This window comes from Pinus tabuliformis, chromosome 2_2 (assembly GCF_031772625.1).
Source record: "Pinus tabuliformis cultivar Carrire ecotype Pingquan chromosome 2_2, CPIR1, whole genome shotgun sequence".
Taxonomy (NCBI): Eukaryota; Viridiplantae; Streptophyta; class Pinopsida; order Pinales; family Pinaceae; genus Pinus; species Pinus tabuliformis.
Window position 1 is genome coordinate 1,157,096,527 of NC_142300.1, and position 144,179 is coordinate 1,157,240,705.

At 38.2% G+C, this 144,179-nt stretch overlaps 2 protein-coding genes and 1 pseudogene across 3 annotated transcripts; all 3 read right to left on the reverse strand.

Moving 5' to 3' along the window:
- Window positions 1-5,342: 5,342 nt before the first annotated feature.
- LOC149197519 (chaperonin CPN60-2, mitochondrial pseudogene) lies at window positions 5,343-28,566 on the reverse strand (annotated as a pseudogene).
- Window positions 28,567-39,665: 11,099 nt separating this feature from the next.
- On the reverse strand, window positions 39,666-43,041 carry LOC149197520 (putative pentatricopeptide repeat-containing protein At3g13770, mitochondrial). Of its 2 annotated transcripts, XM_089405871.1 has the most exons (3): window positions 42,708-43,041; window positions 40,218-42,600; window positions 39,666-40,080 (listed from the first exon to the last, which is right to left on the reverse strand). In XM_089405871.1, exons 1-2 carry the CDS (start codon window positions 42,810-42,812, stop codon window positions 40,255-40,257), a joined length of 2,451 nt encoding a protein of 816 aa, XP_089261997.1. In that variant the 5' UTR covers window positions 42,813-43,041; the 3' UTR covers window positions 39,666-40,080; window positions 40,218-40,254. The 2 variants fall into 2 exon arrangements, with proteins under 2 accessions (XP_089261997.1, XP_089261996.1); XM_089405870.1 differs by having other exon boundaries at window positions 39,666-42,600.
- A 677-nt stretch (window positions 43,042-43,718) lies between these two features.
- On the reverse strand, window positions 43,719-44,177 carry LOC149197521 (uncharacterized). Its single transcript, XM_089408714.1, has one exon. The coding sequence runs from the start codon at window positions 44,175-44,177 to the stop codon at window positions 43,719-43,721; it is 459 nt and encodes a 152-aa protein (XP_089264840.1).
- Window positions 44,178-144,179: the final 100,002 nt, after the last annotated feature.

The following is a 144,179-nucleotide window of genomic DNA, read 5'->3' on the forward strand; positions in this document are numbered from 1 at the left end:
CACAATAACCATAAACCAATAATAGCAAGAAAGAGAACAAGAGAACAATGTTATTCAAATCTATTATCCAATGACAATTCTTCAAGATAGAGACAATAAGATCATCAATGGTATTTTAGATAATTAGAAGTCTTCCAAGCCAATGATAATTAGGTTCCTTAATGCCAATTATTCAAGAGATATTCAATTGAAACAAGAAGTTTTCAAGCTGAGAATTCTTAGATCTTAAGTGCCAATGTAAAGTTATCATTCACAAATAGATAATGACAATGAGACATGAATGACAATAATGAAAGCACTATTCACCAAGGGTCTTATGCCAATGATAATGATGAAGAAAATAGATACCAATATTAGATCTATTCACTTAGGAAATTAGATCATGAGATGAATGTGCTTTTAGGGAGTGAGCATGTTAGATGTGAACTTATGGTGTTGTAGATCATGAACTCACAAGAAAACACAATGTTAGATTTAAAATAATCAATGCTAGCAACCTTCTTCACAATAGCACATAAAACCATGAAACAAGGAACAATTATTATCAACAGAATGTGAGCAAAGAAAGTTCTTTTGCTACTTATGTTCCAATGTTTACCAATTGAGCAATGAATGAAACTTTATGACAACAGTGAGATAATTAATGAATTATTTCAATGCCAAATGTATCAAATAAGCCCAAATTAATCAATTCCTCGAGCACTTAGATGCAGAGTGTGATAAATGGAAGCCCAAAAATACCCTTAATGTACTTAGGTTCTTTAGGATACCAATGCCACTGTTAAGATTAGATTAAATTATGCTATGATAGTGAGAAATAAGTCATGAAAACTAGCTAATCAAGAGTTACCCAATTTATGCAACTCTAGGTAATTAGTTGATGAACTCTAGGCAATTTGTTAATGATTTTAGGGCTTTCAAAATATATTTTACCACTGTTATGAATTCATTTACTAGCTGTAGCAAAAAAATTAGGAAGTAAGGTTTAGAGAGAGAGAAAACTACTAGGCCTTGAGGCCTTGAAGAAACTTGCCCACTTGCCCAATTTTTTTCCCAAGAGTTAGGCTACCTGTAAGGACAAAAAATTTGACCAACTTCTCTACAAAACACACCAATGATTAGCTTCAGAAATCAAAATGACCAAACAAAGATGGAAAGAAGACAAAGGAGGGATAGAAGGTCAACATCTAACCGAGGAAAGTTAGCGGCTAGGGAGAAATGCCTAATTAGGCCTACGTTAGGGAAAAACAAGGCCTTATAGGCCAAATCAAGCCTCTTAGAATGATCCACTATGGTAACTAGATGAGATCCCAGAAAGACCAAAATAAAGAGATGGAGAAGTCCTCTGATCTAGGAGCTTTGTCTGGATGGAGGCTTCAGATTGATTGAGTTAGTTCCTCTTCCTCGATTGATTTTGTAAGGGTTGCATTTTCACTTTTAGTCACTAGTTTTGGAATATGCCTTAGAAATTTCTCGTAGTTGTTGGGTTCTTCCTCCACTGAGAGGAGTCTTTTGAAGTGTTGAAAGGCCTCTTCCTTAATTTCTTCTTGATCTTTGACTTCTATGTTTCCATCCACTTTTATTGTATCAATGTGGTTCCTTGTTCTTCTTGCTTTTGTTTAGTTATGGAGAAGGTCGTATTCTTATCGTCTGCCTTAATCCACAAGATTTTATACTTTATCCTCCAACTTCCCTCTTCTGTTTGATTGGATTGATATATTTACCAATAGAGCTCCTTTTCCTTGGTTTGCATTTCTCTTGTTTCTTCTCCATTGCCCATGATTTTTTGAATTTTCTCCAGCTCAGATTGTAGTCTCTTTTTCTTTTGTGCGAGATCTGTGTAGTGGATTCTAGCCCAGGTTTTGAGTGCAAATCTCGTTAATTTCAATTTAGATTCCCAAACATACAAAGGAGATCCATTGATGCATGTTTTCTAGACATATTCCACCGATTTCCTAGCATCTTCAAAAGCATACCAAAGGGGATTATATCGGAAAGGGAGAGGCCCTAGGATCAAGGGAGAGCCAAAAGTGAGGGAGATGGGATTGTGATCTGATGCAACGGAGGAGAGAATTTTTGAGGAGATAGGGACAAATTCTAGAATGAGGCTGAGATTGACAAGAAATATGTCTAATCGTTCCTTGATATTACCTGGCCCTATTATGTGATTTCTCCAAGTGAATATTTTGTTTTTAGGTACTACATCCATCAAGTTTTGGTTCTCAATTATCTTTTATAGTCTTTCTCTACTTGGTTCATCTGAAAAGGAGCCCCCTCATTTTTCCTTTGCATTTAGAATCAAATTGAGGTCCCCTGCAACTATTATATTTAAGTTCTCTTCTTCTTCGAGATGTTCTTCTAGAGACTGCCAACATGCCTCCTTATCTCTATAGTGAGTGGGAGCATAGATGTTGAAGATTACTATGATTTTCTTAGAGTTTTTGTTTTCCATTTATGTTCTTTCCAGTGTTCTTCCTTATTTGAATTGCAAATTTCCCAATGGTTTTGATTCCACATAGTGCTTATTCTGCCTGACGAACCTCTAGAGCTTATTGCTATTCCTTCAAATCTTTTTATGTTGTGAATGACTAAATTCATTTCTTCTTCAAGTAATTTTGTCTCCTGAAGTAGTAAAAAGTCAGGGCATTCAATCTTCATTATATGCATCAAACACCCAAATCCCAATATCCTTGTGTTAAATCATAAATATCTTGTGTTGATTGTTTTGTATAAGGAAATTTAAAAAGTATAATTTTCGTACATTTAAATATATACGACATTTTTCCATTACAAGTTTTGAGTTGTTTTTTAGTCCCTGTCGCAGACATGGCTGGGACTATAGTAATCGAAATTGTGGCGTTAACATTATTCCCTTAAGTTTTTAAGCGATCAGATTTTTGTTTAACCAAAGTTTCATTCATTTAATAATTCGTTTGCAAATTTTTCGTTATTTTAAACAAACTTTATGGTTTGAGGTCTTATTTGGCCTCTTCCCGAGGCACAAACCCCTTTAAATCTAAGATATATAAATAACATTGGATGAATGAATTTTTTCCACTAACTATGCGTCAACTAATGCTAGCATTATTTTGCTAGCAATAAGTGTTTGTTAACTCCAACCATGGTTTCTACCCTTTGGGACATCTTTGAGACATTTGATCTTAAATCAAAATTCCGGTGACATTTGGTCCTTTTCCTAGTGACATTTGGTGCTTTGCCTAGAATGGAAATAGGGACCCTAATGTGCCTCCCCCATTATTTGGGCTTTCACCTTTCTTTACTATCGACACTTAGATTTGTTCCTCTGTGTCTGTGACATCTAGGTAAATTATTCAATCTATGACATCAAGATAAGCCATCGCCATTATTTGGGCTTTCACCTTTCTTTACTATCGACACTTAGATTTGTTCCTCTGTGTCTATGACATCTAGGTAAATTATTCAATCTATGACATCAAGATAAGCCACTGCAATGGGATCAATATGCAATGGATCACATTCGACGCCTGGTTCGAGATTTCACATTCAATTCCCTGGTTTCTATAGAAATTGTGCGAAGTCTAATATTGTTCAAGGGAATCTCCATAGCTGAATTTAATGGAAGATTCATGACTCACTACTTCTCTGTCATTGATCACTCTCTTCGCTTTGACGAACAACTCGTATTGTGTGGAATATTTCTGGGCAACCTTGATGATGGATCTAACTGTGGCCTCAACCAAGGTAAAACTGACTTCATTCTGGAAGTCTGATTCTTATGCCATAACGCAGGCCAATGCGCTTTATATTATTTAATAAGGACTAAGAGAGAACATAACTGGTCATGTTGATGCTTCTCTACCGAAGCAGTGTCGCCAAGCTCTGGCCCCGCATCGAGCTAGAGTTATGCCAGAAATTGAAGGTCATCGCCTGTCTTTCATGTCTGTCGGGTATGGTTGAGTTTCACTAGGAGTTTGCAAAGGTAACTCACAAAGGTAAGTCTTACTTACTATGTCAATATATTACAATCTACAATGTTTCAAATGTCTATCTTAATGGTTATCAATGTGAATGCAGGGAGAGATGGAATTTTAGACCATGAAAGACGCATAACAGGTAAAGATTCCCTATATAATAATAACTTACAGGTACATTGTTTTAGTAATAAAAAAATATCATTTATTAGCTGTCGGACATAATCTCTCACCTGAAATTGATGTTGATCTAATTGTTTATTGCAGATTTTGCCTCATGGAATTTATCTTATGTTGTTCAATAGCATTACAGGGAGAGGGGATCCACCTTTCTAGGTGGATTCCACATATTTTACTCAAACAATAACTCCATATGTGCCTCAAACTTTTCATGTATTGTGGGGAATGGTTTTAGAAATCTCCGAAAAAATCCGAGAAAATCTCAAATAACTTGTACTATTCTTAAGTAGTGATTCTCTTGTTTGTCCCAGTTAGGATTTTTGTTAACTCCAATATTATAATTTGAAAGGGTTTCTTTCAATTTACTCTTCATTCCTTCCAGATACAAGACTACAATGGTTTCGTAGCTATGATGATTTGCTATGGAAACTTTGCGCAGAAATAAGGTAAAATTATTTCGTTGTTTCCAAAAATAATTGCCATTGTTGTTAACTTCTTATGAAGGAAGGAGAAGATCTAGTGGTTTCTCAATTCCTTAGTTAAGCACGAAAGGGTTTGATTCTTGAGAGGAAGAATTCCATTTACATTCTTTTTAGTTGTTTCCAATTATAATTTTTCTTAGCATAATTCTCATCATCTAGTGGAATAACTAAGTCTTTACAAGACTTTGTCTATTGAAATTAAGGTTCTACCCAGAACATCGTATCTGAACAAAATATTTCTTTCATATTAGTTTACTGAGGTTTAAAGTGTTATGAAGTCCATCATAAGTATTTCAACTTACTTCCTTATAAATGCATGTCTACTTAAATTAAGTATTTCAAACCATTCATTATTATTTTCATTAAAAAAAAAATAGATCAACAAGAAAAATTAAATACTATGTAACAGGTCAGACAATTCTATATTCTTGTATCTCAAATCCTCGTTTGATCCATAAGTCACAAATAACTCAATTCCTCTAATTTGATCCACCAATTCCTCGTTGGATATGAGTTTCAAATTCCTTGAAAGGATTGAACTGTCAAGAGGTTGTTGATTGGATTGAACTATCATGAGGTTGTTGATTGGCTTGGCTACTTTATTAAATTTCTTGTATTTTTTCTTTTATATATGCCTCTATTATTTTCTTCATCAAACATCAGATAAGTTGTTCTAATGTGGATGATATGGTCTTTGAATAAATGGTATAGTAATAAACACAATATTTCAAGAAGAAAGAAGATAGGCAAGGTCAAGATTATCTTGCTCCAATAATTTCCCAACAACCACTGCACCTTCGACGTCGACATTTACAATAATCGTATATGCAAGCATCTTCAATGCATTTTGAATAATTTGCACTCCAATCTTTTGGTCGAAGTTAGCAATCTGATGTTTTTCTAGCTCCTTTGTCGCATAAAGAAGAGCAACGCCACCTCCTGGCACAATACCCTCCTCTACTGTTGCCTTAGTGGCATTCAAGGCATATGTAACTCTGTCCTTCTTCTCCCCTACTTCTTCCTCACTAGCTCCATCAATCTTCAGAACTACAACTCCTCTTGAAAGCTTTGCCCACGTCTCCTAATACTTTTCCTTGTCATAGTTTGCTGTGTTGGCCTCAATGGTGGCCCGAATCTGCTCACATCTTTCTTCTATATCCTTCTTATCACCACCTCCATCAAGAATAATAGTGTCATCCTTCGATACAGTTACCTTCTTTGTTGAACCAAACATATCAACTTCAACCTTTTCAAGCTTCATGCCAAGTTCTTATGTAATCATTTGATCACTAGTAAGTACAGCAAGATCCTCCAAGTTGGATTTTCTGTTTTCTCCAAAGCCTGGAGCTTTGATTGCACAGACCTTCACTCCAACACAAATTTTATTTAGAATTAGGGTTTCTAGTGCATCACTCTCTACATCCTCAGAAACAATCAGAAGATATCTTTTCTTTTTCAAGGCCAAGTCCATTGCTCGAACAAATGCATTCAAATTTGAAATTTTCTTTTCGAGTATCAGAATTAGAGGATTCTCTAATTCACATTTTTGGGCCTTATCATTTTGTTGTAGCGGCTACAACTACCTTATAAAATTTTCCTTAGCCTCATTTTGGAGCCTCCCTTCCAACCTTCACAACAACTTGCCTTGCTTCGTCAAGTTCACAAGCTTCAGTGTCTTTCTTGCACAAAAGCAGCCTGTCGGTCATAGCTTGATCCATTCCCCTCACACGTTGTCCACTCGGACTCGCTCTAGTTGCAGGCTGAGCAGTTTCCCCTTGAAAATTGCGCATTTCTGGAGGGAAACCAGCCTTCCCTGCAGAAATTGTGTAATCCTCTCTAGCAGCCTGCTCAACTCCAGGATTGCGCAATCTTGCTTGCCAACACTCCCAGCAGGATTTGTGCAAATTTCCCCAGCAAGGCTACTTAGCCCAGAATTTGTGAAAATTTGGGCAGCACCTAGCTACTCTGCCCATAAATTACCCAAATCTAGTGGGCAATCAGCCTAACTCCCAACTAGAAATGCGCATTTTCTTCAAGCAATCGAACAACCTTTTGCATGTGAAGTTGAGTTGACCTGTTCCCTCTAGGACCAAGCAAAGCAGACTTGCATGCATAGGTTGCTTCTCCTAAGGCAGCATATAAAGGCATACCTTGTCTCAGCGATCTATGTTTAGCAGTTGGAGGTTACATGCAAGGAGCATTTCAGAAACCTCCCACCAAGTGTCGCTTCCCCTAGATTTGTGGCATGTGCGTCACAACCTCGATGTCATCAAAACTCATCAATCGGATGCTACATATCTCATTCCTCACATCAACCTTGCAACTCTGACATCCCATATCACATCTAGGAGCAATCGGTGCATTCAGCTTAGTTGTTTTGGGGTAAGCTTGCTTCCCATGCCTTGTGCTGCATTTCTGCCACTTTTTGTGTTTTCGCTTGTGGGAATGTTGTTTTCTTGATTTCTTTGAAAGTTTGTTTTCGTTTACATGTATACTAGTTTTTCCTAGCTCTGTTTCAGTTTTCGTTGCTACCTCACTGATTTCACATGCATGAAATTGTTTTGCACAAACGTTCGCCCAACCAGCGAACTACCTCACCCACACACATGTTGATCTGTTTGTTGAATCTTTCATTCATGTTTTTCATGCACTGTCAATCACTTCTTTTATCACTTAGTGTCACCATGCATTTACTATTTTAGTTGCCCATCGGTGAGTTGGGTCAACCTTGGCCCGAACTCTGCCTTCACCAAGGTTGCATTGTGCAAAGTAGGGAAGGAAGACTCACCTTCCTCTCTAGATTTGCACATTCCTACCCAGCACTGGCCTCTAGGATTATTTTGCGCATTTTTGGAGGATAGTGGTTGCTTGGCCCAAGAAATTGCACAAATCTGTCCCTAGGCCAGTAATCCTTCCAAGTTGGAAGCATTATGCAATCCCAACAGTCAATAGCCAGACTGGGTTGGGCATTGTGTAGTTCCAGCATTCATTCAATCTCCTAGCAGCCCATACTGTTCCTTGTGTAGCCTTGGTAGTCGATCCCCTGACCTCCCGACCGAAATTGCGAATCCTTCATGATCAATCACACAGGTATGTTGCAAGTTGATGAACCCCAAAAATGGGTAACTTATTGGGCTCATTTGCCTATTGTTCTCCATTAATCCACCATTCTTCATAGTTTATGCATGCTTTTGAGTATATTTATGTTAATTTAATGAATGAGAATAGTCACTTGACCATGAAGTCTAATACGTGCTTATTGTAGATTTTTGGACATCTTTTGGACCAAGGTCAAGCATTTATGAGCCAATTGACAGCGAAATACAGGGGAACAAGGCTGAGGATTTGTAGGAAGGGTGTCTCATGCACTAAATGGCCCCTTCCTCGAGTTCTCCACCATCAGCTCGGAGTTTAGCAGCCCACCGAAGATGATCCCCAAGGGCAGCCGAGCAGCTTTTGTGAAGTGGCTGATGACTTGCAGTTTTGAGTAGCCAAGCCCCTTGAGTTAAGGAGGGCTATTGGAGGTCCTCGTAGTGCATAAATAGGAAGGCTTCCAGCCTTCGTAGGTTAGCTTTTGAACAGTTGTATTTTCGCACTTTAGTGCTACTCTGCCTTCTAGCCCATTTTGGAGCTTTTGTTGTAAACATTTTTGTGACATGGTTATTTTTTGAGTAATGAAGATCAGTTTCACTTTGCATCAGCTCTGAGCTTCTTTTAGGAGGCTATAGCTCTTGGGGTTGGGCCCAACCCAAATGTCAGTACCTCCTTTTGTGTACTTTTATATGTTTTTGCTGCATTCCTAGAATAATTTTTACTACTTAGATTAACATATTGCTTTGTTACTTAGGTCATTTTTTATGATTGAAATAGCTTTTCATGTTCAGGTTGATTTGATAGGTTGGTAACAGAAAAGATCTTCGAAAAAGGCCATCAAGCAACCCTTGATCTCACCTCTCCCTCCTCGGGACCATGAGCTGAGACCAAGGTGTCCTTGCTGCCACAAAAACGTTGTTCTTGCTTCTTCATGCAATTGCTAGTGTTAGATTCTCAGTTGCAAAAGTTGATACCAATTGTGATTACATGCGTAGATATGTTCTTGCTTAGTTTTCATAGTTATCTTACATGATTTTCTACCAATAAAGTTATGTTCATCATGATTGCTGGGTTTCTAGGTCAAATTAGGTCAAGATAGCTAGATCTTTGGTTTGCATAGTCTTTGTTTGATTAGTTTTAAGAAATAGTGTGCAGATCACCTGTAATACATCCCTGCCTATCCTTCCTTCATCATACAACCTGCTCCAACCCCAAATTCCAGATTCCTTCCCTTCATTTGCCACACTTCTCCAATTTGACCTAATTTTTACATTCTTGTGCAACATTGCTCCCTCCATCCTTGAACAAATCCAACCATCTTCATCACTCCTTAGCCTCATTTACTAGGACCTAGACCTCTTCACATCCTCATCCAACCTCCATTTCCACTTTCCCACCTGTTTTCCTCCATCAACCTTCAAAAATCCTCTCTCAGCTCTTCCTGTAGAACATCCTGTAGAACCCCTGTAGACTTCCTGTAGAAGATCACGTGGGCAGTTTCTCGAGATCTGATCACTGTGAAACTCTTTGGAAGGGTGCTAGGGACCCCTTAGGCCCTCTTCTCACCTTCCCAACCACCTACAAGTGCCTACCCCATCTCCTTTCGTCAATCAAACTCTGCACAGTAAAAAATAGTTAAAGCACATGCACAATAATTCTGCAAAATTACTCAAAAATACAAAAAGATGTTTTTTCAGATTTTACTTCAGAAGTAGCTTAGAAACATGCATTTTACCTTTCCAAGAGTCAATGGCATCCATTTCAGCAGCTTTCATCTCTTTTCTTGCACCAGTAGGGTTAGTCGATAAAACTAGGGTTTGCTAGGGTTTGCATTTCCTTTCAGCTTTTAGTTTCTTTCTGCAAATAGGTTAGCCTCCTTAGCATTAGCTTTCATCCATCACAGTTAAAAGCTTCTTCTAAAATCTCATAGAAGTTGGCTTAAGCTCCTAGTGGACTTGTGCCAGCTGATCAAGTGACAGCCTACGACAAGAGCTAGTACTTGTGCATATAGCACCATTGCTTTCAAGTTTGTTACGAACTACCGGGTTGATAAAAGTAAAGAAGGGAGTCCCAGAAGTTGCAGCATTATTGCTGCAATACTGGAGCCCACCATTCTTTTAGCACCGTTGTCGGGGAAGCGTCAGAGTATTTGTGATTGCTGCATTTTTTCTATTTTCTACTACAACCTTTTGCTCAGTAGTTTATTTCAGCAAGCGTAGAGTAGTTGTTTCATTTCCAATCTGCAATTTCATTTATGCAAAAGTAGATTAGACATTTCCTACTTTCCTAGACTAGCATTTCAATTCTGCAAGCATAGATTAGCATTTCAATTCCGCAATTTCAATTCTACAAGCGTAGATTAGCATTTCAATTCTGCAAGCGTACATTAGCATTTCCTGCTTTCATTTCATTTTTGCAATTTCATTTCAGCAGCATAGATTAGTCATTTCCCGCTTTCATTTCAATTCCGCATTTTCATTTCAGCAAGGTTTATTTTAGTTAGTTGCAATTTGTTGTTCAATCAATTTTAGTTTTGCAAGTACAAGCAGAGAAAAAAACAAAAATCAACCAAAAAGATTTCCTTTCATGCCTTGTAGGAGTAGAGATAATTCAGAAAAATGTTTGCACAACACCCCCACTGCTTCACACAGCCAACCTTCTCTCTTCTTCAATGGCTGTGATTAAGAAGAACCCTTAGGTGGACAACAAGACATATTTGAAGAACCTCTAGGGGAGAAGAAGAAGAAAACCATTCCTCTGGAACAAATGGCTGAAAACAAAAATGTTGGGAGCAGTACCTTTTCTTCCAACTCATCCATTGAAGGTGAAATTGGAAACATGTGGGAAGATTTCAAAAGCGAGATGAGGCAGTTTCTTGCCATGCAATTGGATACCTTGCAGATCCAAAGGAAGAAAGAGGAAGCCAAGAGGGCTTTGGCCATCTTTTTTCCTAGGTGCACTAGAAAGTATCCTAGGAACGAATGTCCATTGCACTCTATAGAAGTGTGTTTTGTCTGTGAAAAATACCATCCTACGAACCAGTGCCCTTCCTTGCCCGGAATTAAAGCTGCATATCAAAGGGCCAAAGGAGCCACTAAACCACTCTATTTCATGAACCAAAGGAGGCCACATGGACCCATACCTTACCAGCAAGGAATGCAAGGGACATCCCAGACCTATTACAACCCCTATCATGCCACTTCCATGCCTTCTCGGGGTCCCCCTGCTCATCCTTCCTGGTCCACACCTCCGCCTTTGTCCTTCACATCTCCATATTATGCCCAAGTAGTTGCTCGCCCATTTCACCCCTACGCTCAGCCACAACCTCAGTGGAATGCACCTCATTAGGGGTGGAGGCCCCAGTACAACACTCCTCCCGCTCCTTTTCCTCCACCACCTGCTCAACCACAACCATCGCCTCCTGCTCCACCAAGGCAGCCCCAAATGCCTGCTCAACCGAACTTGAACCCAAATAACAGGCAGGCTCAACAAGTATATAGTGGGAAACCACCTGCCCAACCACAACCCCATCCACATCCATCTCAAATATACACCCCCACTCAACTACCCGTACCACCATTTCCAAACCCACACATTGGAGTAGCTCAACCCAATTACAATGCTGAGGCACAACATTTCCAAATGACTCCTTTTGAGCTCAATGATATTCACCATAGCTCAGGAAGAGTATTGCAAGAAAGAGATTATATTGATATCATTGAAGGACCACATCTAGCAGAAGAAGATGCAAAAGAGAAGAGCAAAGAACCATGGGCTGCACTTGATAAAGAGAAGACAACAGAATCAGAGATCGAGAGAGCTCCCTCATGGTTACCATCAAATCCTCCATGTATTCAAGAGAAAAATCAGCAAAAAGAGGAAGATGAAAAGGTCATCGTAAAAGGTGACATGAAGAATGATCCAGATCAGCAAAATTACCAAGGATATCAGAGTTATATTGAGATATGGTTCCAGAAGGTCACTAAGTTGCAGCAGTACTCTCTTCCTCAGCTATGCTTGATTCCTTCAAAGTCAAATCATTTAGTCTCTGAAATTTGGATACTTGTCAAAGCATGCATTTCAAGCCTCCACATTATTTTGTCTATCATCTCGATGTGCACATGGCTCCATTGGAAGTATTCCTATACTTGAAAATGATTTTGTTTTTCAAGTAGGGTAGGGTAGGGAAAAAAAAGAAAAAAGAAAAAAGAAAAAATGAAAAATAAGAGAAAAAATAAAGATCTAAAGTGAAAACCTCCTTGGAGGCACCTCAGATTGGCTCATTGATTGAAAACCTCCATGAGGCGGTCAATGGGTTAGAAAGAAGAGAAAAGAAAAAGGGAATAAGATCCCTGGGTGAAAACCTCCTTTGGAGGCGCCCAGGGCAGGCAATTAGGGTGAAAACCTCCTTGAGGCGCCCTAGTCATTCAAAAAAAAAAACAAAGAGAAAAAGAAAAATAAACCTAATTTCTGTTGAATAATGGCAGGTTGCAGGAAGGACATTGCAGGTTAGGAGGATCGCACAAAACAAAGATAGAGGTCAGCACCAGGCTGCAAGCATCCCTCACAATCCATTCCTCCATGACCACTACCCTTTCCTAAGATTTGGTCTCATTCGAACTGAGATTTCACCTTCTACAGGAAGTTCTGTGTCTTCTACAGGAAGTTCTGTGTCTCTACAAGAAGATCCTGTAGAGCCTACAAACAAGCCAAGATCGATCTCCGAGGAGGACCCGAAGGTTGGGAATCTGTCCATGAGGCATGTAAACATCCCTGCTTCCATCCATCACCATATGTCACCTTGTTTCATCTCTTTACACCTCTGTTGCACTCACCCTGTTATTCGTTCCTACACAGTCACACACAAAAAAACCCTGTTTTCTTCATATTGCCAGCAAGAACTTTTAGTGACAAATCAAGTAGTAGTGTCTCACTCACCATACCTGTCGATCTCCATCTGGACTCCTCATTAGCCGAATCCCTCGTCAGCAGTATAACCCTACTCATTTTAGCTTGCATTCCAAGAGGAGAAGCAGCTACAGGACATCCTGCAGGAATCCTGTAGCAGCTGATCCCTCTGGAAGACATACTCTGGAGACAAGGGCGGCTGAAAATGACAAAGGAGAAACGCAAAGGGTTCATCTTGAACGCAAGAATATCATCAGCAGCTGAAGCCAAGAAAAACCCGTGCATGCAGCGTCAACGAATGAAGGAATGGGTTCCAAAACCCTTGCATGAAGCAGCAACAAACAAAGGAGTGGTTCCAAGACTCGAAGTCTGCATAACGCAGTCGTGACCACATAGGTAAGTGCCTAAACTCATTCGTCAATTGCATAAACTAGATTTTAAAAGCTGCATGCATATGGGAATGGTTCAGATTGAGTGGAATCGGTGGCCAGTCAACTGGCCACCCTCGGCCAGTTACATAGCCTCGTGGGATCCGAACAAGCCCAGTTACATTCAAAATTGTCGACGAAATGTGCAGCTAGCATGTGTGGAGTGTCCATTCAGGGAGAAATCATCGGGACTGGTAGTGGTGGCGGCGGTTAACGACAGAGGGGAGGTGATGGCGGTCAGAAACACGCAGAGAAATTATGGCTGTGATGTCGGATCAACGGTTCGGTCTGGCCACCTCATTCCCTCACCATGAATCATGCCGCAGTTAAAAGATGCTCGGCTGAAACTCACACCACCTTTTGTTCATTTTGCACTTGCAACATCCTCGACTGGAGTACGCGTCCTCCGCTTCCAAAAATTGTTAACCAGTCACCCTCCACCAGTTTTTCTACCTGTTTTCGAAAATCTCCCACGTATCGGGCTCACTCAGAGGCGCAGTGACATTCTACAGGAACCGGGGGGTCTTCTACAGGAAGAGTTCTACAGGAAAGACTGCACAGCTTTCCGGAGCAGGGAAGCCTGGGATTTTTCTTCGTCGAATTTGGAGCTCCAAACGAGGTAGGCTCGAAAAAACTCCTCTATGCATGGTATGTTTTGCAAAGGTGGTGAATTGAACGACATCAGGTTGGGAAATCAGAGGAAAAATCTGCCTGTGAATTGGAAGTAAAACGTTTGCCTGTGTATTGCACTGGGTTTCCCAGTTGTTTCTGCATCAAGATTCTCCTCCACGTTTCCTTTTTTTTTAAATTCTCTTGTAGGGAAGATATATGCAGCTGTGGGGGCCAGCCTGTGTATGAAAAATTTTGAATTTGCATATCTGTATGTGTGCTGAGAAGAAAACTTGATCTCTGTACTCTGTCTGTAGAAACAAAATTCTTCCTTTCATAAATAGACAGTCGAGTTCTGGGTAACAACAGTCTTAAAACCAGGGAATTGTTGCTAATTGATATTGGACACCTGAGAAATTCCTTCTTGAGTTCAGGGGGAAACCATAAACAACATTCCCTTTTCTGATCAAAGCATAAAAAGAGCACTCTCACCATGCCAGGGGGATTCATAAGGAAAGAACCCTCGGACTCCAGCAAACTGCACGAGCATCTTAAGGTGGTGGACCTTTTCACCCGAGCCAATTGGATGTCCTTCTTTGACAAAATTCAGGGTCATGATGAGGAGATAACTGAGGAATTTTTAATGTCCCTGAGACCTCAATCAAAGACACATGCCACAATTAGTTTTAGGGGTTTGACCCTAGAACTTACCCCTGAGCTCATCAGTCGAGTTACTGGTCTACCATTAGGGCTCCCTTGGAGCAAAGAAGAGAGGTCATTGGGCCAAGCTGCCAAGAAAACATTCTTTCTGCTCGAGGAACATCCTGTAGAAGACAAAAACGGGGTTAGGAGAACCAGCTTGCCTCCTCTCTGGAGTGAAGTCAGTTTCCAAATCATGAAGTACATTACATGTGAAGGAAGATTTAGCATCATCTATGGTTATCATTTCAGGTTACTGTGTGAACTAAGACATGGAATTGACTCGCCTCCAGACAAGAAACTGAGCATCCCCTATTTTCTTCTTCAGTCACTAATTGAATGTGGAACAAAGTTAAATGAAGGGATCCCGGATCAATTGGCCCATCATGGGCTCATCAAACTATTGGTGGAAGATGCCTTGCACACCTACACTGTCCCCATATCTTGGGAAATCTTCCGAAACATGTCTAGGGATGACAATATTAGAATTTTGGCCGAAAACATCACCTCATCCAGCAGTGAGGAGGGAGAACACACTGAAGAAGGTGAGAAAACCAATGGTGAAGGAACACAGGACATTCAAGCATAGAAAGAACAGAAAGAAAAAGGGGAAATGGGCCAGATTGCTGAGCCTAAAACAGAGGAAGAAACAATAGCACAAACACCAAGGGAAAAGAGAATGCAGAGTAGAGTAGAGAGGGCTGAAAAACCCCAAATGAAGGTTGTCACAGCCAAAGCAGGCACACAGAAACAAAAGGAAAAGACACATCTTGAAATAGTAGCAACATAGACAGAAACAGTTGACACAAGGATTTCTATAGCAAGCAGGGAAAAAGAACAGCAAGAGGAGAAATCACCTGAGATATTGGCAAGGGAGGCAGCAACTGTGCTTGCTGCCTTAAGCACACCTCCAAAACAAAAAGGGAAGAGAAAGAGGCAAACCTCCATGTACTTTAAGGCAAGGAGGAGCACACGGATAAAAGTGGGCAGACCCCAGCCACAGTCAAAAGAGCCAATTGTCATTCAGGACACAATAGCTAAACCAAAAGAAGAGTCTCCTTCAAAGATGTCTATCACCTATGAATGAGGAAGCCCAAAAACCTCCACCTGGAGAGAGAGAATTAAGATGATGGACTCAAAGACAGCTCTACAGGAAGCCGAGATGTCTCTACAGGAAACTCTGGCTAAGTTAAAAGAGACCGAGAAATTGGAGGAAAAGACAGCCAAATCATCACAGGGAGAGGGAGAGACCGAGAAGATACTGGAACCAAGCCCTCAGCCTAGCTTGGGCTCATACTACAACCTATTAGAGGGTGGGAAAATCATCCCACAGAAATTTGTTGTGCCACTCTTCTTTGCATTGGAATAGGAGAGGATCAGAACACACACATGGATGAAAATTGCCAAATCTAAGGGAATTGAGGACATAGGCCACATGGAGGAGAAGTTAAAAGAGTTAAGGGGAGAACTGGCCATGGTCAAGCATGTAGAAAGCTGCAAAAGAGCCCAGCTGCAGGAAGAGAATGAGCTGTTGAAACAACAGCTACAGCTACAGGGAAGTCATAGGGAAGATAGGCCCTCCATTTTGGGAGAACAAAAGCAGCGAGAAGAGCCTCCAGCGAACAAGGAAACATCTGATGAACAACAGAAAAAGGACAAGTTGCAAGTTGAGATTGAGGCGCTAACAAAACTGCTACAGGAAAAGGAGTCACAAGCAGTAGAGGAAATACAATTTCTAAAGCAATAGGTGCAAGAGAAAGAAGCCCAACTGGCCTGCATGGCCAACTGGGCAGTAGAAGCCTTGCAATGTAGGCAATCTGCCAAGTCATATGCTTTATATCTTAAAGATCAATGGTTGCAGTTCCAGATTAACACCTTGGCCCAAAGGGGCACCCTTCCATTTCAGAATTACCATCAATTCATGGCTTTGTGTGACAGTAGCTCAGCAGAGGATAAGGCCAAATTATCAGAATTCTATTTACACAACTTGGCCCTTCCAAACATGAATCTGTGGGACCCCAATGCTACAGTGGGAGATGTGCAACTTATGGCCATGGCCTCTTGGTTAAATCATGAGGAAAAAAGGGCAGCAGAGATTTAGAATATTATGAACAGGGAGCTAAGTGAACCACTCATGATCAGGGCAGAACCACAGGATACCTCAGCATTAATATATGCCCATCAGCACCTGGCCAACAACCCTCAGGTTCTACCAGATTACATTGAAAGACAAGCTCAGGCCATTGCTCACTTTGAAGACATGGAAAGACTATTGGGGGATGACTGCATTCATGCTTGCACAAGGAGGTGGAACACACTGTCCCACAGTCTGAAAATAAGAGAATACCACTCCCCAACAAGGATGAGGGAGGCTTTGGCAAGAGTACCACTCTACAAACAGTCAATGCAAAATCTGCAAGCCAATTGGATCGGCCTAAAGTTCAGTCCTCCCTTGCTTTTAGGACTGCTGGAAGGGGTCAAAGAAGAAGAGGAGCATAGGCAGTGGGAGGAAGTAGAGAGAAAATCAAGGTTTCATGACTGAGAAGAGGACATCACCTCGGAAGCCTGGGATGTTAGAGAGGCAGTCAAGGCAATCAAAGATGACGAGCTGGATTAGTTGCTCAGAGGATGAGCAACCCATTTAGAAGGGGGGTGATGATGAGCCCCAAAAATGGGTAACTTATTGGGCTCATTTTGCCTATTTTTCTCCATTAATCCACCATTCTTCATAGTTTATGCATGCTTTTGAGTATATTTATGTTAATTGAATGAATGAGAATAGTCACTTAACCATGATGTCTAATACGTGATTATTGCAGATTTTTGGACATTTTTTGGACCAAGGTAAAGCATTTATGAGCCAATTGACAACCAAATACGAGGGAACAAGGCTGAGGATTTGTAGGAAGGGTGTCTCCTACACTAAATGGCCCCTTCCTCGAGTTCTCCACCATCAGCTCGGAGTTTAGCAGCCACCGAAGATGATCCCCAAGGGCAGCCGAGTAGCTTTTGTGAAGTGGCTGATGACTTGCAGTTTTGAGCAGCCAAGCCCCTTGAGTTAAGGAGGGCTGTTGGAGGTCCTCGTAGTGCATAAATAGGAAAGCTTCTAGCCTTCATAGATTAGCTTTTGAACAGTTGTATTTTCGCACTTTAGTGCTGCTCTGCCTTCCAGCCCATTTTGGAGCTTTTGCTATAAACATTTTTGTGACATGGTTATTTTTTGAGTAATGAAGATCAGTTTCACTTTGCTTCAGCTCTGAGCTTCTTTTAGGAGGCTGTAGCTCTTGGGGTTGGGCCCAACCCAAGTACCAGTACCTCCTTTTGTGTACTTTTATATGTTTTTGCTGCATTCCTACAATAATTTCTGCTACTTAGATTAACATATTGCTTTGTTACTTAGGTCATTTTTTATGATTGAAATAGCTTTTCATGTTTAGGTTGATTTGATAGGTTGGTAATAGAAAAGATCTTCGAAAAAGGCCATCAAGCAACCCTTGATCTCACCTCTCCCTCCTCGGGACCATGAGCTGAGACCAAGGTGTCCTTGCTGCCACAAAAACACTATTCTTGCTTCTTCATGCAATTGCTAGTGTTAGATTGTCAGTTGCAAAAGTTGATACCAATTGTGATTACATGCGTAGATCTGTTCTTGCTTAGTTTTCATAGTTATCTTACATGATTTTCTACCAATAAAGTTCTGTTCATCATGATTGCTGGGTTTCTAGGTCAAATTAGGTCAAGATAGCTAGATTTTTGGTTTGCATAGTCTTTGTTTGATTAGTTTTAAGAAATAGTGTGCAGATCACCTGTAATACATCCCTGCCTATCCTTCCTTCATCATACAACCTGCTCCAACCAAAAATTCAAATTCCTTCCCTTCATTTGCCACACTTCTCTAATTTGACCTAATTTCTACATTCTTGTGCAACATTGCTCCCTCCATCCTTGAACAAATCCAACCATCTTCATCACTCCTTAGCCTCATTTACCAGGACCTAGACCTCTTCACATCCTCATCCAACCTCCATTTCCACTTTCCCACCTGTTTTCTTCCATCAACCCTCAAAAATCCTCTCTCGGCTCTTCCTGTAGAACATCTTGTAGAACCCCTGTAGACTTCTTGTAGAAGATCACGTGGGCAGTTTCTCGAGATCTGATCGCTGTGAAACTCTCTGGAAGGGTGCTAGGGACCACTTAGGCCCTCTTCTCACCTTCCCAACCACCTACAAGCACCTACCCCATCTCTTTTCATCAATCAAACTCTGCACAATAAAAAATAGTTAAAGCACATGCATAATAATTCTGCAAAATTACTCAAAAATACAAAAAGATGGTTTTTTTTTTTTTTTTTTTTTTTTCAGATTTTACTTCAGAAGTAGCTTAGACACATACATTTTACCTTTCCAAGAGTCAATGGCATCCATTTCAGCAGCGTTCATCTCTTTTTTTGCACCAGTAGGGTTAGTCGATAAAACTAGGGTTTGCATTTCTTTTCAGCTTTTAGTTTCTTTTTGCAAATAGGTTAGTCTCCTTAGCATTAGTTTTCATCCATCACAGTTAAAAGCTTCTTCTGAGAGCTCATAGAAGTTGGCGTAAGATCCTAGCGGACTTGTGCCAGCTGATCAAGCGCTAGTACTTGTGCATATAGCACCGTCGCTTCCAAGTTTGTTACGAACTACCGGGTTGATAAAAGTAAAGAAGGGAGTCCCAGGAGTTGCAACATTATTGTTGCAATACTGGAGCCCACCACAAGTCAGTTCTCAAAGTTCATTTCGGTTTTCGACTGAAAAATTTCTTTCCATGATTGTTGCGATGTCCCCAGGTATTGCACGTGCACATCTGCCTCTCATCAGCACAGGTACGATGGTCTCCAAGAGAGCAGAGTTGAAGACATTGTTCAGAGCACACCTGGAGATGCAGTCGATCAAGTTTCCATGAGCTTACCTACCACGAAGACATCATGTTGTTCGTAGACAAGAACATAAAGCAACAACATCACAACGAGCAACATCATGAACAATAGCTGAAGGCATCATACTAAACATAGTGAATGCAATGAATACAAGAGGAAGGTTGTTAACAACATAGAGGCGGAACAAAGTTGCAAGGTCAAGCAGATCCACTAATAATGAAAGAAACTTTGGAGACTTAGGATATGAGGTGGCGGCGCGACATGAAGGTTTTGCGAAGATAGAGAATGGAACAAAGAAGGAGTTGCATGTGCCAAAGCAACAACTCAAGGAAGAACATGACGCTGCACAGATAGACGAATGAGTTGCAGCAGGATCAGGAACAACAATGGGCGCAACGTGCACTCATGGATGAAACTGTGCTTGTACAAGTTAAAGATCCACCCCGACAGCTGATACGAAGCAGACATGGTGGGTAGTGTTGTTGATTGCATGCAAGGGATTCAACAACATGCATGTCATTGTACACATGCATGCAATCCAATCTATTCAACACACTCACCAAGGCGAAGACAAGAAGCAAGTCCAACTAAAGCTAAACATGTACTTCGGCAAGTTGATGCGCATGACCACCAACACACACTTGAAGATCAACACAGATACTATTCATCAGTGTGTTTCCGAATCAGCCGCACCCAAGAAGACCATGCACATGTTAGCAGATGAGTTGGATGAAGGGGCCAAACCAATGCACCAGTTGCAACGGAAGCAAGAGTTCGCTTCAGCAAGATGTCACCATGAGGTGCATGCACACCATCACGGATGACCAAGCTTAGCATCATATCACCACTTTCACCATCACAAGAATGTCAAAGAGTTGGTCTCATGCAGCGGATCGAGTTTCAATGATGTCTTGCATGGCTTGCTCAAGCCATGTTGTCTCACATGAGTACATGTGCATTATAATGTTGACTCATGTCAAGTGTAATTCAAGTCTCAAGAGTTGGATGTAACATTCATAGAGTAGGTGAAGAGTCATGAGGGTAGTTGAACTGTCACAAAGGGGAATGTCAAGGGTCACCCCACCCTTTGCTATAAATAGTCCCTTATAACTCATTGTAGAGGCTTTTGGTCAGCCAAGCTTCTATTAAGACTATCTTAAAGAAATCTTGGACAGTATTGTAACGCGCCTTGGCTTCTCCACTGCACGGAGCTAGTACATCTCTATAGAGGAGCAGGCGGATGTGGCTGTAACGTTTCACTGATGGGGCTCGAAGGTTTACATGGATGTATTGTGTGATTGGAACTTACACTTTATATAATAAGAGCCATCACATTTTTATGCATATGTTGTTATTGTAGTTGGAATGCTCTAGTTTCCTTAATGATAAATGTTGTTTAACTTACGTATTTGTGTATGAATTGATTCACATGCAATTATATGAATCTTGTTGCAAATGTGTTGTATATGATGTTAATGTTGTCACCATCCGTGTCGGCTACTTCGTCGGACACTAGACAGACCTTTCACATGAACCTTGTTGTAACAACCACTGCACTCATTCGGACTGATCCGTGAGTATTGTACGTGTTATCTTACCTTGTATGTTATGAGTACCGCATCTAAGTGGACTGCTCCGCCGGAAGCTATGTATGTCCTTTTGTGTTGTGTGTTCCTAGCCAAGTTGGGATTGATCCCTTTCAACTTGGAACTCACCTTCACCATTTTCTCCTCCTGATGTGTTAGAACCTCTCATACACCTTCCTTGACTCACTGCAGCAGACACACCCTTTCTACTGACATAGTTATTTTACTTGACTCTGTGTGACATCCCGGTCAAGTCATTACCTTACAACCCATTGTTGGGACTCCTACACCAAATGGTCTAAGGTCTAATTAGGACTTCTTACGAAGGAGATCCCCTTGACATGTTGGCAGGTCCAACACCATCAACCTTTCTGACGCTAGAAGGAGGGCCTGATGACAAGTTGTATCCTCTCATCCAATTTTGAACCTTTACATATCTTTCATGGAGTCTTGCACTCTTCTTCCCCCGTGATGTTTTTCAAATCGTGAAGATGTCTCCATCTCAGGGAAGCTTTTCAATCTCTTGTCCACTTTCACGTATGATGGTGAAGGCGAAGTGGTCTGGCGTGAACACTTACATGGCTTTCTTTCCATGCGTCATGAGAAAAATGAGTTTTCTGACGAACGGGTTGGTTTGTTGCTTGCATACACACTTCACGAATCTCCGTTTCCTTGGTTTCTCAGCCTACTGGCTGACACCGTGCACTCATTTGAGCACTTATGTGATCTTATTGAAGACATGTTCTATCATTTTGATCAAGACCATCTTGACCGGAAACTGTTATAGCAATGGAGGGCTCCGCATGAATTCATTATTGATTTCTGGCAACGCTTCTGTGACTTGCAGTCTCAAGCTCCAAGGACCCAGATGAAATTTGCTTATCTCTAGGACCGGTTCGAGTACTACCTTAAGAAATATGCCTGTCCCAAGGGAAAGCTTGAGATCAAGCCTCGCTCAACATTCTTCATTGATGGAGCTACGCAATCTCATGTGGATATGGGCACTGTCTCAACTGATTGTCCTCCTTCCTCTCATTCAACAGCTCCACCATTGCCAAGTGATGTTGAGGATCATGCTCACACACCTATTCATCCTTCACATTCTCCCAACATCACTTCACTCAATTTTTGCGCAGATTTGGTTGTGATTCCTTCGAGTTCTCGTATGCATTATGTTCTACGACTTCCGTCTTCGCACTCAGGTGTTCCTCCGAATGATGTTGTCTTTTGTTCATCCATTCCGGACTCTTCACTTGTTGTGAATAAGGAATAACCCATTGATGGAGTTGGTGTTGCACAACCAACATGTGTTGTCATTCATGAAGAGTATGAGTGGGAGCTTGAGCATCAACACTCGGTGAAGGATGACTCCCTTCCATCTGAGCACCCTCCATTCTTTCCTAACCTCTTTGGTTAACCTGCCATCCATGATTTTTCATGTGTGTCTTCATCCATGGATGCACCCATTGTTGATCACTCGTAGGACTCACTGGATGTTAGTCCATCATTCGACAACAGAGGAGATAATTTATTCGTTGAAGATCCACTTGATCCTTCATCTACCTTTTCAGGAGACACAGAGGATGAGTTTGTTCGCTTTTCATCTACCCCTCTGTTTTATTTATTTGATCATGAGGATTCCGAAGAATTCATTGATCTTTCTGATTGTGGCGGTCGTGATCCATTCACTTCCATATTTTATCACGATCATGACTCTATCACAGTTGATCTTTCAAAACCATTGATTTATGATGATCTACTTGATGATGAAGTCGAGACACCCAAGACTATCAAGGCACTTTAGCCCAAGCTGATGGTTATGTCAGGTCCTCTCTCTCTTAGGGTTGGTCTCACTTCCGATCATGAAACTATTCAATCACCCAAGGCTCCTTATCACTCATTGAAGATCCATCTCACTCACAGATCACACTTCCTCCACTTGAACTGCATGATCCCATTGCTCATGCATTGGAGAAGTCTTACAATGCAAGTACTCATGCGCGATGCAAGTTATCTTTGTTTCTTTCGTTTGCTTGCATGTCACAATCAAGAGTGTGCTTATGCTTCAAAGTTGCACGTAGTGTCACACAATACCATGGTAAGTCCACGAACTGCCCGTCATGGGCATGCACTTACTTATGTCCCGTGGGCACTTTGAAACAAAAAATGTGGTTGTATTCATTGTTATATCTTTCTTTCTTGCTGGTTTGCACAACGAGGTTGCTCACAAACCAAGCCTTCACCAACATGGGTCTACCAATGCGCCGGTGGCTGCATTGGAAGTATCACTTCACGTGATCAGGCTCATGCAATGTTAGTGTAGGAGTAGGAGTAGTGTTTTCTTTCAGTTGTTTTCTTACTTGCTTTGCTTTCACTTTTGCTTTTGCTTTTGCTTTTCTTTGATGTTTGTTAGTTCGTTTGTTTCGTTCGTAGGTTAGTCTTGCATGAAACCATGTATGACTCTTGAAGCAAGTTGGGTAAAGTACAAGAGGGCTTGTACAACTATCACTACTTGGTTATCTGTCATCTTGCCTCTGTATGATGAGCTTGTTACTCTTAGTCCATGATACGTCGAAGGAAAATACGTATTGTTCGAAGTGAACCTTGGTGATAACACAATGCTTGCGCGCTAACTAGTGTCACCTTCTCTAGTCGGTTGTTTTTGGGTTAACCCTTGTCAGCTCAGTCAAGTAGAGTAAGGTGAGGGGGAAAACCTTAACAGGCATGTCAGAGATACAATAAATTACTTCTCTGCTGGAACAACCTCTTCTGCTCTCAATAAGTCAGGATCCCTCTTCCGCCTCTGAAATGAATAAGTGTTATGCACAGTGAAAATGAAAATGAAAAAATGAAATGTCAAAAAATGAAAAATGAAAAATGAATAAGGCAAAAGAAGAGAAAGGCTTCTTGTGCAGGGAGGTGATGCAAGTAACTCCGTTGGGGTACTGACCAAGCTCGTTGGCAGCGAAGCCATGCTTGTGTTCCTATGTGACTCCACTGGGGTACTGTCTAGGTCTGCTGGTAGTGGAGCAACACCAAATATGAAATTAAGACTCTGACGACTATACTGCTTGTGCAGTTATATACCCCTCAACCCCAATAAAAAACAACTATGTTGCCTTGGCTTGGAATGTGTGTTAATCAACCAAGAGTTTGGCAGATGCTACATCTTTCAATCAAGTTAGTGTGAAACCAAGATGAGATGAGAACTGAACAATAATTCTGGAGGTGTTAGACTTGCTTTTCATGAACAAAGTCCATTTAGAGAGCTGGAGTTCTACCAGTGTGTTGCCAAGTGTTGTAGTGGCTACAACCACCCTCCAAAATTTTGCCTTAGCCTTGTTTTGGAGCCTCCCTTTTGACCTTCACAGCAACTTGACTTGCTTCGTTAAGTTCACAAGCTTCAGTGTCTTTCTTGCACAAATGCAGCCTGTCGATCATAGCTGATCCATTCCCCTCATAGGTTGTCCACTCAGATTGGTCCAGTTGCAAGCTGAGTAGCTTCTCCTTGAAAATTGCACATTTCTAGAGGGAAACCAACCTTCCCTCCAAAAATTGTGCAATCCTCTCTGGTAGCCTACTGGGCTCTAGGATTGCGCAATCTTGCCTTCCAACGCTCCCAGCAGGATTTGTGAAAATTTCCCCAGCAAGTCTGCTTAGCCTAGAATTTGCGCAAATTTGGGTAGCAGTCAGCTATTTTGCCCAGAAATTACACAAATCTCCTAGGCAGTCAGCCCAACTCCCAGCTAGAAATGCACATTTCCTTTAAGCAATCGAACAACCTCTTGCATGTGCAACTGAGTTGACCGGTTCCCTCCGGAACCGAGCAAAGCAGACTTACATGCATAGGCTGCTTCTCCTAAGGTAGTGTGCAAAGGCATCCCTTGTCTCAGGGATATATGTTTAGTAGTTGGAGGTTACATGCAAGGAGCATTTTAGAAACCTCCCACCAAGTTTCGCTTCCCTTAGATTTGTGGTATGTGCGTCACAACCTTAATGTTATCAAAACTCATCAACTGGACACTGCAGAGCTCATTCCTCACATCAACCTTGCAGTTCTGACATCCCACATCACATCTAGGAGAAGTCGACACATTCAACTCAGTTTTTTTGGGGTAAGCCTGTTTCCTATGCCTTGTGCTTCATTTTTGTCACGTTTTTGTGTTTTCGCTTATGGGAGTGTTGTTTGCTTGATTTCTTGGAAATCTTGTTGTCGTTTGCATGTATACTAGCTTGTTCTAGCTCTATTTCAGTTTTCGTTTTTATCGCATGCATGAAACTGTTTTTCACGGACGTTCGCCCAACTGACAAACTGCCTCACCCACACGCATGTTGATCTGTTTGTTGAATATTTCATTCATGTTTTGCATGCACTGCCAATCACTTCTGCTATCACTTAGTGTTGCCTTGCATTTACTGTCTTAGTTGCTTTTAGTTGCCCATTGGCGAGTCGGGCCAACCTTGGCCCGGACTCTGCCTTCACCAAGGTTGCATTGTGCAATTTGGAGAAGTAAGGCTCACCTTCCTCTCCAGATTTGCGCATTCCTGCCCAGCACTGGCCTCCAGGACTGTTTTGCACATTTCTAGAGGACAGTGGCTGCTTGGCCCAAGAAATTGTGCAAATTTGTCCCTAGGCTAGCAGTCCTTCCCAGTTGGAATTGCACATTGCATAATCCCAGCAGTCATCTACTAAATTGGACTGTGCATTGCACAGTTCTAGCAGTCAGTGAATCTCCCAGTAGCCCAAACTATGCCTTGTGCAGTCTTGGCAGTCGGTCTCCCGACCTCCCGGCCGAAATTGCGCAACCTTCATGATCAGTCACACAGGTATGTTGCAAGTCAGTTCTCAAATTTCATTTTGGTTTTCGACTGACAAATTGCTTGCCATGAGTGTTGCCATGTCCCTAGGTATTGCAAGTGCACATCTGCCTCTCAACATTGCAGGTACAATGGTCTCCAAGAGAGTAGAGTCGAAGACACCGTTCAGATCACACTTGGAGATGCAGTCGATCAAGTGTCCATGAGCTTGCCTACTCACGAAGACATCAAGTTGTTCATAGACAAGGACATCAAGCAGCAACAACACAACGAGCAACATCATGAACAACAGCTGAAGGCAGCATACCGAACACAGCGAATGCAAGAGGAAGGTTGTTGACAACATGTAGGCAGAGCAAAGTTCCAAGGTCAAGCAGATCCACTGATAGTGAAAGCAACCTTGGAGACTCAGGCTATGAGGTGGCGGTGTGACATGGAACAAAGAAGGAGTTGCATGTGCCAAAGCAGCGACTCAAAGAAGAACATGAAGCTACATAGACAGACACATGAGTTCCATCAGGATCAGGAACAGTAGTGGGCGCAATGTGCACTCACAGATGAAATTGTGCCTGTACAAGTTAAAGATCCATCCCAGTAGCTGATACGAAGAAGACATGGTGGGCAATGTTGTTGATCGCATGCAAGGGATTCAGCAGCATGCATGTCATTGTGCGCACACATGCAATCCAACCCATTCAGCACACTCACCAAGGCGAAGACAAGAAGCAAGTCCAACTGAAGCTGAAAATGTACTTCGGCAAGTTGATGCGCATGACCACCAGCACACACTTGAAGATCAGCATGGACACTATGCATCAGTGTGTTGCTATTCAATCGCACCCAAGAAAACCATGTGCATGTTAGCAGACGAGTTGGATGAATGGGCCAAACCAATGCACCAGTTGCAACAGAGGCAAAAGTTCGCTTCAGCAAGATGTCACCATGAGGTACATGCACACCATCACAGACGGCTAAGCTTGGCATCATCTCACCACTTTCACCATCACAAGCATGTCAAAGAGTTGGTCTCATGCAGTGGACCGAGTGTCAGTGATTTCTTGCATGGTTTGCTCAAGCCATGTTGTCTCACATGAGTACATGTGCATTGTAATGTTGAGTCATGTCAAGTGTAAGTCAAGTCTCAAGAGTTGGATGTAACAGTCATAGAGTAGGTGAAGACTCATGAGGGTAGTTGAACTGTCACAAAGGGGAATGTGAAGGGTCACCCCACCCTTTGCTATAAATAGTTCCTCAAAACTCATTGTAGAGGCTTTTGGTAAGCCAAGCTTCTATTAATACTATCTTGAAGAAATCTTGGACAATATTGTAGCGCGCCTTGGCTTCTCCACTGCATGGAGCTAGTACATTGGTTTGGAGGAGCAGGGAGATGTGGATGTAACGTTTCACTGATGGGGCTAGCAGGTTTACATGGATGTATTGTATGATTGGAACTTACCTTTATATAATAAGAGCCAACACATTTTCATGCATATGTTGTTATTGTAGTTGGATTGCTCTGGTTGCCTTAATGATATATGTTGTTTAACTTACGTATTTGTGTATGAATTGATTCACATGAAATTATATGAATCTTGTTGCAAATATGTTGTATATGTTGTTAATGTTGTCACCGTCCATATCGACTTCTCTGCCGGACACCAGACAGACCTTTCACATGAACCTTGTTGTAACAATCGTTGCACTCGTTCGAACTGATCCGTGAGTGTTGAACATGTTATCTTACCTTGTATGTTGTGACTACCACATCCGAGTGGACTGCTCCGCTGGAAGCTGTGTATGTCCTTTTGTGTTGTGTGTTCCTAGCTGAGTTGGGACTGATCCCTTTCAACCTGGAACTCACCTTCACCCTTTTCTCCTCCTTATGTGTTAGAACCTCTCATACACCTTCCTTGACTCACTGCAACAGACACACCCTTGCCAATGACAGAGTTATCTTACTTGCCTCTGTGTGACATCGCGGTCAAGGCATTACCTTACAACCCACTGCTGGGACTCCTATATCAAATGGTATGAGGTCTAATTGGGACTTCTTATCGGGGAGATTCCCTTGACATGTTGGCGGGTCCAGCATCGTCAACACATTTGTGATAAAATATGGAGATATATAACCTCTTTCTAGCTTCATTCCTTCAACAAACTCCAATATGTACAACGTCTTCCCATCTGCAATAGTTTGCTTTCCAACTTTTTCTATCTCTTTGGAAATTTATTCACCAATTTCCCTTTCACCATTTGCTGAGATGGTCCCTACTTGTGAAATTTCATCGGATGTGCTTATCATGCTTTCTCTACTTTTCAAATGTGCCACAACTGCATCAGTTGCCATGCTAATGCCCCATATTAAGTCCATTGCATTCATCCCAACTGCAACTGACTTACAACCTTCTGTGAATATTGCACGAGTAAGGATGGCCACACAGGTAGTGCCATCTCCTGCAACATCATTTGTAGCATTGGAAACTTGCTTCACAAGACTTGCACCAACATTCTTTAACTTGTCACTAAACTCAATACGTTTTTCCATAGTAACACCATCCTTTGTTACTTTTGGAGCACCATAAATTTGTTCAATAACAACATTGCGACCCTTTGGTCCCATTGTCACCTTTACAGCATCTGCCAGTTGTTCCACACCTTGCAACATTGCAGCTCTAAATTCAACACCAAATCTGATATCTTTTACCTTACTTCCTTAATTTCGAGATTTTTTTATTTTTTATTTTTTTTTTATTTTATTTTTTATTTTTTATTTATTATTATTATTATTATTATTATTTATTTATTTATTTTTATTTATTTATTTATTTATTTATTTATTTTTTTTCAGTGGAATGGGTTCTTGCTTCTTGCCTTGTCGTGACCTTCAAGATTAAACATTAGTATTGAATAAATGAATATGTATCTTTATGTTCTTGCTCCCATGAATCTTAGATTATTACTGTCATTTTTCATTCGATTAGCCTAAGGCCTTATAAATAAGTTGGCTCCTTTGTAACCACTCTCCCAATAAACTTGAACCATGAGAGATGCTATGTTTGGTAGAAAAAATTGGGGTTCAGCTAGAATGCTTCTTTATAGACTTTATAGAACGATTACCTAATCTTCATAGACTTTATTAACATTGGCAAGGACTTGATGCTTTGCAACCATCTTGTTTAATATTATACTTTCCTTTGAGTAATGCTTAAAAAAATATCCCAAGGTAGTTTTGAAGATTTGCACTTGTAGGAAATAGAATTGTAATTATCATTAGAGAACTTTTGAGGTATAAAATGGGCTTCCAAAAAAAAATGTACAACTAATTCAAGATGATGATGTCAACCATGGGGGATGATTCATCATTTTTTGAGTAAAAAAGTAAAAAGAATAAAAAATAATAAAATAATAAAACTACTTTTTCAACTCGTATTTTCAACTTATCTCTCTAAGGTTTTACTCAAATTTCAAGCGGGAGTACTTGTTGGATGAAAAATTTAATTCCTCATCCAAGGAGTACCCATGTTGCATACTTTCGATGGAACCTACTACACGAAAAATGGAAAATACATGAAAAAATGTGATTGCAAATACGTTTTTCATGTAGCAGGGTCCATCGAAAGTATGCAACATGGGTATTCCTTAGATGATGAATCAAATTATATATCCAACGATTGTTGCCGCTCGAAATTTAAGTAAACCCCTATGGAAATAAGTTGAAAATACGAGTTAGAAAATAGTTTTTTCTTTTTTCCCTCTAAAATTTGATGATGTAATCTAATCTTATTTTATTATTTCCACTATTATTTTATAATTTCCTTAGAAGGCCCATTTTAGACCTCAAAATTCTCCTATTGAAAAATTTGTCGATCTGAATTAGTAATCTATCAAAATAATCACTCAAATAGGGCCACGTAATGAACCAGTAGAAAAAACTAGTTGGAGGATTAGTTTAGGTATTAAAGTAGTTCATTTTAAAAATTGATTGGTCTGAATGGGTAATTAGTTGAACTAGTTGGTCAAATAGGGCCAATTAATAAATTGGTAGGAAAATTCAATTGGAGGTTTGCATTGTACTAGTTAGGTACATAACTGGTCCAAATCAACCATAATTAGTCAGTTCCAACCCTAACCAACCCGATCAGATCCCACATGTGTGTGGGGAGTCTGGAACCCAAGTGGTGATTTTTTAGGCAGTTTTGGAGGAAACTAGGGGTTGTTTTCCTCCCCAACAGTTCCCTTTGGCTATCCCAAACCCTAAACCTAAACAAAAAACCTAACTCAACCTAGCAATGCTAGCAATCAATGGTAATGATAAATTTGTATAGTAAAAAGATGAAAAGGATCTTCATTTTACTTCATGTTAACATTACCATTAATTGTTACAAAATGTTTGAGAGTGGTTCCAACCTCATTGGATTTCATATGGAGAAAGTATAATTTTTAGATCCCACTCAAAATCTAGTAGACTTAATAGTTTTCAAGATTTCAAGGTTTGGGGGACTACAACATTTCCATTTGATTATCTCGTGTATGAGGGTATGAGATTGACATTTAGTCAAGAACATGAAGCCCTTTATGTATCTTGGTGTTGGTGGTATTGATTGTTGAATTCCTCTTATGTTGGTGGTATTAATTGTCGAACTTCTTGTTATCGGGAAATCTAGTGTCCACTCAGAACTGCTAGTCCCACTAAAACTGGTAGCTATCTTAGAAACAAACAAACTAAAACTACTTTCGTTTTCCTTTATGAGAATTAGATAAGAGAGGAATAAAGGACACCAACCTCATTCTTTCGCTTGGTTCCTCGCTCGGTTCCTCTCCCTTCTGACAGATCCTTGCCGCTTCTCCTTCGTCTACCCAGCTTCAAAGAGCACTTGTGGAATCAAAGCAGCATAATACTATCAAAGAACAGAGATCTACAATCATAAACAATATAGGACCAGATATATATTGACCACACAAATGCATATATCATCAAACATACAAGAATGTGGAGGAAAACTTGAATAGCTTTATTAATATCAATAATAGCAAAGAGGATAACAACCAATTGTTCTGACTCAGTGTCATCCTCCAGCATGAAAGCCCTTCTTTCACCTCATGAAAAGTTTAGATCACCAAACACTATGATATTCCACCAAGAAACCAACAGCACTTCCTTACAAGATACAAAATTCCAGCCTCTGGATCTCTGGGATGAGGGATCCATATATAGATGATTGCATGGGGGGTGAGTCAGCTTCTGGGATTTTGATTAGTGTCCTCTCTCTGATAGTTCTTGATTCCACTTGAAGATTGATGATCTCCTACTCATCCCTGGGTGAATTCAGAGAGGCAAGTGTCATAGGAGAAGTTTCTGGAAGATTCTATGATCATCCACCTCGCAAACTGTCTCTATCATTTGTCCACTCTCGCCCATCACACCCTACAGAAGGGATTTTCAGTATGCATCGCACCCTTTACACTGGGCAGGTGGGATGCATCGCACCCTTAGCACTGAGCAACCTGTATGGTCCAGTTTTGACCAGTTTTGAGCAGTTTCCTGTGGAGAACTTCTGGGAGATGATGTAATCAACTGACCTTGTTCTTTTAGGGTATGGAACAACACTTTTAGGGACTTAGGAGCCCTTGGTTTATGGACATGTATGATTGGGGTTGCAGTGCCCAAAAATGTTTATAACAGTTTCCCTCTAAAGCATGAGGTCGTTAATCTTTTGATGTCGGGTGAAATGCTTTATCATGAGGATCCGAAGTTTTTTCGAGCTGAAAGGCGACCTGTAATAAGATACAATACAATACATTATCTTCATAATATTTTTCATGATCTAGCTGAGGCGGGCATTCCCATGCTCAGCTTTATAAATTCATTTTCATGTACATAAGACAGACAACCGTCTGTGCGGGAGACTGATGATTCTGATAGAGTCATCATCCTTTGATTCGGATGATCATCTGTGCAGCAATAATGTACATTTGATGTCTTTATTTTCCTGAATATATCACAGCCCAGATGGATGAAACTAGATCTGGGGTCTTCAAACTCGTCCAATCTTCACTCGGAGTACAAGTCGATCCATGTGAAAGATGTTCTGGAGTCGAACATGGAAAGACATCGCCTGATTACCAGCCAATGATGTAAGATGTTAACAAGCACGAGTGGAATCACCAATAATGATGATGACCCTCAAGGTACTATAGTACAATTCGCATGGTGTGAAAAATGACTTGGTGTCGAACACTGCGCAAAATCTTTCGGTCGAAGGCCATTGATGTAAACCTGTCGCCAGAAGTGAGAAACTTGCCATTGAGGCATGCGAGCTTCAAAGGACTAAAATGGTTGTTCCCAAGTCGACTTCTTGGATAATGAGCTGATGTCGACAAGAAGTGACCCGTCATAGGAAGGCCTTAATGAATCCCACATCTACGACACGGAACGGGGTAAATGATTTTTGGAGGTGAAAACAATCTGATGATATAGGGTTCAAGGTGGCAGTCATGAAAGAATGGAGCATGAATGTATTGCAGCAGATGAGACACAGGTGAATTCTCTGAGCGACTTCTCTTGAACATACCGGCGACACTGACATGGATTGGTAGCATTAACCCCAAATATGGATGGTGCGGTGGACCAATGGTGATATGACTGGTGAACGGAACAACCCAACCCGACTCGGATGCGGAGTGAAAGTGTCATGTTCAAGAGCGACTTGCTACCAATAAAGTTTCTTCAAGTTTCCTTCCCAATTTTTCCCCAGTCATTGCTGACCCGTACCTCTTTATTTTTGTCAAGCTTGAGGAGGATAACATATGCTTGTTCTATAATTTGCCCTTCGGGCAAACCCGTCGCTATGTTTTAACGAGCCTAGTGACAGTGAAACTTGTTCTTGTCTGTATGGACAAGTTTGTCGCTATTCGGTTTTAACGAGTTTAACGACAAAGATAACTCGGTCCTTTTCAATTTTAGAGAGTCTGAAATGGACATAAAGGAGACTCCAATAATCCTTTTTCATCATATAATCCCTTAAGTCCGAAAAAGTATAAAATAATACGAAAGGGATGAATTTTCGATAATTTTAATGAGCCGAACAAAACAAGCGCTCGATCTTTTTGTGTAATAATCCCTCAGGTCCAAAAAGATTAAAATCTAGGGTCGCTTTAATGAGATGGAGAGGCCAATTGCTCGGCAATGTTTTCATATTTTACGAGTCAGATGAAAAGAGCTTAAAGGAGACTCGTTTTTTGAGGAATGAGTGATAATTTCAGGTAGCAGCTGATTCCAGGTAAGGTTTGGAATTTTCCAATCATGGTAGTGTCACAAGGATGGCTAACAGGATCACTCTTCGCAACTGTTCCTCAAAAGGGGTAAACAATCAAATGGAGGTGAATGATCGGCTAAAACAGAGTGGAGGTGATGGTAAGAACACGACCAGGGCTCAAAAAGCTGATGATAATGCATTCACAATGGTTATTTACCGGAAATTGGTTCATTTTTTAATGAGCTTAAACTCTGGGGGAACGTTTGCTCATTGATAAGGTTTAATTTTTAACGAGCTTGAAATTCGCATAAAAACTGCTCGTGCCAGTTGTATAATAAGGATGTCTCATCAATAGGTTCAATTTTTAGGGAGCTTGCACCATTCGAAACTTTGCTCTGGGTCCTTTCATTATGAAAGCTAGGAACGCCCAATCCTACGAGTTTAAAAGGTTGAGAAACTACAAACTAAGAAAATAAATGGTCGCTCTTCGCTTGCATGCAAAAAGGTTTGCATGCCCCCATGCATAGCGAATTAGAGTTTTCAGGTTACCATATGAAAGCTCTCCATCTGCGTTGCAGACAAAATGCTTCCTTGGCGATGTCTACCGAAATAGACAAAGGTGAGTGGCGCAGTTGCCTCCACTCACATAACTTTGACGAGGGAATCTTATTCCAGTCTAATCCCATTTTCCTAAACGGACGGGTGTGTCAGACTAGTCATATATCCTCCGCAGAAACCTACCCTATACCCAAGGTTTTCCTGCCGAAACAGACCAGGGTGCATGCCCCCTGGGTTTCAGTCATGTCCTCCCGAATCACTCGCGCTCTTCAGGTGGACGGACTAGAGATTGATGAGACATTCCTTGCGTGAAAAGACCATTTAGGGATGGAATTTGACTATTAGCTATGTGTGAGCCGGGGAACGAAAGCTGGTCTACGAGCTTGACCACTCGGCCTTCATGCGGAAAACACATTACTCTAAAGAGTGAGGAGACAATGGCTCCCATGCTATAAATATAGTCGCGTCCAAGGAGTAGATTATAATCTAGAGGTCCTCGGACTACCATTACGTTCATGTAAACGGTTTTCCTTCTCAATGTTATGGGCACATTGGGAAGGATCCCTAACGGTCGACTGGTTCCTTTGTCGAAGCCTGTTAGATTTCTCATTTCAGGCAGAAGCGATGGCGAACCAAGCGCTTCCCAAGCAGTTGAGGAAATGATACTCACAGAAGCCCCTTCATCTATGATGGTACTGACCATGATCATTTTGTAAACTTGTACAATGATTCGGAATGGTACATTAGCTGGTACACGAGGTCTGCCTAGTAGATTCCAATCGAAGGAAACGACTAGGTTGCTTGGAGGTGGGACCGAATAGACGACCGGATATGACTCTGACGAACTTCCTTCCTGCGGTAAAGGAACGGGTAGACTGCCCCCATGTTCATCAGAGTCTGTGTTTACGAAAATAATTTGAACGGTTTCGTTCTCATTCTCTTCGGTGACTGTATCATCTGAAGATGGACCTTCTGAAGGCAAGACCGGGTCGACTACTGCCTCAACCTTTTGACTTTCGTCTGGTATGGATTCAGCGGGTTTATCTTCAATGATAGGTGCTTCGACCGACCACAATGGCGTGTCAGTCGGATTTTCAACCAGTGACGGACTCGGCAAGAGTTTCTTATATCCAGGAGGAAGCCGTAGTGGTGAAGCTGGACGGTCATCCAAAACTCTTTTAGCTTCGTCTAGGAAGGGACACCGGTGGACGACGTGATCGCCTTCACACAATTTACAAGGAAATTTACATTTCCTTTTTTGTCCAAATGCTTCGCTTTCACTAGTTGATGGTGTACTCTCAACATGATCTTCAAAGGTTGATGACACCACATTGTGCAATCGAGGAGACCAATTCCTTAAGATCCGAGGGATGCAAGGACAATGTCGATGATAGTGGTCTCCTTTGCAAATGACACATGGAGATTTAGGCTTGGACGGTGCAGTGTGTGGATTTTCGCTAGACGATGCCCAGTTACCCCTTTTCACCTTTGGCTTCTTCTTCTTCTTCTCTTTCTTCTCCTTCCCCTTCTTCTACTTCTTAGTTATTTGATTTTTGGCTTTACCAGCTTCATCAAGCGAAGAGGAAGGAGGAGAGGGAGAATCGGACGAAGTAGAAGGTTGGGGGGTAGCTTTGGTATCATCTAGTTGCTGACTTGATTGTTCAGGAATCGTGATGTTCTGAATGACGGAGGTCAAGAAGAGCCATACGGGCAAGCCAATTGTCAACCTTGGAAGTGACAATGTGGCCATATGGGGTGCACCAACATCTCCCCAAGAGGAGAAAGGACTAGGATTTCCTCCAAGGGGAAATCCTTGGTTGGTGGACTCCATTTTTCTCAACCTAAGATCAACAAGGGAACCGTGACGTTATTCCGATTAAAATAAATTTTAGACGCTTTGACACAACTCGTTTTTTCAATTTTTAAGAGTCGAGAAAAAACAAAAGATGACTCTAGTCGCCTTCGATTTTTAATGAGCCTGAAGTGACAAGTGCTCAGATGGACCTTTTTCTTTAAGGAGTCTGAAAAGGAACGAAAGAGACTACTCTGGAAATCTAGAGAGAGAGATTACCAAACCAATCGCAAAACTGCAGAATACTTTTTACGGTACGGCAATCAATCTTCCCGAATGTTGTGTTCAATGCATTGCGATCGATAGGGCGGCAGACACGACTTCCTATGGATAAAGGATATAGCCTATTGTGGTCTCCCAATATATACTCGACGGTACGTGGGAGCACAAGTCTGTACTGGAACTTGTCGTCTCAAAGAGGAGGAATCACCCAACCAACAATGAAAGCGACAGTTATCAGGCTTAATGACGCCGGAATACGTCCCTAGCCTAGACTTCTAGATGTTGTGCGTTAGGTTCCAAAGCGTTTTTATGTTCATTGAATTTATTTTACAGTTGATCTTTCTTAAGAAATTTTCCTTTCAGGTTCACCGCGTGATGTAGATATATAATTCCTAAAATGCAATCTAAGATGATAAACAATCGTTTAATCTTCTTTTCGCAATGAAAATCCTAGCTACTAAAGAAAGAGAGATGATATTCTTTCAACATAGAGCAGAGAGCACACACTAGATGCACTGTCCTAAATCAAACCAACAAGCAGTCTAAATGAAAATGCACATGCATGTTTTTGTTTTCAGCTTTCTTAATGTGTGAATGACAAGAAGAATGCTAAGTACAAATTTGAATTATCTTTTCAAAGCGACAGTGCTAACAAATTTCTTTTCAAAAAAGAAATGAAGATAATGACGACACTTTGCTATTTTGAATTGAAAACTGCTTTCGACACTTGAAAAACTACTAATTCAAATCAAATACAAGAGTAACTGTATAATCAATCGTCCAGAACAATAGAATTCTTTTCTTTGACTAAAAACGACATTTGCGACACTTTCAAATCAAAAGACGACAGTTTGATTATGCTACACTTTTGTAAAAGAGAACTGTAAATGGTGCACAATACATAAAAACATTCACAGTTCTTTGCACAATGGAGGCGGAATGACGGTAAGGAAGGGAGTTTCCACAGTGGTATACTGATCACAGACAACAAAACTCCTGAATAAAGTTGAAGAGAGTGAACACAGAAACCAAAATCTGAGAGCAGAAGAAGTCTTGTCTGATCAGCGCCCCTGTAACACAGGGAAAGTGCGATGCAGCGCACCTACTGCACATGGGAGGTGCGATGCATCCAGATTCCCAAGAGGAGAAAGTGCGATGGTCCAAGGACGAGACTTCAACTGGGTTCTGGGTCACAGTTTGCAGCTTAGTTCAGGGATTTCGGCCGAGCAAGTGATGTTTAGTAAATATAAATCATAGGGGTTGATCTAATGAGGTTACTAGAGCCACCACTAGGACAATTAGAAGGTTCGCAAATCGATTGTTTAGTTTATAAACAAAACCCGGAGATAGACTGAAGCAACATTAATCTACTTTGCACTTGCATAGCAAATGCAATTCAAGGGCTAGCTGGCTTAACTTCAGGCTCTGTCTGTAAGTTTATAAAACAAACAAATATAGACAAACAAACAATCTATTCGCTCCCCAGCGGAGTCGCCATTTTGTTATTAGAAAATCTAGTGTCCACTCGGAACTGCTAGTCCCACTAAGACTTGTAGCTATCTTAGAAACAAACAAACTAAAACTACTTTCATTTTCCTTTATGAGAAGTAGATAAGAGAGGAATGAAGGACACCAACTTCAGTCTTGCGCTTGGTTCCTCTCCATTCTGACAGAGCCTTGCTGCTTCTCCTTCGTCTACCCAGCTTCAAAGAGCACCTGTGGAATCAAAGCAGCATAATACTATCGAATAACATAGATATACAATTATAAACAATATAGGACCAGATATATATTGACCACACAAATGCATATATCATCAAACATGCAATAATGTGGAGGAAAACTTGAATAACTTTATTAATATCAAGAATAGCAAAGAGGATTACAACCAATTGTTCTAATCCAGCGTCATCCTCCAACATGAAAGCCCTTCTTTCACCTCATGAAAAGCTTAGATCACCAAACACTATGATATTCCACCAAGAAACCAACAACACTTCCTTACAAGATACAAAATTCCAGCCTCTAAATCTCTAGGATGAGGGATCCATATATAGATGATTGCAGGGGGGTGAGTCAGCTTCTGGGATTTTGATTAGTGTCCTCTCTCTGATAGTTCTTGATTCCACTTGGAGATTGATGATCTCCTACTCATCCCTGGGCGAATTCAGAGAGGCAAGTGTCATAGGAGAAGTTTCTGGAAGATTCTATGATCATCCACCTCGCAAACTGTCTCTGCCATTTGTCCACTCTCGCCCATCGCACCTTACAGAAGGGCTTTTCAGTATGCATCGCACCCTTTACTCTGGGCAGGTGAGATGCATCGCACCCTTAGCACTGAGCAACCTGTATGGTCCAGTTTTGACCAGTTCTGAGCAGTTTCCTGTGGAGAACTTTTGGGAGATGATGTAATCAGCTGACCTTGTTCTTTTAGGGTATGGAACAACACTTTTAGGGACTTAAGAGCCCTTGGTTTATGGACATGTATGATTGGGGTTGCAGTGCCCAAAAATGTCTATAACACTTCTTTGCCATGGTCTTAACAAAAATATACCCTTCACTCAAAGAAAAATAATTGGTTAGGCATGCTAAGCATTTTCTACCATATTATAAGGTTGAGGAGATGAATCTTCACTCCAACTAGAATCATCATTTAGGAATGTTGAGCTTTTTCAATTTCTACCATATTACAAGGTTGAAGAATCCAAGCCTAAAGAATTTGAGCTAGATGATGTTTATGTAGCTCTTGTTGATGATCCAATTTCTAGTAGTGGTGAATCAATGATGACTTTTATGAGTAATCATGTTAATATGTGTTTTGCAGTTAGTCAACCTTGAGAGTGAGCTCAATTGGTCGAGTCCTTGTTGTTAAATCATCTTCGCTATTGAGAGATCGCAAATTCAACTCTCTTGACACCCTTGAGGTCAAGCTCTGTGGTTGCGCTGACAATAAGTGATCCCTTAAGGTTGATCTGCCTCATACAAATATTTTGTGGTTGTAACGGTCACCGATCTTCGAGGTTCGTGAACCGCGTAGAAAAAGAAAGTGATTTGTGGTAAGTGAATGACCTAATAGCTTATAGCATTGTTTTTTACTCTACATGTCACTTAGAGTCTCATTGATTATGTATTTTGTTATTGATGTGTATTGTGCTCTATACTATTTTAATATATTCACCTTTATTATTATTTTATGTATTTTTGTCATTTGGTTCATTGAATTCGGTTCCGATTTGAAACCAAATGAGCAAACTTTTTGTATTTTGTCACTATCATGGTTTGCAATCTTAAAAATATTGTTTATAAGAAAAAAAATTACTATTTTATGTATTTATTTCATTTGGTTCGTTGAATTCAGTTTTACTTTGAAACCCAATTAGATAGATGGACCAGTTCAAAACCCAGTTCTAGCTTTTAAAATTACCAATAAAACTATATACAACATTTCTTTATTACAAGTTTTGAGTTGTTTTTGAAATATTAGACTTGCTCGAGTATTGTTTAAAAAAGCATCCAAGCGCAGTCATGAAATTGTGTACTTGAGGAAATAGCTAATTAGTCAAGTTGGGCAATGTCATTAAGAATGGTATATTTAATAATAGCGCGAATTTTAGTTATAAACAATCTGATCAATTTTAGTTTTTTTTTTCAGAGAGAAAAAACCAGATAGATTATATTAAGAGAATATAATGAAACACATATACATAGTCAGATATTGATTATGATCAATTTTAGTTATAGATATTGAAGCTATGACAATGCTTGATTCCTAGTTTCTCCACAATAAACGTGTGGACCGTAGGCCATGTTTTGTGTCACGAGTTTGTATTTGCATGTGTTTCATACATTGTATGATAATATGGCATGACGATTTATCTGCATGCAGTTAAATTTATGCTTGATTAAAAGTTTGCCTGAAGTTTTGTTTGATTGGTGTCAATGTTCCCATGATATCCTGGTTTGAATGGGCGTGGATTTCACTTGCATGTGTATTGCAAAATACTCTCTCAGTTGTTATCTCGTCTGGTATGTTTGTCAGCCATCATTTAGATAACGGTTAAAAAAATCAAACAAATATGAAAAAATGCCTATAACAAAATCAATAGATATAAAATCAGAAAGAGTATTCTCGTGCACAAGAGAATAAACAAAATCTTCAATTCCAATTTCAGAAACATCAATCGGAGATGCAAGGAGAAAAATAGACTCTCTGTTTCTCTGTGTTTGGGAAGGAAAAGTAACGCAGGAATAATATTTGACCTGTAAACCTGAATTTCTTCAAGATATACACTTTGCATGCCGGTTCATAATATCAGTCAACCACAAAGGAACACGGGTTGAGAAATGTTCCATATGATACATCAAAGCAGAAGAAACTCCCATGAACTGATTTTTCTTTTAGTGCGATTTGAGAAACTACAAATGGTCCCTAGGGCAATCAGGTAGTAGGATTTGAGGATAGTAGAAGAGTTGGTAGGAACAAACATGGAAACAAGGGAGAAATCCCACACAGCAATTCAGGGCCTGTAAAACAAAAGTGTAGCCATTGTCAGGCCCATGGATGAGAGACTGAAAATGCAACAATATTTTAAAGGAAGGCATGATTGATGGTCTAAAAACTATCGATAGGAGAGAAGAAATAACGGCCTTATGATGCTTACCAAAATGAAAGTGATAACATGTTACTTATTGAATCATTCACCAATAATCTCCACAAGAACAGCAGCCATCTTTGAAATGATGAAAGCGATGGGTGTCCCTAACAACAATTTCTCGCCCTACAATCTTGGAGATGAACTTAGTGGCAGTGTGACAGTCTCCACACACACGAAGGTTCTTAACAATTCTGATAGTTGTGTTTGGGGGTGTACTGATAAGCCCAAATGCAATGGCTAACTTCTCGCTGTGATAAGAAAGAAAGTGCTCCTTCTTTTCCTCTGAGACATCATGCAGTACACAACTTGTATCTGGCACATACCCTGCATCCCTTATTTTCCGGCTCAAATCATCCAACTTCGCATAGATTTCCTCTGTTTTTGGATGTGATCTGTCTCTTGCAACAAACGTATGCAACCTACCCTTGACCTCAATTGAGCTGTGTCCTGGCTCCTTTTTCACCATCCTGTCTTTCATCATTTGTCGTATGTGTGATACAGCAACCCACTTGCCAGCCGCAGCATAAATGTTAGAAAGCAGCACATATGTTGCATCATTTTCTGGTTCCAACTCAAGCATACGTTCTGCTATACGTTTTCCCAACTCAATATCACCATGGATTTTGCAAGCACCAAGCAATGTTCGCCACACCACAAGAGAAGGTTCAAATGGCATTTGATTGACAAACTCCTCTGCTTCAGTCAGGTGTCCAGCACGGCCTAGGAGGTCAACCATGCAGGCATAGTGCTTCATTGTTGGTATGATGCCGTGATCTCGACTCATGGAATTGAACAGTTCACGACCTTTGTCCACAAGACCTACACGGCTACAAGCAACAAGAACACTGACAAAGGTGATGTTGTTTGGTTTCACTCCCTCCTGTTGCATTTGCTTAAATAGTTGAAGAGCTTCCTCAACATATGCATGCTGTGCATATCCTGTAATCATTGCAGTCCATGTGGAAACCTTTCGTTTTGGCATTTTGTCAAATACATTGCGGGCTTCCTCTATGCTCCCGCATTTGGAATACATGATGATAAGGGCATTACCCACTTGCACCTCTGACTCAAGTTCTCTATTGATTATTTGACGATGAATCTCTATGCCCTTTTTCAATGCTGTTAATGTTGCACAGGCACTGAGGGCACTGGTAAAAGTGAATTGGTTCGGCTTTACGCCAGCCCTTTGCATTTCACCATAGATTTTCAGAGCCTCTTCCGCTTTTCCATTCTGGGCATATCCTGTAATCATTGAGGTCCATGAGATTACGTTTCGCTCCACTCTTCTATCAAACAATTTGCGTGCGTCATCTATGCTATTGCATTTAACATACATGGTAACGAGGGCATTCACCACGGTCACTTCAGAATCTAGACTGCTTTTCACAATTAATGCATGAACCCACTTGCCCTGTTCCAAAGCTTCTAGGCTTCCACATGCTGTGACAACGCTCGCAAATGTGTACTTGTTTGGCTTCAACCCAGCCAATTGCATTTGGTGAAAGATTTCAAGGGCATTTCCACCCTGTTCATTCTGTGCATATCCTGCAATCATTGCACTCCATAAAACAACATTTGGGCTGGTCAATTCATCAAACACTTTGCGTGCATCCTCTATATAGCCACATTTAGAATACATGGTGACAAGTGCACTCCCTGTGTAGACATCCGAACACAATCCAATCTTAACAATGTAAGAATGAACATTCTGACCCTTTTTCACATCTGCTAAAGCTGCACAGACCTTGAGAACACTAGCGAACATTGACTGGGTTGGGTTAAACCCGGCTTGTTGCATCTGAGAAACCAATCCAAGGGCTTCCTGACCTTCCCCACACTGAACATATGCTGCAATAATTATGCTCCAAGAAACAGGGTCTCGTTCTGACATTTTGTCAAAAAATTGGCGTGCATCCTCCAAACTTCCACATTTGGCATACATGTTGACAAGGCTATTTCCTATTAATGTGTCCAGCTGAATCCCAGATTTTCTGATATGGGTATGCACTCTTCTTCCCCCTGGAAGATTTTTCATCTCGGCACATCCTTTCAGAAGACTCACATATGCTCCTGCATCGATCCCAATCCCTTTCTCTTCCATGAGCGTCAAAGCATCAAGAGCCTCTTTCAATTTCCCCTCCTTAGACATTCTACCAATTTCCTCACTTCCAATGCAAAAACCCACTTTGTCTTCCTCGTGTTTTTGTTCAGTACCCATCTTGTTTCCATATGTTCTTTGCTTTTCTTCAAACCCAATTCTAAGGGCAGTGGCAGTGACCTTCCCAATTCCCAGGACACCAATATTTTGCAAGTTCCCATGGCTGAAAATGCACACACATGTGGGTTGTACATTGAATTTGACATGGATTTCTTTCCTTCCCAGAAAAGGCTGCTCCCATTTGTTCAAATCATAAATGCAACAATAAAAAATTCAGAGCTTTGAACAATTTAAAATCCTTATTAAATTTCTTCATGGATTGGAAATGGTTATCATACCTTGTTGAGGGCAATATGGTCTGTATGGAAAGATCTTTGATGGCGGTATTGATTACAGCCCTGCGCAGTGCAAATGGGAATGGTAAAGAAGCATGCTGGGGCCATCTTTTGGCTTTTGGGATAGTAGGGGTGGTGCCACCATTAATAAGTCCTTCCGCACAAGGCTTGGATTGCGTAGGATTTCACTTCGTAGAAAGGACCAGACATTACGACACAGGAATGATACCAATTGATGTAATGGACGCCTAGGAGTTCTTTTTAATATTGTTTGTGTCTCAGTGGAATCAGTAACAACGGAGATCAGTAAACTTCTATAAATTCTGTTAAATTACTGTCATCAACTATGTGAATGATAGCACTTGATATAAAGGATTGTTAACTATGCGAATGATAGCAATGGATGCAAAGGATTTTTTTCCGCAGTAAAAGGTAGTTTTTTAAATATATTTTCCAAGTCTATTTTACTTGAATTTAATTATAAATTGAATAAATTATTATTTATTTCATATGGTTGAGTTGATACATGGAAGATTATTTTAAGAATGAATACAAAAATAAATTTTAAATAATAAAATATTGTAATCTCACCAATCTAATTTTTGTGAGAAAAGTTAAAAAAAAATAATATAAATTACGTATTAGTTTACTTATTAAACTGTTTCAATATTGTTGTTTATAAACTGTGTTAATATTGTTGTCTATCAATAAGATTTTTTTTCAGCGCGAAAAAAAAAGCTATATATTTGTATTATATTCATCATAGGAAAAATGTACAGCAATATTTCTATAGGAACCATCAGATATTTGGTTCAAAGTCCCATTAGAGAAAAGATACAAAAATAAGCTATATTTTGTTCTGCAACATATAGATCATATGGAGAGATTTCTACTATGAACATTCGTTAGGGTTGAAATCGGTCCTATGAGACAAAATTATATGGAAGTTTTCAAAAAGGAAGTCAATATATTGGGAAACAGAGACATACCAGATAGTCATCAAAATATTGAATTTTAAGTACCTGGAATATGTAAGTCCTGGATCTGATAAGAGATGTTGTCTGCCTTCCCGTTTTTGTCCCTGGTGATGTGAGCAATTGAGTAGTCCCTCCTGCAGCTCCATAAATCCTCTATCTTGTTCAGCCAACCGGAAAGATTGATGTTTTTTATGGTATGTTTTGACTGTACATGATCGATGATGACTTTCGAATCTCCAAATATTTGAATCTTTTGTATGTCAAGAAAGTCACAAAGATAAAGAAGACCAGTGAGGGCCATAGCTTCTGCTTTGTTGTTGGATCCGGCACCTCCATTCCAATGAATCTCGTAAGCTTGACCAGCTTCTGGAATGATGTATACTCCGCAGGCGCACGTACCATGTTGAGCAGCTCCGTCGAAAAATGCACGTGGAATATTTGTAGGTTCCGGAACCTGTAGACACCTTCCTTTTCTGACTTTGGATTGGTGAGGCATTCCAAGCGCATTGTATAGGCAAAGGATAGATTCAAAAACCGCTGAAAGTGATTCTCTTTTGGATTTGAAGATCGACCCGTTTCACCATTTCCATATGGTCCAGATAGTTATAAATGGAATGGGCCTCCAATCAATGATCATGTTACTCCATCCTTTGAACGCCTCAAAAATGGAAGGGTAAGCGATGTAGGTATAACCAAAGTGTGCAGCAAGATTCCTCCATATCATCTGTGATTGTGGGCAAAGGAGAAAGATGTGTAAGTTGTTCTCAGCGTTAGATCTACATAGAGGGCATATGGCGGGCCCGCACCAATTACATTTTTGTAGATTATCCCATGTGAGGTTCCTGTTGTAAAAAACCAACCATGCAAATAAAATGATTTTTAAGGGGCAGCCCGTTTCCAAATAGATGCTGGAAAGATGTTATCCTTTTGTTCATATTCTGATTTTTGTAACTGAAGGTATATATGTTTGACAAAAACAGACGAAGAGCCACCATGACCCTTCCAGATGAGGTAATCCATGTCCGCTGAGCGAAATATACCATGTGCCCGTAACGATGTAATGATAGAGTTCCACTGTCTTCCCAGTTCACCGCTTAGAAGCAATTCTGTAGCTGATTTCCAAATAGGAATTGCACCTTCCCATTTTCGAATGGCTTTGGCCCAGTAGAAAATGCCTCTGTTGTGTAAAGCTTTTAATAGCTGCGAAGATATATGGATCTTTCCACCCGGACCTGCAAATTCATCCAAACCAATGATAATTTTTGTACCAGACTGGAATTTCCAGATCATATTCCTTCTGAAGAATGGCTCTATTTTCTGGAACCCTCTCCATATAGCTGAACCGTGAGCTGTTCCAGTGATGCGCTGTCTATACCAGTAAGTCATATCTTGATTATCCATGTATTTTGCTCTAATGGCCCTACTCCAAATAGACTCTCCCATAATTGCTTTCCACATAGATTTACAGAGTAGGGCTCTTCTAAATTTATTTAGATCTAATATACCCCATCCTCCCATATTTTTGGGTCGGGCCAGCATCGAGAGTTTTGCCAAGTGATATTTTTTTTGTTCCTTATGACCACCCCATATGAAATTGGCAATCATCCTGTTTAGACTATTGATAATGGATGTTGGGATATAGTAGAGATGTGCCCAATATACCATGATTTGCACCAGCACTGTCTGTGCCAGAATCATGCACCCACCTAAAGATAAACATTTGAATTCCCATGCAGCAATTTTCTTGTAAAAGCGATCAGGGATCCAAGACCAATCAGCCACACGATAACCCACATATTTCAAATTGTAACCCAAGTATTTTATCCCATTCCAGATTGGAACTGCTTTGATATTGAATAGATGAGATAGGAAAGAGATAAGATCCCCATTAACATTTTCAACATGAAAAGATGATTTTATTTCATTAACGTAAATGCCGGTGGCATTTTGAAATCTCCCCAAGATTTCATGTAGACATATCCAAGTTGACCTACACAGCATTGCTGATAAAATTATATCGTCTACAAAAAAATTATGAGATATGTAGATGCCCCTACATATAGGGAGAGGCTTACATTTTTCTTGGAGGATCGCCCTTTTTATGTGTAGACTCAGAGAGTCCATCACCAGAATGAAGAGGAGTGGAGACAATGAGCAACCCTGCCTTAATCCCCTGGCCGCTTTGAAAAAAGGAGTAGGGACTCCATTAATGAGTACTGCATAATTTACATTGACCACACAAGCCATAATCCATCTGGAGCATCTGACATCAAGGCCAATCTTAGCCAGAAGGCAACGAATATATCCCCAGTCCACACAATCGTATGCCTTTTTTAGGTCAATCTTTAGTAAAGCAGCTTCTAGATTCCTGCAATGCATTGAGTGTAGGCATTCTTGGGTGAGGGCCACCACGTCCATAATATTCCTTTCCTTTAGAAATTTGTGTTGCTCAGGGGACAAATGCAGAGATAGGATGTTTCTCATTCGAATAGCAATGATTTTTGAAATGATCTTATACAGGACGTTGCATAATGAAATAGGCCTGAAGTCTGAAAAAGAGGAGGAGAGCTTCTTCTTTGGGATCAATGCTATATAAGTTGAAGATATAACTTTGTTGATATAGCCGCAAGTTCTGGATTCCTCCAACATTTTAAGAATATCAGTCTTAAATAAGTCGAAAAAATGGATAAATAAATCAATGGTCCACCTGTTCGGCCCTGGACATTTGTCTTTCTGAAATGATTTCACTGTAGCCAATAATTCTTCTTCTGTAACCTCAGAATATAGGGCACTATTTTGCTCTTTGTCAAACATAGTGGGATATGGGTCAATGCCCCAAAGAATGTCCTCTATGTCGCTACCGATGTTCCTGTTGTAGGCCCTTTTGAAGTATTTCACAGCTTCTCTAGCAATGGCCTCCTGCGAGGAATATGAATTTCCATCTTCATCCTTAATTTCCCAAATAGTGTTTACTTCCCTCCTCTTGTTTGCGAATCTGTGAAAGAACTTTGTATTTTTGTCCCCTCTTTGAGCCATATAGCTCGACTCTTGAGACGCCAGGAAGATTCCTCCATAGCTAATAACTTATGTTTTCTTTTTTCTAAGGCCCAAATTTGATTCTGAATGGTGGACGAAATACTGGGATATTTAAAGAGAGAAAATAAATTCTCCAATTTTTTGCAGATATCCTTCAATTCCTTTCTGTTAGATGCCGATTTCTCCCTTTGCCATCTTTTAACCCCATTTCAAAGGGAGGACAGACGCTCTAAAAAATGCCGAGAATGATTATGTTCTTGGATGGGTGGGAGCTCCCAGGAATCATTAATAAATTTGTTGAACTGTTCATCAGCGAGCCATGTGCGGTTGAATTTGAATGGGTAACCAAATCTGCGACCCACACAATTCCAGTGGATAGAAATGGGATGGTGGTCCGATATGAATGATGGAATGATATTCACCATTGGGCACCCAAATCTTTCAATCAGCCGTTCATGTAAAAGGAATCTGTCAAGCCTTTTAGCCAGGAATGATTCATTGGATCGACCATTGTCCCATGTGGGACCTGGACAAGCTGGCTGAACATCAACAAAATTATTTTGAATGATGGCATCGCGGATCAAAACCCCAACCTGGTCATTTTTCCTGCCATTGCCCCATATTTCGTCATTACAAAGTGTACAGTTAAAATCTCCACCAACTAAAAGGGAATCAATTTCAAGAAGTTCCGATGAGAGAAGATAATCCCAAAATGGATATCTATTTTTATATGGAGCGTATATATTTAATATATGAACAGGTTCTGGTGAACCATGGAATTGGGCCAGAATAAAAATCCCAGCAAAACATTGAAATGCCACAGCCTTTATCCATTTTGGGTCCCATAATACAACCAATCCCCCGGACAAACCCACCGCATTTGTAGCAACCATATGCCATGATGGCAGCATCCGCCTAAAATATGAAATAGATTGAATACTATCATGCATGGTTTCTTGTATGAGGAGCATTTTGGATTTTGAGGATATAAAAATATTTTTTAAGCCAAAAATTTAGGGTCAGCTCCAAGACCCCGAATGTTCATCGATATGATGTCAATCATTTTGGGACATTTTTAGGTCGGCTTGCTCTAAGAGGCCCCGATTCGGAGATATCATCAGCAGTGATTTCCGCGATAGGAATGTCAATTAAGGATAAGTCCCGAATTGACACATCCTGTCTTCCTTTCCTACCCCTAAAATGTCTACTTCCCCGCTTCTCTTTTCGACGAACCGTAATATTCCCAGCCGAATTTGGGCTGATATTAGGGGAAGGAGAGCAATTGGGATGGTGGATGGTAAGCGGCTGGAGCTTCAAAGATGCCTGATTTAGGAGAAGTTCTAAATCATGATCAAATGAATTCTTGGTCGAGGATCCAGGGGAATATGCGAGGGTGATCGGAATACATGGGGCTTTTCCTGTGAGGTCAGAAGCATGGCCATGAGAAAGGGGTGGATGATACCTTTGGGGAGGGGGGGAGTGAGAGGAAGGGGATAGGGGAGATGAAGAGATATATTGAAAGTGGGGGGATGATGGGCCAGCCTGGGGTGGTTTAGGAAGAGATGGAGGGGGGGGAATAGCCTGATCCGTGTTTGGCTCTGGAGGCGAAGGGATGACCAAGATATTCTGAAGGTTAACAGGCTGGACATTATGAGACTGTGTGGGATGTTTAGAAGTAGAGGATGACCGGGGGCGGTTTGATGTATTAGCGAAATTCCTACGAGCAGGGTCAGTAGACAAAGAGCGGGAGCGAGGGAGACAAGAGTGTCGTCCCGGAGAGAGTTCTCTAGGCGATGAAAGACGATCATATGAGCGAACAGGAGCCCGATAAATTTCAGAGATGTAGGAACATTCCTTTTCCATGTTATTTCTCTCCTTATTAGAGACAGGAGCCTTTTCTGTTACAATCTTTTTTTTGTGCTTTCCAACTATTCGTCGGGGGCATTGGGGAAATAGATGTCCTGTTTTATGACAAGATGAACATCTAAAAGGCACGCCCCAATAGTCTAACCGTTGTTGAACTTTGGACATTTTCCATGATAAATCGATAGTCTCTGGAAAACCTCCCCTGTATTCCTTTTCTATAAGGATCCAAGCCACGTGCTTGTCCTTAGCCCCAATGCATTTAGGGTCAACATATATGAACCGCCCAATAGCATTACCTATTTTCTCCATAGATTCCTTGGTCCACAATTCTATTGGTAATCCTGGCAGCTTCAGCCATATATAATTATTCTGGGGAGTACATCTGAGAGGATTAAAACCCATGAACCATTTGTGAAGAGCCAAGAAACTCTTATCTCGAACCCAGGGCTTATCGAAGATAATTTCTAAGTCCCGAACCCGGAGAAAATGGAAACTATACCAGTTATTCATAAGGCGGACTATGGTCGGAGAATAACCCAGGAGAGGAGACCATTTGGCAGCAATCCAAGACCTGATCTGTGCATCCTCCATTGACAGAAAATGCCATTGGCTGACAAGTGCCCTCTTTTGAAGACTTGCGATTCTGTCGAATAATAATGGACCATCCAAATTAATGGCATCAGGTGGGGGAGAGGTTTTAACAGGGCGAAATTGATTTCGACTCAGTTTATATGGAAGACCATCACCACATGGAGATTGTTCGGATTGGGTAGGGAGGATGATGTCAGCTTCCAGCGAAGCACGCTAGTCAGATTTTGGTGCATGGCTAGCAAAGACCTTCTCCACATCCAACGTGGCCCGAACCATGGTTGACGCAGCAGATTTCTCAGAGGGAAAGTCCATGACAGGATACAACACAGACTCTGAAGAGTCAAAGGCGAAGATCCCAAAAGGATTGCTTGACAGATATAGGACTCAAGGTTTTAATAAAAAGTGGCAAGAATAAGTGGAAAAATCCCAAAAAAGTCAAGACAGATGTGCGGACCTGAATACGACACTGTCCGGTAATATGTGGACACTAAAATAAATTGGGAGTGACGGCCAACGGATAGGAAGCCAGGTCACCAGAAACTACCCTTCTGACAAAGGGATCGATTATATACGATCATCATATATGGAGAATTTAAAATGTGGCGACGAACTTTAAAGGGGAAAGAGAGAGGAACAACATCAATTGTGACATGACTAGCCCAATCAATCGGAAAAATTTTCAAAACAAAAATCTGGCATCGGAAAATACAGAGTTGATCTCGGCTCTGTGAATTGGGCTTCAGGATGAAACATTAGGACATACAAAACAACAGCAGCATATTTCATAAATACATCACCAAAGTCCAATCTTGACAGGGATGTCTGGGCATGGTTTGGATATCACAAAATAATTCTTAATTTTGTATATTGATGCCCATGACCAACCAGTTGAAACTGACCCAGACATGTGAAATTGCAAAACATACAATGCAGATCTCCGGGGATTGTGAAGTAAATGACAAATCTAGACCATAGTTCAGAATTTAACAAAAGACCTATAATCCCTCTTAATAATGGAGAAAATATATACTCCACATCAAACTTCAATCATTTAAAATAATCTAGATTCGGAGAAAAGAATAACTATGCTTTCAGAGATATATGGGATACAAAAATTAAATTGACCTGTTATCCAAGCGTTCTCCAAGTGAAGAGCACTGCAAACCATATAGTGAAATATCCCCCAATGTCGGAAATGAAATAAGAGTGGAAAGTGTCATTTACATCAAGATGATGGAAAAACCAAGATATATGTCTTCCACCGCGGAGGACAGAGAAAGATGATGGAGTCAATGCTAAGTTATGAGCATAAAGACAATAAAAGGAGCAGATATGTTCAACTGGGCATCTGTCACCAGAAACAATCAACATCCCCGCACAGCAAGCTGACAGGAATGGAAAAAGCGCAAAAAACGGATACCATAGCAAGGATAGACATATATGGATGAAACTTAGTCTGAAGATTGACATGACAGGGGGCTCAGAAAACCATGCTTTTGAAAATCCCGAGATATATAAACATCTACCGTGGAGAATAAGTGAAAGGTGATGGAGCTAAAGCTATGAAAATGAACAAAAAGACAATATTCAGAGCAGAGTCCTACGAATTCTTCCGACACCAACGTCTACTAGTGACCCTGCACAGAAGGCTGGCGAGATAGGAAATGAGCCAAAAGCGTAAGTAATAGCAAGCATAGACAAGTGTGGATGTGAAAACAGTCTGAGGAGGTGAAACGTCTGGGAACCCAAAATGCCGAGTGTCAATCAATTTAGTGGCATAGAAGAAGAGCACATAGAAGACTAGCATGTATCTCGCATGCAGCCGTCCACCTTCTTGTAAACTATAGGTTCATGTGGGGGACTCAGATGCTATGTATTGGAAGGATATGGACTGATACATACCTGATTGGTCGCTCATCGGTTCTCTCCACTCGGCACTCCAATGTTCTTGACTATTCAAAGAGAGCAATGTCTATCAATAAGATTGTTAATTAATGAGATTAATATTGTTTTCTAGCAATACAATTGTTTTTTTTCATAGGTAGGAAAACTTATCATAATTCAGATGTGGTCTGTAAGGAGGTAGATATTCACTCCGGCCAGATTCCTCTATGTCAGGTAGACTTTCACTCCTACCAAATGCCTCTATGTCTTAGACCCTTAACATGTTTCGTTAGACAAACAAACTCTTACCTAAACAAAAGCAATTTTAAAGCATACTCAAGGCTCTATAAAATTGTTAATCAATAAAAATAATAAATTTTATAATTATTTACTAATCATCAAAATTAACAAACTTAATAAATTTTAGCTAATCAATAAAATCAATACACTTAATAAATATTAGTATACAGATTTTCACAATTTGTAAATGTTTTTTTTGGGACAATTATGTGGAATGTGGGAAAAGTGACATTTCTGTGGACACGCTCCACCCATTTTGTCTGCTAGAAATGTGAACATGCTCCAACTAATGTCTCCATCCATTATGAGTCGCCACATCAAAGATTTTCTAGAATATTAAATGTAAAAATCTACAATATTAAATCTATTTTTATTTTTGAAAATAATTTTTAAATAATTAAACATGGTAATCGCGCCAATTCAATTTATGTGAGAAAGACTCAAAAATCACCTATTTCAATTGCTTGTGTTTTTGATGATGAGTAATGAGTCCCACCAAAAACATTGAGCAATTCAAAATTATACAGGCAACTAAAATTCAAAATACATATAACATGCTTAGACTCTCGTTATTTTTCATTTTTATCTATTTTCTATAATATTAAATATAAAAATTTACAATATTAAATCTATTTTATATTTAAAAATATTTTAAAAATTTACAATATTAAATCTATTTTTATATTTAAAAATATTTTTTAAATAATTAAATATTGTAATCACATCAATCCAATTTATTTGAGAAAAACTAAAAAATCACCTACTTACTTGTGTCCTTGATGATGAGTAATGAGTCCCACCAAAAATATTGAACTAACTCAAAATTCTACACCCAACTGAAATTCAAAATATTAGATTCCACCATTCTTTTTAATTTTTATCTATCAATAATACAAGTGATCACTGAAATTAGTAAACTTTATAAATCTTATTAGGTTAGTGTCGGCTATGTTCTATATTATTTCTACTCCAAAAATCTCAATGGTTGAAAATTAATATCTTTGAATTAAAGTTTTGTAAATTTTATATGTTGTATGTATTAATTTGTGTTTAACATGTATAATAATATATTGTTCACAGATCAATGTTAAATAAAATGTATAACATGTTTAGATTTTAAAATAAAAAAATTTGAATTGCAATACCAATAAATAGTTTTAATAGGGTAGATATAAAACAATCTTCATATTATCACATATATTTAATGATAATTATTTATTAAAAATTTATATATGTTTTAAAAAAAATAATGTTTATTAAATATTGTTGATCGCCTTTAAAAAAAATCAAATTATATATAAACTGCAGGAAGAAAACATATTTTAGATTTAAGTATCTTAAAAAAATACACAAAACGTATAAAATAATAAAATCTTTTAAAGTTATAAGTAACTATATAAATACATGTCTTAATAATTAACATGTAATGGACAATGATATTAAAAAAAAAAAAAAAAAAAATCGCAATTTTATAATTAAATTTTAAATAGGTATAATTTTATTATATAAAATAATAAAATTATTTTATATAAAAGGAAGTTCAAAAGGTAAAAGAAGCTAGGAAGGAAGGAAAATGGGCAATAATCAGAAATAGAAAAGCCTTTATCCGAGATAGAAACCAAAATGATAGTAATAAATAGCAATTCAACATGCTCCGGATTCTTTCTTGGAACTGTCGGGGTTTTCCATGGAACAAAGGCCCCAAGCTAAGTTGGATCTCAAATGATGTTGATATTATTTTGCTTGTTGAAACTTGGGAGCACAAAGAATCTAAGGTACCTAACATAGATGGCTTTATGTTGTGGTCTACCTGGAACAAGCGATCCTCCTGTAGAGGCATTGGGGGAATAGCTTGTTACATTAAGAAGAACATCTCCCCCCATGCTAGGATTTATAAAAACGACCCTTACAACCAATATAGTTGGATAGAGATCACTAACATTAATAATAAAAATACCTACATAGCAATATGTTATTTTCCCCCCATCAATTCTAACTTCTATAAGAAGAAGAATCTAGATAAAAATAGTCCCTACAATGGTTTAGAGAATGATATTTCTAGCCTAAGGAATGAAGGTAATATCCTTTTAATAGGTGACTTTAATGCTTGAACTTCAAACAACCAAGCTATTATTCTAAGCAATCATTCCAACCCTAATCCTCTTTGGTTACACGAAGACCCTACTCTAGTTAGTAGGTACAAAAGGAACTCTGAAGACCTCGGGGAGAATTTGTGTCGGTCGGAGCTAGTCAAGCTCTGTAGTGCTCAGGATCTCATAATTTGCAATGGTCTAAAGAAGTGGCCCAATTCTGGCCAGATGACCTGCATCCATGGGCTTGGTAGTAGCATGGTAGACTATGTTATTTTCGATCTCCCTTTATACAACGAAATAATAAATTTTGACGTCTTAAACGACCATGAGTCTGACTCTGATCATAGGCCTTTACTTATAACTCTCAATTTTGTCATGCATAGAGATCCCATAGAAAATAATCCTTATAGCCAAAAGAACCTAATATTTGATAGAAATAAAAATGATCTCTTTCTAAATGAATTAAAAACTAATTTGCTTCCTTTATCTAGTATAGACAACATAGAAGACCTCTATCATAATTTTACTACAACCCTATCATATTATATTAACAAGTTCTCAATTGAAGTTTCAAATAATAAAAGAAATAGAAAAACCAACCCATGGTATGACAAAGATTGTAAAAGTGCGAGGAGAGCAATTAAGGAAGTTGTTGATGAATCTCTTAAAATGGGCAAGATAAAAATATACAAAGCCCTAACTAAAAGGAAAAAGAGGCAGTACATTCGTAAAAGACAAGAGAATCTCTTACACCTCTCTAAGGTAGATCCTAAGAAATTTTGGAGGCAGATTCTGACTAGGAAAACTAAAGATAATAATAAAATTTCTTTACACGATTGGAATTCCTATCTTAAAAAACTTTATGAATCTCCAAATGTCATGGATAACTTTGAAACCCTGCTCACAACAAAAGAAGTTTTCTCATTAGAAGACATTGATTTTGGGGTTAAACACCTGGAAAATGGGAAAGCTAAGGACATCGAAGGTTACCAGGCAGAAATCTTAAAAATTGGAGGTCCTGTCCTCATCCCCCACATCCACAAGCTTTTCAATCAAGCAGTCAAGTAAGGGTTCCCTAAACCATGGACTGAGAGCCTCATTATCCCTATTTTTAAAAGTGGGGATACAAATAACCCCTCTAATTATTGGACCATTATGATCAACCCTCTCTTAGCCAAGCTATATGGTATTATTTTGGAAAAGAAGTTGAGCATATGGCTTGAAAGTGAAGGTAAGCGGGCTAAAGGCCAAGCAGGTTTTAGAAGGCACCACTCAACAACAGACCACCTTGTTACACTTAGGATCATTGTGGAGGAATGTCGTAATGATAAATCCAATCTCTTTTGTTGCTTTATGGACTTTAGAAAGGCTTTCAATATGGTTCCTAGAAACAACCTTTGGAATAGATTAGAAGAGCTAAAGGTTCCTTTCGAGTTGAGAGCTGCCGCTATAAGATTATACGAGAATGTAATTACCAAGCTAAAAAGCAATGAGGGGTGGTCGAAAGATATTAAATGTAATATTGGAGTTAAACAAGGTTGCCCCCTTTCCCCTACCCTATTTGGAATTTACATCAACAAGCTTGAAGGTTATTTAGAGGAAGTAGGTTGTGCTGGCACGATCTTAGCTGGGATAGTCATCATCCTTCTTCTCTATGCTGACGATATTGTTCTTCTCGCAAGGTGCCCATCTGATCTTGATAAGCAACTTAGGCTTCTTAAGGATTTCTGCTCTACCATGGGTATGACTGTTAACACTGACAAAACAAAAGTTATGATTATCAAATCCAAGAAGGACACTTACACTAATTTTATGTATGACAATAACAACTTGGAGGAAGTGTATTCTTACAAATACCTAGGAATTGATATTCATCACAAGCTCAACTGGAACTATAGCATTGAGAAAAGGATTAATGGGGTGTGGAAAACTTATTTTGGTCTTGAAAATAATTGTAAAACAACAAACCTCGTAATGTGGGATAAAAAGAAGTTCCGCTCTGAAACTTTAGTCACTTTTGTTATCTTATATGGATGTGAGGTCTGGGGTTGCAACATCTCTAGAGAATCCTGGAGAAAGATTGAGCAAATCTAGAAGCGTTTTATAACGTATAACCTGAAAATTAAAAGCAATACACCCTATCCTATTCTCCTTATAGAAGTAGGTCTTCCCCTATCGAGTGCCTAGCTATGACTAGGCTTATGTTGTACAAGCACAAACTCAATAACATAGGAGATCTTAGACTTCCTAAGCTAGCTTTAAATTCCAGCCAAAACCACCTAAGGCTCAAGCAGGGTGGTATAAAGACACAAAGGCCTGGTTAAACCTTTGGGAGATCAACAAGAATGATGCTTTGCAAAACATTAATAACATTAAAAATATTGTTACTTCTAAGTTCAAAGAAAAAATGTGGTGTGAGAAAGATTTAGCAGCTAAAAGAAAATTAAGTTATTATAAGAAGGTCATCAACCCCACCCTAGAATATCAAAAGTATCTCTCTGTTTTAACTATCTCAAAGAAGAAAATTAATATAGCGAAGATTAGAACAAACTCTCATGAGCTCCATAGTGAAACAGGTCGTTGGGCAGTTCCTAAAACACCATGGATGGAAAGGATCTGCCATCTCTATGAGAATAGGAACATCGAGGATGAAAACCACTTCCTCTTAGAGTGCCCCACATACAACCACATTAGATCTCAATTTCATAATCTTTGTTGCCATACTGACCTCCCTAGCCTTTTACGATGTCAAAATTATAGTGAGCTCGGGAGGCTTCTCTCCATGCTTTTTGAGCATAGGAATAAAATCTTAAATCAAACTAAATAATTTGTTTCTTTAGGTCCGATAGACCAAAGTTTGGTCTCAGTGGACGTTAACCACCACCACCACCATCAATCAATTATAAAATTTTATTTTAACCATTTCTTAATTATAATTTTTAATTCCCAACAATATCATATACAAATATGCAAATATCTTCTTTCTCTATATTGTTCATATTATTTAATATAAATTGTTTTAGCTTTTTATTATATATTGATATCATTAATATTTTATCAAATCAATATATATTAATATGACGAATCACATTTTATTAAACAATTGGTAAATATATTTATTTTGGAAAAGAGTTTTCAAAATTTTAATTTAATTATCAATAATTATTATGTGAATAGTAGGGTTTTAATCACCATGAAATATTAATAATATATACAAATCAAAGGTTAAGATTTATTCTTTCTATCTTTTTAATTAAATTGATTAATTAAAAAAATGTGAGACAAACATGTCTCATATGAATATGAGTTATTATTTTTTGGGCAAGTAAGTCATGGTATTGCAACAAATCATATTTACAAATTCAGAATCTCTATGGTAAAGTGGGGTGAATCTCCATCACTAAAAATATTATTAAATATTTTTTCAAATCTATACATGTTTAACTCATATAATAATTCTTTTTATAAATCATAATAATAGGTTAATTTTTAAGGATTTTTTTTGGCAATATGAAATGTATTATGGGGTAAATGTTTGATGTCAATTGACATTTATTAGCCATTTAATTTATATGGTTGAATGAGTAAAATAGGGTTTCCAAAATTTTAATTTAATTATTAGTAATTATTATATGGATGATGAGGATTTGACCTCCATAGAACATGAAATATTCTAGAATATTCTTAGTAGTAGTCACATATCAAAGGTTGAGATTTATCTCAAAAGTAGTTATGTTTTTTTCGCTTTTTTAATTAAATTGATTAATTAAAAAAATTATGAAGTGCATATGAAATGAGTTATGGATTTTTTGGTATGTGGTATCGATACTATGGTGTTGGCCCATGGCATTCTAACAAAGCCTATTTAAATGTTAAGAATCTCCATGGTTAAGAATGTCGAGAACCAATATAACAACAATGTTGTAAAACATTATGTAATGTAATATAATGTAATTTTATATTGACTCAACCAAATTAAAATAAAATAAAAGTAAAAATCATTTTATATTTAATGTAATGTTATGTTGCATCTGTAAAATAAAAATAAAATTTAATATTTTAATTTTATCACCATCATTATACTAGTCCACATACTATACTTTATCTCGTGCTAATGTAAAAAGCTTAAGTTATTCTATATAAAATTTGGGTAGTGTAATAAAGTTGTTGGTGAAGCAATTCTTAGTTTTACGTCTGGACCTATCTTAACCTCTAAAAATATCTTTAGGGTTAGAAACATTCATGGAATATTATATTATAATATTTTTTTATTGTAATATTGAATAAATAGAATTTGAATAATTTAGTTTTTAATAAAAAATATTAAAATGAAACATTTTAATAATAAATTTGGATAACAAAATGTGGTAAGTTTTTTTAATTTTTCTCTAATTATAATGGTTCACCAATTTCGACATGAGTATCCTTAGCACAAATTTTTATGAAAATGATTGAATTTCTATGGTTTTGGCGAAATGGTTTAGATGGGAAAATAATTTACATTTAAATTTTCATTAATAATTATGATGTAGAATTTGAATAATTCAATTTATTTTTGCCCCAGACAATGGATGGTGTGTTCACCTGAAACATTGGACACACCTCAACAAGTTCACACATTACTCCAAAACTTCAGGGTCATTGAATAATTCAATTGTTAATAAAAATATTTATTTAAATGAAACATTTGTAATAATAAATTTGGCTAATAAAATGCATGATAAGTTTTTTTAACTTTTCCCACCATTCACAATTGTGTTGGTCCAGTTTCAACATGAGAATCCCAACACAATTTTTTTTTTTATTATCAAAATTATTGAATTTGTATGATGGACAAATAAATTTTTACATTTGAATTTTCTTTAATGATTGTGACATAGAATTTGAATAATTCGAGTGATTGTGACATAGAATTTGAATAATTCAAATTTTAATAAAAAAATCTTAAAATGAAACATTTGTAATAATAAAATTGGTTTTAAAAATGGATAGTAAGTTTAAGTTTAACTTTTCCCTCCAATTACAACACCCAATTGAAACATGGTTATCATTGATGTCAACCCAAGTAGCTCCAAAAGAAGCTCCATCTTTAGTGAATAAAATTACAAGGAAAATTACCAATTTTTCAAGAAAGGCCATCATCAATTTCTTTCCCTAGTGTTAATTCCAACTATTAGTTGGAACGCCTCATGATTCCTCAGGGTTGAGGAGATACGCCTCTTTAAATTTTGGAGCCCCAATTTTGATCAAGAACCCCCAAAGGATCTTTTAGTTTATTCAAGAAAATTAATTTAAAATAGGCTTATCATAGTCAAAATGAAAAAAAAAATTTATCAAGGATAAATTATCAAAAATTGAATTAAGTAGGCCCTAATGTTTGTTGGGGATTTTGGCTCCAAAATCAATTTTGAAATTCAAAATTACAAGTGTAATTAAAGGGTTTCAAGAGATAGTCGACTCCCTCCTAGAAGTCTCCATGGTCATTATAAAAAGAGGATTGTTTTCCCCACAAAGGTAGGCATTTTAATGATCATCTTATGTGAATTTCCTTGAGTAGTCTAGCATATCCAAGCAAAAGTTTTAATTTATGAAAGGTTTTGGGCTTAATATTTATGCTTATTGGGTTATGATTTTTGTTGAGGCATTCGACACATGTTGGGGCCATTTGGCCCATTTTGAAGCAAAGCTAAGTACGTTGTTTGAAGCCCTTGTGAGGTCAAGCAAATATTTTGTGGAGGCCAAGATTTTTGAGCCTACAAGTTTTGTCTTTGGATCTTATTTTTGTGGGCAATCTATTCTAAAGTTTTTGACCCTCCCTAGGCAAATGCTTGTGGTAATTTTGAGGCACTTTTTGTGGGTTTGAGGAGAAGTTTTTTGCATAGATGCAGCTTATCTCAGGACTATCTTGTGGCTTCTCTGTGGAAGTATATTTGGCCCTTTTGATCAACACGTTAGCACAAACTTCTGACCTCTTTCAAGACTATTTTCTGGCATCTTTGTGGTAAGATATTCGACCTTGTTTATCAGTTTGTTAGCAAAGAACTTCAGTCTCTTTCAGGACTCTTTTGTGTCATCTTTGTGGGATTTATATTTGGCTTAGTGATCAATTCTTAGTAACATATACATTTGGCCTAGTATCTGTGATCAAATTTGAAGTGTCTTCAGCCATTTAGGCCCTTCTTGAAGGTGGATTTGATGCTTATTTAAGGGATTCATTTGTGGCCTAATTTCAACATTCTAATTGAACATCCATCACAATATTTTTCCTATGTGTTAATATGAGGAAAATCTAAAATATTCATAAAATTAATCACTGTATTTGTCTGTGGCCTCCTCTGAGGCATAACTTTGATCTCTGAGGTCTATTCATATTGTTCTAGGGTCTAATATATACATATTTGAGGTCTATTGTGATCATCCATGTGGCATATTTTATCAACCTGAGTCTAACTATGACAAAACTTGACCTATTTTCCGAGGCAATATGTGTTGAGGTACATTTGAGACTTAGTACATCGTCATTTTTTGTTGACTCCTTACTGAAGGGTTAATCTTTGTCGTTTGTGTTGATTTAAAGGTTGAATTATGAAGGCAATTTTCTAAACTATGGATTAATCCTTGAGGCCTACCCCTATGGGAAGGCTTACAGTCTTGGCCTTAAAACCAACCTGACTTGTGTTCACTATCTTCGAATCATAATTTCTTGCAAATATGAGGGTTTGTTCAATCTATCTTTCCAAAAGAAAATTGAACTATATCAAGGGTATTCGCTGGACAATATATTTGACCAATATCTGTAGCAGAATAAGAAGGTTATCACAAGGAACTAGGGTAGTTCAATCTTTGACACATCCTTGCTACTAAGTGGATTACTTGATGTCAGTAGACTTAAAGGGCACCTTTAGGTACACCAGTGAGATTCTATGCTTCAACTTATTTGTGTATTATCTTGAGAGTATGAAACAGGTAGTTTTGTAGTTGATTATTCATTTGAGGTACACATTAGCAGTCTTGAGTTTGGTTATGTTGGAGTTGTTATTGAAGTGAAAGACAAGAAGCAATTATGAAGTTTTGAAAAGTCTGATTCTCCATTGCATATATGAAGCACACATTGGTAGAAAGGGATTCATTAAATATCTTTGCAAGTGGTTCATTTTCCCTGGTACAGGAGCCCACAAAAAATTTCTCTATTTTTACATATTTTAAGGGTGGTTGAGCAATGCAAGGAATGAGAGTGAAGTCTCCTTTAGGTTGTAGCCTAAAAAGACTTCATTGTGGCAAGGTGGCGCTAGGGAAAGTTGGAGCTTGTAGGTTGTAGAAGCATCCTTGCATTTTAAGTTGATAAAACAAGGGCGTTGGAGCATCCTTCTAGTTGGAGATCATAAACTAGGGCGTTGGAGCATCCTTTCAGGAATTGGAGCTTCCTAGTAAATTGAATACTTTTTCTAGATTACTAGGAAGTTGGAGCTCAGAAATTTTGTACTCATAAATTATATTAGAAAATCATTAAGTGGTTTTTCTCCTGAAAGGGTTTCCATCAAAAAGTTTCTTGTGTACTACTCTTGTGATGTGTTAATAATTCTTGTTTTGATTTACTAGTAATGCTCTGAAAATTAATGTTTAACTAATTACAAGTGAAATATTGATTCATCCCTTCTCACTATTTCCAACAATTGGTAGCAAAGCATGTTCCTTCACAAGCAGTCTAACCACTAGAAGGGGGATCATGGATTTTATAAAGATCAAAGTTCCAATATTTAATGGACAATACTATGTGCTTTGGAATGGAAGGATGAAAGTGTATGTGCAAACACAAGGATATGATGTCTGTCAATCTGTAATGATTGGATATAAATAACCCTCAACTCCTCCAATAGAGATGGAGCTAAAAAGATTTCTGATAGTAATGCTAAAGCTAGGAATGTTATTTTGAATGGTTTAAAAAAGTCAGTATATGTTAAAGTAATGCATTGCACCTCACTGAAAGATGTTTAAGATAAGCTCCAAATTATATATGAAGTGGACAAAAAGGTCAAGGCAAAGATTCATACTTTTAGAGGAAAATTTGAGCAGTTGAAAATGAATGAAGATGAAAATATTGCAATTTATTTTCTTCGTGTTGATGAAGTAGTAAATTCCATACAAGGATTGGGAGAACCAATGGAAAACATGGTAATTCTCTGAAAAAATCTAATATCACTTCCGATGATATTTGATGCTAAAGTCTCAGTGTTGGAACAAAGGTCAGACTTAGAAACTGTAAGCATGGATGAGCTACATGGAATACTTGTAGCCTATGAAATGAGAATAGAGTAGGATAATCCATCTAAGAAAGAAGAACATTTTACGACATATAAGAATACAGAGAAAAACAAGCAATAGTCCAATCCAAGCCCTAGTTACAACAACAATGAAATTTCAAATGAAGAAATAGCCAACTTTGTGAGAAAATTAGAAAGAGGAATAGGAAAATACAAAGGTAAGCTTCCCTTAAAGTGTTTCAATTGTTGTGAAATTGGTCATTTTGCTTCAAAGTGTCCTTATGCAAAGAACTCGAACAATGATGTTATGAAACCAGCTTAAGAAAAGATAGAAAAGATAGATCAACGCCTTAGAATTCAGCCTCTTCGAGGGGGCAACCTCCTTTACATTACGTAAATGAACAATTCTTGGATGATTCAAATGACAAAATCTCCTTTCTATATATAGGAGTCTAAGGAGTCACAATATAATCCAGCGGACCTAACAATAATAATATAAAGCCACAAAAATAACAATAGAGGGATTCTATGGGGCACAGAAATAACAATATGGGGGTAATAGGGGCACAACAATATAAATAAGGGGTATAACTACAATAGTAATTGGGTAATCACTAGTATTATAGGGACCCAACATGCCCCTCTCCTTCAAAAAAGTGTTGTCCTCAACGCTTGAGTAGTTCTGGATACTTCTGCATAAAATTCTCATCCTCCCATGTGGAATCTTCAGCGGATAAGTTCTTCCACTTGATAAGATACTTTGAAATTGATCGATTTCGTAGCTGTCGAGTTCTTGTTTCTGTGACTGCTTCCGGTTCCAATATAATTTTTCCTTCCTCGTCAAGTTCTGGAAATATTGTTTGAATTGGGAGCTTGTCGCCTATAACCTTCTTTAAACATGAAACATGGAAAACTGGGTGCAATCGAGAAGCTGCAGGAAGCTCCAATTTGTATGCCATAGTACCAATCTTTTGCAACACCTTGTACGGACCATAATACTTTGGTGATAATTTATTATCCTTCTTAGCTTGCTTTAGGGACATTTGCTTATATGGTTGTAGCCGTAGGAATACCCAATCACCTACATCAAAACTTCTTTCACTGCGATGTTGATCTGCCTGTTGTCATTCTATTTTGTGCCAACACGAGGTTATCCTTTAAGAGTTGGAGGACTTGTTGTTGATGTTCGATGTGATGTTCCACTGCCTGAACCTTAGAATTTTCTCTTAAATATGATGTGATGGATGGTGGTTGATACCCATAAAGTGCCATAAATGGGGTCATTTTTGTTGCTGTATGGAAGGAAGTGTTATACCACCATTCAGCCAGAGGCAACCATTTGACCCATTGTGTCTGTTTATCAGATACAAAGCAACGAAGATATCCTTCCAAACATTTGTTTACTATCTCAGTTTGCCCATCAGATTGAGGATGATAAGATGAGCTATGAGCTAACTGAGTACCAAGACAAGAAAATAATTCTGTCCAAAAATTTCCAGTGAAAATGGGATCTCTGTCACTTACAATAATCTTTGGGTTTCCATGTAGCTTTTGAACTGTTTCCATAAATGCAGTAGAAACTGTACTGGCTTTAAATGGATGTGATAATGCACAAAAGTGTGCATACTTGGTAAGTCTGTCAACTACCACCATGATGACACTCTTTCCCTCAGACTTGGGTAAACCTGTGATAAAATCCATTGAAACCTCCTCCCAACGTTGGCTTGGAATGGATAAAGGTTGTAATAGACCCGGTGTCTTAATTGTTTCAACTTTATTTTGTTGGCAAACCAAACATTCCGCCACAAACTTTTGAATATCTGATTTAAGGCCATCCCAAAAAAATTCCTTCTTAACCCTGTGGTAAGTTTTTAAAAATCCTGAGTGCCCTCCTAAGGGAGAAGTGTGCAATTCCATAAGAATCTTTTGTTTTAGCTGGGAATTCTTACAGAGGTATAAGCGATCTTTGTACCATAACGAATCATTTTGCCAGCTAAATGTATCAGAAGTACTGGAATCTTGTTGTAGCTTTCGAATAAGTGCCCACACTTCTTCGTCATTCTTCCATTCCTCCCTTGCTTCGTTTATCCAATCTGGTTGGATAATAGAAATGGCACACAACAATGCTTCCACATCCTCATCCTTTCTTGAGAGTGCATCTGCCACCACATTTTGCTTCCCTTTTTTGTAGATGATTTCAAAGTCATAACCCAACATCTTTGTGACCCACTTTTGTTGCTCTTCAGAGGATAATCTTTGTTCTAAAAAGTATTTAAGGCTATCATGATCCGTTTTTACCTTGAAGTGTCTTCCCATTAGGTAGGGTCGCCATTTCTTAAGTGCATGGAGTATTGCCAACATTTCCTTCTCATAAATAGCTTTGCTTAAAAACTTTCCCTTGATTGGACGACTTTCAAAAGCAATGGGTCTTTCATCTTGCATTAGAACAGCACCAATTCCATTTCCTGAAGCATCACATTCCACAATAAAGGTTTTTGTGAAGTCCGGTGTAGCTAAGACCGGTGCTTGGCACATTGCCTCTTTAAGATGTTCAAAGGCCTTTGTTGCTTCCGGAGTCCATGAAAATGAATCTTTCTTCAATAATGTTGTTAGAGGTGCTGCTATTCTCCCATAATTCTTAACAAACTTGCGATAATACCCTGTCAACCCAAGAAATCCTCGCAGATGCTTTATGGATGTGGGGATTTTCCATTCCTTAATGGCTTTAATTTTGCTAGGGTCTACCTTAACTCCTTCATGAGATACAATATGACCCAAATATTCCACCTCCTGGACTCCAAAGAAACATTTGGATCTTTTTGCATATAATTGTTTCTCCTCCAATAGTTGTAGCACCCTGTCAACATGTTCAACATGATCCTTCCAAGACTTGCTGTAGATTAGTATATCATCAAAAAATACTAACACAAATTTTCTAAGGAATGGTTTGAAAATTGAATTCATCAAACCTTGAAATGTTGAAGGTGCATTGGTAAGGCCAAAAGGCATGACCAAAAATTCATAATGACCCTCATGAGTTCTAAATGCCGTTTTCGGAATGTCTTCAATCTTCATTCTGATTTGATGATATCCCGAACGAAGATCCAACTTGGTGAAGTAAATTGATCCATGCAATTCATCCAGTAATTCATCAATGACAGGAATGGGGAACTTATCTTTAATAGTGAGCTTGTTGAGCTCCCTATAATCCGGACACATGCGCCATGATCCATCCTTCTTGTGCACCAATACTACTGGAGCTGAGAAAGAACTTTGACTCGGTTGAATTATACCAGCCTCTAGCATTTCTGCAACCATACGTTCAATTTCACTTTTTTGGACATAGGGATATCTGTACGGCCTGATGTTTGGAGGAACACTTCCTGGAATCAGATGAATAGCATGATCATGATCACGCATAGGTGGGAGACCTTTGGGAGTCTCAAATACCTTGGAATGATTGTCCAAGACTTTTTGGAGATCTGGAGAAATAGATGATTCCAATGTGGAAACATCTAGCGAACATAATTGTGCAATTACACCTCTTTGCTCCTTTTTTAGAAGCTTTGTCATGCCATTAGAGCTGATTATCTTTCCTGGTTTCCCTGCAATACCCCTTAATTCAACTTCCTTTCCTTCCGTAGAAAATTTGATGAAAAGTTCTTGAAAATTAAAAGCTATTGTACCCAAGGATTGTAGCCATTGGACTCCTAGTACAACATCAGCACCTCCCATTGGAATGGAAAGCATTGGGCTAGTCAATACATATTCTCCCATGGATAGCTTGATATTATGGCACTTTCCAGAGCAATTTATTGTTCCTCCATTTGCAATCATCACTTGACACTCTGGTGCTGGATATAGGAAGCAATTCAATTCTTTTGCTACCCTACAATGAATAAAATTGTGGGTGCTTCCTGAATCAATCAACACTATTACCTTTTTCTTCTTGATTTGTCCTTCTATCTTGATGGTTTGAGGAGTGGTAATTCCCGCCAATGCATTACAAGATATGGTCGGATTTATTTGTTCTTCATCTAGGCTTTGTTCCTGGAGTATATCCTCTTCTTTTGACCTTTCTTGCTCCTTTTCTTCTTCCTCTTCACAATCTATGTAGAATAATTTCTTCTCAGCACACTTATGACCTTTTGTGTATTTGCTATCACAATTGTAACAAAGCCCTTTTGCTCTTTTTTCTTCCAATTGTTGTGGTGTCAACCTTGTAGGTTGTGGAAGACTAGGGGCAACAACACTTCCGTCTTTATAGTTGTGAGTGGTATGCTTCCTAGTTGCCATAATTTTGCTTTCCATTTTTCTTGCTAACCTGAATGCCTTCTCTAATGAATCAGGTTCCCAAAGGCGAACATCATGTTGGATATTATCCTTTAAAGACCCTATGAACACATCAATCCTATGCTCCTCTGGAATATCTTTTACCCTTATGTTCAATTTTTGGAACTCCTCAATGTGCTCCATTATTGAACCCTTTTGTTTGAGACTTATCAATTGGCTAAAAAAAGTGTTGCTTTTTGTATCCTCATAATGTGCTATCAATTCTTCCGTAAAAATTGCCCAAGTGATAAATTGTTTACGAGAACAAAGCCATTGATACCATACAAACTGATTTGGTTCCAAATATACAGTTGCCATACGTACCTTTTGTGTGTTTTGCACATTATTGAGATCGAAGAATTGCTCCATCTGTAATATCCATGTGGCGGGATCCTTGCCATCAAACTTCCTCATATCGATTTTTGGAATATGGTGATTCTTCGATCCAACATTAGCGTCTATGGAATCATGATTAACATTTCTTTTGTTCTCATCATGAGTTTCCTTTACTACCTTTTCACCATTAGTAAGTATTTCTTGTAGAAAATTTGTCAAATCTGTCTTCAAATCTGCCATGCCTGTCTTCAAATTTGTGTTCAAATCTATCTTCAAATTGTCCATCTTAGCTTCCATGCCATTCATCTTAGCTTCCACGCCATTTATCTTAGCTTCTGTTAACTTTTGTGAGCGTGACATTTGTTGCACTTGTTCTTGTAATTTTGATATATCATGTAGCATTTCTTCCTCTTCTTCATGAGTCATGCTAGAGCTTTCAGGTTCCTTACTAGGTGTTTGCATTTTCTTTCCTCGGGGCATCAGTTACCGATAATAATGCTCTACTATGCCCTTTGAATTCCTTCAAAATAAATTTTCAAACCAAGCTTAAGCAAAAATTAAAAAAAATCTACACACCTTTTTCACTTTGTAGGAGCTCGATATTGCCTCTGATGTATCTCTGTACTTTTCAATGCCACTAGTCTGATCCAAATTGGATTCTCCAAGAAAGAGTTATGCACAATCTCCCAAGATGACCTGATTATAGACCTTTCCAGAGGAGCGAACTTGTATGAAGTGCCACGTGTACAATTTTCGATCTTTGGTTCTGAAAAAGATATACAAGAAACTACAGTCCGTCCTCTTTCTGTACCTTCTTACGAAATTTCAATCTGATTCCCAGAGAGAAAGTTATGACGATTTTCCCCAGGTCACCTGTTTTGAATGTAATTCAGGAGTCTGCAAAAAGACCAACTTCCTCAGATCATATCTCCGCAAATATCGCGCAAAAAGCTCTGAAATTTGGACCCAAGGTTCAACGCGATTTCTTCTCAATGGGTTTTTTTTGCGACTTCTGAAACATCACAGAAAAAAAGTTATAGCGAAAATGCCACGATGACCTGTTTGGAGCAGCGAAACCCTAGAATCCAAAGCTCTGATACCAAATGTTATGAAACCAGCTCCAGAAAAGATAGAAATGTAGGTTTTAACCCTGTACAGAAATTACTTGCATACGAATTCTTAAACAAAGAAAATAAACAATGTGAGAGCATAACCCATAAAACACATATGCACAGAGATTTTTCCCTGGATCCCAAAACCGGGACTACCAGCTTGATTTTTCATTATGTTCCTTTCAATGTTACAATACATATTTATACATGCCGAAGCATCCAATACCATGGACCGAAAACCATTGCGTCCAATACCATGGACCGAAAACCATCGCGTCCAAAAAACATGTGCGAAAATCATGCACAAAACCATAGGTGGGTCTGCCCAACCTAACATATGGTCCAAAACCAAAATTTTCCGGGGTGCTGCCCCAGACCCCATAAAGTGGGGTTACGGGTGCCCTTCAAACCCCCTATTAACTACGTGGAAAGAATATAACACAACCCAACAATCTCCCACTTGTTGTTTTCTTTCCATAAGGGGCCATAGGAGAGCTTAGTCATTTTTTCAGCCCTGAGATTCCCATTGCTTCTCTACACCAAGAGAACTTCTCAGAGCTCACAGATTTTGTCAATGCATCTGCAGTATTCTTCAAAGTGTCCACCTTTACCAGCAACACCTTTTTGTCTTCTATCATATCCCTCACAAAGTGATATTGAACATCAATGTGCTTTGTCTTTGAATGATAAGCAGGGTTCTTTGCCAAGAAAATTGCACTTTGGCTGTCACAGTCTATTCTTATAGCTCCCTGTACTAACCCCATACTTGAACACAATCTCTGCAACCAAACTGCTTCCTTGCTTGCATGAGTGGCTGCCATGTACTCTGCCTCTGTAGTTGATAGTGCCACTACAGATTATTTCTTACTCATCCAACTGACTGCACCTCCAAATAGGTTAAACACATACCCACTTGTAGATCTTCTCTGATCCAGATCTCCAGCCCAGTCTGCATCAACAAAGCCATGAATATCCAACACTCTATCCAATCCTGGTCTTCCTTGGTAGCACAAACCATAATCACTAGTGCCACGCAAATACCTGAAAACCCGCTTCACTGTTGTCCAGTGCTACTTCCCAGGTTTTGACATAAACCTGCTCAATACTCCCACTGCATGTGCAATGTCTGGTCTAGTACAGACCATTTCATACATCAGGCTACCCACTGCACTTGCATATGGAACACGGGACATGTCCTCTTCCTCTTCTTGTGTCTTGGAACACTGTTCAGCAGATAACCTCACATCTACAGGAATAGGAACCTTCACCGGTTTACTATCCTGCATATTAAACCTCTGGAGTATTGTCTCGACATACTTCCTCTGGTTTAACCAGAGCTTCCTCTTTGACCGATCTCTTTTAATTTCCATGCCCAAAATATAGTTTGCAGCACCAAGATCTTTCATGTCGAATTTGGAGGACAATTGGGTCTTCAAATCCTAGATAATTTCTTTGTCATTTCCAACCAGCAACATATCATCCACATACAAGACCAGATAAATAATACGGTCACCAATTAATTTAAAATACACACAATGATCTGCTTTGCTTCTGGTGAAGCCAAGTCCCCGTATAAATGTATCAAATTTCTGATACCACATCCTTGGTGACTGTTTTAACCCATACAGAGACTTCTTTAACTTGCATACTAGTTCTTTCTTACCCTTCACCGCAAAGCCTTCAGGTTGCTTCATGTAGATTTTCTCTTCCAAATCCCCGTGAAGAAATGCTGTCTTCACATACATCTATTCTACCTCAAAATCAAAAGCAGCAGCAACAAATAAAAGTAATCTAATAGAAGTTACCTTGGCAACAGGAGAAAAAATATCACCAAAATCAATTCTCGGCACCTGGGAATAACCTTTTGCTACCAACCGAGCTTTGTATTTCTCCACCTTTCCTTCTGCATTTGTCTTCTTCTTGAACACCCATTTGCTGCCAATGGGTTTCCTTCCAGCCGGAAACTCCACCAGATCCCAAGCCTCATTTTTGTGCAAAGATGCCATTTCATCGACCATGGCCTCTTTCCAGAGTTTTCCATCCTCTGAATCCACTACTTCCTTCACAGTTCTGGGATCATTATCAGTAACAGACAAAGCAAAATTTGAACTGAAAGCAGATGGACTATACCTTTCTGGCTGCCTTCTTTCTCGAACTGATCTTCTCACAGCCGGAGTTTGTGGCTCTTCATCTTCTGATTCCTCCTCTGCTGCAGAGTCTGATTCTTCCTCCTTTGGCTCAAACTCTATCTTCTTAGGTTCCTTTGGTTGGACTTCATGTTGAATAACATCTTTTACCTCTCTGAACAACACATCTCGGCTGTACACAACCTTCCGTGTGACTGGGTTCTAAAGCTTATAACCCTTTAAACCATCCTTATACCCAATAAAGATGCACTTTTCAGATTTTTACTATCCAACTTGGTTCGTTTCTCCTTTGGAACATGTACATATGCATCACATCCAAATACCCTTAGATGTGAAAGAGAGGGTTTCTTACCAGTCCATACTTCTTGTGGAGTCTTATCCTCCAACGCTGATGAAGGTGATCTGTTGATCAGGTAACATGCAGTATCCACCGCCTCTGCCCAGAATTCCTGTCCTAACCCGGCACCACTGAGCATGCTTCTTGCCCTTTCCATCAACGTCTTGTTCATTCTTTCTGCGACTCCATTTTGCTGAGGTGTATATGGAGTAGTCTTCTGCCATGCTATACCACACTTCTTACAAAATTCTTCAAATTCCTTGCTGCAAAATTCTCCACCATTATCTATCCTCAACACCTTTATCTTCTTCTCTGTCTGATTTTCCACCAGAGCCTTAAATTCTTTAAACCTGTCAAAGACTTCAGATTTCTTTTTAAGAAAATATATCCATGTATTCCTTGAGAAGTCATCTATGAATGATACATAGTACACAGATTTACCCAGTGATGGAACCTTCACAGGTCCAAACACATCACTGTGCACAAGCTCTAATATCTGTTTCGTCCTCTTACCACCAGAGGGGAAACTCACCCGATTCTGCTTCCCATATACACAATTTTCACTAAAATCAAAATCCAGAGAGTTATTATTCATACCTTCTACCATACCTTTACCATGAAGTATTTGAAGGCCCTTCTCTCCAATATGTCCAAGCCTTTGATGCCACAACATGGTCTTCTCTCCAGAGACCACTAGATTCTCTACTCCATTTTCAGGAACCATAGAACTATTGCACCCATCAACAACAGTGCTACCTTGCAGCTTGTACAGAGTTCCAATCTGAACTCCCCGCATTAATATCAGTGCTCCTCGAACCATCTTGCAGGTATCTTTCTCGAACACCGTCTTTACACCTGCATCATCCAACTTGCTTACAGAAATCAGATTTTTGGCCAATGCAGGAATATGTAGAACACCCGGAAGTGTTCTAACCCTTCCACCTTGCAACTTCAACTTTACTTTTCCCCGACCAATGATTCTAGCCTTCCTATCATCTCCTATGAAGACATCACCACCATCATATTTCTCATACTCGCAGAACCACTCTCTATGGGGAGTGAAGTGAAAGGATGCACTTGAGTCAATCAACCATGCCTCATGATCTACATGTGTACTTGAAGAAGCCAAGTACACATCCCCACCTTCATCTGAGGTGGTTTTCGCCTCTGCAGAAGGAGCATCATCAGATCCCTTTCCTTTATCAGGAGCTTTAGATTTACAATCCCTTCTGAAGTGCCCTTCCTTTTTGCATTTCCAGCACACCACCTTTGTAGGTTTTCCTGGAGATTTAGATCTCCCTCTAGATTTAGATCTCCCACTCGATGACTTATTTTTGTTTCTGTTTTGGGACCGTCCTCGTACAGACAAGGCATCACCATTCTGGTTGTCCATATTTTTCCGTCTCATCTCCTCCGTCAGCAAGGCTGAGACTATTTCATCAAACTGCAAAGCAGTTGCATTGCTACCTATTGCAATAACCAAACTATCCCACGAATCTGGTAGAGAACACAACAGACTGATGCACTTATCTTCATCTAAAATTTTAATATCAACAGATAATAACTGACTTACCACAGTATTAAACGCATTCAGATGCTCTGTCACCGAGTCTCCATCTTTCATCCTCAGGTTATACAGCTTTTTCCGCAGGAACAGTTTATTCACCAGAGACTTAGATTGGTACAAATTCCCTAACTTGACCCACAAAGCCTTTGCCGTAGCTTCCCCTGATACATTCAGCAATAGTGAATCCGAGACACACAATCGTATTGTGCTCTTTGCCTTCCGATCCAACTTCTTCCATTCTTCATCGGTCACTCCCGATGGTTTAGTACCCGGATCTACCGCGATCCACTGATCTTTATCCACCAACAGATCCTCCATCTTGAGTTTCCACAACTCAAAATTCTGACCATTGAACTTCTCAATCTCTATCTTTCCACTGTTCACCATCTTCTTTCACCACCAGAATCGATCTCGCAGATCTCCCACTGAACAGGGTCTACCACAGGCCCGAGCGAAACCCCTCAGCAACAAAGGCGTCCCCTTGAAGCCAAAACAGCTCCGATACCAAATGTAGGTTTTAACCCTGTACAGAAATTACTTGCATACGAATTCTTAAACAAAGAAAATAAACAATGCGAGAGCATAACCCATAAAACACATATGCACAAAGATTTTTCCCTGGATCCCAAAACCGGGAGTACCAGCTTGATTTTTCATTATGTTCCTTTCAATGTTACAATACATATTTATACATGCTGAAGCATCCAATACCATGGACCGAAAACCATCGCGTCCAAAAAACATGTGCGAAAATCATGCACAAAACCATAGGTGGGTCCGCCCAACCTAACATATGGTCCAAAACCAAAATTTTCCGGGGCGCTGCCCTGGACCCCATAAAGTGGGGTTACGGGTGCCCTTCAAACCCCCTATTAACTACGTGGAAAGAATATAACACAACCCAACAAGAAAAGATAGATCAACGCCTTAGAATTCAGCCTCTTCGAGGGGGCAACCTCCTTTACATTACATAAATGAACAATTCTTGGATGATTCAAATGACAAAACCTCCTTTCTATATATAGGAGTCTAAGGAGTCACAATATAATCCAGCCGACCTAACAATAATAATATAAAGCCACAAAAATAACAATAGAGGGATTCTATGGGGCACAGAAATAACAATATGGGGGTAATAGGGGCACAACAATATAAATAAGGGGTATAACTACAATAGTAATGGGGTAATCACTAGTATTATAGGGACCCAACAAATGATGATGAAGAAGAAGCTCCTAGGAAAGTAAAGAGGAATCAAAGAATATACAAGAAGCAAAGAAAAAAAGAAAGCCTTCAAGAAAAGTTTCTACTCAAAAGAAGATAGCTCTTCATCTGAGGAAAATGACATAGGAAGAGTATTCTTCATGACGAGGGATGACCAAAAGGAATCTCGTGAAAATTATGAAGAGGAAGGCAAAGTAGATCTTGAAATAGAACCTATCAATACCTTAATGGAACTAAACCTAAAGGTAGAAAGAAGAAATGTCAAGAAATTGGAAGCCAAATTAAGTGAACTAAAAAGACATATGCTAAAAGTCTCAACAAGAAGTCAGAAGAATTAGAGAAGAATATTATCAATCTAAAAGTAAATTAGGGGAGGCCAATAAAGTTGAAGAGAAACTCAAAAGGGAATTGGAATAAAGCACCCGAACAAAGGAGAGTTTGGAAGAAGAGATAGTCTGACTATGAAAGGAAGCACAAAAGAGAAATATCCAACAAAAAATCATAAATAACACCAAAGTGTTGGATGAGATTATCAGTAGCCAAAGCTCATGTGATGACAAGAAAAGATTAGGATACATGCCTGCATTTGTTAAAGATTCAAGCTTCATGATGACAAAAGTTGAACAAAAGACCCATGTAGATATCATCAAGGACCCTATCAAGAAAGAGGAAAGCATGCTTGCAAAAGAGAAGGATCTAGATCATAAGATGTGAAATCAACAACCTACAAAGTAAGGTCTCTGGAAAATTTTATCACATAGAAGATCCCCCACTCTTAGGTATCACATTATCTTCCTTAGTGTGTATTATTCTTTCATTAATTTTGGGCACAAAGTTGTGGATTGTAAAGCTATAATAGGAACATAAGAAACAATGGAAGTTACTATAGGAATGATTATCCTAGAAAATCTCAGGAAAGGTACAACTGAAATTTCAACAGGTTTGGATCCCTAAGTAATGAAGTAGAATGCTATAAATACAAAATATTTGGACACGTAGAAAAATATTGCAGGTTGAACACTCTTCCTGGGAAGTCAAAACATGAGTCAAATGTTCCTCCTAAAAAACCTTCAAGAATATGGAAGAAGAAGGATGAACATTGTGTGATTTCTCTAAAATCCCAAAGCAAGAAAAATGTATGGTATGTCGATTGTGGTTGTTCAACGCATATGATAGGGGACAAAAACAAATTTTTATCTCTGCAGGAAGGAAATGGCATAATAGTCTCATTTGGGGATGATGGTTCACCAAAGGTTATAGGAAAGTGAATAGTTAAGCATGAAAGGGAGAATGCCACCATAGAAGATATCTTGCTCATTGAAAATATGAACCATAACCTATTGGTGTGAGTCAAATGTGTGATTTCTCCAGGAGGATCTAGAAAGGCTCAAAATTTTAAGTCCATAAATATTAGCAAAATAAAAACCAAGTCATAGATCTTGTCGAGACTATTCCAACAACGCAAACGACACCTTAATTTGAGTGTGTATGATAAAGTTATGCTCATGTAAATTTTGGCACAAAAATAAAAAATTATATGCATGTGGGACCCTAGGGTGCCACATGTCACTCCCATAGGCTGTCATGTGGCATCCCAGTTAGCAGTTGGTGGGACCCACAATGGTCAACATGGTAGTACAGTTGACATGTGGTATATGTGATGTGTTAAGGCGAGTTGGAAGGACATGGGTGATTGGGCATGCACATGGGATGATGGATAGGCACCATGTGGCCCAATTAGATGGTGCCACATGGCACCCAGTTGGCATCCCACAAGGGCCCAAATAACCTGCGAACGCATAGCAGGTTGAACATGTTACGAATGGTCAAAGGTTGGGTGGTTACATTACAACAAACTGCACATATATTATAATATGCCAACATATGTTACAAAAAACCAAATATATATTATAATATGTTGAAATCCAAGTGGGGAGGCCCGTGGGATTAACTGTGGGACCTCCCCCAATCATAATCCACTAATAGAACAATGACAACCAACATGCCCAATAGGCTATGTTGGTATGTTTGTGGGCGATTTATTATTTAAATCATTATTCGACTAGTGTGGAGGAGATGGAGGTTAGGTCATGGAGAGGGTTGAGTGAAAATCTATACAGTGGAATTGTGTCAGGAAAGCACACTTTTTTAGATTGATTCCTAGGCATATTGTAGGGAATATATTGTAGGAATACTCCTAGAATATCCTAACTATTGTGGCATCTTGTAGATTCCCTAAGGGACCCAGATGTGAAAGTTATATAACTTGGTTAAGTTTATACTCATTCTTCACGAAATTTTGCAAGGAATCCACTGGCGCAACCATAATTGGGATCTAAGCAACAAAACTTTAGGTCACTCCCAGAAATGAGGTATTGCCATGTAATAATATAGAGGCCTCTCCACTTTGAAGTTGGGCCTAGAGATGTAGATCACACATTGTGAGTGAACTCCATTAATAAATCTTGGTGCATTGTCTATATTGTCTTCATTTTGTGTTGCTTCTTCATGGATGTTGCATTTATGGTATTTTCATGCTCTTTAATAAATTATGTTTAACATCACTGAAGGAAAGATCCCAGATCATGTTGGTATAAGAGTGGTCTTCTTTGATGTGAATTATGAGTGTGGATGCTTACTAGGGCCAAACTCAAAGAGGGTGAAGAAAAACTTAAGTATTTTAACCCCAATAGTGGACACACAACTTGAAGAAATAAAATGGAAGACAATAATGTGCGCACCAAGAATGATTAGGTATTCCAAAAGGCCTTCCACCAGATGGTAGAAAGGGTGGAAAATTTGTTTGCATATTACGAAAGGAGAATGGAAAAAGAGGGTAAGAAAGAGGGAGATCCAACATATGATAATGTGTTAGTACACCGAGGAGGTGGAGGAGAACCTCCTGAATATCCATCTTCAATTTCAAGCTCTTCCTCTTCCCCTCATTCTCATCATTCAAATAGTCATAAAAAATGATTCTAAAAAGCCATTTTTAAAGTTAGATGTGAAATTTGATTTTCCCATGTTGAATGGAGAAGGTAATGTAGAGAAACTAAACAATTGGATTAGACAGGTTGAAGTGTACTGTCGGATGAAACATATCAAGGAGGATGAAGCAAAGATTTAGTTGGCATCTCTTCAGTTGGGAGGCACAACTCTTGTATGGTGGGAGAGAAAAATTCAGAAAGGTAGTCAACATAATGATAAACTCCTTTCTTCATGGTTTGAGTTTGTTTCTTCATTAAGAGGTAAATTTTACCCATTGGGGTTCAGGGAAAAATCCATGATGGAATGGAAAAACCTTAGACAAGGCAAAGGTCAATTTTGTTCAAAGTTTTACAGAAGAGTTTAGGAAGCAAGAATTGGCATTGAATATTCATTTACACTCACCAGAAACTTTGATGAAATACATTGGTGCTTTAAACAATTACCTTCATCATTCATCACTGTTGTTTGATCCCACTAACCTAGATGAATCTGGTGTGAAACAAGTTCATCTTGAAAGCAGGGGAAAACATAGAAACTAAGACCATCCAAAGAATCCTCCATTCAAGCCCCATAACAACAAGTTGAAAGGAAAAGGAAAGGGCAAGAAGATAGTGACAACAAATACAAAAGAAGGGAATCCCTCTTGCACTCATTGCAATAAATAAGGTAATGATGAGGAGCATTGTTGGAAGCTACATCTAGAATTGAAGCCAGAGAAGTTTGGTGGAAAAGGAAAATTGAAGATGGTTGCTACAATGCAACAAGACCTTGTTTTCAATTCCATTCGTGAGCCATAGATCACAGTCATTCAGGTACATGTTAAAGGTTCCTTTCATGCTAGTTCAATTTCTGAAAGTTAAGCTCGAGTTGATGAAAGAAAAGAAATGAATTGTTCATATAAGATTTGTATCTAAGCACAAAAAATAGATACATTATTTGATATGGGTTCTCAAGGTAATTTAATCTCAAAATAAATTGTTAAGAAGTTGGGTTTGGAAATGACACCTCATGCAAAACCCTATCCTTTTGTTTGGGCATGCAATAATAGACAACTCAATGTCACCAAGCATTGTAGGTTTGGGTTTTCCATTCCTTCAAAGTTGATAGATGAGCCTGATCTAGATGTTGTCCCACTTGAAATTTGTGGATAGTCTTGGGAAGGCCATATTTATATGATAGGAAGGAAGTATTTTTCAGGCATGAGAATAAGTACCATCTCACCAAAAATGGGGTGGAATATATTTTCAGAGTTCATCACATGAAATTCAATTCAACCCTTGTCAGTGCATGATAGATAAATAGAATCATAAACTATAGAAATAAGTGTACGCTCATGGCTGTAAGGAAAAAATATGTTTAAGCATCTAATGCTTTCAAAGGTTGTAATCCTTCTCACAAGAAAGAAATGTTTGATATTGTCTCTAACTATGATGATATTTTTCAGGAACTAGGTGGATTTCCTCCCAAGAGGAAAATTCAGCATGAGATTCATCTTCAACAAGATTCCCCTCTACCAAATATGGGTTTGTACATGATGTCAAATGGAAAATGGATGAAATCAAGAAGTAGGTGCAAGACTTGTTGGACCAAGGATTCATCAAACCTAGCTCATCCCCATGTGGTTCACCAATTGTGTTGGTGCCGAAGAAATATGGCACATGAAGAATGTGCATGGATTATCAGGCTTTCAAAAGGATCACAGTGAAAAAATGATATCTTCTCCCTTGTATAGATGTTTTACTTGATCAATTGAATAATGTTGTTTATTTTACTAAGTTGTATTTGTGCAATGGTTACCATCAAACCAAGGATTGCTAAAAACGATGCATGGAAAAATACTTTCAACACCAAGCAAGGATTATTTCAGTGATTGGTAATGCCATTTGGGCTTTGCAATGCCCCCACAACATTCATGCGAGTAATGAATAATGTATTTTGACCATTATTAGATGAGTTTGTGCTTGTATATTTATATGAAAATTATTTTCTTTAGCAAAACATGGGATGACCATGTAAAACATGTCAAAAAAGTATTGGATACTTTGCAAAGAGAGAAATTGTATGTAAATTTGTCCAAATGTGAATTTGGAAATACTTCTTTGGTGTATTTGGGTCATATTGTTGGAGAAGGTCAAATGAATACTGACCCTTTTAAAGTTAATGAAATTGTTAAATTCCTAAACCTATGAATGCAACAAAAGTGAGAAGCTTCTTGGGAGCATTTCAATACTAGAGAAGATTCATAGATAACTTCTCATTCATTCCATCTCCTTTGCACGCCTTGACTAGTGTGAAGCATATATTTTAGTGGGGAGGAAAGTTGCAGAAGGATTTCGACACCTTAAAGGAAAAAATCAGCAAAACACTAGTATTGGCCTTGCCATACCTTCAACATCCATTTGAGATCAAGACAGATGCCATTGGATATGCCATGGGTGCAGTATTGCTGCAGAATTGTAAACCACTTTTTTACCATTCATATACTTTCTCTCAAGTTATTGTCAAGTATCTCACGTATGACAAAGAGTTGTACACCTTGGTTCAAAGTGTCAAGAAATGGAAGCATGACTTGATAGGGAAGGAGACCATCATACATACAAACCATCTTTTTTGTGCTAGAGCAAGAGTTGTGCCTTCTATATCATTAAATCAAGCATAATTTACTTTATTTTCACCTATCCACCAAACTTTGAGGGCTAAGGCAAAATAGGAAGTTTCCTGATTGAAACAAAGTCCTGAAACCCCCAAAGGTACCCACGAAACCCTTTCGAGTACCGACAAAATAAGCAACAGGAATAGCAGGGCAAATGAACCCTCCCCACATTTATCCGCACCAACATACACCTAACCTGCCTTTTTAATCACTGCCATCCATTCTTATTTTTTAATCTGATGTCGGAGATAGATATCGCTCCATGAAGAAGCAAGATGGTTAACCCCTCGACCCCACCAAACCGCACGATCGATCTTGATCGTCGATTGGCCTTACTAAATCAGACGGTTGAGCTGAATATCGCACGCCTGAAGTAACTAATCTTTAGTGTGCGATGAGGGTGGTTTTCGGACCCAACCCTCATCCATGTTTCATATGTCGTATGGCATCGCTGCTAAATCTTCAAAACTACTTTTGGCTTGAAAGCGGTGTAATCGATCCAATACCACTCAGTAGGCGGTTTTATCTCCTGACTCAGGAAAATTGGGAAATGATGCCGCCAAAACGTTTGCTATCGGTTATTTCTCTCAACCTTTCTCAGGACTGAGAAAACCTTTCGCCAGACTCCGGGGATTTTTGGGATTATGATTACCAAAGTTGTTGAGGCCGACCATGGCCTGCCTCCCACCATAGACCTGTCTGACCAAAATTGTGAATCCTTCAGATATCTGTTCATTGCGATTTGGCTTCCTTAGTTTTGTTCTGATACACTTCTTTATCCTCTTCCGCCTGGTTATGGCAAAGTTCTTTTAGGTTGCTCTGAGACATTGCAAGCCATTCCATCGAAATTCTGCTTTCCTTACAGCTGACACCTTGGTTGGCTAGAATGTCCGCCAATTTGTTGGCCTTTCTATGTACATGGTTGAATCTGAGCGTGCGTAGTCCCTGAAGATGTCCCTGTATTTTATGGAGAACACGTATCAACCTCCAATGTTTTGTGACTTTTTCCGGCCCTGTTCCATGACTAATTCTCTTGGCCGAGTTGATGACTAACTCTGAATCCGCTTCTATTATCACATTTTGGAAGTTGTCCTGTTTTAGAAATTCTAAGCATTGCTCCAAAGCCATTAATTCTGCCATGTTGTTGGTGGCTTTCCCTAAATGACAATGGAAGAGGGAGATAATGCTTCCGGTTTCATCCCAAAGAACTCCTCCAAAGCCTGTCATTCTCAGGTTACCTTTTGAAGCTCCATCTATGTTATATTTCAAAAAACCTTCCGGAGGAGGATTCCAGAACTCTTTAACCGTTTCCCTCATGATTACTTTCTTGTCCAGACCTTGTGGAATGAGCCCCTACATGCCTAACTGCCTGAGAATTCTCAATTCAGCTTCTGAGGGAGGATTTTTGGGGAGATCCCTTACTGTGGTGCCGACTATCTCCTTACGCTATTTCAAGATCTGCTCCAACAAGCGAAGAGAGGAATTCTTCTCTCCTTTGAAGATTCTTTTGTTTCTTTCTTTCCACACATTCCATATGATGAAACCTGGCAAAAGAGCCCAGGAAAAATTAAGAACTTCATAATCCAAAAAATTATTCCTCCAATTGCTTAGGGTATTAGTGATACTTTCTTTGTCCTTGTCGGACCGATTGAAGATGGTGGAAAAAATATCCCATAACCTGGAGGTGAAAATGCAGTTATTGAGAAGATGTTCCATAGTCTCCTCTTGGGCTTCACAGAGCTGGCATCTGGAGGGTCCCAGCACACCCCTCTTTCTAATATTATCCTAGGTCAAGATTTTCCTGTGGTGAACCAGCCACATAAAGAGTTTGATCTTCATCCAGCCTTTGTGTCTCCATAGCTTCTGCCAGATCCTATCCGGAGCCTGGGACTCCAGCCCAAGGAGAATACCTTTTGCTTCCTTAATATTAAAGTTGCCCTCTTTGTTGTTGCCCCATCTTAGTTGATCCTACCCTTCAGTTACTAAAATCATCCTCTGATCCAACATCCTCTTAAGGGTCTCTGCTCTACTGTTGAGGGTTCTGTCCTCTCTTCCATCTATTTTTCTCCAGGTTCTCCATTTTCCTGTATTGTGAGAATGCTCCCAAAAGTCCTTTACCTTTACTAAGCCTTGGTTGTCTATCTTGTGATTGAGGCCCAAAAATTCCTCTTTCAAAAGAGTTGGTTCTTGTTTCCATTTGTCCTCCTAGAATAGTGCAAGATCTCCCTCTCTGATTTCCCAGAAACTGTTTTTTTTTTGCACCACCCCTATGTTCTCCCAGGCCTTGTTCCATATGGGAGAGCCCTTCATATTTCTAGACATTCTTATGATATCAGAAGAATGCCAAGAGCTTGCATATTTTTCTTTCCAGATGCTTGCCCATTGAGCCTGTGGATCCTTAACCCACCGCCACCAAAGTTTGGCCCCTAGAGCGTTACTGAGAATTTCTAGATCATCCAATCCTAGGCCTCCTTGGTCCTTGGGTTTACAGATCTTCTCCCATGAGACTAAAGCCCATTTTTTCCTTGTTTCCTCCTTGCCCCAAAGGAAATCTCTTTGGATGTTTCTAAATTGTTGTAAGAATCCTTTAGTAGATGGGAGAGCTGATAACATAAAGACTGGGATAGCTTGGAACACCGCCTTTGTAAGAACCAGTCTACTAGCTAGATTTAACGACCTAAAGACCCATTTCCTGACCTTATCTTGCATCTTTATGATTAACGGTTCCCAAATGCTCTTGTGCAAAGGTTTAGCCATTAGAGGAATTCCCAAGTACTTAGAGGGGAGGGACTCTCTTTGAAAGCCAAGAATTCTGGAGACATTTCTCTGAATGGCTATATGGGTGTTAAAGAAAAATATTTTTGATTTGGAAAGATTGACTTCCATACCTGTTGCCATAGCAAAGTCATTCAAAATTTGTTTGTATGCTAGCGCCTCCTTGACTGTGGGAATTCCCTGTAACATGGTATCATCTACAAATTGTTGATGAGTCAGAACTTGACCATTCTTCGATAGTTGGAGTCCTTGAATTTTGCCCGTTATTCTAGCATGCTTAATGGACCGACCCAGTCCTTCCATCATGAGGATGAAGAGAAAAGGAGAGAGCAGATCTCCCTGTCTGAGGCCTCTTGAAGGAAGAAAAATTTCAGAGCGAGAGCCATTAACTAGAATTGAAAAGCTGGAGGAAGTCACCAGGGCCCTTACCCATTTGACCTAGTTATGATCAAATCCAAACGCGGTTAGCACTTTCTTGATATATGTCCAGTTCACTTTATCATATGCTTTGGCTATATCCAATTGCATGATCATACCTGCTTTCCTTTTACTAGTTAATGAGTGAACCACCTCGTGAGCTTGAATGATGTTATCTAGTATTTGTCTGCCTTCCACATAACCGGATTGTTCCCCCGAAACAAGTGCAGGCAGAAAAGGTTTGAGTCTATTGGCCATGACCTTGGAAATTATCTTGTAAACTACATTGCATAAAGCAATGGGCCTATACCTCTCTGGCGTTTGAGCATTATCCTATTTTGGAATTAGGGAGATGAAGGAGGTATTGAGAGCCTTCAAAATAGTTCTGTTCAGCCTAAAATCTTCCACTATCCTTAAAATATCAATTTTGACAATATTCCAACAAGCTTTGAAGAAATCCACATTGAAACCATCCGGACCTGGAGCCTTGCCGTTTTTCATTTCCTTGAGGACCTCACTGACCTCCTTTTCAGTTACAGGTCTGTTAAGATTACAATTATCCTCTCTGGATACCAACTTAGGGATATGTTTGGTAAATTCCTTGATGAAAGGTTCCCTCACTAAAATGTTTTCCTGGGAAATACCACGGAAATGCTTAAATAACATTGCTTCTATCCCCTCATGGGATTGGTGAATTTGACCATCCTTGTCCTTGATCGAAGAGATCTTGTTGTGAGTGCTATTCGCAATAGTGGATCTATGGAAAAATTTTGTGTTACACTCTCCTTGTTTTAGCCATTGAACTCTAGATTTTTGTCTCCAAAAAATTTCCTCTTATTTACACAAATTTTCCCATTCTTGATGATGCTTCTCAACTTGATCATTTTTATTCTTATCAAAGCCTTCCTTGATCAAAGCTTGGTTGAGCTCCTGAATTTTCTTTTCCACAGATATCTTTCCTACAAAAATATTACCAAATTCATTCTTGTTCCAAGCTTTTAGCCTCAGCTTGATGTGCTTTAATCTTTTGTGTAGCAGGAACATTGTTGATCCCTGAATCTGCAAATCTTCTGCCCACCATTTTTCAATGTTGCTGATGAATTCTGGGTGAGAAAGCCAAATATTTTCAAATCTGAAAGGTCTATTTCTTGGGGTACCTATGCCCTTGATCTCCATTTGAACCGGCCAGTGATCTGAGCCTCCAAAAGGAAGAATTCTTGCTATTATTTCCTTATCTATAAGCATGAGATCCTCAGAGATCATGAATCTATCTAACTTGGAGGCTACTTGGGAATCCCCTCCTCTTTTATTGTTCCATGTGAAGAGGCCATTGTTTGTCTCAATGTCAACAAGCTTCATGTTATCTGAAAAGATTTGGAAGGCTGATGAGTCTTTATTTAGAGCTCTTGTACCCCCTTTTTTCTCCGAGAGAGATCTAATCATATTGAAGTCCCCTCCCATGACCCAAGGTATTCCTGCATGTCTGACCCGAAGATCCACCAAGGATTCTATAAACTTGAGTTTGTCATCTAACCTTTGAGGGCCATAAACATTCGTGACTAAATAAGTGTCCCTGTCTCCTACAGGCTGTATAACCACTGATAAATAATTCCTCGATGCCTCACATCAATTATTCCGATTTTTTGGGGATTCCAGATAGTGAGGATACCCCCTACTGTATTTTTTTCTTTAACTTCTAAAAAATCAAATCTACTGAGCCATTTACTATGGATTTTCCTTAACTTTTGAATGGAACATTTCATTTCTTGGACGAAAATTATATCCGGAGCTGCCTGTTTCATTCTATTATTTAGCGTTCTTTGTTTTCTCTTGTTGCCTAGTCCTCTAATATTCCAAGTTGTGAATTTCATAATTAAAGATTGGTAAAGGAGTAACTGGTTAGATATTTCATCTTACCTGATTCTATAATAAGCTTTCCACATTCCATTAGTAGCTCGTTCTGCTTTTTCCTGCCCCTTTTTTTCCTGGATTTCTCAATGCTAACCTAGGAGTCATTTTCACTGTTTTCACACCTTCATTCCTCTGTCTTTCAATGTTGTTTACTTCCTCCAAACCCTTTGCCTGAGTTTTCCATAAGAATAACTGTTGTATTCGATTAAACTCTTCTTGTGGTAGTGATTCTACCCCACCAGTTGTTCCCTGAATCAAGAACCCTTCTAGATCCAGGTTTTCTCTGTCAAGAATCTCCTGTAGCTCATTGTCTTCCATTTCCATCTCACTCTGGGTCATTTCCTGATCCATTTCCAGTTCTGTATCACTCATCATGATCCCTTTATGTTTTTCGTTTTCCTGTGTCTGATCACTATCTTCTTCCTTCTCCTTCTTCTCATAACCTTCATTCATTGCTTGATCTTCTACTGCTATTTCTTCATCCTCTTCAAGTACTTGGAACTGGTTCTGACTAACCTTTTGTCCTTCATTTTGGTGTTGTTTTGGCCCTTTTTTGCCACTTTTTCCTTTATGTACTACTTTGTGAAAGTTGTCAGTGTCTTTCATTGTGTTAGTTTTGCTTTTGTTCTCTGCTTTACTGAGAGGGCAGTCTCTTAGAAGGTGCCCATGTTCATGGAATCTACGACATCTAAATGGAATATGCTCGTAGTCTACTGTCTGCACCCATTCCTCATCAAAAACCTCCAAGATGACCTCATCTGGAAGAGCTCCGGATAGATCCATCTCCACACATATCCTTGCAAAGGAGGTGTATTTTCCCCTCCTTATGGCTTTAGAAGCTTTGACAAACCTTCCTAATTTATTGCCTATGGCAGCTAGAGATTCTGTTTGCCAATAATCAAGTGGTGGAGAATAGAGTCTTACCCAAACTGAGACTGAGGTAAAAGTTTCTCGCTCCGGCACAAAATTTATCATCCATGGCCACATATAGATCCCTACTGTTGCATAGAAGTAGGGCCCGCCTTCAAACACTCTGTCTTTGTCTTCAATGTTAGTGAACACCACAGTGAAGAATCCCTTGGATCCCAGATGAAGATCAATGCCCCCTTTGGGTTTCCAGTGGTATCTGATCCATGTTTGTAAAGCTTTTTCAGTGGGCCATAATCCCATGAATTTGCAAATGATTGCATAAGTCCGCATGTGATCCCTGTGCTCCTGCAGTGCTGGATCATTTAAAACTACTCTAGGAGTGATTTCAGCTTTGGGTTTACACGGACCCTTCTGATTTTTGTCTTTAGTTCCCTGTTTTTTGTCATTTTCCTCCTTGTCTTTTGTGCTATCATTCTCCTTCGATTTGGTACCTTCTGTTTCCTCTTCCCTGTTTCTTCTTCCTTCCTCAACAATACCTCTGCCCTTTTCTAGAGGTTTCTTGCCCTTATTGGCCACAGCCTCCTTGTAGGAGGGAGTGGAGCTCCCTCCTCTACGCCCTTCCATGGAGAAAACCTCTTCAGCAAACTGTAACCCTAGTCGCTTTCGCTACACCCCCATACATACAATCCATCAATCCTTAAAGTATTTGCAATTACAGACCAAGTTGTAGTAGGCTCGTCACTTTTGGTGAATGGGATTCCTTTAATAGTTTCATTTGTAATAAAGTACAAGAATGGCACAAGTAACAAAGTGGCAACTACACTTTCTAGACCTCATGTTTTTGCATCTTTTGTTTTGAAGAATGCTTGTTTATCTCATGATAGCTATGTTGAACAATATGTTACTGATGAAGCTTTTAAATATGTTTATGAGAGGCTAACCCATTGATCATAGGTGGAGAAATATCATTTGTAGGACAAGTTACTCTACCACCTTGGCAAGTTATGTATTCCTACAAGTGAAAGAGTCCATGTAATTCGACAATCTCACGCTTCTCTTGTTTCTCGTCACTTTGGGGTAGGAAAAACCCTAACTCATTTGCATAGATTTTTTTTATTGGCCTCAGATGAAATAAATTTCAACCAAATATGTAAAGGGGTGTGTGATGTGCTCTATTTGTAAGCCCACTAATAGAATATTGGGGTTTTACACACCACTCCCTATTCCTTCTCATCCTTGGGAGAGAATCTCCATGGATTTTGCAGGGGGTTTCCTTTGTTGAAAAGGGTTCATGACTACTTTTATGTAGTAATGGATAGGTTTAGAAAGAAGTGTATCTTGATGCTACGTAAAAAGAAGATTACTACTAAGCAGAGTGCTCAAATTTTATTTTAGCATGTATGATTCCATTTTGGACTACCAGATCCATTATCTTGGATTGAGATTCTCGATTCCTTGGTGAGTTTTTGACAAGTTTGTGGAAGATGATGGACATCAAGCTAAAGAGAAGTATGGATTTCCATCCATAGATCAACAAAAAACAATGGTCGTCAAAAAATAAGTGGTTCATTTTCTCACAGGGTATTGCAGTAAATATCCTCAGTTTTGGGATGAACAAATACATTATGTTCAACATGCACACACTCGGGATTTTCACTCTTCTACTCAAAGTTCGCCATTCCAAACATGCTTTGGGTACCTACCAAAATCACCCTTAGAATTGATCTTTGGGAAATATGAGGATTCAACTGAACGAAGTGATGAAGACGAGGCTCATAGGTTCATTCAAAGGATCCAAATGATACATCAAGCAGTGTAGGAACATTTGGAGAAGAGTTAGGCACAGTATAAGTCTCGACACAACAAACACAAAGTTAATCACCAGTTCCAGGTTGGAGATTGAGCGTGGCTTCACATCAACAAGGATAAGTTGAAGGTAGAATGCAATAAGTTGAAACCAATCAGATATGGTTCATTCACCATTTCAGAAAATACTGGGACAAATGCTTATTGTCTTAACCTTCCAACTTATATGAAAATGTATTCGTTAGTCAATGTTGAGAACTTGAAACTTTACGAACTGATCATGGATCTAAAAGAGAGTGGTCAAGTTACAACATTGGATGATTTCACTTTAGATCACTTGGACAAGTTTCCCAAAGACATCATCCTAGATAGAAGAACCAAGACTTCACAATGGGGAGATGTGGAGTACCTTTGAGTGGGTTTCAAAGGAATGCATCCTAGCAAGGCACGATGGATTGAAAAGGAGAAAGTGAGGGAGTAATTCCCTCACCTACCTGTTGATTGATAAGGCTTTTGGAGGCCCAAAATCTCTTGAGTGGGGAGGAATGATCCAGGAGGATCCAAAAAGGCTCAAAATTTGAAGTCCTCAAATCTTAGCAAAACTAGCACCAAGTCATAGATCTTGTTGAGACGATTCCATAGGCGAAAATGACACCTCATCTGAGTCTATATGACAAATTTATGCTCATATAAATTTTGGCACAAACAAAAAAAATTATATGTAGGTGGGACCCATAGGGTACAATGTGGCACTGCCACAAGATGCCATGTGGCATCCCAATTAGCAATTTGTGGGATCGACAAGGGTCGACATGGAAGTACGATCGACAAGTGGCATGTGTGACGTGTTAAGGCGAGTTGGCAGGACATGGGTGATTGGGCATTCATGTGGGCCAATGGATATGTGCCATGTGGCCCAATCAGATGGTGTCACATGGCACCCAGATGGAAGCCCACAAGGGCCCGTCCAACCCATGGACATAAGGAAAGTTGAATGCATGGGCAGAAGGTCAAAGGTTGGGAAATTACGTTACAACAAACCACACATATATTATAATATACCAACATGCATTACAATAGACCGCATATATAATATCATGTGCCAGGAGCCAATTGGGGAGGCTTGCAGGCTTCACCCTAGGACCTCACCCAATTGCAATGCCTTAAAATAGAAATGACAACCAACATGCCTAATGGGCTACATTGGTATGTTCATTGGTAGGGTATTATTTAAATCACCATTCGACCAACATGGAGGAGACAGAGGTCAGGCCATGGAGAGGGCTAAGAGATTCAACTTTGCATAGCGGAATCATGTCAGGAGGACATGATTTTCAACATTGTTTCCCATGTATATCTAGGGAATATGCTATAGGAATATTCCTAGAATATTTTGAGTGTTGTGGCATTTTGAAGATTCCCTAAGGAATGTAGAGGTGAAAGTTACAGAACCTGGTCAAGTTTATACTCATTTTTCATGAAATAGGGCAAGGAATCCATTGGTACGATCAGAATTGGGATATAAGAATCATAATTTCAGGTGACTCCTAGAAGTGAGGTATTTCCATGTATTTTTCCATGTACTTGCCATTATTTTGCGAAGATAATATAGAGGCCTCCCCACATTGAAGTTGGGCCCAGAGACGTAGCTCACACATTGTGAGTGAAATTTGTTAACAAATCTTGGCACATTGTCTATATTGTCTTCATTTTGTGTTTCTTCTTCATGGACATTTCATTTATGGTAGTTTCATGCTCATTAAGCAATTATGTTTAACATTATTAAAGGAAAGATCCCAGATCAATGATCAAGGGCATACACTTCTATTTGACTCAAAGAAATGTGAGATAAGAAGGGGGAAATCAAGTAGGTTAGTGGCGACAACAACAAGAACACCAAATGATATATACACCCTGGGTGAAATTGGAAAGGAAGGGTTTTTCTTAAAAAAGGAGGATGAAAATTGGTTTTGCCACAGGAGAATGAATTACATAAACTTCGATAATTTGGTAAATATTAGTAAAAAGGAAATCGTTAGACAAATACTAGAAAATTAAAAACTAGCTAGCACCATGTGTAAGCATTGTAGGAATGGAAAACAAACAAGAATTGAGTTCAAGACCAAGGAACATTCCACTTCAAAATTGTTAGAGTTGGTACACATCAACCTATGTGGATCAATGAGAAACAAAGGATTGGATGGTGAACAATAATTCATGCTAATGATCAATGATTAGACCAGAATGATGGTAGTAAGTTTTTAGAAGAAAAAATTAGAAGCTTTTGAATGTTTCAGAATTTACAAAGAGATGGTAATTGAAAACAAAACTGGTTTGAGGATCAAGTGTTTAAGATCAGATAATGGAGGAGAACTTACATCCAAAGAATTCCAACACTTTTGTGAAGAACAAGGGATAAAAAGACAATTCTCAGTAGCTAGGACACCACAACAGAATGGAGTCGTAGAAAGAAAAAATAGAATGGTGGAAGAAATGGTTCATATCATGTTGAATGATTCAAAATTAAGCAATGTATTCTAGGTTCAAGTAGTGGAGACAACTGTGCACATTTAGAACAGAGGAATGCTTAGAAGTAATTGTGACAAGACCCCATATGAATTATGGAAGGGGATATCAGAAAATGTCAAGCATTTCATTATCTTTAGAAGCAAATACAACATAAAGAGGGAAGACAAGAATATTGGAAAAAATTGACTCTTGAGTACATGAACGAATATTTTCTGGGTACTCACACAAAAGAAAGGCATACAAATGCTACAACTTGAGACTGAGCAAGATAGTTGAAATCATTAATGTAACACTAGATGAAGTTCGTGGACAAAATGACAGGCAAGGAGGCTAATCTTCAAGGGAACAAGAAATATAAGAACCAAAACAAGAAGGACGAATAAAAGAAGAAGAACAATTAGACAAAGAGTCAATTGTGAACTAGAGAGAAGCATAAGATAATCAATAGTCTCCTTCTAAGACTCATAAATGGTGGTACCAAAATAATCATCCATCAAAACAAATCATTAATGATATGAATGCAAGAAATGGAACTAGAAGAAGGCAACAAATACACATGTGAAGACAAGCACATATTGTGCTCTTATCCACAATTGAGCCTACCATCTTTGAAGAAGTCAACCATGATGAGAATTCAATCAAAGCCATGGAAGAATAACTAGAACATATTGAAACAAATAAAACATGGGAATTGGTTCCAAGGCCCAGAGATAAAAAGTTCATTGGCACAAAATGGGTATTTGGGAACAAGTTGAATGAAGATGGATAGGTGACCAAGAACAAAGCAAGATTGATTTGTAAAGGACATGCATAGGTTAAAGGAACAAAATATGAAGAAAATTTTGCTCCTATTGCTAGGATGGAAGCTATCAAAATGATTTTGGCCTATGATTTCTCAAGAAAGATCAAGGTGTACTAGATGGACATCAAATCAACTTATCTGAATGGTGAATTGGAAGAAGAAGTCTACATAGAGTAGCCCGAAGGATTTCTACTTACATCAAATAAAGATTATGTTTTTAAGTTAAATAAATCCTTGTACGGTATGAAGCAATCTCATAGAGCTTGGTATACTCATCTGGACTTGTATTTGCAACAAAAAGGGTTCAAAATAAGAAGTGTTGATAGAAACTATAAATAAATATGGAACAAAATAGCTTGAATCTCATTGAAGTATATGTGGATGAGATTATTTTTGGTAGAAATGATGAAAGGCTGAGTACTAAATTTTACAACAATATGCAGAATGAGTTTAAGATGTCTTTACTTGGTGAGTTGAACTTATTCTTGGGATTCCAAATATCTAATAAATATGATGGCATATTCATTCTCAAACCAAGTACATCAAGGAAATGTTGAAGAGATTCAAAATGGAAGGTTGTAAACTAGTTAGCATGCCCATGGTGACTCGTTACAAGTTGAGCAAGGACGATGAGTCTAAGAAAGCAGACCAAAGACTGTATAAATCAATGATTGGAAGCATACTATATGTGATAGCTTCAATAACATATGTAATGCAAGAAGTTGGGTACGTGGCACGATTCCAAGAAACATGAAAATAATTCCATGTTGTTGGAGTAAAAAGGATCTTTTGAAACCTTAAAGGAACAACAGACTTTGGATTATAGTATCCAAAGGGGAATGAATTGACCTTGACAACTTATACAGATGCATATTGGGAAATAATTATTGATGATCACAAAAGCACTAGTGGAACATCCTTTTATTTGGGTGAACCTTCAGTCTCCTTGACCACATCAGAAGAAAAATATATCATAGCAACAACATGTTGTATTGAGGCTCTCTCGATGAAACAATTTTTGTAGGATCTCCTAGTGAAATTTTATGAGCCAATTTCAATATTCCATGACAACACCAACGCCATACGTCTCTCCAAGAATCATGTAATGCAGTAAAAGACAAAACACATTCCTATTAAATATCACTTTATTTATGAAAATTGTAGAGAAGAATATTAAGGTAGAGTGCATTGGGACAAAGGAAAAAATAGATAACATCTTCACCGAGCCTTTACCATGAGAGACATTTCCCGAGCTTCTACTAGGTTCAAATTGATATGCATTCCATCAAGCCAAGGAGGCAAATGGAGAAATGAATATTACAATAAGAGAGAAAACAATATCGTGATAAGGGAAGTCACCCTTTTCCATTGATGTTAAAGGGGAAGATAAATCAGGAGAGAAAGATTAAACACAGGGATTCAGGGGAGAAAAATTTCTATGGAGAGCATGTGTGTTGCCATCAATGCCAAATGGGGAGATTTTTGAAGCATGGTTGTCATTGATGTCAACCCAAGCATTACTAGAAGAAGAGTCACCTTTAGTGAAGGAAATGACAAGGACTATCAATGATATTGCAAGAGAGACCATCATCAATTGCTTATCCTTGTCATGATGATTCCAACATTGGGTGGAACACCTCATAACTCCTCACGGTTGACGAGATATGCCTCTTTAAATTTTGGAGCCCCAATTTTGGTCAAGAACTCCCAAAGGAGATGCTATAAGAAATTCTTTTTGTTTATTCAAGAAAATTAATTTAAAATAGTTATATCCTAGTCAAATTCAAAGGACGATTTTATCAAGGATAAATTATCAAAAATTGAATTAAGTCTGCCCTAATTTTTCTTGGAGATTTTGGCTCCCAAATAATTTTGAAATTCAAATTTGCAAGTCAGCTCAAAGGGTTTTAAGAGCTAGTCAACTCCCTCCTAGAATCCTCGGTGGTTAGTATAAAAATAGGATATTTTTCCCCACAAAGGTAGGCATTTTAACACTCACCTTGTGTGAATTTATCTGAGATATCTTTGCAGCCTTGAGTAGTCTAGCGTATCCAAGAAAAATTTGAAAGTTCTAAAGGGTTTGGGGCTTAATGTTTATGTCTGTTGGGTTATTATTTTCATTGAGGTATTAAGCACATGTTGAGGCCATTACACTATTTGAAGCCATTGTGAATTCAAGAAAATATTTTGTGGAGGTTGAGATTGTTGAGCCTATAAGTTTTATCTTTTGATCCAATTTTCATGGGAAATCTGGTCTAAGGTTTTTAGCCCTCCCCGGGAACACGTCTGTGATAATTCTGAGGAACCCTTCATGTGTTTAAGGAGAATTTTTGTGCATAGGTGTGGCCTCCCTTAGGAATATATTGTGGCTTATTTATGGCAAGATATTCAACCCTTTCAATCAACATGTTAGCACAAAATTTTGGCCTCTTTCAAGACTCTTTTGTGGCATGTACATGGCAAGATATCAAGGCTTCTTGATTAATTCATTAGCATAGAACTTTCACCCCTTTCAAGACTCTTTTATGGCACATTTTTGGGATTCATATTTGGCCTAGTGATCAGTTCTGAGCAACATATACCTTCAGCCTAGTATATGTGATCAGATCTAAGACACCTTCAGTCATTTCGACGCTTCTTAAAGGTGGATCTTAGGTTTATTTAAGTGATTCAACTATGGCCTAATTTCAGCATTCTAATTGAATATCCATCACAATATTTTTCATGTCCATTAGTTTAAGGAATATTTAGAACTTTTATGAAATCGACCAATGGAGTTGTCTTTGGCCTGATTTGAGGAATAAATTTGATCTCTGAGGTCTATTTGGATTGTTCTAGGGTCTAATATACACATATCTTAGTTTTGTTGTGATCATCCTTGTGGCCTCTTTTATCAACCCAAGTCTTGATTGTGAAAAAGTTTAATCAATTTTGACCTACTATCTAAGGTAATATTTGTTGAGGTGCGTTTGATACTTATTACATCATCATTTTCTATTGACTCCTTGTTGAAGGGTTAATCTTTTTCATTTGCATTAATTGAAGGGTTGAATTATGAAGGAATATTTTTGAACTCTAGATTTATTCTTGACCCCCCCGTTATGAGAAGGCTCGTGGTCTTGGATTTAAAACTAACTTGACTTGTGTTCACTATCTTGAGATCAGAATTTATTGCAAATTTGAGGGTTTTTAAGTCTATCTTTCCAAAAGAAATTTGAAGTATATCAAGGGCATTCTCTAGACAGTATGGTAATTCAATCTTTGATATGTTCTTGCTATTCAGTGGCTTACTTGACATCAATAGACTTAAAGGGAACCTTCAGGTACACCAGTGAGATTGTATGCTTCAACTTATTTTTTTATTATCTTAACATTATGCAAAAGGTAGTTCTGTAGTTGATTATTCATATGAGGTATACATTAGCAGTCTTGAGCTTGATTATGTTTGAATTTCTATTAAAGTAAAAGAAAAGAAGTCATTCTGAAGTTTTGAAAATCATGATTCTCCTTTACATATCTGAATGATCTAGGTGACTCTAGGAATTCCCAGAAGTTAAATAGGGATCAAGAAAGGCTCAAAAATCAAAGTAACTGGATTGCACTGAAACCATATTTGGGTCAAATATCTCTTCGTAATCTTTCCAACGACCCAAATGACACCTGAATCCGAGTTCATATGAAAAAGTTATGGCCAATCAAAGTTTTGGTCAAATTAAGCAAAAGTCAAAGTCAAAGTCAACATTATGCCACGTGACACGCCGTACAGATGACACATTGCATAAAATTCAACAGGCCTAATGGGAACCATAGAGCTAATGTGGCAGCCCAATTAGCAAACTAGATGGACCCACAAGCAGGTGATGTGGTAGTGTTATGCTCTTGACCTGCGAGAAGATACCAGAATACCAAGTATGCGAAGAAATATACCCAAAACACATAACAATAAGAAATAACAACATGTATTTTATTATTCAGAAAGGAAAGAAATTTTTACTTGCCTCTTCAAGGGGGCAACCTCCAATAGAGCTGGGCTCAATTACAAAATAAGACACGACGCTCCTCAAGGGGAGTCTCTATCCTTTATATAGGATTCATACATGCAATACCATGGGTCAGTACCATGGTTCTTATTAATAGCATCTATCTAATACCATGGCCCATTTGCAACTAACTGTGGTCCCTTCTTTAAATGCGGGTCAACCACTTACAATTATTAATATGGGCTTTATTGACTCTTTAACTAACTATAACTATGACTCGACCCTATTACATAAATAAGGGGGTTAGGCTTGGACCCTAATATGCAGCACCACAAGTCGAGACATGGAAAGTAGGTGACACAAGTGGCATATGATGTGGACCAATGAGATCTTGCCACATGGCCCAATCGCATGGTGCCACATGGCACCTCAAATTAGGCCCAAGTGGCCTTGGCATGGTGCAACCTTGAATTTTGTCTTATTCTCATGGTTTGGGGAGTTGTTACAATATGGACATACATATACCATATATTATATGGTTTGAAAACTATATTAAAACCAAATTGGGCTTTAAAAGCATATTAAAGAAAAATTGGGAGTCCATGAGTTTTGAACCCAAAACCTCTCCAACAACAAGTAACTTAATATGACTATGCCAACCACACACTTTGTCTTATTCACCCTCACACTTTGTTATAAAATTTCATTCAAATGGTTCAAAGGGAACCATGGAGAATGATGGAGAATACATGAGAGATGAGGGCATAGACAGGCCAATGAAGACATGAATCTCAAAAAGAATCTAGGAATATTGTTAGAGCATATATTAGAGAATATTTCAAATAATATTCTCTATGAAGAATCTTTGAGGAATCTTTAAGATTCTCTGGGGATAAAATTTTGAAGGTGTCAGAAATATGTCGAGTTTATACTCATTTTTCTCAGTTTTTTGCAAAGAACGTGATGAAGAGATCAATATCTTTACCTGAGCAGCCAAATTTTAGTCAGCTCGCAGAAGAGAATCTTTGAGGAATCTTTGAGATTCCCGGGGAGCCCAAATTTGACTGAGTTAGAAAGGGGTCAAGTTTATAGTCATATTTCACGATTTTTCACTAGGAATTCAACCATGTAGTTTGTTTCTTCATCAGAGGTGTCCATTTTTAGGCTATCCTTAGAAGTGGAGGTATACGATGCATTGATGCCATGCCTTCTTTTTATTTTGGTTGAGATGATGATTTGTTGTTGAAATCCTTATTTTCCACTTGATTGGAGGATCCTTGTATGACACTTCATATGAGTTTGATATTTTGTCATGCTGAAGGAGAGCTTATATGAGTGAGAGTTATTGATAGAAGAATGTCTCGTGGATAGACATGCCACTCTAGTTAGAGTCCATCTTTGTAGTGACAGAGAATACATCATGTACTCATAATCATCTTGCAACATTTAATGAAGCGGCCGCCCCACTCTTGACACTGGGCCCAGAGACGCAACCCACACTAAGTGAACTTCGTTATCAACTTGTGTGTGTTCTTTGATTTGATGGTTGCCTTTATGTTTCCTATTCTTTAAAGTATGCACATATTGTTTTTCATACTATTTCACATGCAATTATGCTAACATCACAGAAGTAAAATATTTTGGTTAATTTTGGTAGTTGAGGGAATTTGGATCAAGTTTGGTATCAGAGCAGTCTTCTTGCTAATACGAATTGTGAGTGTGAATGATAACCATAGATTGAATATGTAACAAGAAGGAAAATGGAGGATCACAAATATCTCTATGAGGACCTTCTCAGGATGGCATGCATGGTAGATATAATGTATCCAAATTATGAGGAGAAAATGGAAAAAGAGAAAGAGAGCGTAGAGGAAGATGTTCCATATCCATCTTCTGGTGAATATTCTTCTTTTTCTTCTTTTCATCATTCAAATGAGGAGATCAATCAGAGCCTTCAAGTGGAGAATGATGAATTGAGAAGACTTCTACAAGAAGTAGAAGAGGAGAAGCATAGATTACAACTTCAATTACAAGCCACAGAAGAGGCCTTGGAAAAGTTGAAATGCAACGAAGGCTTAGTGGAGCCATCATCACCTGATTTAGAGGTAAACAATGTTGGTAATTATTCAGTTTCATTTTCACATGATGATGATTTGGGTGCTTTTGAAAATCACACTATAGGAATTAGTTCAAGATTAATGAAGAAGATGGTATATGAAGGCAAGGGCCTAGGTGTTAATAGGAAAGGCATTGTAAATCCCATCCAAGTGGTGGAATTAGCATGACATGTAGGATTGGGCTTTGTCATCAAGGAATAGATGAGAGAATCTTGAGGCGACAAGTCTGAGATAATGAAGTATGCTGAAAGTACCTCACAAGCCTCCAGTGATCGTGATTGTAGATCATTTCCAAAGGAAAGTGATCATTCCAAAGAGAGAGCTAAATCAAGGTATAAAAAGTCTCATTATTCTAAAGTTCATTTTGATTACAAGCATATTTTTAATGATGAGCATAATTGGTGGCATAAAAAACCATGTAGTTTTTGTGGCTTGTATAATCATGTGGTTGTCGAGTGCTGGAAGAGAATGGAAGCAAGAGAGAGGAGAAGATGTGAAAGGCCTTCTCCACATCAGGGAAGGAAGAAGGTTAATGAGGTCTAGAGGAAGAAGAATTTTTGCACTCATTGCAACAAGCATGGACATCAGAGAGCCACATGTTGGGAGCTCCACCCAGAACAGTGACCGAAGGACCAGAAAGAACCTATGAAGAAATAAGGACCAATCAATGAAGTTAATCAATGAAAGAAGCAACTACAGGAAGAAGACCCATTAACCTGGTTGGGTAAGAAATGGGTATTTATAAGTAGTTGATCATGGCCATATGATTGTAATTCATATGTTGTGAAATGATTGTAAAAGTGATGATGTGTTTTCCATCACTTAATTAAAGAAACATGATGATGTTTTTTGCCCTTTTATTGATAGTTGAGGTATTAGTTTTTGTTATGATTTTGATGTAGACTTGACCAAAGAGTGTGTTATAAACTCTTTGCAAGTATGTGGGTTTCTTGGGTCATCATAGGTCTTGAATTTGAGCATGTATTTTTCAATATGTACTACAGGTTTGCAGAGAGTACAAGTGTCGTTTCATCACTTATGGCTTCAAAGAACAAAGGTGAAGGAGAAGGAAGTGTGGTCTGTTAGAGCACTTGTAGTGCAGATGAGGGAGTACAACAAATTGCAGATTGTGTTCATGATTTTGGAGTACCAAAAGCTCCTCAATGGGGAGGAATGATCCAAGTGGCTCTTGAAACGCTCAAAAGTCAAAAAGGGCTCAGGAAAGGCTAAAAAATCAGAGTCCTTATATTGCACTAAAACTAGAATCGAGTCAGAGATGTTGTCATAATATTTCCAATGATGCAAATGACACTTCAATCCGAGTTTGTATGAAAAAGTTATGGCCAATCAAAGTTTTAGTCAAACTAGGGAAAAGTCAAAGTCAAAGTCAACATTCTTCCACGTGGTAGGCCGTACAGATGACACATGGAAGAAAATTCAATAAGCCTAGTGGGACCCATAGAGCTAATGTGGCATCCCAATCAACAAACCAGGTGGACCCACAAGCAAGTGATGTGCCAACACCACAAGTCGATACATGGCAAGTAAGTGACAAAAGTGGCATATGATGTGGACCAATGAGAGCTTGCCACATGGCCCAATCGTATGGTGCCATATGGAACCTCAAATTAGGCCCAAGTGGCTTTGACATGGTGCAACCTTTATTTTTGTCTTATTCTCATGGTTTGGGGAGTCGTTACAATATGGACATATGTATACCATATATTATATGGTTTAAAAATATATATTAAAACCAAAATTGGGCTTTAAAACATTATCAAAGAAAAATTGGGAGTCCATGGGTTTTTAACCCAAAACCTCTCCAAAAGCAAGTAGCTTAATATGACTATGTCAACCACACACTTTGTTTTATTCATCCTCACACTTTGTTATAAAATGTCATTCAAATGGTTCAAAGGGAACCATGTAGAATGATGGATAATACATGAGAGGTGAGGGCATATAAGGCAGGCCAATGAAGACATTAATATCAGGAAGATCTTAGGAATATTGTTAGAGCATATGTTAGGGAATATTTCAAAGAATATTTTCTTTAAAGAATCTAGAGGAATCTTTAAGATTCCGAAGGGGCCGAATTTTGAAGGTGTCACAAATATGTTGAGTTTATGCTCATTTTTCTCTATTTTTCACAAGGAACATGATGGTGAGATCAGTTTCGTCATCTGAGCAACAAAATTTTAGTCAGGCTGCATAGGATAATCTTTGAGAAACCTTTGAGATTCCTGGACAGCCCAAATTTGACTGAGTCAGAAAGGGGTTAAGTTTACAATCATATTTAATGATTTTTCACCAGGAATTCAATTGTGCAGTTTGTTTCTTCATCAGAGGTGTGTATTTTCAGGATATCACCAGAAGTGGAGGTATAAGATGCACATATGCCATGCCTTATTTTGATTTGTGTTGAGATGATGATTTTTTGTTGAGATCTTTGCTTTCCACTTTAAGGGAGGATCCTTGTATGCCACTTCATGTGAGAGTTTGATATTTTGTCATGCTGAAAGAGAGATTATATCAGTGATATTTTTTTATAAAAGAATGTCTTGTGGAGAGACATGCCACTCTAGTTAAGAGAGTTCATCCTTGTAGTGACAGAGAATACATCATGTACTCATCATCATCTTGCAACATTTAATGAAGTGGCCTCCCCACTCTTGATACTAGGCCTAGAGACATAACCCACACTGGGTGAACTTCGTTATCAACTTGTGTGTGTTCTTTGTTTTGATGACTGCCTTTATGTTTCCTCTTCTTTAAAGTATGCACAAGTGATTTTTCATACTCTTTCACATGCAGTTCTTCTAATATCACATAAGTAAAATATCTTCGTTAATTCTGGTAGTTTAGGGATTGTGTATCACCAAAGCACATACTAGTAGAAAGGGATTCACTGAATAACTTTGTAAATGGGTCATTTTCCCTAGTACAAGAGTCCATAAATAGTTTCTCTATTTTTATATATTTTAAGGGTGGTTGGGTGGTGCAAGGCAGGGGAGTGAAGTCTCCTTTAGGTTGTAGCCTAAAAATACTTTAGGGTGGTAGGGTTTTGATAAGGAAAGTTGGATCTTGTATGCTGTTGAAGCATCCTTTCAGGTTAAACTAGAAAAATCGGGGCATTGGAGAATCCTTCTAGTTGTAGTTGGTTAACTAGGGTGTTGGAGAATCCTCTCAAGATATTGAGATTCCTAATAAATTGAATGTTTTTCTAGAGTACTAGGAAGTTGGAGCTTCCTCTTCAGTTAAAGCTAAGAAATATTTTACTCGTAAAGTATATTAGAAAAGCCTTCAATGGTTTTTCTCCCATAAGGGTTTCCACCTAAAAATTTCTTTTGTACAACTCTTGTGATGTGTTGATCATTATTGTTTCTATTTACTATCAATACTATGAAAATTAGTGATTAACTAATTGCAAGTGAAACACTCATTCAGCCCCCTCTTAGTATTTCCATCAGTTTCAACATAAGCATCCCAAAACATTTTTTTTATCAAAATTATTGAATTTGTATGGCTTTGGTGCAGTGGTTTGGATGGGCAAACAATTTACATTTAAATTTTCATTAATGATTGTGACATAGAATTTGAATAATTCAAATTTTAATAAAAAAAAATTAAATGAAACATTTGTAATAATAAATTTGGCTATTAAAATGTGAGGCAGTTTTCTTAACTAGCCTTGAGGAATTATTCAAATTTAAAAAAAAATATTAAAATGAAGCTTTTGTAATAATGAATTTTAGATAATAAAATGCATGGTAATTTTTTTAACATTTCCTTCCAATCATAATTGTATCGGTTGTTTAAAGATGAACATCCCTAGCACATTTTTTTTATCAAAATTATTGAATTTGTTTAGCTTTGGTGCAATGGTTTGGATGGGCAATCAATTTACATTTAAATTTTCATTAATAATTATGACGTATAATTTGAAAAATTCAAATTTTAATAAAAAAAAATTAAAATGAAACATTTGCAATAATAAATGGTTCTACTAAATTGCATGGTGAGTTTTTTTAACTTTTCCCTCCAATCACAATGGCATGAGTCTTTTAGCATGAACATCCTAGCACATTTTTTATCAAAATGATTGAATTTGTATGGCTTTGGTGCACTAGTTTCCATGGGCCAACGACTGACATTTAAATTCACATTAATGATTGTGACGTAGAATTTGAGTAATTGAAATTTGAACAAAAAATAATTAAAATGAAATATGTGTAATAATAAATTTGGCTAATAAAATGAGTGGTATTTTTTTGTTTTTTAACTTTTCCCTCGGTCGCAATGGTGTCAATATAGTTTCAACATGAGCATCCCTAGCACAATCTTGATGAAAATTATTGAATTTATATGGATTTGGTGTAGTGATTTGGATGAGCAAACAATTTACATTTAATTTTTCATAAATGATTGTGAGGTAAATTTTGAATAATTAAAGTTTTAAAATATTAATATTAAAATGCAACATTTGTAATAATAAATTTAGCTAGTAGATTGCATGGTAAGTTTTCTTTAATGAGGCTAGAGAATAAGTCAAATTTTAATTAAAAAAATATTTAAATTGAAACATTTGTAATAATAAAGTTAGCTAAATGATGATAAAGTGTAAATAGCAAAACACATATACAATGTTTCTCTGCTTCACGATGACCTTAATCACTATTTAATACTGCTATTGATGTTTTCTCCATTGAATTTTCATGGCTTGTGATGAAGAATATGCATTATGTGCCACGATTTCATTTCTTAAATGTAACCCTAGACTAAATGACCTACAAACAAAGTTAGTTAAGAAAGTTAAAAATATATAGTTGATTATCCTGCCTTTGGGCTTTCCAAAAACTTCCTTAACTTTCTCTGATAGAGCTCTGGTTTGAAATTTTATGGGCATGTGGGCTTCGCCCAAGTAAGTTGAACAATGGTATGACAAGGCTTGAAAACCTATGATGAAGGGAAACTTGGAGTTTTTGTAGTGGGTAACGATTTCCTCACTTTCCTCTTCAAGTGCAAGGAGGACAAAGACATTGTTTTTCAGAATGGGCCTTATTTTTTTGGCTCTAACCGTATGTATTTAAATGCCTGGTCTCTGGATTTTAATATAGAAGAGGACATCCCTATTTTTGTTCCAATATGGGTAAATCTCCCTCTCTTATCACTTTCCTGCTAGAGCGACGAGCACTTGAAGGCCATTGGAAATGGGGTTGGGTGTTTCCTTGATCACACAGAGTTGAAGGGCCAACAATTCACGTGCGTCAAGATTTATGTGGAAGTAGAGCTAGAGAAGGATCTTCCCTATGAGATAATCCTAACTCAAGGCGAGTGGAAACACATTTAGCCTCTAGATTACGAGAAACTATCATTTAAGTGTAAATTTTTCCTTGAATATAGGCATTTTGCCCGAAATTGTAAAAAAACCTAGTTAGGGAATAGGGATAGATCGTATCCTGTGAATCTTTTGGAGAGATAGTTTGGGTATAGTGTAGAACTCATTTGGAGCTTATGGAGGCTTATTCACACTCCAATTAAACTCTTGTTTTATACTAAAATCAAATCACAAAACTAGGCATTGGGTGGATGTCAAGTTAGAGGATAAAAAATCTAAAGAAATAGACTATTTTTTAAGTGTTATGTTCGTGGAAAATTTTAGGGGCGAATTTTTGCCCTTGGGCTAAATTAAGGGGTTTTATATTTTTATTGGGGTAATATTTTGTATCATAGTACATTGTTACAAATCGCCTCAAATTTATTTTATAAAAAAATTAGGTATGGAGGTTAGCCCACCTTATTTTAAGGGAGAGGGTAAAAAAAGTAAATTTAGCCCTTGAAATTAGGAGTTACAATCTTTCATTCACCCTCATTTTCAAGAAAATGTATTTATGATAGTTATAAATAAAAATATAAATACAGTGGAGGTATGGTAAATAGATATAAATATAAATAAACTATATTTATGGTAAATAAATAAAACCTCTTTCTATATTTAGTCCATAACGCTCTTTCTATTTAAGAAGGCTAAAAAAAGAGGTTTTATTTAATTGAATCCTATGGGCCAAATACCATATTTATAAAAGAGGTATCGTAAATTAATACAAATATAAATAAACGAGAGGTATGGTAAATAAATAAAACATTTTTTATATTTACTCCATAAGCCACCTTATATTTATGAAAACTCAAAAAAATGTGTTATATTTAGGTGAAGCCTATGGGCCAAATACCATGGGCCAAATTATTATTAATACCACGCAAAAAAAACATTATTAACCCTAATATTAGTATTAATAAAAATAAATATGGCACATGGTATTGACCCATGGTATTCACATGGAATGCAACCTATTTAAAGGGGGGAATTAAACTAGCATAGATCCATCTTTACTTTGGATCAAATATCGTGATATGCAAACTAACATAGAGTGAAAAAATATTTGATCCCTTTCGGGGCTTGGTAGATCAAGAGTAAAAATGGATCTTGTAATTTAATGTCACTTGAACATTTTAACTTGGTTAAAATATAAAAATAAAATAAAAATCAATTATTATTTTTATTAATTTTTATAAATTACTAATAGTAGTTTTTAAGCTCCAGGTTTATGATAACCCATGGTATTGACCCATGGTAATACCATGGTATTCATGTGAGCATAGACTATTTAAAGGGGAAATTCTATCAGCTTAGATCCATCTTAATTCCGGGTCTACCAAGTGCTGGGAGGGATAAATAGATTTCATCCCTCTAAGAGTGGTAGATGTGGAGTTAAGATGGATATAGGTTGGTTTTTATGATAATGACGATATTAAATAGAGTTAGAAAATTCTATTGTAAAAAAAATCTTAAGGTGAATGGTTAAAGCTACATTTGGTCACTTTTCAAAATTTAGTAAAAAATACCGATATCTCCATTAATATTGGTTTTTCTGATTTAACAAAAAAAATTCAAAACAATGAAATCTTAACTCTTTCCACATAACCCTTGCAGAAGAGAGATAGTCGCTGCCCATATCTCCCACCATTTTTCAAACATTCTCAATATGATATCTTCATGAAAAAGTTAAGGTACTGATCTTGGATTAGTTGTTTGAAAAATATGCTGGTTTGTAAAACCTTTCATCTTCTCTGTTATTCTTAGTTTTTCGTAATGATCTGTAGGGGTTGGATCACTGCACCATATTGTCCTAAAAGGCGAAGATTGTGCACCAAAAAGGAAATTAATCCACATGTTACAACGTTGTTAAAAATGGTATGAAGGTAGTGAATTATGCTAATAAGAAATTTAGATTGGGAGAGACGTAATAAAATTTTATTATTTAATTGAAGATTTCCAATTAAAATAATAATAAATCTATATGATTGGAAAGCTTCTGACAAAGGTCACTTCTTTACATTAGATCCCCTTCAGGCCTCTGGGATACCTACTACTTCATTATATTATATAGTTGGGGCTTGCTACTTGTTGGCATGTTGGGGTAAACAAACTTGATGTGTTTTTTTTTTATTTATCTCGTAGTTGGAGTCTATGGAATAAGAAAGAAATTTGATAGCTTGGAAAAAGTGGTAGGTTGACAAAAGTGGTAGAGAAAACATTAATCTCTCCTACCATGACAAACATGGCCACTAAAACTTGCAACATTGTTTGTAGGAAGTGAAAATTATGTTTCTTTTTTCCAAACATGTATGTTAGCATATTACAGTTCAATGAATATGTTTTATTATTATCATATATGGTTTCATACCTTAATAAAAAATTCACCAAGACTTCACAATGTTTTATTATTCAGTGAAATTTTTTCCAAAATCTTACAAGATTTTATAATTTAGTGAAAGATTCACCATGACTTTACAAGATAATATAATCTGGTGAGAGATTCGCCAATATATATGTATATATATATATATATATATATATATATCTATATATATATATATATATATATATATATATATATATATATATATATATATATATATATATATATATATATATATATATAGATATATATATATATATATATATATATATATATATATATATATATATATATATATATATTATATTAGTGATAAAATCGCCTCCCATTTTTCCTATGTATCATGGGGATTTGCCCATTTATTATACATATAAATTTAAAGTGGTTCTTAAAATTTTCCCTAGTTATGTTCTAGTTCATTACAATGAGAAGGGTGAATATTGGGATCCTTAATAATATTAAAAGAGGAGCAATGGCACTTGAATAATAATTTCGGTGGTGATTTCAACAAAATACTATTCTATTTAGTATAACATGGAGGAAGTGTCATAAGAGACCCGTTTCGAGAAAGAATGGAAGATTTATTAAGTGAATGGTATCTTCTGGATATTGTTCCAAAATAAGGAAAATACACAAGAAATAATAAAATAAGTGGCTATGGCCACATAACAATGAGGTTGGATCGCTTCCTGATACATGACAATTGGTTGGTTAAGATAATTAAGTGTACCTCTTCTATTTTACTCAAACCATATGTGTATCGAGCTTCTCATTTATCCCACTGAAGGTTTTGCTATGTATCCTTTTCGTTTTAAATCTGGTTGGCTCCAAAAGGATAGGGTAATAGATTTAATAAAGTAATATTGGGTAGTCCCAATCAAGGGTTCTTCTGCCTTTGTGTGGGAATCCAAATTGAAGAAGGTGAAACAAGCTCTCAGGTCATATGATAAGGTCAATTTCAAGCCTCCGGGCTAAGAAAAACTCAACATTATTAAGCTCCTTGTGTCTCACTAAGAATTAATAGAAAATGGTTTAGTTACAAAATGGCACGTCGAAAAAAGAAAAGAAATTAATCAAACAAATCCTTCAGCTCGACAAGCAAGAGGAGGAATATTGGGAAATAAAGTTAAGAAGCCTTTGACTTAGGGTTGAAGATGAAAATTATTCCTTTTCTCACAAGTAGTCGAGAGCTAGGGAAATTAGGATTTGGGTTAAAAAAATTACTCTAGAGGGTCAGCCCAAAATATATTCCTTCCAGGAAATTAAGAAAGATGCATTTTACTTCTTTAGGGACTTGTATTCGGAGATTAAAGTCAATGATTTAGGTGAGGTTCACTCCTTCATTAATGCCTCCCTTCTATTTTTTCGAAATCAAAAAATCTCCAGCTAATGAAACTGATTAAGGAAGAAGAGGTGATAAAGGCTATTTGGTCCCTAGATTCGAATAAAGGTCCTGATCCTGATGAATTTTCCATTAGATTCTATATATTTTTCTAGGATTTAGTTAAGAAGGATCTCATGAGAATGATAATTCTTCTAGCAGCATAGGGAAGCTAGGTGGAAATATTAATTCCTCATTCCTGGCCCTAATTCCTAAAGATTCAAAACTCGCTTCATTCTCTAGATTTAAACCCACCTTGTTATGTAACTTTTCCTACAAGATTTTGACTAAAGTGATAGGAAATAAACTCAGTAAGTTAGTACATGTTATAATTTTAGATAATCGGGGTGGTTTCATGAAGCATAGACAAATCTTGGACAAGGTAATCTTGGTTCAAGAGGCAATCCACTCTAGTAAACAAAGCGGAGAAACAGGTAAAATTATTCAACTTGACATGGAGAATGCATTTGATAGGGTTCATCACTCTTATTTTTTTCAATAATGGAAAAATTGGGGTTCTTCCGGGAGTTCATTAATTGGGTCAAGGATTGTATATATAATCCATGGAATGCTCCTTTAATCAATGGTAGCCCTTGTAACTTCTTCTTGGCCTCAAGGGGATTGAGGAAAGGTTGTCTCCTTTCCCCCATCTTACACATATTAGTGGTGGAAATTCTCAACAGGAACTTGGAACTTGCCAAGGTTGAAGGGAAATTATTGGGCTTGAGTATAGCAAGGAATACAAAGGATGTCAACCACTCTCAATTTGTCAATGATACACGTGTTCTAAAAAGTGTGTCAAAGCTAAATGTTGTGTGATTTAAGAAGGGTTGGATCAATACCTAGATGTTTCTAGAGGCCTTGTGACTAAAAATAAGATTATGATATTTGGTTGGAACAACCCTATCACTACCTAATTATAAATCTCTAAGGTTATGAGTTTTACTCTGGAGTCTAAATGGAAATTTTTTAAATATATTGGAATCCCAATATCCCTGGGAGTTTCTAATTTTGATAGTTGGACAAATACTATTTTGAAGTTTAAAAATAAAATTAAAAATTGGGGAGCTCAATGGCTAACCATAGTTGGTTGTGTTACTCTAGTAAAATTTGTCCTTTCTTCTCTTCCTATTTATCTTTGTTCTATATTATTGGCTCCTAAATCTATTCTTAATCATATCAGTATTATGATTCATAAATTCCTTTGGCAAGGAGGGAAGAATTGTGAAAGGAAATTCCACTTAGTGCACTAGAACTTTGTTCATCTTCCAAAGGAAGAGAGAGGTATGGTGGTCAATGATCCATTATTTAGGAACCTCTACCTTGGATAAAAAATTATCTAGAGGCTCATCTTATATTATAAGAAATGGTGGTGAGTGGATTTCTTGTGAAAGTACTTCAGTAAAAATCACCTTCTTAAGGCCAAATCATTTAGTTGCTCTAGCCCTGGGTCAAAAATTTGGAAATTATGTAAGGAGGCCACTCATCTCGTCATTAACCATCCTAGCTAGCGAGTAGGAAATGGTGCTCGTATTAACATTTTGAAATACCACTTATCCTCTAAATTCCCTTTGGGAGAATGTGAAGAATTTAGAGGCCTAACTAATAGGATGCATCATAATGGTTTCATCAAATTAAAAGATATCTCACTCTAGAATAATAAGGGTCACTAGAAAGGGTGGCACAAACTAGAGCTATTGATTCATCTTGGATTTCAATGGAAGTTCTTGATCATCAACCTAAAAGGCCTAGCCCTAATCTCCTTATTTCTGAAGGATCTTCGAACTTGCAATCTAATTCCTCATCACCCATACACAACTAGATTGGGATACCCATAGTTGGTCAAGAAGCTTCCTCATGCCCCTCCATGCCAAATATGGTCCACATTATGGAATAACAATGGAATTCCTAAAATGAACATGTTGTTTTGGACTCTTGTTCACAACAAAATCCTCACTACTGAAAACCTAATGAAAAGGAATATCTTTGGTCTATCAAGATGTGTATTATGTCTTAATGTAGAGGAAGATATTCCTCACTTATTTTGGTTATGTCCTTTTTCTTTAAAATCTTGGTGTGCATTATTTGCATCAGTTTCCAATATTGATTCTATCCCAAGATTGTGGGAGGAAATGTTTGAACTTCGGAGAGTCAAATATCCTTGGAATAAAAAATTCTCCTCTCTACCAATAAGATGTTAGGAATTTCTCCCTAAGTTCCTTTGTTGGTCCATTTGGATCGCAAGGAACAAAGCCATTTTTAAAAATGTAGATTTGAACCTTTACAATGTTTCCTACAAATCATTAAATCTATTCTTTTAATTGATTTCCTCAACGGATTTCGATGACAAAGATCTGGAAGAATTAAATTCAATTGAGCATGATTGGATTAAATTACAAAAATATCTCAACCTTCCTAGTAAATTTTCACTTTTACCAGTGAGTAATGTCATATCTAATATTGGTCTCAATCAATCAGACTTCACTCAGTGGCATTTGGAAAAAAATCTATTCTTTGATGGGGCTTCGAAAGGCAACTCGGGGGAGGAAGGAGCGAGGGGTATTTTTTATCCCTAATGAAAAAACCATGGCTCAATTTTCTTAGGGGCTTGGTCATGCATTCAATAATCAAGAAAAGTTTCTAGTTCTATGGAAAGGTTTATAAATAGCTCTAACAAAGAAATTTTCAAACTAATGGGTTTTAGTGATTCTCAACTTGTTATTCGATAAGTGATAAAGGCCATGTGCTTAGATCACCCTACAATTATCCAAAGGATATGTTTAATTGTCTCTTAGTTTGAGAGTTTGGATTATTTCATGTTTATAGACATCTAAACACAATGGTATACTTCTTGGCAAAAAAAGTTTTAACTATTGAGCAAGGAAGAATAGATATGGATAATGGAATTCTCAAAATCTCCCCAATTCCTTATTCATGTCACAAACTCATTCCAACCTTTTAATCAATTTTGAAATGATAGGAAATTTGAGTTGTGTTTGGATGGATCTTCTGACTTCAATGTTTTCTAGTCCCTAGCTCACATATTGAGAATTATAGGCAGTGGTATTAGATGCCCTCATATTTCTTGGTGTTGGTCCATAAATGATCTTTCTTGGTGTCTTAAGATTTTTAATGAGTGTCATATTCTCCACCCTCTCTTTTGCTCAAAGTGGTATAATCATTTATATTGCTTAAGGTGGGAGTGGTTGGAGCTCATCGTGACCATGGATCTTCATGCATCGAGCAATGAGTTAGTTTTAATTTCGTCATCCTTCGTTTTCTCTTAGTAATCACTTCACTGTGTTCCCGAGGAATTTAGTTCAGTTATGGAAATTTAGATTCATCTTGGCTTGTGGCAGGACCGCAATCATGATAATTTAAAGGTGTACATGTTATTTCTATATTTACATGTGAATCCTTCGCTTGTTGGACTTGCAGAGTGGATTAAGTTTGTTGTTTCATTAGCCAGTCGTGTGCAGTGGTTTTTTCCTGAAATGGGAGACCCCCTCTCAAATTCAGAGAGCCTAGAAGATGGCTTGTTGTTAGATAGGCTTTTGGATTCAATTGAAGTATTATGGGTCGCCAAGAAACAACAGGATGGCATTGTTGAAAGGAAAAGGAAGTCTTCTCTCCTTTTATTGGAAGCCGAGTTTCTTTGCCTCCTTAGAAGTTTAGAGCTTTCATTGATTGGTCTGCGAGGAAGTTATATCTCTCAACGCTTAGATTGCAACAATATATGTGTTAGGTTCCTATACCAATAGGAGTCATAATTTTGAATGACTAAGGTTAAGCCTTGTAATATTGTACATACCTTTGCTTTCTGCAAATGTTTTCCATATTAAAAAGAAAATAAAAAAAATGTAAAGAGGGCATGTCCTAAAAGAATAATCAAAGGACAAAAAGAATGAAAAGGTTAAGAAAATGAAAATATATGAACCCCAAAAGACAAAAAGAGACCATGAAAGTGTGCAAGTCAAAATGCTACTACTATTTACTTTTTATGCATAATAAATGATTGTGTGCAGCTTGTCACTCATGCCACAATCCATGATAGTCAAATTATTTAAACTTGGCTATTTCATGCTATGAATTTTATGTTCATAGGTAGTGAATAAATCTAACCAACCAATATAATCTTGGCAGATCATTAGATAGGTAGAGTGAATAAAAGGAGCTCATCAGCTTAATTTGAGCCCTTCGATGATATAAGGTTAGAATTAGATAGTTTATTTTGTAAAGAAAAGGAAAAGATTGATAAGGGTTTTCTAGCCTAAATGCACCCAAATAAAGTGAAGAAAAAATGGTAGGATGAGTAAGTGGGTAAGTAGTAGAAAGGTTGCAGAAATGTCATGTAATTATACAAATGCACTTATGTCATCATCTTAAATGCAATTTTCAAAATTTCATAAGTAGAGGACAAAGCAAAGGCAATGGTTCAAAATGTGATTTACTTAACATCCCCTCCTTCATTTTAACCCCTATAACATCCACTAATTTCCCTTTCATAATAAAAATATTAATACCTCTAGTTCTTTTAGTCAAAACAACTCAAAGAATTTGTCTGACTTCTGGTGGGACCGTACCCTCGGCTTGATGACTTAAGAAGGAAAGGTTTTAAATTCCCTTATAATTCATTCATCCCCCTCACAAAACCCCTTTTCCTAAGGTTAAGTTCTTTTGCCTAGGAAAACCCCTTTATAAACATGTTTTATGCAAGAACCCACCAAATACATTTATCCTAAAGTACTAAGTGTATGGAACGCGCATAACATTTCATATACCAAAGTACAATACCCCTTCTGCTTATTTCACCACATATTAAATTTTTTAACTTTATTATATAAATTTCCGAAAAACCCAGTGTCCCATATATATTTAACTCCTTTATATAAATTAACCCCGCCCCTTAGTTTACTTATAAACTATATTACTACCCCATATCCCACAAAATATATTAAAATCCCGCCCTTAGTCCTTAATCCTATATTAAGGCACCCCCGATAAGATTAAGTGTTAATCTAATCCTATACCGCCAGTGATTAGACCCATGGGCCCCCCAAAAACTTTATGTCTAAATCACCACGCAGCTTCACCTCCCAATCACCATTGATTATCCCTCCCCCTCATCCAACGACCCATGATCATATCGGCCACGCCCGATGTCCATCCTTTACCCACCCGATAAGGCGGTTTTCCCCCTGACCCCCGACGCTACGTGTCAAACGATAAGTGGAATTGGGCGGCCCCTCCCAAATACCGCTCGCACCACAAAAGCGGTGCGATGGCCCTCCTGAACCACCTGCCCATATAACAAAAAAACCACCATTGTTCATCAATCAATGAATCCGCCAAAATTAATGTTTTTCCTATATAAGCCCAATTACCCCTCTTTTCACTCTTTTCGCGCATTTTCCATTTGAGAACTCAGAAAGTCGTTGCGACCCCTGCAACCAGCTAATTTTCTCACAGATCTCTGCCATTCCTCCAAAGATGCTGCAGATGACCTAGCTCATTCATCAGTCCGTACCAGAACTGCATGAACCTCTGCAGCCTCCATCAACTACTAGTAACAGTCAATTTCACCCAATTCCAGGTATTTAACCGTGGAAAACCAACTCAATTGTCAAATTCCAGTAAATTCACCCTCATAACACTGTTAATTAAGTGAAAAATATCAAATTTACTTTGATTTTTACACTCTGAGCCATAACCATCTGCACAACCGTCGTTGCCCTAAAAACTCTGAATTACCCCCCACACTCAAATCCACAAGAACTGATCGCCATGGATGTGAGACCCATTACCACCCCCCATTTGGACCTGGACCACCTTCCTTTAGTTGATAAATATTTCCAAATAAAAGATACCACTGCCATAGAGCCCTTGCTCAAAGTACATTGCCAAAGTAGGGACAGATACCTTAACCATGCTGATGAAATTGGTTTGTGGGAGTCAAATTTGCCCAAGTATCAGTTCCCCCAACTTCAAATATTTCTAGAAATTGTCCATATGTGTTATGCATGCTACGTCCCCAGCGACAGAACCATAATGTCTCATGACCAGAAGGTCCTCTTTACCATCACAGCTAAGTCTATAAATGCAATTCTTTAGCTCCAACCAGGGCCAAACCTAACTCCCCTTTCAATTGGGGACCTATTGGACCAGTATCCCAAGCTTAGTTCTACAAAATTGGCCCAATTGTTCCAAACCTTCATTAGAGAAGAAAAACACATCCCTAAGGATTCCCCTCCATATGTAGCTGCTATTTTTTCCCCATGGGGCTAGAACATTATGGCCATGATATCCTATGTTTTGGGGTACACCACTAGTGAATACATTGATGAGTTAATCCTTGCCTCCATGTCCATCTACACTCTGGGACAGTCTCCTGCTGTCATTTATGACTATGCCTAAATTATAACTGACGGGATGCATGAGCAATTTCTTAGAATGAGAAATGAATGATTTTTCAAGTATTCCTCAGTGTTATATCATATGTTCTTGTATTATCAACCTGATAAGTTCCCATTCACCCTTCAGAAGCTTGACACCAAGGGCCAGCCTAGATCTGTAATCTTTTGGACCCCACTTTTTCATGAGTTTGGATCACCATATACTTACTCAGACTTTATAGATTCTTTTGTACATCCCATCATGACCATGCTCACTGGGAATCCTCCACCTAGGATAAGCCTAGAAATAAAGAGAGTCCTCCAACTTTCCAAGCAGACCAAAGTGGGTGACTGGTACCTTTATCAGAACCATACAGAAATCAGAATATATGGTTGCATGCTGGCACCATACAAGCTACCAAGATACCTCCCAATGAGGTTGTTTGCATTAGAATACTATAGACAAATCATCAATGCAGATGAAGTAAACTTCGTTAATGCCAAGAAGAAGGCCAATTTCAAAATCAAAGACCAACTAGGCCCCTTCATATGCAACTCTAGGGAGGCAGGCAAAGAAGCAGACCTAATTCTACAGAGAATGAAGTTCCAAAGGAGTTTTGTTTGGAGATATGACCCTTTGGAATTCATCACAAAGAAGAGACAAAAGGTCAAGCTAGGACCTTTCATTCACCATCCCATACCTGAAATAGAAGCCTATGCCAACCAAACAGAATGGGTGGAAGGTACCCTAGTGGACCAAGACAGCACCAGGGTAGACATAGAGAATGCTCTCATTGATCTAGAAAGACAACTTGATGAGGGTTCTTTCCTGCAGGTATCAGAGCAATCAGACCAACTAGAAAGAACCATGAGTACCCCTCCAGTTATGCAAACTCCTCAAAATGAGGAGAAAAACCTAAAGAGAAGTAGGGAGGAGGCCACTACATCAGCAAGAGAAACCTCATATGCTCAGCCAGAAACAAGCCAAGCAAAAAGGTAGAAAATGAATCTTGTCTTTGAACAGGAGGATACAGAGGGCTCAACTGAGGTCACCAACACAGAAGTAAATAGAAGCAGGCCTACCACTCCATCTGAAGGCAGGCAAGAGCCTTCCACATCACAGACTCAGATGTTGGAAAGGTAGCTTAGTGTTGAAGTGTCTTCCTTTAGAATGCCTGCTGACAAAGACCAAGATATCAAGGAAAGATACAAAGAAATCAAAGCTAGAAATGAGAGGCTTAAGGCCCAAACATATGCTTAGTACTTGAAGCTGACTCCCACCAATAAAACAAGGCTAATGTCAGCCTTTGACATTAAAGAGGGAAAGCTGCAAATGACCTTTGTTAAGCCTACAGCCCAGCAGCCAAAGACAACATCAGATTTCAAAAGGGTAGATTTTGAAGTGTTGGCAAGGGATATTCATCCCATAGACCAGATTGAACTACACAAACAAGCTGGAGAGATGATATACTCCACCCTGACAGGTAAAGCCATAGCTGCTCATCAACTACAAAACTCTCTAAACAACATCTCAGCGCAATTTCAGTTAGAGAAGGCCTCCTCACAGGCCAAGGATACCAGGATCAAGTCCTTAGAGGACTTAGTGATTGAATTGGGACACGATCCCAAGGATATAAAAGCCACAGAACAACTTATTAAAAAGAAGAATGATGATATAGCTGCATTGAAGAAACAACTAAAAATACCTCAGCTGCAACATCCACAAACATTGGAAGTCCTAGAAGCCCAACAGGGGCATGAAGAACTCATGGACTTAGTCTTAAAATTGAATGATCAACTAAAAGAGACTGAAAAGGAATTGGATGCTTTAATCCAATTAAAACAAGCAGATGTGGCCACTTCTTCAACAAATGTTATCCCTACAGTCTCCACAGCAGTGCCATCCACACTAGCAGCATCTTTGGCACCTACAGCTCCACTTGCAACAACCTTGCCAGCAACAACAAAATCTACATCAGTAGTAGGTGCATCAGGAGAGAAAGAAGTAGAACTAGTCAAATCCATGGAAGAGATGTCTATCCAGGCTACTGAAATGAACAGGTTAAGAGAAAAGGTTGCAAGTTTGGAAACAGACTGCAAACTTGCCCAACTGAAGCAGAAAGAAGAAGCACAAAAGCCCAAAGAATGAGTGAAAGGATCAAAGTCTTAGAGAAAGACTTAACACTGGAGAAACCACTTGGGCAAACCAAGGAAATGCTGTGGGCCAATATCATTGACTCTGTCAATGATATTTGGCCATCAATCCAGGTTATTTTTGAACAAACAGAGTTAGTAAAGATAGCTACAGAAGCTATCCAGAAAGTGAAGGAGGAGTTGGGAGATAAGCTAGAGGATGCCAATAGACTCATCCACTTCCTCAACAACAAGAATAGATATGAGCTCCATGAGCTAAATATAGAAGATAGGACTGCGACCATTTTAGAAATAAGGAAGGTCCTTTCCAAAAGGAACCTTATGCTTAATTTAGAAGAAAAGTGCCACAATATGCAGGTATCCATTGATAGGTTCATGGCTAAATTCCAGATTTTAAGGGAGAAAGGTTTGCCCAGTCCTATGGTTATCAATGACAAACTCATGACACAGTTGGACTATGGTGATAGACTCAGAAAGTTGGCTAAGGAACAGGCCAACTCTTCATCCATAAAAGCATTTCCAACAGGAAAAGTGTTGTACAACACATTTGAGAACTTGTTTTTCCTTGAGCATGAGATAAAACATTTGTTCCTCACCAAGCCCAATTTTTCCAAGTATACTGAAGCTGATGAAATCTACAGGAGAATGATGAATGTAAAATTACCTGATGCAGAATGGTGGGAGACAATGACTGAATTACTGTGATAAATTTACAGCAAAAAGTTACTGCACAGTAAAAACAGAGCAGCCAGGTAAACAGGTGAAAACAACACATCGGGGTCAAAGAGTATCAGTGTTAAAGAGTATCAAATGAAAGGTAAAAATTAAAGAAGACTCCAGCGTGAAAAACTACAACAACAAGCCAGCATAAAGGGCTACACTTCAACAATAAAGGCTAGCACAACCATAATAAAAGGGGCAACATGAAAACAGTTCATTAGCTGTCTCTATCTTCTTGTAAGAAGATATTTGTATTTCCTAGATTAAATCTCAATTTGTTTTGAGATATTTTGTAATAATTTTTTTGTATAAATACTTCACAATTCGAAGTATTTAGGGTGGATTCCAAAACATTTCTATAGACTTCTTGTTCTTAAGTCTGAAATTCTATTGTATCAATGACTGGATCAACTAGCTGGATCAAGGAATAAAGATCAGATATTTCACTGGATTCTTGTGTAAAGAAAAGTTCAAATAAGTATTCTCTCACGTTTAATGTTATTTTTCTTTAAGTTTTTCCACAACCTTACTTGTATCTCTAAAAATCTGAATGCTATAACATGGAATGATATCTCAGAAATTTCTTAGTTGCACTCTGTTTTGACTGTTATGCATATTGAATGTTTTCTTCACTAATCTAAGTTAAGGAATTCTTGATTGCTCCTTAGTTTAGGTAGTTCCTTGTGGTCTATAGCAAAGGATTCTTAATTGCCCTTTGTTCATGATTATCCTCTATTCTTCATTTTAACCCCGGTCTGAGAATTCTTAAGTGCTCTCTCACCCTGGTTAGGATCATTTCACCCATTCGACCTAAAGATTTGCACTTTACTTTGCTAGCCTGCCCTGTGAACATTCCCTTTAATGAATTGATCCAGTTCTGCTATCCATTTGTTGACTCCATAGCCCAATGGCTTAAATACCTTGCTCTATCCATCTGTTCCAAGAATTCCACCACCCAACCTTCAATTCAAAACCAAAACCCCAATGAACATTAAGAACTAGCCTAAAATCCCAGCAAACATAGCTAAATCATATAGAGAGAGCCCTCTTTGAGTCATAGGTTGGCTAGAGCCTATACTTAAAAGATTGGTTTGTGGTTACCTTGGTTTATTCCTTCTTCTGATAACTTCTAAGGAAAATTCTTAGTGATAACAATAGGATCTCATGGTCGGTGATTCTTAGCCTAATATGACATGCAACAGTTCCAACATCACCTTTGGAAAGAGAAAATAATGTCACTCGAGGAGGATTGATCCCCCTAACAAATAAAGCTGTTGATGGTTTGGTTCATTGTCAGGTCATTTGTGTTTTGGGTTATCATCTTTGAAGTTTAATGATATGTTGTAAATATCTCTTTTTTCTCGGGTATTTTTGTCAAATTATAGGTAGGAATGTTTTTAGTATAAGAAGAATTTGTAGCTCAAGAGCCAACATCAATTTTGTATGGTTTAATGACACTTTCCACTGTTAAAATCTAAAAATATTTTGTGAGCGTGATGACCCATAATCCATGGAGAAATTATGTTGAAGATTTGAAACTACTCATGAAGTTTTAATCAAAATCACAAGACACGAAACTACTCCACTATTTTGCGGATATTATTTCATGATATAGAACAAAAAATTCAAACATGCAATAAGAAATCACACACATGCAACAAGTATTTTTATATGGGGAAAGAAATCTGCTAAAACCAATGCTTCTTGCATTAATCAGAATAATAGAGATGGATTACAATTTCTTTGCTCAACTGAGCTCACACTGCAGGTGCTTAACCTATCTCACTGCTCACTAGAGGCCTTTGACCTAGACTTAGTCAATTTCTTCCTTGGCTTGAGCTCCTATTTCCTTGCATTGTTCCTGGTGGAATTAACCCTAATTTCCAAGGAAATTCCCTCAATTGAATTGTGCAATTCCTCTAGGTCCTTCCTCTGACTACATGCAACATCTGTACACTCAGAACTAGTATACAACTGATGTTACATTGCCTTGGAATCTCCATCTCAACTAGGTAACTCGAATTCTCTACATGCACTAGCTATTTTGGGTTGATTGATTAGTTAACTAGATGATCACTAAGTTTGACTTAAGTCCTACTGCACAACTTGACCCTCCACTAGTTCTTCCAACAGTTGGAACTAGTTTCACTAAAAATGACCTTAGATAAATGATATTGATTGCTACAAATTAGCAATCACACATGCTAAACTGAAATCTAAATCCTCCAACTCGTATTTACTAAGTAAATTGGGTGATACAAGCCATGCCACTCAAGTTAACATCATCCAAGTTGTCTGTTGATGTGTAAATTTGAATTTTCTCAATTTAATCAAGGCAAAATCAAATTGAGATTTTCTTGCTACATTTTTCAACACTCCCTCTTAGCAAGAAATGGATTATCAACCACCCCTATCCTGCACCTGTGGAACTCGAACTTTCCTCTTGACATGGCCTTTGTCAAAATATCAACATCTTGTTCCTCTGTCGGAATGTATTGTAACAACATAATCCGCCTCTGTACACAGCACCATAAATGGTGGTACTAGATATCTATATGCTTGGATCGATCATGAAAACCATGATTCTCAAAGAGTTTTATGTAACTTTGATTATCATAGTGCATCATGCTTGGATCCATCATCAAACTAAAAAATCCAACAAGTATCTTTCTTATCCAGATAGCTTCATAAGTTTCTTGAATGGCAGCCATGTATTATGCTTTTGTCGAGTTGAGTGCCACTGATATTTTCTTACTATTGTATCAAGAAACTATTGCAGACCCAACACTCAAAATTCCACCTAATGTACTCTTTCAGTCTGATGGACTTCCCACCCAATCTGCATCTGTGAAGCCATGAAGCTTCACTCCCTCTGTCTGTCTGTACCATAGTCTAAATTGGGTAGTGCCTTTGAGGTATCATAGAACATGCTTGGCCATGTGTTCACAAGATACATGAGTGAACCCACCAACTGTCAGTAAACAGTCACATCCACTTCCTCACCTGAAGTGGTATCCTCTTTCCTCAGTGGATTGCTAGAGGAGTCTCCATGGGTTTACATCTGTCCATGTGGAACCTCTGAAGTATCTCATTGGAATACTTGCCCTGAGATACAAACAGACCCCCATCTCCTTTTCACACTTCCAATCCTAGGAATTAGTGCATGAGGCCCATGTCCTTCATCTCAAACACTCTTGCAAGGTCCTCCTTGCAAGATCTAATAAGTTGTTTGTCACCACTTAAAATCAAATCACGAACATACAAGGCAATAATTAACAATTTACCTTCTACCAAAATGTGATAGAGGTTTGCATCTGCTTCACTTTTGGTGAAGCTCGATGAGATAGATATCGATCTCGGTGTACTAAGCAAAAGGTGATTTGTTGAGACCATACAACGCTCACTTGAGTCTGTATACATGATACTCTCGATAAAAAATCTCTAATCCTTCTCGTTGCTTGATATACACCTCCTCCTCAATAACTCCATTGAGGAATATTGTTTTCACATCCATTGGTAGATTTGCCACCCCATCTGTGCAGTCAGCGCAAGAATCGATTTGATGGATGAGTACCTTGCTATAAGAGAAAAGGTATCCTCATAGTCAATCCCCTCAACCTGAGAGTACCCCTTGGCCACAAATATGACCTTGTACTTTTCTATGCTTTTGTCTGCTGCATGCTTTACCTTGAAGATCCATCATCATCCAACCATTGATTTCTCTACTAGTCTTGGAACCACTTCCCAAACACTATTATTTGCAATGGATTCATACTCCTCTACCATTGCACCAACCCATACATGTTTCTCTACTACTTCCTCGAAACAGGATGGATGAGTCTCTACCATCTTTGTCATCAGAGCCATGTAGCCAATGTACTGATTCGGTGATCTTCTCTGCCTGCGCTAATTTTAAGGAGCACCCAAATTTTCCCTCACATCTTGCACAAGTCTCTAGCATCCCAGGTCCTTTTCCTGCCCTCTCTGGATGGTTCTTCTTGAGTGGTTGTCCCCATTCTCTGCTCCTCAACTTGTGGCTACTCCACAACATCTTGAGGTTCCTCCTTTGGAGCTAAAAGCTCCTATGCTAGTGAGATATGAAGATCCCTCACAAGAGAGCACCGAATAGCTTTCTCCTCATAAAATTCAACATCCCTCCGCACAAATTTCATTCTGAGGGATGGCAGGTACGCACGGTAGTTGTGGGGAGTTTCAGTGTATCCCACAAATATCCCCAACTATGTTGTCAATTCTAGCTTCTTCCTGGCATCATTGGAGACATGGAAATAGACAAAGGCTCCAAAAATTAGGGGGATTTTGAGGTCTAAAATGGGCCTCCTAAGGAAATTATAAAATAATAGTGTAAATAATAAAATAAGATTAGATTACATCATCAAATTTTAGAGGGAAAAAGACAAAACTATTTTTTCAACTCGTATTTTCAACTTATCTTCATATGGGTTTACTCAAATTTCGAGTGGAAACATCCGTTGGATGCATAATTTAATTCCTCATCCAAGGAGTACCCATGTTGTATACGTTCGATAGACCCTACTACACGAAAAATGAGAAATACATGAAAAAACGTGATTGCAATCACGTTTTTTCATGTATTTCTCATTTTTCGTGTAGCAAGGTCCATCGAAAGTATGCAACATGGGTACTCCTTGGACGAAGAATTAAATTTTGCCTCCAACAAGTACTCCTGCTCGAAATTTGAGTAAAAACTTAGGGAGATAAGTTGAAAATACGAGTTGAAAGCGCATCAATTATCGCAAGGGAAGAGCAGCATCAGAGACGAAAAATCAGAGAAGCCCTCGAAATTTTGAAGCATCCTTGTAATCTGAACAGAGACAATGGTATGGAGATTAGCGGAAGCTGGCTTCCCCTGATCAGTGAAATCAAAAAGCGTCAACCCATCCCCAGGTAAGCCTTCAAGCAGGTTAGTTTTTCCCTCCCCCTCCTATTCTATTATTATTGGTCAGTACTTTTTATGTATTTCACAATTAAAATTATTAACATTAGAATATTTTAATATATTAATTTCTACATAACGATTAATTAATATATTAATTAATTATAAATATTAATTATTTATAATTATTAATATAATTTGGTTCATATATTAATTTAATTTATATATAGAAATTGATATATTTCCTTAGTATTTCTTCAAGAATTAATTTATGATCCTTTATTATAGCTGCTCCTTTAACCTAATTATTAACTTTTTAAGACTTTAATATAATAATTTCTATATAATTATTAATTAATATATTGATCAATTATAAATATTTATTATTTATAATTATTAATATGAATTAATATATTAAATTAATTTATATAGAAATTAATATATTTTGGTTCAGTCAATCTTTTATCAAAAATTTTAGTATTAGTTCTTTTTCCTTCTTATTCTATAGGTTATGAACCTTGTTATTAAAATTAAAAATTTTAATAAAATTTCTATTAAATAAATAAAAATAATTTTATTAAAAATTGAAAAATAAATTTAAAAATAAAAATAAAATTATAATAAATTTAGATTCAGCCGACCTGTGCTGCTCCTTAAAAATGTTACCCTCATGAGTATTTATCCTTTCCATTCTGCTCTTCTTTTATCATCATTCTCATACCCTGATGATGGATCCCATTTGGGATTCGAAACGTTGGTGTAAAAATATTCTTACTGTGGATTCTCCGGTCAATAATTCAAAAAAATAGTTTTGATTATTTTTTAATCTTTATATTTCTTTACTCCAAAAATGGGGAATCATCCCTCATGGTTGACATCATCATCTTGAATCCTATTGGTTCTTATAAAGTTTATTTTGGTTGTACATTTTTCTTAGGAGGTCCAATTTAGACCTCAAAAATCCCCTAATGTATCCTGAAGTGTGACACATCCGTCTTCCTCCTCAAGAAATCCTCCTCCGGTGTAATGATGCCTAAAATCCAATGCGAAATTAGGTTATGAAAATATACTGTTGTGTTGCATGCTTCGACCCACAAGTGCAGAGGTAGACACTAGTCATGCAACATCACCCTCACTGCTCCCATAATTTTTTGGTTATTTCTCTCAACCACCCCATTCTATTGTGGGTTGTGGGTTGTTTTCAACTCTTGTCGAATGCCTTCTTTGCACATAAATTTTTAAACTCATTCGAAACGTACTCACCTCCATTATCACTCTTAAGAGCCTTCACCTTCTTGCATGTTTCTTTATCCACTAGTTCTTTGAACTCTACAAACTTAGAGAAAGTCTCCTCCTTCTTCCGCATGAAGAAGATCCAACACTTCCGTGAATAGTCATCAATGAAAATGACAAAACACCTATGCCTGGTAGTGGAGGCTGTCGAGAAAAGTCCACAAACATCATAGAAGATCCTTTCCAACACTGCATGCACCTTGTTGTCCTACTCATGGAATGTAGATTTTGTGTACTTCCCTAGAGTAGATCCTTTGCACACTGTTATATGGAATTATCCCTCTTGCGGACAAGAATGATCTCCCCAGACTGCAAAGAACCCTAGTAACAAACAAACATGAACTGCTACCTTTCTCTAGGCTCTGATTAACTGAAATAAAATAGAATGATAGAGGCCTCCTACTGATTAACGAACTGATTGATGAAGTCCCTCAAAGCTTTCGACCATTCACTCCTCAATGCTCTAGATGTCCTCTTGTCACTTCTGACAACTTATCCATAATGTCCTAAAAGAGATCTGCAAAGACAGAGATAAACAAAATATCAAAGAATACAACATATAATCAAAGAGATAAATGGACTAATTAACCAATTATATATCATAAACGGATCAATTATGCAATCAAAATCTATGTAGGTGATCAAGGAACCCTACAAATTAAATCAATGAAGATGTAATTGAGAAAGAACAATTGATTTTATATTCATAAAACTAGAGAAAATCCTTACAACCATATAGCCTTGATGTTGCAAGTCCCTTCTACAATCTCCAACCCTCTTCCTTGCAAGAAAATCCTTCCAACCTAATCTCAACAACATAAACCTACTTCCAATAGTCCTCTTCCAATCCTCAAACCTATAGTATCTTTATAGGCCAAGAATGGGAAGTTTTGGATCCATTCTCCAAGTGATGAGATCCACTATTAGTGGGATAGAGGTTCCACAAAGGAAGAGGATTTACTCCATGATGGGAGGGATCAATACTGAATAGGCACCCATTCGAAGCTTGTTGGTTGGGATAGATGCTACCAACAATGCTTCTAGACTTTACTTTTTATTTTTACATAATTTAGGTCATGTTTGCATGTCACAGTGTAATACAGTGCGTACTTATGTGCAACTATTAATGGCCTTCTCTACGTATGTGCATAAATCGACTAGGGAATTGCGCAAGTAGCCAAAATCAAGGTTTTGCACCATGGGATCTAGGAATTCCACTTTATTTGGGATGATTTAGACTCAACTTTGCAGGGAAATGCTTTGGGACACATTTGTGGATAGCGAGAGATCCAAACAGATGGTCATTTTCCGAATGTGACAAAATGACGTGTAACACACGCATCTTGCTGCTCAATTGCACCTTTAGGGAGGCCTGTGGTTATCTGTTGCATGATCTTCAAATATCCATGATGCAAATGGCTAAGTCTTATATGCCAAAGTTCATCGACACCATGACTCTACACCTTCTCCGACTTTGTCATCAATGCAACACAATCATCCACATCTAGCTTGTAGAGGTTTTTTGCATGAACCCCAACCTTCTTCACCTGTCTCATGAATATGTGTCTCAAGAATGCCTTTCCTTTGCTAAATATCACATCATATCCACGGTCATCCAAAACTACAACAGAGACAAACATGAAATCCTTGAGCTTGAGGGGGGATCTTGACTCCCTCTGAAAAGTGATTGTCCCAACCCTGGTTGCTTTGTACCTTCCATCATCCCCCATCTCAATATGCATCTACAAGTCCTTTTTTTCCAGGTCACTGAAAAATTCTTTGTTCCCTATTATATGGAATGGGGGACTTGAATCCAAGTACCACACACTCCCCATCACTACGTTGGCCATGCATGCAATGAGGGTAAAGTCAAGCTCGAATTGTGAAGCCAAGGCTTCACTTGATTCTCCTCCTAAGGTATTTTTTCTTTTCTTCTTGTGTGGACATTTCATGGTATAGTGCTCGAACTCATGACAATGGAAGCATTTAATTTTTGACAAATATTTCTTCTTGCCCCCTTGACTGGATAATTTTTGGTTTGGATTGGGATTTCTTCCCTTTTACCTTGTTTTCCTTTCCAACCAATGAAAATTTATTTTCTTCCTCACCCTTGGATGAAGTCCCATCTCTGGTATTCCACCTTATTTCTTTTTGTACCAAATCGAATCATAACCGCTCCCAATTTAATAGTTTCTCCCTCCCATTCACCGATTCTTCTTTAAGGACCTTGACCTCGACTTCGCCAAGTTCATCACGAGACTATGTGAACCTTCTCAGATACTGCAGAATTATGTCATTCTTCTACATATTGATACTTTGAAGCTTATCCTTAAGCGCCAACTTCATGTGGTCACTATTATTATTGAACATTTATGACAGTGCTTTCCACATCACAAATGAAGTTTCCTTTTCGTGGATATTTTAGACAATATGATCTCGTACACCCTCCAACAAGATTCTTCTCGATTTGGATACATCTTTCTTCCACTGAGCACGACTTTGAGCATCAGATTCAAGTCATTGTGCAACATATAACTTGATGTATTCTAGTAAACCATTGTCATCCAATACTGCCTCCATGCGGGCCTTCCATGAAAAAAAATTAGAGGTGCCTTCCAAGGCATACTCTAACCTTAGTCCATTGAAAGCCATCTTCTCAGTTCTGAAGAAAACCTGCAACACTGATCTCCAAATTCAAGCCTCTGAGAAACAACTTCGAATTTTTACTCTATTGTGAATCCAGCTATGATACCATGTAGAAATTATGTTGTATATTTGCAACTTCTCATGAATTTTTAATCAAAATCACAAGACACAAACCTACTCTACTATTCTGCGGATATTATTTCACGATATAGAACAAAAATTTCAGATATGCAATAATAAATCACACACATGCAACAAGTATTTTTATCTGGGGAAAGAAATCTACCAAAAACCCCAATTCCTCTTGCATTAATCAAAAGAATAGAGATGGATCACAATTTCTTTGCTAAACTGAACTCACCCTGTAAGTGCTCAACCTATCTTACTACTCACTAGAGGCCTTTGACACAAACTTAGTCAATTTATGCCTTGGCTTGGGCTCCTATTTCCTTGCACTTTTCCTGGTGGAATTAGCCTTAATTTCCAAGGAAATGCCCACAATTGAATTTCACAATTCCTCTATGTCCTTCCTCTGATTGCATGCAACATATGTACGCTCAGAACTGTTGAAGAATCTAGGGAAAACATAATTAAAGAGATTCTTCTTAACATGATAACAATTTGTGAAGTGTTTTTACAATTTATCTTAGCTTGATCTTCTTTGCATCATTAGTTTGTGTCCTTACTTCATCAAATTGCTACCAAAAAAAAGAGACAATAACACAAGATATTTGGCTTTCTGCCAGGGCCAAAACCTCTCCCTCTTGGAGAGGAAAACTCGCACAAAATTAGTCTTATAGAGATTCCAATTGATGAAGACCAAGACCATGACCCTTGACCTATTCTTCCACTCCAAGGCCAAGATACCAATCCTCTTCTTCATCGCTGCTGAGATCATCATCATCATTGTTATGTCTGCATGACTGCTCCTTCAGTTGGATCATTGTTGCACCATGAATTCTTCATAGAGATCTCCATCACTTCAAAAACCCTCAGCAAGCTCTTGACATTTTCTTTAATATGATCATGACTGATATGTATGCAATTATGTTGAGGACATGATTATTTCTAGGATGTGTAGTACATCGAGGCCCTCTTTAAACCACCATCAAGATCATGATTACACTTAAGATCATGACCGTCCTAGAATGCATGCCGAGATAGATTGATCATAGGGGTCCTCCTCATCAAGACTAAGAGACAATGATGTTTATGTCAAAACTAAATATCATTGAGATCCTTCTTATTACTTGAGATTAGGATTGCGTCTACACTTTCACCAAGAATAGGTTCCCCTTGTACCGAGGTTTGTTGTAGCTATGTCGAGATTGTATCACTATGGCCCTTCTTCTCACTATGATCCCTAAAATGTGACTGTGTTTGAAGTAGTGTCCATCAAGTATGTGACTGCGAATAGAATGAATAACGAGATTTTGATAGTCACAGTCATTACATCTCCTTCATTATGTTGAGGCTACAGAAATATATATACAAGGGCTTCATTGTTATTATCACAACTCAATGTGTCATCTGAAGTCCTTGCTATACCATCCGATATTACAGTGATCTTGTTCATCAAAACTCTGAACCTTAAGGTCATGTGAAGTATATCAGAGATATGCTGAGATTCTGTCCTCCTTCCTGCACCTAATACCCATCCGAGAATTCAGAGAAAATTTTGAATTCTCTTCTGCCTTTTTGTGCTAACCCTGATGGGGTATTTATAGTGGTTAAGTCCATATATGCAAGCCGACTTGAAGAGTGAAACATTGCGTCTCCTCATTCTGAGCTGACATGACATGTAAATATATATATTGAGGGCGACATGATGATTTCTTCAACATTTTGCTTGTTGCCTTTTATAAGAGGATTGAGCTTGTCTTTGGAGGGCTTCTACAAACTTTTGTAGACTTGAGTACATTACACATAGGTTCATGAAAAACTTCCTTATACATGACATGACTCTTTGACATATTAATAAATCCTAAAGACATCAAGAAGAAGTCTCTGACCTAATAATACTTCTTGCTTATGAAACCCATGCAGCAAGGTGTACAAAATAAATTCATTCTCTTTTATTACATCATTTACAAAGATCATGTCATTTTGAAGACCAAACCTAGTTACACTTTATTCAACACTCCCTATTAACTAGGGAGGTATTCATAATGGTACTTGCTCATTCTCAATCTGAATAATTTCTCATAAGAAGAATCGAATTTGCAATCCATCACTCAACCAACATTGTTTTCATTTAGCAAGGCCTTGACTAACAGCTCTATCTCTCACTTAGATCAGAGCACAATGTTGGCGAGACTAATGAATGATAGACACACATTATCATTGTCTCTTTTAGATTCATACCCACTCAGGTGTTCTCTGAGTATGCCCTACTACGACTATTTGCATCTTGGGTTCCATGGTAAATTTTAGGGGCGAATTATAGCCCAAAGGTGAAATTTGAGGGTTTTTACATTTTAAGAGGGCGAATTTTTTATTAAAAACCCTTTTCATATAGTTAGCCCCAATTTTATTTAAAAAATAATTAATTTTTTTATTTTAGCCCAAAAAAAAAGGGTGGATAAACTAACCGAACCTTCATTTGGCCCGATTAGCTGGTTTTGGGAAATCATATTCCCTTAAAATCGTCGAATTTTGATATTTGCCCATAGTTTGGGAGATTAAAATGATTTAATACCATAAATTGGGCGCAATTTTTTTTAATATCATGGGCCAATACCATGTCTCCAAAAACCATCTCTTATTTCACAATCAAAATATTTATAAATATTTTATTTGAATTTAATTTTATAGCATTTTTTAATTAAATCTAAAAGCAAAAATATTATAATTACTTTTAAGATATATCTAAATCCCTTATCACATTCAAATATACGAGATATAAATAATAGTTATAAACTAAGTTCCGTTTTACCATATAAGTTAGTCTAATAATTTTGTAACCATATTTAAACTTTATTAATAAGCACGTAAAAATTTAATACTTATAATATAACAATTTTTTTAACCATGGATATTCACCCCCACTTTACCATGGACATTATTAAGTTGTGAACATGCTTTGTTACAATACCATGGGCCAATACCATGACTTATCAATACCACATGCCCAAAAACCATCTCTCTTCTTACAATCAAAATATTTTATAGTCTTTTTTTTTCAAATTTAATGTTATTACATTTTTGGTATGGAAAAGATATTGGAATGTTATGTTATGTTATCTAAACATTATGGCTCAATCAAATTAAAAAAATTGATTAATTAATTAATTAATTAAAATATTTTGACTCAATGGAATTACATAAAAATACCTTGTCTATTAAGTGCCCATATTCTAGCTATCAGTTGGGAGGTTTTTTTTTATTGCATCCAAGGATGTTGTCTTGTTCTGTGAAGTTACTAGTGGTTTTTGAGCTCTAGGTTTGAGAACCTATGGTATTTCCCATGATATTCATGTGGAATATAGTCTTTTTAAAGGGGGAATTAAACTAGCCTAGATCCATCTTCTCCCTCTTCCTCTTCCTATGTGTGGAAACCATCAATTTTGATTCTCATTTCCCACTTGCTAGGTTTTGATTCTCATAAACTAGCCTAGATCCATCTCCTCCCTTTTCCTCTGGGTATCCCTCAAAACCCTCGGTTTTGATTCTCATTTCCCACTCACTAGGTTTTGATTCTGATTTCTCATTCACCTTAACTAAGGATGGATCTAGGTTGGTGTGTAGCAAAAGAGAGGTATATTGTGAATTCTTAAAGTAGTATACTCTGATTTGCAAAATGTAAGGTTTTTTTACATAGGCATATAGTTTATTGGATTTGCAAAATGTAAGGTTTTTTTATATAGGGATATGGTTTACTTTTGATTATGGTTTTGATCAGGTGAAGCATCTATGACCCTTGCCTATTAAGTGCCCATATTCTACATATCACTTAGGAGGTTTGCATAGGTTGATCATGATTGTGAAACCCTATTCCAAAACAAAGACATCTATCCACTTAATTAATCTTCTTTTTTTTCATTTTAAATTAAAATAAAAATCAATAATATGAAAAATATCAATTATGGGGCTGAAAAAAGCTAGAAGCACTAATAGTTGTTGGGAGATTTCAGGTTTTCTAATATCATGAGAAAAATGGTTTTTTTGTTGCTTTATATTTTATAGTTTGTGTACAGTAAAATATGGTATATTAACGACTTAATCACTTTCTATCTTAATGGTTAATTTTTTTAAATTCATTTAAATTATAATTAATTAACTTGATGTAAAAATTATTGATGAGAGAATATTATATAAAGGGAAAGTGATTTGATAATTATAATTACAAGTTGTCCAAATTTGTGAGTGAATGATTATCTTCACTTTCAATTTCTAAATTGAGATATAATTAAATTTGTAATGGTTTATTTATATAATCATCACTCACACGTGATATTTTTCCACAAGGAGGTCACTCACAAAACATAATAAAAAATTATATATATTATTTAATTCCAAAACTAAAGAGGTCATTTCAAGTTACAAGGGTTTGTCATATATATATATATATATGAAAATTAACCATCATGCAATATAATATTATGTTGACTCTGTTAAATTAAAACATAAATTATTATTTTAATATGATAACTATAATTATTATTTTATATGTGTCCTTAGAGGTATCCTAAAGTGTTGTTAGATTCTAGCTAGTTCATTTTTTATCATGTTAAGGAAACAATCATAGTACCTAAGGTGACCATGTATATTCATTTTAAAATTTAAATATTTTGTAATAATTCTTGTTAATATAGACAATTTTAAAACTGAAATTAACTAAGCAAAATCATAACAACACTTATCTACTAATCCCTCTCAAAACTGCATCTCTCCCTAGACTTTTGTAATTAATATACATTTAAAAAATAAATATTCAAAACTGAAAACTAAATCTCTCCTTAGTTTCAAATGTTATATAAAATATTTTTTAATTAGTACATATTTAAAAACTAAATATTCAAAAAAAAAAATCATAACAACACTTATGTACAAATCTCTCTCAAAACTACATCTCTCCCTAGACTTTTGTAATTAATATACATTTAAAAAATAAATATTCAAAACTGAAAATTAAATCTCTCAGTTTCAAATGTTATGTAAAATCTTTTTTAATTAGTACATATTTAAAAACTAAATATTCAAAACAAAAATCATGTTAAACACACATGGGCAACCAGAAACATGAAAGATAAAACATGCAGTACAATTTTTATTAACAACTGATATACATTTATAGTACACTGTTGTGACCGTTGGGTTTCACTTCCCAAGGTCTCTTGCACTGCTTTGGTCTATTCGGCTTCCACACTAACCCATTAAGGATTAGGTGTCCAACATTCCCCCCCTAATTCAAAGGGTTATGTATGAGTCCAAGAAGAGAGCTGTAATACAAAATGTGCAAAAAATGCATGGCAGCACTAGGTTGAATGTGCTCTATGAAATGTTGGTAAAAAGGGCGGTGGTTTAAGGATGACCACCAACATTGGAACGCTTAGTGCAGTTCCCGGAACTCTTCCAAAACTGGCAAGAAACTGAAGTTTTCTGCTAGAGGAAGTGATCCTATAGTTTTAAAGAGGGAAACCTTCAACCATAAAAGGGAGGTCTCACCCCGCATAAAAGGTAAAACTTCAACCTGAAAAGGGAAGTCTCAACCTGTGATGGTTTAAGGATAACCAACAACTCTGGAATGCTTAATGCAATTCCTGGAACTCTTCCAAAACTGGTAAGAAGCTGGAGTCTTCTGCTAGAGGAAGTGTTCTCAATTTTGTTCCTGGAATGCTTCCGAAACTAGCAAGAAGCTGAAGTCTTCTGCTAGAGGAAGTGTCCCAGATTGCCAACTGAAGGCATGTTCAGGGGCATCTTTGTCTCTAGCTACAACTCTGAAACTGGTGTGGCAGGTTGTGGCTCAGGCTCGCTTGATGTGACTTTGAAGCTTGTAGATGACCATCATTTCCCCCCTGTCAGATACAAGGTGAGAAGATGGAGAAAACTCAACTGCAAGACTGTTCAATACTCTGGAACAAGTTCTGACATGTGTTTGGAATATCTTCTTGGCCGTTGATGCCCATTTCCAAGAAGCGATCCATCCAAGATGAATCTTTGTTCTTGCAGGACGTTTGTTTCTGAAGCATCTGTGTGAAGAATGACTGGTTTTATGATAGTGCTTACATGGATGAAGATCAAAAGAGTGATCTTTCAAATGGCCAACTCGGTCACAGTGTTGGCATTTCTTGATCTGTTGTTTTTGTTGTTGTTGTTGCTGTGGAAGAGGGGTAGAATCTGGAACAGCTGAAGCTGAACTGTCATGAGGAGAAGGTGAACTGTCATGAATGAATCCAGCACTCTGAAATTGAATGGGCTTGGCGTAGTCTGGAATATGAAAGGACAAGTCCTTGTCATATCCAAGACCAGTTCTGTGCTTGTTGTGGACAAGTTGTTCCCAAGGTCTGATGATGGGCTTTGGAAGTGCAGACTGAGTTTCTGCATCTGCATGTACAATTGCTGCTTTATTGGGTACTGGATTTGAATGAACTTGAACAATATTGACTTGCTGTTTATGGGAGTCTGCTTCATTGTTCTGAACAGAAACAGGTTCAGAATGACTCCTTCGTTTTAATTCTTCTTGTTGTAGCTGAGTTTCAAGCTGTAAAAAATCAATTTTTTTATGTACATCTTGTAAACAACTATGAATATTGGTGAGAAAATCTTTGCTGATTTTGACTGTATTATCTATAGTAGAGAGTATTAGATTGTCTAGTAACTCTAATATTTCATCAATTCGAACCATTTTTCTTCAGCAAAATTTTACTCCCTTTTGTGAAATGACTTTCTTGTCCAACAAATATGTTTGCCCAAATTTGGTCCTTGTAGAGCTTTCAAAACCTTTAAAAGAATTCTAGCTCTACTCTGCGAGGATCTCAAAGCAATATCAATAAAGACAAGACTCCAAACAATATCACTGCCAATTACTCTTGTTACTCAACCCTCCAATTGTTTGAGACACGGAAAGATAAGCATAAAATGATACGACCAAGGAAATGGTTATTGAAAAGGCAATACCCTTGGCTATCGAAAGAGCACCATCATCAATAAATTTCTAAAGATAATCGATCTTGTGAAAGAATGCAAGGGTCTTGCAGTGCTCAAAGAATAAAAGAAGTGTTGTCATGTGGTGTTCCCTGTTGTTAAACCCAATCAATAGAGCAGCCCTAGGCCTTCAACTCACTTGCTGCCGTGATCTAACTTGTTCAACTTTTTACAACATGACACAAGTGCAGTTCAATCAATAGAGCAACCCTAGGCCTTCAACTCACTTGCTTCCGTGATCTAAATTGTTCAACTTTTTACAACATGACACAAGTGCAGTCAGTGCTTCATCTGTGACTCCAGCTTAACTCCCTCAAAGACTTGCAGCTTTTCCAAACTGACTCCAATGCTGTGCTGGAAATTACACAACCATCAAATTTGATTGTTTGTAGTTCTTTACATTTCACAACAAGAAGCTCAACTCCAGGATCAGTGACCCCCACGCACCACCTAAGATTCAAAGTTTGAAATTTACTACAGCCAACAGCAATGCATTCAAGATTAAAGCTAAAAGCCTCGGCGGATGACTTTAGGAAATATATACATCAAATGGTATTCACTGTTCAATTCTCACAGGGTTTCTTGATGTCTACTCTGCGTCGAATATTTGAAGAGCGTACAGGAACATTTCTTGATGTTCAACATCTTGGTTACCAAAAATCGTCTGAGCTTGTTGCATCATACAGTCACCTTGTATTAGTGAACAGTTCTGGCCCTGGACCTGTGCAATTATTTCCAGCAGGTTTTGTGCCCAATAATCCCAGAGGTTCATTCGATGGAGACAGCGCTAACACAAATCTCGCCGACTGAAATTTGACAAGACGAACAATTCCAGTCGCCCGGTTAGCGATTCATCTTCCCAAAGAGAGCACCGACCAAACAGTTACTCGATGGATGTGCAGATAGCTTAGGTTTCCGACTGCTGAACTCGCTAAACAGAGGCCTTAATCGAAGCAGCGTTCAACCAACGCAACGTACCAGCGAAAGGATTATTCCGGGAAATCAACGTTCTGAAAGAGGAAAGAGGAATTGGAAGAGTGGTAACATGTCAACAAATTGGGGAAATTCAATTTCAGGTACTTCTTGACTCCGAATATATTCTCGAGCACATTCTAGAGAAGGCCTCACTCATCCAAACAGAAGACTAGCAACCCGGTAGTGGGTAAAGCACTCGTTCCAAAACACCATCGAACTTCGTAATAGAAATTTATGGACAATATTTGTGGCTTCAGATAAATGAAAAATATACACAAGATTTCAACGGTGCCGAGCCCTTTACGTACTTTACCAAAAACTTGATTCAATGTTTCAGAGGCCTTGATTACAGCTCCATCGACATTTTACAGTCCCTTTATGTTCTTTCCGAAAGCTTGAAATGAGAACTTCTGCTTCGAAACAAACCTTTTGCCAATATTTGCCTAAATTTAAAGCCTTGCGTAACTGGTAGCGGTTAATCCCGAAAAGAACACTAATTTTTCATGTTCTGAGCATTCCTCTAACGACTTTAACCAAAAAAACTTTTCAAATTTGTCCACGCGGAAGCTTGTGAAATCCGGCAGGTCTCAAGCATTGAAAGCAACAGAGATTGGGAGGACAGTGCAATTTGCTCTGGCAAAAGCTTCGATGGTTGATGATTTACAAAATAGGAACCAGGAGTTGATGAAACAGATTGAAATATGCCAGGAGGAGAACAAAATATTCGACAAAATGCATCGGCAAAAGGTTGCAGAAGTTGAGAAGTTATGTCAAACAGTTCGTGAACTAGAGGAGGCTGTCCTTTCAGGCGGGGCTGCTGCCAATGCTGTGCGTGATTATCAGCGGCAATTGAATGAATTGATTGAAGGTAAAAAGACACTTGAGAGAGAACTAGCTCGGGAAAAGATAACGACAAATCGAGTTGCTTGTGTTGTTGCCAATGAATGGAAGGATGGGAATGACAAAGTCATGCCTATAAAGCAGTGGCTTGAAGAGCGTCATGTCCCTTTCAGTTTCCCTGAACAGCTAGAACAAGGCGGAATGGTCGCTGGGAATGGGTAAGCCTTGGCAGATTGGAGCCAGCAATTTGGAATATGGACAGACCAGTGTCAGACCAGCGTTATGAATAGATACGTTATGGCCAGAGGCAGCGCTGGTGCGCCAGAGAGCATTATGTCAGGACAGATGCGTTATGGCAGAGGCAGCACATTATGTCAGGGAAACCGTTACTATCAGCAGAACTTTTATTCCCACTCTGATTTTTATTTGCTGCCACAACGTTTTCAACATAAACTCCTCGAATAGGAGTTAGGAATGACTGGCCACCGTAAGCAAGCTTGCTCAACGCATATTGAAAGGAAACAAAATCATTCAACTGTTATGGGACAGCATTAATATGATATGGACAGATGTGCAGCGCTGGCAGAGGCAGGTTATTTCAGGTCGGAGGGGAATTAGGCAGAGTCAGAGGTCAGGTAACGCAGAACTGACATATATATAGAGACCACAAAACAAGTGGCTCAAATTGGAGCAGGACCAGCAATCGCCCGCTCTGATACCATGTTAAACACACATGGGCAACCAGAAATATGAAAGATAAAACATGCAGTACAATTTTTATTAACAACTGATATACATTTATAGTACACTGTTGTGACCGTTGGGTTTCACTTCCCAAGGTCTCTTGGACTGCTTTGGTCTATTCGGCTTCCACACTAACCCATTAAGGATTAGGTGTCCAACAAATCATAACAACACTTATCTACTAATCTCTCTCAAAACTACATCTCTCCCTAGACTTTTGTAATTAATATACATTTAAAAAATAAATATTCAAAACTGAAAACTAAATCTCTCCTTAGTTTCAAATGTTATATAAAATCTTTTTTAATTAGTACATATTTAAAAACTAAATATTCAAAACTTATTTTTATTCACACCGAGCCAAGTTTTCCAATGATGGTCTAAAATCCAAAACCCTAGTAGGAAAAAAGATTCCTTGCCACATGATAGGCTTCTTTGCGCTCAGATTGCTGGGAGGATGATACTAAGATGTAAAAACTGGCAATTCAAAAAATACTATAAGATAAAGAATAAATAAGTTAATTACATTATAATTTTTTTGAGTTGAATTGCAAGCCACAGTACTCGAAATTTAACAAAAAATTACTTAAATCATGATCAGGCTATTTACCTGCTCGCAAATAGTAAAATCTCATCTTCCTTCTTAGCTCTTGCGAATATATGTAGGGCTTTACATTTTAAGGACACCACTTTGAAATATTGAGCATTTTTGCAGGGCAGAAACCTCTTCTTTGATTGATGCGAGGGGTTCTCACTTATTTTCTGCTAGGGCTTTGCATTTTGGGGTTGCATCTTGATACATAAAATTCCAAGGGAGACATAGGCTTATTATCATTGTTTTGCTTGGCCGCAGGAGTTTTAAGGCTGATTTCTATTGCAAAACTTTATGCGCTATAACCTTTCGTGCTGATTTTCACCATGCATATTTTATTAATATGTTCTTTTAGTATGTAATGTTGGATTTTTTTATGCTTTTTAGTACTAAAAAGTTTTTGGTTTGGGAATATTGTCGATACAGTTGGGGCATACTTAATGATGGACATGGCTATACGTATACAATTTGTTACAACAAAAAAATGGGAGAATTCTATCTCCAATACTCATATTTGTTCATCTCCATCTAAAGATAGGTAGGATGAGTAAAAAACATTTCACAAAATCCATGCTCTAACATAGCTACTTGGCAACTATTTTACAAACTAATTATATAACAAGATACATAGATAGATCATTCCTAATTTTTCAATAGGCCTCAAAGGAAGTATCAAAACTGAATGAGCAAGGATTGTAATCCCAATGCTTTGTTCCATTTAAATTCTTGTTCTCAGATTTCTTTCCTAGATTTCCTCCCTCTCATGACTCGCATAGAGCTTAATCTTTGTTTAGCTACACTGGCATAAGTGAGAGTTTTAATGTCTACCTTTGTTACCCCTAGGTTGAGGGAACATCTTGCCTCACTATCTCTAATAATTGTTCCTCCCATGGATTATTAAATTGTTGTTTCACCATTTTTCCCTTGTATTTCTTCTCAATTTTTCCATTTTCACCTTTTTTTATTTTTTTCACTTATCTTCTTCATGTCAATTTTCTAAGGACTTATTGTGGCTCATTTCCCACTCCTCACTCATATATTTATATTCCAATACCTAAGAAATATATTTATATTCCATATGAGTAATATACATATTTCAGTCCTCGAGGGATTGCTTAGAAAACAAGGCTCATAGTCATTATAAGAAATACTCATTATGAGTCCAAGACATTGTCACATGTAGGATTACTCCCTACCACCTGCGCTACACCTAATTGACTTTCCATGAGAAATATATTTATATTCCATATAAGGAATATACTTGTTTTGGTTCTTGATGGATTGATTAGCAAGGCTTCAAGCCATTACAAGAAATACTCATTATGAACTTTAATAGCCCTTTACAAAGCCTTTATTATTCAGTGAAATATTCGCCAAGATCTTACAAGATTTTATTATCCAATGAAATATTCGTCATGATTTTACAAGATAATATAATTTGGTGAGAGATTCGCCAAAAAAATTATATATACATATTATATTTTTGATAAAATCGCCTTCCATTTTTCCTATGTGTCATGGGGATTCGCCCATTTATTATATATATAAATTTAGGGGGGTTCTTAAAATTTTCCCTGTTTGGTTCCTAGCCCTCAAGAATATCGATCCTCTTGCCTACTCTTGTCTTGGATGCCCTACCACATCCTCAAAGAGTGTTGGATTCCAGATGATTACATACAAGAATGTCGTGTCTAATTCTCCCTCTTTACCAGGGATGAGTTCCAATTTTCTTTTTACTCATAAACTTACTCATGTTCCTTTACTCATAGGAACCTTTTAGAGCTCCCTCTTAGACAGGGACTCTATCATCAGTACTTTATAGGGTCTTCTAGTTAACTGATGATACAAGACCTAGATGTCATCAATTTATTCATATGTAGGGTTCAACCATCCATCACTTTCCTCCACCATGTCATTCCTTCTTTCTCGAAAAGTATCCTCCTTGTCTTTACATCTGGGACTTCCTTCATAGGTCCAAATTTCTTCAGATCACAAGGTACATAGTTGTGACATCCTTCACAATTCTCCTTACCTTGGCCTTGCAAACATACCCAGACTTTCTCCAAGAGGTCAGAAACCAAAAACAAATGACATATTACCTTTTTGGTGATGGCCTTTTTCCAGTGACATCTTCTTGTAGGTATCAACACCTTGCATACATGTTGACACATCTCCCAAAGATATCTATTGTCAAGGGCCTTCATCTTTTCAGTCTTCCATCATATTCTTCATGTCTTTTCGGGAGATTTCCTAGTCAAATCTTCTTGATCCTTTGGATGTTGATTGCCTTCATCATGGTTGCATATTTCTTGATCTCTTCCATCCTCACACCTTCCATTCCTAGGAGCTTTCACTCAGAGTTCCTGTTGTAGTGGCTACAAACACCCTCCAAATTTTTTCCTTAGCTTCATTTTTGGAGCCTCCCTACCAACCATCCTTAGCACCATGTCTTTCATTGTCAAGTACTTAGGCTTCAACTGAGTTTCAGTGGCCTTCCAGCCTGTGCATGTCAGCTTGTTTGTCTCCCTCTTACAGGCCAACATTTAGGACTTAGAAATATTTGCTGGTTGAGAGACTCCCCCAAAAAATTACGCAATTCTAGAGGGGAAACAACCTTCCCTCCAAAAATTGTGCAAATCAGCTAGGAAGGCTGCTGGGATCTAGAATTGCGCAGAGCAGTCAGGCAGTCCTTCAAAAAATTGCACAATCTGACACAGCACTGGGCCTCAGCCTAGAAATTGTGTAATCCCTGATAGGAAACCAAATCTGCTCAGCCCAGAAATTTGGCAAATTTACTGGGCAGCCTGCTAAGCTCCAAAATTGGCAGAACAATCAAACAAGATTCCTTGGGAAAACTGCACAATCTGACCTAGCACTACAACTCAGCCTAGAAATTGCGCAATTCTAGGAGACAGTCACCTGTTGACCCCAGAAATTGCACAATCCCTTAGGGACAACCAGCCCTGCTCAACCTAGAAACTGTGCAAATTTTCATCTCAGTCAAGCAGGTTGTTGCATGTACCTTCAGGTTGACCAGTTCCCTCCGCGACCAAGAAAAACTGATTTGCATGCATGGGATGCTCTTCCCGAAATAGAAAAAGTCAGCATGCAAAATCCATCCCTAGATCTAGGGATCTATTTTTAGCAACTAGAGGTTACATGAGAAGCTCATTTTAGAAACCTCTCGCCAAGTGTTGCTTTTTCCTAGATTTGTGGCATGTGCATCATAACCTCGATCTTATCAAAACTCATGAACTGGATGCTGTAGAGCTCATTCCTCACATCGACCTTGTAGCTTTGACATCCCACAATACATCAAGGAGTCTTCGACACTTTCATATTGGTTGTTTCAGGGTAAGTCTACTTTTCATGTCTTGCGCTGCGTTTTTGTCACTTTTTTTTGTTTCACTTTGTGTGAGTGTTGTCTGCTTGATTTCAATGAGCGCTTGATATCGTTTTAATGTATGTTTGCTTGTAGAAGCACCATTTCAATTTTCGTTCGCATCTCATTGTTGTCGCATGCATGACACTATTTTTGCATCGACTCGTTTCACACACATGCATGTTTTCATGTTTTCTGAATCCTGCACTTGTCATTTTCATGCATGATCATTCACTCTTGTTTACACTCAGTGTCACCATGCATTTAAACTTCTCATGTTTTCATTCACCCGTCAGCGGGGCTAGGCTGCCTTAGCCCGGACCTTGCCTTGCCCAGCTAGCATTGCGAATTTTTGGAAGTGAAAGCTTTGCCTTCCCTATAGAAATTGTGCAAGTCTAGTCCAGCACTAACTTCCAGGTTTGCATTGCAAAATTCTAGGAGGAATTCCTTGTTGACCCCAGGAACTGCGCAGTGCAATTTGCTGGCTTGTATGTCACTACTGACTGAAATTGCATTGCACAGTTTCAGTCCTCAGCAAGCTAGGCTAGACTACACATTGCGTAGTTCCAGTAGTCAGTTAGCCTCCCAACAGCCCGGACTGTGCCTTGCACAGTTTTGGCATGTCAGTCCTCTAGTTTGTTTTGGTTTTCAACTAATAGAGTTCTTGTAATGAGTGTTGTTATGTCTCCAAGTATCACAGGTGTTCCTCTGCCTCTCAACAACACAGGTACAATGGATTCTAGGAGAGTAGAGTCGAAGACACCGCTCAAAGCATAACTGGGGATGTAGTCGATCAAGTGTTTATGAACTTGGCTATCTATGAAGACATTAAGTTGTTCATGGACAAGGATATAAGGATGAAATGGAAGCAACGTCACAATGGGCAACAACATCAGAAACAATAGAAGGTAGCACACCTGCATGACACAAATGCAAGAGGAAGGTTTTTGACAATGCTGAGGCAGAACAAAGTTGAAAGCTCAAGCATATCCACTTGTGATGAAAGCAACTTTGGAGGTTGAGGCTATGAGGCGACGATGCGATAAGAGGATCGCACGAAGGCAAAGAGAGAAATAGAGAAGGAGTTACAGGTGTTGAAGTGGAAAATCAAGAAAGAACAGGATCTGCATAGACAACAGATGGAGTTGTAGTAGGAACAGGTACAACAAGAGGCGCAACATCCACAGACTGATGAAATTGTGCCCATACAGGTTATAGACCCAGCCCAATAGCTGGCAAGGAGTAGATGGCTAAGAATTGTTGTCGATTGCATGCAAGGGTGTTCAGGAGCATGGATGTCATTATGCACATGCATGTGATCCCACCCATTGGCACACTCACCGAGGCGAAGACAAGAAGCAAGTCCGTCCAGAGCTGAACATGTATTTCGACAAGTTGATGGGCATGGTCACTAACACACACTTGGAGATCAAAACAGACATTATGCATCAGTATGTTGTTGGTTCAATTGCACTCAAGTCAAGGATGCACATGTTATCAAATGAGTTGGACATAGGATCCATATCAGTGTACCCAGATGCAACGGAGGCAAGAGTTCACTTTTAGCAGGATGTCACCATTGAACACATGGACACCATCACAGACAACCAAGCATGGCATCATTTCGCCACTGTCGATCATCGCGAGGATGTCAAAGAGTTGGTCTTCCCATAACTGTCCAAGTCTTAGTGATGTCTTGCATGGCTTTCTCAAGCCTATTTTGTCTTACATGGGTACATGTGCAAAATGTATATAACATCTTGTCAAGTGGATGTTCAAGTGTCAACAGTTGAATGTAACAGTCATAGAGTAGTTGAAGAGTCATGAGGGTAGGTGAACAATCACAAAGGGGAATGTCAAGGGTCACCCCACCCTTTGTTATTTATAGTACCTCATAACTCATTGTAATGTATTTTGGTCAACCAAGCTTCTGATAGGAGTGTCTTAGAGAAATCTTGGAGAGTATTGTAACAAGCCTTGGATTCTCCACAGTGCAAAGCTAGTACACATCTTTGGAGGAGTAGTGGCAGTGAATGTAATGTTCCGCTATCGGGACTAGTGGTTGGTCATGGTTATATTGTATGATTGGAACTTTCACTTCTTAATATAATAGAGCCAACACATTTCATGCATATGTTGTTATTATATTTCAGCTATCTGGGTTACTCTAACGATATATGTATTGTTTACTTACGCATGCATGTATGGAATCTTTATGTATAACTATGTATGAATCTTATTGAGATGTGTTGTTGGTTTAACCATCACTTTGGATTGTCATCTAACTTGCTTTCCAGTTTGTGATGCATCTTTGCTCTTGTGTTCCCTTCTAAGCTGCGTGCTTTCGCAGGTTTCCAAGGGGCGCACTCACCCCACTTTCTGTGTGTTAGAATCGTTGATGCACCTTTCTTGGCTTGTTGCACATGTCACACCCTTGCTACCAACAAGGACATCTTACTTGCCTCTGTGCGTAACCGCAGTCAAGGCAAAAGCGTACGACCCACTGTTGGGACTCCTACACCAAATGGTTTGAGGTCTAGTCGGGACTTCTTACCGGAGAGATCCCTTGACATGTTGGCGAGTCCAACACCGTCAACATTTCTGGTGCTAGAAGGAGGACCAAATGACAAGCTGATTCCTCACAATCTGTTTTGAATCTTCATACATATATCATGGATATGATAAAGAAAATCCCTCAAGGATTTTTTTTGCATGTCGAACCTCTCGACATCATGAGGAAGTTTGTTGATCTCTTGTATGAATTCACGTATGGTGGTGAATGAGAAGTACCCTGGCATGAGTACTTATAAGAATTCTATGCATTCCTTGCAGACGGGTTTTATGCAGAAGAGGCCAACGTGCTGCTTGCATACACACTTCGTGAATCCCCACTACAGTGTTGCTGTAGTCTGCCACCTAGAAGCATGCACTCATTTGAGTAGTTCTATGATCTCATTGAATCTATTTTCTATCATTTTGATCCAAAACCTCTTGAATAAAAACTATTACAACAATGGAAGACCCCGCAAGAATCACCTATGGAATTTTGGGACCGCTTCCGTGTGTTGCAGTTTCAAGCTCCAAAAAGTGAGATGAAATTCCAGTATCTCATGGATAGATTTGAGTACTATCTTACCAAATCTGTTAATCTTAAGAAGAAGTTCAAGCCCAAGCCCCACTTAACATACTTCAGTGATGGAGCTGTGTAATCACAGATGGACACGGTCGCTATCACAAGTGACTGTCCAACGTCCCCTCATAAAACAGCTCCACCGACACAGAGTGATGTGGGAGAACAGGCACACACATCTGTTCAACTAGCACATCCTCCAAGCATCACTTCTCTCAATTTTCGAGCAGATTTGGTTGAAAATCCCATGGGTTGTCACATATATTTCATACCTCAACCTCCATCTTTGTATTCTGATGATCCTCCAGATTGCACTGTCTTGTGTTCTTCCATTCCGGACTCTACACTTGTTGTGAACGAGGATCAAGCTATTGATGGAGTTGATGTTGCGCAACCAACCTGCGCTGTCATTCATGAAGAGTATGTCTGGGAGCTTGAGCATCAACCCTCGATGAAGGATGACTCCTCTTTGTCCAAGCCTCCTCTATTATTCTTTGATATCTTTGGTGATTCATCCATCCCTGATTTTTCATGTGTATCTCTATCTATGGATGCATCCATTGTTGATCATTCGTAGAACATGCCGGATGTCAGTCCATCATCTGAACACAGAGAGGACAAATCATTCATTGAACATCCACTTGATTCTTCATCTACTTTTTCTGGAAATGCAAAGGTTGAACATTCTTGCTTGTCATCTACTCGTCTGTGTGATTCAACAAATCATGAGGATGCTGACAAACATCCTGAATTTTCTGATCTTGGTTGTCATGATCTCTCTACTTCTTAATCTGATCACGATGTTGATTCAATCATGGTTAATATATCTAAGACACTCGTCTACGATGATCTATCTATCGATGAAGTCAAAACCCTGCAGACTGTCGAGGCACTTCAGCCTAAGCTGATGGTTATGTCAGGCCCTTGCTATCCTAAGGTTGGTTTCACTTCTGATCAGGAAATTGTTAAAACACCCAAGGCTCCTCATCACTCATCTATATGCACTAAATATCAATCTAACACTCATATTTTGCTTCCTCCACTTGAATTACGCGATCCCATCGCTCTTGCATTGGAGGAATCTTACAAATCAAGCACACTTTTGCAACGTAAGTGGTCCACCTTTCTCACATTTTCTTGCATGTTATAGTCAAGAGAATGTGTACACTTAATATCTGCATACAGTATAGCACAACACCATGGAAATTCCACAAGGTGTATGTCATGCACTTTCACTCACTTCTTTTCTGTGGACGCACTTAAATTTGGAGTGTATTTGTATTCATTTTTATATCTTTCATGTTTGTTGGTTCGCACTGTTGTGTTGTTCATGAACCATGCCTTCACCAATATGGGTCGACCAATGCATTGGTGGCTGCATTGGAAGTATCTCTTTACATAAGCAAACCCATGCACCGTTAGCTTAGGAGTAGGAGTAGTATTTGCTTTTGGTTTGTTTGTTTGCATGCATGTTTGCTTCTTACCTTGCATGTTTGTTTGTTTTCTTGCTTTTTTGCTTACTCGCTTTGCTTACGCATTTACTTATGCTTTTGCTTTGTTTTGTTGTTTGTTTGCTTGTTTACATCCATAGGTTAGTTTCGCATGAGACCATGTGCGACTCTTGGAACAAGTTGGGTAAAGTACAAGAGGACTTGTGAAGTTATCAATACTTGGTTTTTTGTCAAATGCCTATGTATGAATAAATTTTTGTCTTCAGTCCATGATACCTTAATGGAAAATATGTATTGTTCGCAGTGAAGCTTGGTGAAAACACAACGCTTGTGTGCTAACTAGTATCACCTACTCTAGTCGGTTATTTTTGGGCTAATCCTTTTTAGCTCATTTAAGTAGAGTAAGGTGAGGAAGAAAACCTTAACAAGAACGTCATAGATATATACAAACTACTTCTCTAAAGGAACAAACTTTTCTTCTCCCAATAAGTCAGGATCCCTCTTCTGCCTCTGAAATGAATAAGTGCTATGTACAGTTATCAAAATGAAAATGAAAAAATGGAAATGTGAAAAAAAATGGAAAATTAAAAGTGAATAAGGCGAAAGAAGAGAAGGGCTTCTTGCGCAGAGAGGTGATGCATGTAACTTCATCAGGGTACTGACCATGCTCGTTGGCAGCGGAGCGATGCTTGTGTTCCTGCGTGACTATGTCAGGGTACTGTCCAGGCCTTCTAGCAGCAGAGCAACACCAAAGATGAAACTAAAACTATGACGACCATATGGCTTGTGCACCAATATACCCCTCATCCCCAATCGAAACAACTGTGTTGGCTTGGCTTGGAATGTGTGTCAACCGACCAAGAGCTTGGCAGATGCTACATCTTACAATCAAGCAAGTGTGGAAACCAAGATGAACAGAGAACTGAACAATACTTCCGGAGGTGTTAGACTTGCTTTTCACGAACAAGGTCCATTCAGAGAGCTGGAGTTCTACTAGTGTGTCGCCAAGTGTTGTAGCGGCTACAACCACCCTCCAAAATTTTTCCTTAGCTTCATTTTGGAACCTCCCTACCAACCATCCTTAGCACTATGTCTTGCACTTTCAAGTACCTAGGCTTCAGCTGAGTTTCAGTGGCCTACCGGCCTGTGCATGTCAACTTGTTTGTCTCCCTCTTGTAGGCCGACATTTAGGACGTAGAATATTTGCTGGTTGAGAGACTCCCCTAAAAAATTGTGCAATTCTAGAGGGAAACAACCTTCCCTCCAAAAATTGTGCAAATCAGCTAAGCAGCCTGATGGGATCCAGAATTGCGCAAAGTATTCAGGAAGTCCTCCTTCAGAAAATTGCGCAATCTAACACAACACTAGGCGTCAGCCCAAAAATTGCGCAATTCTAGGAGGCAGTGGCCTGCTCAGCCCAGAAATTGTGCAATGCCTGACAGACAGCCAGCTCTGCCCAGCCCAAAAATTTGGCAAATCTGCTGGGCAACTTGCTGAGCTCCAAAATTGCGCAGAATAGTCAGACAGGCTTCATTGGGAAAACTGCGGAATCCAACCTGACACTGAAGCTCAGCCCAAAAATTGTGCAACTGGGAGACAGTCACCTGCTGACCCCAGAAATTGTGCAATCCCTCAGGGACAACCATCCCTGCTCAGCCCAAAAACTGTGCAAATTTTTATCTCAGTCAAGCAGGTTGTTGCATGTGCCTTCAAGTTGACCACTTCCCTCCGCGATCGAGCAAAACTGATTTGCATGCATGGGATTCTCTTCCCGAAATAGCAAAAGATAGCATGCAAAAGGCATCCCTAGATCTAGGGATCTATTTTTAGCAGTTGTAGGTTACATGAAAAGCTCATTTTAGAAACATCTGGCCAAGTGTTTCTCTTTCCTAGATTTGTGGCATGCACATCATAACCTCGATCTTATCAACACTCATGAACTGGACGATGTAGAGATCATTCCTCACGTCAATCTTGCAGCTCTGACATCCCATATTGCATTGAGGAGTCTTTAACACTTTCATCTTCATTGTTTCAGGGTAAGTATGCTTTTCATGCCTTACGCTGCATTTCTATTGCTTTTTGTGTTTCGCTTTGTGTGAGTGCTTTCTTCTTGATTTCAATGAGCACTTGCTATCATTTTAATGTATGTTAGATTGTAGAAGCACCTTTTCAGTTTTCATTTGCATCTCACTGTTGTCGCATGCATGACACTCTTTTTGCACCGATGGTCGCCATTGCGGTGACCCGTTTCACATACATGCATGTTTTCCTATTTTCTGAATCCTGCACTTTTTGTTTTCATGCATGATCATTCAATCTTGTTTACATTCAATATCACCATGCATTCAAACTTCTCATGTTTTCAGTCACTTGTTGGTGAGACTGGGCTGCCTTAGCCCAGACCTTGCCTTGCCCGACTAGTATTGCACATTTCCGGAAGTGAAGGCCCTACATTCGCTCCAGAAATTGCACAATTTTTTCCCAACACTAACCTCTAGGCTTACATTGCACAATTCTGGGAGGCAGTGCCTTGCTGGCCCCAGAAACTGCGCAATGCAGTTAGCTGGTTTGCATGTCACTGCTAATTGAAATTACCCATTGCATAGTTTCAGCCCTCATCAGGATAGGTTGGATTGTGCATTGCACAGTTCCAGCAGACAATCAGCCTCCCGATAGCCCAGCCTATGCCTTGGGCTATTTTGGCAGTCAGTCTCCCATCCTCCCAGTGAAAATTGCGCAATCTTCACAGAGAGTCACACAGGTATGTTGCATGTCATCCCTCTAGTTTGTTTTGGTTTTCGACTAACAAATTTCTTGTCATGAGTTTTTCTATGTCTCTAAGTATCACATGTATTCGTCTGCCTCTCAGCATCATAGGTATAATGGCTTCCAGGAGAGCGGAGTCGAAGACACCGTTTAGAGCACAACTGGGGATGCAGTCAATCAAGTGTCTATGAACTTGCCTATCTATGAAGATGTCAAGTTGTTCATGAACAAGGATATCAAGATAAAATGGAAGCAACGTCACAATGAGTAG

Excerpts from the sequence above, each read along its gene's own strand:
- LOC149197520 (XM_089405871.1), bottom strand. The coding sequence starts at position 42,812 with ATGGCCCCAGCATGCTTCTTTACCATTCCCATTTGCACTGCGCAGGGC. Across the intron at positions 42,601-42,707 it reads ACCATATTGCCCTCAACAAG|CCTTTTCTGGGAAGGAAAGA; the intron begins GTATGATAACCA and ends AAATGGGAGCAG.
- LOC149197521 (XM_089408714.1), bottom strand. The coding sequence starts at position 44,177 with ATGCCTCACCAATCCAAAGTCAGAAAAGGAAGGTGTCTACAGGTTCCG.